The sequence below is a fragment of the Ammospiza nelsoni genome, chromosome 1, assembly GCF_027579445.1.
Source record: "Ammospiza nelsoni isolate bAmmNel1 chromosome 1, bAmmNel1.pri, whole genome shotgun sequence".
In the NCBI taxonomy this organism is placed as follows: Eukaryota; Metazoa; Chordata; class Aves; order Passeriformes; family Passerellidae; genus Ammospiza; species Ammospiza nelsoni.
This window is the reverse complement of record NC_080633.1, coordinates 3197456-3341634: the sequence shown is the minus strand read 5'-3', so window position 1 is coordinate 3341634 and position 144179 is coordinate 3197456. Positions and strand designations below refer to the sequence as shown.

At 43.3% G+C, this 144179-nt stretch overlaps 1 protein-coding gene across 1 annotated transcript; it reads left to right on the top strand.

Moving 5' to 3' along the window:
• The first annotated feature begins 51807 nt into the window (after window positions 1-51807).
• Window positions 51808-127443, top strand: VIPR1 (vasoactive intestinal peptide receptor 1). Its single transcript, XM_059483469.1, has 12 exons — window positions 51808-52009; window positions 70258-70365; window positions 79850-79953; window positions 86799-86899; window positions 89172-89304; window positions 104283-104436; window positions 107409-107469; window positions 109753-109822; window positions 115573-115664; window positions 120587-120716; window positions 121319-121360; window positions 122094-127443. Exons 1-12 carry the CDS (start codon window positions 51808-51810, stop codon window positions 122283-122285), a joined length of 1389 nt encoding a protein of 462 aa, XP_059339452.1. The 3' UTR covers window positions 122286-127443.
• The last annotated feature ends 16736 nt before the right edge of the window (window positions 127444-144179 follow it).

Here is a 144179-nt window from a genome sequence, read left to right as displayed (position 1 = left end):
TAATCCTCTGTTAACCCTTAAACCCTTGTGCTGCCCAGAAAAAGGCACCTGGACATCCGTAACTCTTTGTATTTGTTGTCTCATATTGTCCTAATTCAAATTGTCCAAATTATTATTAATCTAACTGCACTACTATTTTTATAACCTTTTCATTACTATTAAACTTTTAAAATTTTAAAAAACAAGTGATTGGCGTTTTTCACGCGGAGGACTGTGCTGGGCAGCTTTGTGCCCTCACAACCTCCTGTTGCCCTGCTCTGTCCTCCTTGGCTGTGCAGAGCCCCAAGGAGAAAGGAGGGAGAGGTGCCCTGTTGCCCTGAGCCTGGGGCACGTGGTGTGCCCTGGAGCAGCTCTGCAATGTTCCCAGTGTAAACAGCTCTGCTTTCATAACGCAGGGTTTGCTCCTCACCTGAGTTCATTCCATCCCTGCCATCCCCGGCCTGCAGAAAGTTCTTGCTTGTTAGTTTGTTTGCAGAGTTGTTTTGTTTTTTTTTTTTAATTTGGTTTGCTCTTCCTGAGCTCTCTTTTTTTTTTTTTTCCTCCTTTTCTGCCCAAACGCAAGATTATTATTATTTTTAATTATTTTTTAAGAAAACTGTTTTATCCAAGCGTTTTGTGAGTTGGATAGTCCCCTGTGGATGTGTAATAGAATTTGCAAAGATTATTTTTCCTCTGCTCCCAGTGGCTTTGATTGTGTGGAAATAAATGTTGAGTACTATGAAGCAATTAATCCTCAGCTCTCCTGGGAGTTGGGTAGGTAATTATTGCTATCTTTAGCTTACAGAGTGAGGTGAGCATCAGCAACTGGATAATTTGCCCTTGCCCCAGAGATCAAGGACAAGATTTTAGCCTGCTTGGATCAGGTAGGTCCTTTTAATTGAAATATCCCACTCCTGCTCTTCAGATATTTCGTGAAATATCCACCTCTGCTGCCCTCACAGCTTTAATCATCAAACAGGTGGAGATTTCCAGAACTTCGTGGGAAAACTTTTGGGGACAGAAAGAGAAGAAAGTCTGAGCTTTCAGCCCTGCTGGGTTGTGGTCAGCTCACTTCAGATTTTCCCTAAGGCCACTCTGCTGTTTCCACCTCACACAGAATAAGGAGCTTTAAACCACAGGAAAGCACAATTGTTTGTGCTTCATTTTGCAAATAATGAAGTCCTGTAGGTGGATGAAATGGTGCTGTTTGCAAAACACCACAGCCAGTGTTTGCCTGCCTCTAATCCCCAATGCAAATAATGCACAGGAATTCATTTTGCTGCTTGTTTAGGGGATGTGATGCTGTTACTGTATTCAAATAAAGTCACCCAGTGGAAAGCAGAACAGATGCATTGTGTTGGCTTTGGAGAGGAAGCTAAATGGGGAACAAGGGCACAGAACAGCAAATCCAGCCTGCAGCAAACTGCTGCATGAATCAGCCCTCAAATATTGTCCTTCCAGCCACCACTGCTGTTAGTCTTTGCATTCCTGATTGCCAGAGGCACAGAGGGAAAAAAGAAACATGGGCAGGAAACAATGTGGTTGCTTTTATTTACCTCTGCCATTAGTGTCCACCAAAAATTTCTTATTTGTGACATTTCCCCAAGCAGCTCTGGGAGAGATAAGCCATTTTGTGAAGGATGGCACATCAGAAATGTTAATTACATTCAAGGGAGAGAGTTGAATAATGGTAATGAAGAAAAGCAGACCCAGGGAAGATGCACCAGCCCAAGACAGTGATCACTGTGCTGCTGCTGATGGGAAAAGGAATTAGATCAAGGCTTTCTCAAATTGTTCACAGCCGAGATTAGGGGGGAAAAGAAATCACTTTCTAGGCTGCAATATCAACTTATTAGCTGAGAGGATGTTCAGCACCAAGCAGCTGCCACCTTCCAGCCCTGAAGGTCAGGAAAGAATTTTGGAGGGACGTGTTGGATGGAATCCCAGTGAGGTGAGCACCAAGCAGAGAGGAAATGGAAGCTGAGCTGCTTCGGAGCCATGCTTTGGGGGAAATACATCTTGGAATGGTAATTGCTGAGTAATTTGTGGAAATACATCTTGGAGTGGAAATACATCTTGGAGTGGAAATACATCTTGGAATGGTAATACCTGAGTAATTTGTGGAAATACATCTTGGAATGGAAATACCTGAGTAATTTGTGGAAATACATCTTGGAGTGGAAATACTCGAGTAATTTGTGGAAATACATCTTGGAATGGTAATACCTGAGTAATTTGTGGAAATACATCTTGGAATGGAAATACTCGAGTAATTTGTGGAAAGACATCTTGGAATGGTAATACCCGAGTAATTTGTGGAAATACATCTTGGTATGGAAATACCCAAATAATTTGTGGAAATACATCTTGGAATGGTAATACCCGAGTAATTTGTGGAAATACATCTTGGAATGGTAATACCTGAGTAATTTGGGGAAATACATCTTGGAATGGTAATACCCGAGTAATTTGTGGAAATACATCTTGGAATGGTAATACCCAAGTAATTTGGGGAAAAACATCTTGGAATGGAAACACCCGAGTAATTTGTGGAAATACATCTTGGTATGGTAATACCCAAATAATTTGTGGAAATACATCTTGGAATGGTAATACCCGAGTAATTTGTGGAAATACATCTTGGAATGGTAATACCTGAGTAATTTGGGGAAATACATCTTGGAATGGTAATACCCGAGTAATTTGTGGAAATACATCTTGGAGTGGAAATACATCTTGGAGTGGAAATACATCTTGGAATGGTAATACCTGAGTAATTTGTGGAAATACATCTTGGAATGGAAATACCTGAGTAATTTGTGGAAATACATCTTGGAGTGGAAATACTCGAGTAATTTGTGGAAAGACATCTTGGAATGGTAATACCTGAGTAATTTGTGGAAATACATCTTGGTATGGAAATACCCGAGTAATTTGTGGAAAAACATCTTGGAATGGAAACACCCGAGTAATTTGTGGAAATACATCTTGGAATGGTAATACCCAAGTAATTTGGGGAAATACATCTTGGAATGGTAATACCAGAGTAATTCAGCCGGGAATTCTCCTGTTCTCACCCACCCAATGCAAAAATCAGGTTTAAACCATGACCAGCACTAGGCCATGCCATAAACCTGACATTTTGAATTCTTCAGACACCCATTTTTGTTTTAAAGAGGATACACAGGGATAAGAAGAGGGCAAAAAAAGATGCCAAAGGTGTGGTACAAGCTCCAGAGAGTTTGGGGCTTTTCAGCCTGCATTGAAAGAGAGCCTTGTGGAAAATGGAATGTGATTTCACTGATACAGGCAGGGCAAGATCTGGACGCATGGGATAAAACAAGCAGGAGGCGAGTTCAAATCAAACAAGTGCTGTGAAGTTCCCTTGTAAAAAGTGATCAGATTTTTTTTTGAGAATTATCTGAATTTGGAGAAGAATTGAAGAGAAGAACATGAATTTTCCCTTCTTTTATATTGTACCTGGCCAGAGCAAGGAGTGACAACAGGATGATGTCTGGAGGGAGGCAGAGGTGCCACAGCCTGATGTTGTTTCAGTGAGGCACAGAAGGGTGGAAGAGCAGCAAAATGTCTATTTTACCTGTTGCATTCACTGTAAATTCTCACTGGAAGTAGCCAAACCCCTCATTAATACTCATTTGCATATTAATTCCACACCTCTAAGGATGCAAATGAAGACACACCTGTAACACGTGATTTTTCCAGCCATTTGGCAAGGCCAAAAATTATAGCGCAGAAGGAGTCTGGATAAAATTAAATAAGAAAAATTAAAAAAAAAAGGAAGGGGTACACAACTCTGTTGGCTCAGGGCTGTGTCTCTCCTCCTCCATTGAATGTAACCAGATTTATGGCATTGAAAACGAACTATTTGCGAATCTGTGGAAGTTCTTGTTGAACAGGACCAGACTTGAGAGCTGAATTGGTTTTAATCAAGAATGAAACCCAGCCCTTCTGATCCCTGAGGACCAGCAGCACCACAAGAGGGTTATTTGCTGCCAAAATTCCAGCACAGTCCACAGGGCAAAATGTGCTTCAGACTTTTCCTGTAAAATCCCAAATCCTCCAGATTTACTCTCTGCAAAGAGCCCAAAAAAGCAGCACCTACCGATACCTCACTCCCCTCCTCTTTTCCCCCAAAATTTATCCTTATCAGGCTGCTTGAAAGCATTCAGGCTGCATTAATAAATGAAATAATGAACCCCAGAGTGGCTGTAATTAGTGGGGGGATGCAGTGACCAGATAATCAGCTCTGCCCCTGTTATTTTAGGATCCAAACTGAGCTTTATATAGCTTTTTAAACCTCTGTACAACTAATTGAGGTAATTAACATCTTGTCTCTCTTTTTACACTGGCAATTATAAGCCACCATCAGATCTATGATGAGAAACAAGGGAGAGAATGGGGATTTTTCATATCAAATGCAAAAAATAAAGGGGGAAAGATATTTTCAATACAAATTAATTCACATTTTTTCAGAAAAGTATGGGGAAAAACACTAAACTGTTTTTTTTTTTTTTTCTCACCCTTTGCAGGTTGGCTTTAAAAAGTGGATGGTTTAGTGATTTGCTAACAAGAGATAAAGACTGGATATAACTTTGGATTTTTAACCATTAAGCCTTTTCTCTAAAAATGACATTTTTCTTCATTGTGTCAGTAAATTGAAGAACCTGGAATTAGAGAACTGTCTCCAGGGCCTCCAAACTATGAGGATTTTGTTTTCTTTCCTTGAGGATTTTGGGTTTTTTCTTCAGCAGGTGCTTTACAAAACAACAAATCTGTCCACCTGTTGGAGCTTGAAAATCTAGTGGGGCTGGGGGGAAAGGAACAGCAAGGAGGGGATTATTTTTCTTTTTTTTACCTTTATTTATAGGGCTTATTTGGCCTTCTACACTAAAGCAAGCTTAGACCTGAGGGTTGTCTTGAATTGAAAGGAGCATTGCCCTTAATATTAAATGAAATGCTGCCCAGTGTGCTGGAAAGGGGAAGGATTTCCACATTTTTATTAAAAAATGAAGGTCAGCCTGGTCCTGAGCTGTTCCTCCAATCTGAGAAATCCAGAAATTCCATGTCAGTGACCTGCAACATGGAATTGTTCTGCCTTTTTCTGGGGAAAATATACATACAGATCACTGAATTTGGATTTTTGGCCCATTTAACCACTTCTTACCAAGCAATTATTTCAGAGAAGGCCAAATGCATCAATTAATCATTCCTTTCCCTTTCCAGAGTGCTGGGTCACATTCCCAAAAGTGGAAATGTGAGGGAAAGGAAAGGAAAGGAAAGGAAAGGAAAGGAAAGGAAAGGAAAGGAAAGGAAAGGAAAGGAAAGGAAAGGAAAGGAAAGGAAAGGAAAGGAAAGGAAAGGAAAGGAAAGGAAAGGAAAGGAAAGGAAAGGAAAGGAAAGGAAAGGAAAGGAAAGGAAAGGAGTAAATAGAGAACAAGGGGGAAATGGGAAAGAAAAAGAAAAAACGGGACAGAAAGGGGGGAAAGAAAAAGATGAAAAGGGAGACAAAGTAAAAAGGGAAGAGAGGGGAAAGGGGGAAATGGTGAAAAGGAAATGTGGGAAATAGGAGAGAAAGGGGGAAGAGAAGAAGAAGAGGGGAAAAAAGAAGAAGTAGGAAATAAAAAGAAATGGTAAATGATAAAGAGGAAAAAATGAAAAGTAGGGAAGAGGGGGACAAGAAGGGAAATGGGAGAGAAAGGAGAAAGGAAGGGAAAGAAAGGAAGGGCAAGACGGAAGAAAGGGAGAAAGAAGAGGGGAAAAGGGGGTAAGGGAAAATGAATAAAGGTCAAGGAAAGCGGGGTGAAAAGAAAAAAGACAGAGGGAAAAAAAATGAAAACTAGAGAAGAGGGGGACGAGAAGAGAAATGAGGAGAGGAGAAAGGGCAAGAAGGAAAAATGGGAGAAAGAAGAGGGGAAAAGAGGGGAATGGAAAATGAATAAAGGTCAAGGAAAGCGGGGTGAACGAAGGAAAAGGAAAGGAAAGAAAGGAGAAGGAGGGGGAAGGAAGGGAAAGGACGGAGAAGGAGGGGGAAGGAGCCGGTGCTCCGGGCCGGGCCGGGCCGTACCTGGGGCGGGCGGGGGCGGTGCCGGGGGCGGTGCGGGCTCGGCCGAGCGGGCTCGGAGCCGCTGCCTCCTCCTCCTCTCCTCCTTCCTCCTCCTCCTCCTCCCGTGCCTCCTCCTCCTCCTCCTGCCGCTGCCTTGGGTGCCGTGCCCGCTGCATGCGGCGGGGCTCGGGCGGGATGCGGGGCCCGGGGCTGCGCGGGGCCGTGCCGCTGCTGGGCTGCCTGCTGGCCGCGGTGAGTGAATGAGGGACCGAGCGGGGAGCGCCCCGGGCAAACTTCGGGCAACTTCGGGAGGATCTGCTCCTTTCCCCGGCCGTGGGAATGCGGGAAATAGCGAGCGCCCGGCTCCCCTTTAGGGTCAGGTGTGCGTCCCCTCCCGTGAGGGGATGTGAGAGGGGATTTGAGCCGCAGGGATTCCCTTCGGGATTTTTGCGTTTTGTTCCACAAGCGGCTCCGCGTTTCGCTGTCATTGGTGGCTTTCGGTTCTCTTTGGTTTCCGTTCGGGATCTCGGTGAGTCGTGCAGTGCTCGCCCCACACCTGGGGATAACGGCATGAGGTTTTCCCGAGGGGCTCCGGCATGGGCGCTCCCTGCAGCTGCCAGAAGTTGGGCAAAGCTCGGAGCCGCTTTCCAGGGCTCCAAAGCCGGAGCTGGGAGCAGGGGATGTGTCCGGGCTGCCGTGTCCCTGCCAGGTGTGATTTCCCCGCTGTCGGGTCCGTGATGTCTCGGGTTTGCTCCTCCTGGAGCTGTGGCTGCCCCGCACGGACTCACATGTGCGAGCCGAGCCGAGCCGAGCTAAACCCCCGTGCCAGCAGGCACAGGGCAGCACGGCTCCTGCACGCTCAGCTCAGCTCCCCGCTCCAGGGAAAGTGTCCCTGCCATGGCACCGGGTGGAACCGGAGGATCTTTAGTTCCTTTCCATCCCAGACCATTCAGGGAGTCTGCAGTTCCATGATTTGGCTTTGTTCTCACAGCTCGTTTCCTCGCAGGGTTTGGTTTAGAGCGAGACTGGTTTTAATTTAGCAGCCTGGGCTTGGGGGGAGATTTGGTGCTGGCTGTGGCTGAGTTTTCCTCTCATGTGTAACCTGCTCCCACAGCTGTTTTCCCTGCCTCCCCAGCATCCTGTAGGGCTGGCTGAGGTTGCCCACCACAGCTGGGTTGTACCATCCCTTGCAAGTCACCTGTGTTTGCTCTGCTTGTGGTCACAGAACCATCACAGAATTGTAGAATGGTTGGAAATAAATTGCATCTGATTCCAAAGCTCTGTGGACAGGACAGCTTTCAGTAGACCAGTTGCTCAGAGCATCTTCCAGCCTGGTCTTAAAGCAGAGTCAGACCAAGCAAGCTGAGCCTCAGAGTGTGAAAGTTAACCCAGATGTGTCAGTGCATCACTTGTCTCCCTTTCCTTCTCCCCTTTCTTCTCCCCTTGTTCCACAAGGAATGAAACAAATGGATTTAATTGTAAATTTTTTTGGCTGTCGCCATGAGCCCCTCACCCATCTGCATTGCCAAAGAATTTCTTAGAGGATGAACAGGTTGGGAAAATGGATTAAAGTACTGAAAAATAAAAAGGACCAGGCAATCAGTTCTTGGGATTCTACAGAGCTTGCTTTAGGGAAGATCCAAAATAGCCCAAGTGTCCAGGGCTGGAGCTGGGGAAAGGAGAAGGGGGCAGCGTTCTCATCAGCTGCTGGAGCTGCTCCAGCTCCTGCTTCCACTGAAGCCCTTGGCACAATTCCCATTTCTTTAAAGATTGTTGGCATGAGGGGCTCCTGTGGGGCCGGATCCTGCAGAGGGTGAGGTCACAGGGCTGCTGAAATTCACCCTGCAAGGGTGGCAGGATCAGGCTGTGGGTGATGCTCTTGGGCTGCCGTCAATGAGCACAAACCCCCAAAGCTTTGGGGCAGCGCAAGACTGGTGACTTGTCACTGCTTCCTTTCCAACCCTTTTATTATTCTGTTGTTGTTGTTAATGTTCTTGGGATCTGGTTCATGCTGGTGGGTTAAAAAGATTCACATGCTCCTTATCAGCACTGATCTGCAAGGTGACTAATACTGAACTGCCTCAGTGCTGGAGAAAATCCCTGCCTTGTTTCTCAGTTTAAACCTGGGATTTTGGGGCTGATTTTTAAAACAAAAGTAGCTCTGCAGTCATAACCCAGCTCTGGGACCTGGCTCAGCAGAGCTTGGTTGGTTTGGCTTTCTTTCATTTAATTTCTTGTGATAATTTTTATTGGTACGTCCTTGAGGTAAAAAAACCTCTGAACAAGTGGCTGATCAACAAGTTCAGCACCATAAAACTCTTGCAGCCATGTGGTTTCTAATTGCTGTTATAAACTTTCACCTCTCATCCTGCACGCTGTGGAGAAGAGGGAATTGGGCAGATCTCATTTGCTGAGGTCATCAGGCCATGCTCACCAAAGTCCTGCTCTCCTGCCAAGGGCAGCTTGGAAAAATTGGAATTCAAGTGTTAATGGTGGTGATGTGGTGTAAATGCACAATAATCCCTTTTAGGTTCTTCTGTGTTGCTTTTAGGGGTGTAATTAAGATAATTTGGCCTGAAGAGCTACAAATTAGGCATTTTTTTTTTCTCCCAGTGTGTGTCTAGAACATGAGATGTGGATAATTTGAAGCAGTTGGTGGATTCCACGTGCCTTCAGACTTCCAAGCTCCTTGAATTAGCCAAATCTGCCCAGCTGGTGTAATTTGTGCTTTTCTTCAGAGCTTTGCTCTGTTCCAGCCTTGAAGTAGGTTTGTGATGGAAAAGAATAAAACAACTCAGATCTGATTCTTCATCGGGAAGATGTGATCAGTGTGGGAAATCAGTGAAATCTGAGCTCCGCCGAAATCAGAACAACCACTTCAGCTGCGCCTGTGTCTCTTTCCTCCTGTCATTGATTGAGGATCTGTGAAGTGACATAAATATACTTTAAACAAAACAACCACAAGGTTCTCACTGGAACCCTCCAGGCCAGTTCCTGCACAGGGATCCTTTAGCAATTACAATATGTGTTTAACAAAGGCCTTGCCACAAACCCTGTGTGTATCACTGGGTGTATGATTTATTCCATTTTTGCTTGTAGAAATGCATGACTGACTTCATTCAGGAGAACCAGTTGCCCAGCCCTGTGTCTGGGTAGCTCTGAAAGCCTCTCTATAAAGTTTTCAGAGAGGACACATAATCAGCAAGAATAATATTGTGGGTTCTTATTTAGGGCATAAAAAAGGCAAAATTGTAAAACAGTGAGGGGGAACAGTATCTTGAGGAGGAAAACTTGCTAAGGGAAATACTTAAAGGTGTTTCAAGCTGTGTTTTACTCACCAGCAGGACAGCAGGGGCACTCACAGCATCATTATCACACCCTCCCAGCCCAGGGGTTTGTGTCCAGCAGGGAAACTCGGGACTGCCAGCCAGGAATTGGGATGGGCTGTACCAGCAGCAAGTCCACCAGGGTGATATTTAAAAAGGGATTTTTACCAGACACTCAGCAGCAGGAGGCAGGTGGGACCATGGACAGGGAAAGCCGCTGGGTTGTGAATTTTGGGTGTGGAGATGCATTTCCTCTGCTTTTATAACCCTTAAAAAATCCTCTGGTTCCATCCCCTCAGTGAGAGGTGTGAGAGCCAGAGGGCTGCTCTGGATAGAAATGCGAATTCAGGTGAGTTGCTTTTTGTCCCATGGTGGCTCCCGAGGCTGACAAAACATTCTGTTCTCAGTGTTTCACAGGGAGTTTTTGAGTGGCTTTTTGCCTCTCACACTCGGCTTTCCAAGGAGGCATCGGGGCAGTCAGGGGATGCAGGGCAGGGGATGCTCTGCACATTTAGCAAATTGCAAGTGGAGACTGAGTGAGTGGTGATGTCAGGAGAGAGGTGTTTCAGCTCTGAGGCTGCCTTAGAAATGGCAAACGTGCAGAGTTTATATTCATTTTCAGAGGAGAAAAAAAGGGAAAAAATACAGAGAGGGTTTTGCCTTTACCAGATGGTCTCCAGCAGAAACAACTGGAGAGACTGGTGACTTGTCAAAATCAATCTTCCACATGATGTGCTGATAGTCTGGGAGGAGTGGGAACTTTCTGGTGTTTGGGCTGGAATGTAGACACAAATCTTTTGGGACGGGAGGGAGATCTCCCTGTTCAGCATCAAGTGTCCCATTTCTTGGCAGCCTGGAGAAGGGCACCAGACACTGTGGAAAACGAGGCCTGAGAATTGATGATCTTTTTTTTTTAAGTCGGACCTGAGTGCACTTGGAGGAGATTTGTCACACCCTGAGTGGCTGAAATTCAGGAAAGGGCTCAGATTATCTGTGCAGAATAAAAATTTGATGGGGAGCAGGACTCAGCTGGGTTTTGGGAACGCAGGAGGTGACACACCCTGCCCTCAGCCCAGGTCAGCAGCAGCGTGGCAGTGTCACTTGTGCTGCTGTCACTTCCCCTGCTGCACCACCCTGCCCTCAGGGGACAGGGATTTGTGGTTTTCCAATGCCTGGGAAAGGCTGTGGGATTAAATGTAGCCCCGCTCCCTGCTCTCATCAACTGTGTTGGAAAGAAGAGGGAAGAATCAAGAATCAAACTCTAGGAAATGCAGCCAAGAAAAAATCCCAGGTCAGGGGCCAAAAGCACAGGCTGAAGGAGCTGGAGGTGACTTGGAGAGCCCAGAGCAGGAGGGATTTCTGTGGGCTGATTCATCTCCCTGGGCACATCCTTCACCTTTCCTGGGATTTCTTCTACTCCTGTTGAGGTTGGCCCTTGAGAGGATAGTTTATTATTTAGATGGTTTTTGTTTAGATAATTTGTTATCTAATTATTAAATAATTTATCATCAGATAATATTTTTATTACTGCTATCGTTATCATTATTATTCTTTAGACGTTTATTTTGTCTTATCTGTGTTACAGTCTCACAGCAGTGTGTTTTGTAGTCTTTCATTAACAAGGCACAAAATGGTTCGCAATGTTTGCTACAAGGTTTTTTAAGGCTAAACTATTTAATTAAGAAATTATACTTAAATTATTTTCACTTTTAACTTTAAAATTTAAAAGTTAAGTTGAAAGTTATCACTCAAAGTTGGCAATGCAGAATTTTTTGTCTAATTCCAAAATACTACTCATGAAGAAGAAGGTAAAGAAGAACAAGTAGCTACTGCTTTAAAGCTTCTGTCTTGTCCCGTATATATCGCTATATTCTAAAATTTTAAACTCTAAGTTTTCTATTTTGTGATATTACACACTTCTAATCAACTACACACCTGTAATCTTAGTGTTATCAACCAGTTTTGGAAGTTTTTTCCATGGTTTCATGTTAAATGCAGTGTTCTCCTGGGGGTGAGAGTCTGTCAGCACAGAAAATCTAAAATTCTCAGCATCCAGAACTCTGACACAGGGAGGGTTCATTCATTAGCACTCAGGAATTGCCTGGGGATGGTTTTAAGGAGATTTTTGAGAAGGGGTTGAACTCCTAGAGCCATTGGATGCTGCTTGGATCATTGTAAAACCCATTTATTTGTTAAATGGGGCAATACCAGGCTGCTTCAGCGCTGCTAGAAAACCCAAAAGCTCCTGAAGATGTAAAAGAAAAGTTGCATGGTGAGGTTTTTGGGGTTTTTTTTGGTTGTTTTTTCTGGGTTTTGGTTTTTTTGGTTTTTTTTTTGGTTTTTTTTTTGGTTTTTTTTTTTTGTTTGTTTGTTTTTTGTTTTTTTGGTTTTTTGTTTTTTTGGGGGTTTTTTTTTGTTAAAGTTGGGATTAAATGTATGAGATGGTAATTTTTGTTTGGATTTAGATGTTTATTAGTTTCTATTATAGTTTTATAAATGGTCAGTTTTGTGGTTGTTTATTTTAATAACTTAAACCAATAGAGTTGTATTTCTTATAAGGTTTTTTTAAGGATAAATAGTTTTTATTAAGAAATGTAACTTTCTGAGGATGAACCAGTAACTTTTCCCTCTGACGAGGATGGTGTTAACCCAGCATGAATATTTTCCACCCCAGAACTTCAGCTTTCTTAGCCCCCCTCATCATACCTTGATCGATGACAGGATCATGTGACAGGGATCCCAAATGCCTCGCTTCGGTACCATCCAAAATCGTAACCTCCCCTGCAGCATCCCAAAGGCGGACTAACCAACTAATTATAGATTCGTCAGGTTGTCGTCTGTAATCCTTTCTTAGGCCTCTGAGGTCCTTCAGAGAAAAGGAGTCAATATTAGCTCCAGATTCTGTGCCCCTTGATGTGGCCTCTGATTTTGGTGAGGGTCCTTCTCCTGCATCATCATCCCCGGCATCTCCACCAAAAAATATACTGTCCTGGTTTAGGACAAATTAGGGGAAATCTCCAAAAGGGAGCCCCCCAAAACAAAACAAACCTCCAACCACCCCTCCCCCAATACCGGGTTCGGGAAGGAATTTCTCGGAGGAGCAAAGTGGAAAACAAAACCTATTTATTTACAAGTAACAAAAGAACACTCCCCAACACAAGAAAAGAAAGAAAACAGACTGTGTTGTGAGGGCGTCAAGCTTCTGTTGCAAGCTCCAGGTGTCCTGGACGTCTCAGGTCAGGTCCGGAGCCGGTCCAGTATCTTCAGGGGAGGGTAAGAAAGAGGGAGCAAGAGAAAAGAAAAAAAAACAGCACAAAAAGCAGAAAGCAAGCAAGCAAAGCGGCTAGCCAAGCCAAGCAGCAAAAGCCAAAAGCCAAAAAGGCCCTGGTCAAACACTCCCCCCTCTCTTCCCCGCCCCGCCGCAGCAAGACGGCCGGGGGGGGGGGGGGGGGGGGAAGAGAGAAAAGGCACCGCTGCCAGACACAACACACGATATTGGGATAAAGGCTGTCAACCCACGACAGCAAAGAACCTCTGATTAAACTTTCCAGTCTGCACAAAAATAAATATTCTCTGTGAACAAGCCCTGCCCTGCTGGGCGCAAGCAGGTGAGGTGCAGAGGAGCAAGCAGATGTGAGATTTCCTTGCTCTTCCAGCCCTTGCCTCTGCTGGTTTTGCCCCCAGTGCTGTGTGTGCCAGGCAGATGCAGAGCCCCAGGGTCAGTGCAGCCCTGGCATCAGCCCCCAGCTGGGGCATTTGGAGCTGGTTGGTGCGTGGAGTGAGTTTAGGGAGGTTTTTGTGAGCAGGGATGTGTGCTGTGGGTTGCTCAAGGCTGCAGAGCTTGCATTAGTGCTGCTTTGCTGGCACTTTATTGGGGCAGATCTTATCTCCGGCACTGACTGTTACAGATATATATTTATATATTTATACACTTATAGATTTAGAGTTATAGTTATATTTATAATAATAAATATATTTATAATTTTAATATAATATTTATATTATATTTATATATTTTAATATAAATTTTAATATTTGTATTTTAAATATATGCCCATATATATGTGTGTATATATGTGTGTGTACATATAAATATGTGTATATATAGTGTGTGTAAATATATACTTGTATATTTATATTTATACTTACATTTATACTTATATTCATGTATTTTAAGATACATTTATAAATTTTAATATTTATATTTGTATATACATGCCCATATATATGTGTATATATGTATATGTGTATATATATGTATGTATATCTATATGTATATATATAGTGTGTATATATATACATATATATACTTATACATTTGTAGTTATATTTATACTTATATTTATATATTTTAATATGTATTTAGAAATTTTAATATTTATATTTGTATATATGTGCCTATATATATATGTGTATATCATATGTATATATCATATATATATGATTTCCAGGATGTAAAGCCCTATTCCTCTACAGGAATTTTGCATAGAGACCCTGATGTATTTTAAATTAACACAGTCATTTTTTCAGTCAGCTGCACCAGTGGATATTAACAGCCTTAAATTCTTCCATTAGTGGCATTAGGTGGATTTCTCCCCTCACTAGAGCAGTCCCTAACTCTCCATTTCACTGTTTGCATTGGGAGCTGGAGATTTACACTTCTGTAAAGCTGCTTGGCATTTAAATTCTGGTGTTTGCACAGAATTGTGATTATTTTCTAATTCAGAACCAAACTGGGGTTATTTTTGACATGTTTCACTAACGAGCTGGTTGGGTGATGGGATTTTGATAAACTTTGCTGGCTGCATTGTTTTGCATCAATTTAAAGTGGAGAAGAGGCCAAAGAATTAAATACAGAGATCCCAACTCTGTTTGTTGAGCCACCACCCCCATGACCCTGTTCTTTTTTCAGCTGCAGTGTTCCTCCTGTATCAGCTCCACAGTTTTTTTTTCATCCTCATCCTTGTCATCTCATCAAGAGTTATGGGGGAAAAAAATCTATTTAAACACAATTCTTGTCTGGAGGGCAGAATATCAATACCTGGTGTCTCCTTTTGAAAGCTGAAATCCATTGGGTGTCTTTTGAACAGACACGTTTGAGGCTCCAGCCGGGATATTCTGTGTTTAGCAGATGTTCCAATTAATCCCTGGTGATGTGGAACATCCCCAGCAGTGTCCCCAGGGCCCTCCCAGATGTCACTGGCTGTCACAGATGCTCAGCCTGGCAGCTCCCTTGCAGGTGGGATTCTCCTGGCAGATCAGGACAGCCCAATTTTGGCATTTTGGGTGTCTGAGTGACCTGGATGGTCACTGAGCTCCTGTGGGGTCAGGGTCAGTGCTGCTGACCACTTCCAGACTACTGGAGGGATAGAAAAATATCAAAAATATCCCCACATCATCCCTTGGCAGAGAGGGAAGATGCAGATGCTCTGTGGGGCTGGAAGGAGATGATCTTGGAGGTCCCTCTCCAAACCATTTACAATTCTGGGGCTCTGTGATGCCCTGAACACCAAAATTAAAGTCACCTCCTTCTGATATGACAGATACTGTGGCACTTCATTCCTTTGGCAGACACCTCTCTTTGGAGATCTTAAGCCTCAAACTGGTTTATTGAGTGGTGTAAGAGTGAAAAAAAAACCAAAGGAAATTTCCTCCATGCTGAGCCCCTCCTGCAGCCTGCTTAATTCCTTACCCAAAACCAGGTTTTATTTCATCTCTCCCAAGTGGCAGCTCAGACTTTGAGGAGCACACATCCCCTTGCCAGGCAGGAAGGAAATGAAACAGAATTAAATGTGCTTGTGATCACCACCACCCCTGAAAAAAAGGACATAACATACAACTCTGCACATCTGCACCGAAATGAAAAGCAGCCTCAAGGCTGACCCTCAGCATTTTTATGCACACAGCCTGGAAATGGCCAGGATCCAAACCCTGCTGGGGATTACACCTCTGCACCTTTGTTTTGCCACATCCACCTCTCATTTTTAGTGAATGTGGTGATTATTGTTATTCCTTCTACCCCATCCATTTGTCAGGGGAGAGGGGAACTTGTACATCCTGCTCATGGCTGTGTGGCACACATGTACTTGCTTTTTTTCTTTTTTTCTTCTTCTTCTTTTCTTCTTTCCTTCTTCTTTCCTTCTTCTTTCCTTCTTCTTTCCTTCTTCTTTCCTTCTTCTTTCCTCTTTCCTCTTTTTTCATCTTTTTTATTCCTTTTTCATTCTTTTTTTTCTTTTCATTCTTTTCTTCTTTTTTCTTCTTTTTTCTTTTTTCTTCACCTCTTCTCTTTTCTTCTTCTCTTCTTCTTCTTCTTTCCTTCTCTTCTCCTTTCTTCTCCTTCTCCTTCCCCTTCTCCTTCCCCTTCTCCTTCCCCCTCCCCTTCTGCTTCTCTGCTCCTTCTCGGCTCCTTCTCTGCTCCTTCTCTGCTCCTTCTCTGCTCCTTCTCTGCTCCTTCTCTGCTCCTTCTTCTTTTTTTATTTTTCTTTTTTTTATTTTATTTTAAGTCACCTTTCACTGCCCTCAGGAGTCTCCTCGGTGGAGATTAAACCTCTGGTTTAAAGTAGCTAAAGTCACTTCATACTCCTCACCATCAGTGGCTGGGCTCAGTCCTGAGCTGTGCCTGGCATTTTTTGGCTGCTTTTTCCCCGGTGTAATTTGGGATAATTCAGCAAGGAATGATGTGGCTGCTTTGCTGCCCTCGCTGAGCATGTGCTGGGAGTTCTGTGGAGGGGTGATGGAGCTTTGGGATCCCCTCCCTGAGAGCTCCTGGGGTTTTCCTGTTGCCAAAGTAAAATGCAAATGGCAGAAGAGTCAATTTACTTGTTTCCTTCCACACCTCCATCCATCTATTGGGATTTTTAGCTATTTTATCTTGCTTTTGAAGAAAATTTGGGTTTTTCACTTGTTTCCTTCCACACCTCCATCCACCTATTGGGATTTTTAATTTTCATCCTGCTTTTCAAGAACAATTAGGTTTTCACTTTTTTCCTTCCACATCTGCATCCATCTGTTGGGATTTTTTACCATTTTCATCCTGCTTTTTAAGAACAATTGTGCTTTTCCAGCCCATTTTCACAATAGGAACAGGTTGGTTTTCTGCTTGACATCCTCAAAGGCAGAGAAAAATGCTGCTGCTGAGATATCCCCCAGCTTTCCAGGGCACCAAGAGGAGTCCAAGCACTACACCAGGAATTTCTGATGTGCTCCAATGTTGGCTGCAAGGCTAAGTGCATTTTTGGGGCGGATATGACATTAAACATATCTGCAATTGGGGTCTCAGCCATGCACTTAATTCCAGTGATCCTTCTCAAGTAAATTTTCCACCCTTTCTGCTCTTCTTTGCTCCCTGACTCTCCTTGGACGGTTTGGTTTTTTGCAGAATTTCTCTGTGCAAAGCTTTTTTTTTCACCTGCTGGAGGTGATGCTTTGTGGTTGGGGCACAGGAATTGTTCCAACAGTTTTGTTTTCGGCATCTCCAGCAAAATTAAACTTTGTTCCTCCTTGCCCCTCTCTTTCCTCCCTTTCCAGGGAATTCACACAGCACAGGGTGTATCAAAGGATTATCTTTGCCTTTTTGTGTGCAATGCAGACGAGGAAAGGTTTTATCAAGAGAAATAGCAGCTTCAATTGGAACAAAATGGATATTTATATATATGTATATATTTATAATATATAAATATATATTTATGCTTATAAAATGGGTGCTTTCAGGTGTAGCAACACTTGCTGAGGGATAAAAGAGGAATAAAGCCATTGCTGTGGATTTAGCCTGAAAATCAGTGCTTACCAAGAAGGTAGAATATTTAGATTCATGTATGATCCAACTGGACTTTTTTTCTGTAAACTATAAATTCTATCCAAGTTTTGGCTACCCCGATGTTAAAAGCATGCCTAATTTCTGTAAAAAGGATAAATGAGGGAGCAGAGTACTGCAATATAAAATATTATATATTGAAGCAAAAAAATCTATTGTGAAATCGGAGTGCTGGTTGAGGAGGTTGTCTTGTGGCAAAACCATCTCTCCCATCCTTCATGAGAGCCACAGATTTACAGCCAAGCTCCCAAGTTAGCATTCCTGGCTCTTGTGGGCACTAAACCCCTCAAACTCCATGGAGATGTGGATTTTTATGTCATGCCACGGTTTCCTTCCCACCTGCTCGCTCCATGCTGCCCCAGAGGTGATCACTCTTCACATCCCCTCCAAGGGCTGCTGGTCCCACCAGCTCCTCCTGCCTGGCTGGTTTAGTCTCTGCAGGTGCTAATTGCTCTTTTTTGATTTTTATTTCTGTAATTAACGACCTTGACAGAACTCAGAACAGTTTTTTCAGTCCCATGAAATGCGTGGCTGGAAATTTCCTCGCTGTGTTCCAGGGGTAAAGAGCTTTAAAAGCTTTTTTCCTGCCTCTGGCTGTGCTAGTCAGTCAAATAAAAAATACCTTGGGTCATATATCAGCAGTCAATCATGGCTGGAAGAGCACTTAATAAAACTCTGCTTTGAGATGTTGCTTTTAGAGATCCATTCATCTTGGTCCCTACTTCTTTTGGAGATGCTTCACTGGTGTCTGCCAGAGGCTGAAGGTGCTCTGGAAGTGTGTGATCTACACTATAATTAAATTTATACACCAGGAGGAAGGGACTCCTGGTGCTGGTGTATTTGTGCCTGCAACCTCAGCTGTTTCCATTTGGATCTTACAGACTTGGGGATGCAATAATATTTTATAAATATTTTTTAGTTTTCAAAAAGCTATTTTAAAAATATTTTTATCATGAGAATTTGTGAATTTATATTATATAAATAATACATTAGTGGTTAATGTTTGAGGAAGTTAAGGTAATATTTCTAAATATTATATTATTATATTATATTATATTATATTATATTATATTATATTATATTATATTATATTATATTATATTATATTTTTCTAAATATCAATAGATTATTATTTATTATAATAGTTTTATTATTTTAATAGTTTGTATTATTAAACTAGTATAATGAATAATATTTATTCATATGATATTCAATTAATAAATAATAACTAATATATAATAGGAACAACTATTAAAACAACTACTAAAGTAAAAAAGTTTAAGTTACCTCATTCTATTAAAAGTATTAAATATTAAATTATTAAAATAAATATTATATTAAATAACAGGAATGATTTTATTATATTAAATAAGAGGAACAACTTTTCTCCTTAAATTGTCTACCAACACATGGCTTCCATTTCAACAGTTATTTACTTTATTTACTTACAGTAAATACAGTTATTTACTTTAATTTTATTAAAATTTACCTTTTTGCTGTGCTGCTTTCACTGGAAAGCTGTTCCCAGAGCCAGGCATGTCTGGTGGTTAATCTGTGTCAGCCAAGCCCTGATGGTTTTGTAGACAGAAAAGGAAATTAGAGTTGGAGCTCTCTGCCTTGGGTCTACTTGACCTGAGCCTTAAAGGACCAAGCAAATATCTGGAAATCTTTTTAAACCCAGCTACAAAGCTGAAGCTTTGGTTGTCTGTGCAAATTTGTTTGCTGAGGGTTGTTGTTACAGGGAGGTGGATCAAAGGCAGGGATTTATTGAGGGGACGTCTTCCAAAAACCACAACTGAGTTGTGGAAGAGGAGCAAAGTAAAGGGCTGAGGGAAGGTGGAGTTTTCCTGAAGGGAAGATCCCTCATGTGTGATATTTGCTGGGTCCCCAGGACGAAGGAGGAATTGAGAATCTGACTCCATGTTCTTGGAAGGCTAATTTATTATTTTATGATATTATATTATTTTAAAGAATACTACACTAAAACTATACTAAAGAATAGAGAAAGGATACAGCCAGAAGGCTTCACAAGATGCTAATGAAAAACTCATGACTCTCCAGAGCCTCGACACAGCTGGACTGTGATTGGTCATGAAGGTAAAACAATTCACATGAAACCAATCAAATAACGACCAGTTGGTAAGCAGTTGTCATTGTAAATGACAATTGTAAATTGTCATTGGTAAACAATGTTCAAACCACAATCCAAAGCAGCAAAACACAGGAGAAGCAATCAGATAATTATTGTTTGCATTTTTCTCTGAGGCTTCTCAGCTTCCCAGGAGAAGAAATCCTGGTGAAGGGATTTTTCAGAAAATATTATGGTGACACCTGATGTAACTCACCAGCACTGTCCCTGCTCTTTGGAAAGAAATGGAAAAGAACCCATGGAATTGCTGTAGACTGTGGTGGGGAGCTCAGGGTCTGGCCAGGAGCTGTGATCCCAGAATGGGATTCCCTGGGGAGATGGGATGAGGGAGAGGTTGGAGGCTGTGGTGACCATGAGCAGGAGTCCTGAGCTGCAGAGGGTTGGGAAGCACAGCCCTTGGGAGATCCACTGTGGAGTGATCACAGATCTGAGCTGGATCCCTGGTGTGGCATTCACATCTCTGAAAAAATTCCTCCGCCCAGGATTTTTCTCCTGGGAAGCTGAGAAGCCTCAGAGAAAAGGAAAACAATTCTTATCCCATTTGCTTCTCATGTGTTGTGATCATTTGCAAATTCTCATTTGCTTCTCCTGTGTTGTGCTCACATATGGAATGTGTTTGGAGATTGTTTACCCACAGGTGATTGTTCCATTGGATTCTGCTGTGAGTTGTTTTCACCCTTTGGCCAATCAGGGCCAAGCTATGTCAGGACTCTGGAAAGAGTCAGGAGTTTTCATTATTATCTTTTTAGCATTCAGTAAGTATCCTTTCTGTATTCTTTAGTATAGTTTATTATAGTATTCTTTATTATAATATAGTATTACAAAGTAATAAATGAGCCTTCTGTGAACATGGAGCCAGATTCATCATTCCTGCCTTCCTTGGGGTATTCCCTGCAATTACAACACCCTGGCTTTGCTGGTCCCACCTGGATCACCAATGTCCAGAAGTTCCAGCACTCCCAGGACATTCCCTGTGCTGGGAATGCTGAACAGCCCAGGTGCACTTCTCTCTCCTGTACTGCCTTTTTTTTTCTTTTTTACTGATTATTTTTTTCCTCTGAAAATTGCTCGGATGATGTATCCCACCCATGTTCCTGTGCTGCAGATCTGACAGGATTTGTTATTGCACAGTGAAGCCATCATCACCATCATCATCCTCATCAAACAACAACTGTGTCTTTGATTCTTGCTTCTTTCCCTACCATGCGATTGCTGAATCCCGTGAACAATTGAATTGTTCAAGTCTCTCTTTCCAGAAAGGGAGTTAAAACGTTTGGCAGGTTGATGCCCCTCTCCTTTTTTAATGATTTCTTGCCTGTGCCAGTTCACCACTCAAACTTCCTGGGCTGTCAGCTCTGAAAACAAGTATTAAATATATATTTCAGCCCTGGGAGGAGAGCCCAACCAGTCAGAGAGCAATGGACCTAAAAATAAATGCTGATTTCCCTTGCAGAGTAGACTGGGGAAAAGCACAGGCAAGGAACAGCATCCACTGGGACAACCAGCAGGAGAAGGAGATGAACCAACAAATTCAGCCCCAGATGGAGAGTTCAGGATAAAGCTGGGAAGCTGAGCTCAGTTCCAGGCTCTGAAAATGAAATTTCTGCTGGAGGTGGTCTTGTGGCTGAATGCCTAAAACCCAACCTGGAAATGAGACTTCCTTTTGCCTTGTTTCTTTTAATTTTTTTTTTCTGCCTACATCCTAAAAGGCATTGTAATTAATGTTTGGCTAGATTAGCATTGCTAATTGATGTCATGGGGATGACATGGACTCGTGGTGACATGGGGGAATGGAAGCATCTTTTTTTTCATGGAAATGTTAGGAAAAACTCCTTCTCTGAAGGTGTTGTCAACCTTTGGAACAGGCTTCTCCTGTTGGTGGTGGAATCACCCTCCTTGAATGTCCAAAAAATGTGTAAAGGTGGTGCTTGGGGCCATGGTTCAGTGGTGGACATGGCAGTGCTGGGTTTATGGTTGGGCTCAGAGGCCTTTCCCGGTTTTAAGGATTTTATGATTCTAAAGTAAAGAGCCAGTGCTGGTGCAGGAGTGTTGTATACTCAATGGAATTGGATTTATCTGGGTGTGGGAAGGTTTGCAGCAGCAAGGGAGTGAGATGAGATCCTGTTCTCAGTGCTGTGCTCACCCTCCTGCTCTCCTGTCAGGAAAAACTGAGCAAGGCAGGACCACTTTTAGCAAAGCATTAGTGCAGTTATGGACCTACCTGGCAGTGCAGGAATGGGAGCTTGGTGGAGCTTGGAGCTGTGTCTGGGTTTGACTTTCATCCAGGTGAGAGCAGGAGATGGGAACAGGTCATCCTGGAAAGAGGAGCATTTCCTCTGGCTTAGAAATTAAAATCCAGTGTAGAAATCCAGTGTGGTTTGTTGAGGGATGGGCAGGATCTCTGAAGGGATTTGTGTAGTCAGCACAGAGTCATGGGATGGTTTGGCTTGGAAAGGATCTTAAAATCATCCAGTTCCACCCCCTGCCGTGGACATTCCACTGTCTCAGGTTGTTCCAAGCCCCATCCTGCCTGGCCTTGGACACTTCCAGAGATCCAGGGGCAGCCACAGCCTCTATGGGCACCCTGTGCCAATGTTTTGCTGAGAATTTCTTCTTGACATCTAATAAATCTCTTCTCTTAGTTCAGAACCCTTCCCCTGCCCTATATCTATCTGCCCATGTGAAGAATTGTTTCCCTCTTTTTTATAAACCTCCTTTAAGTACTGGGAGACTTCAAGGGTGTCTCCTCAGAGCCCAGTCCCACCAGTGCTGTGGATCTGCCAGATCGCTGGTGGAAGGGTCCCACTGATGATCCCTCTTTTGACAATCTTCCTCCAGGCTCGTTATTTTGGAATTTACGGCTGTGTGTGAACCTGCTGGGGGTGTGTGTGTGTGTGTGGCAGAAGCTCAAAGCCAGCTGGGCAGCTTTGCTCTAGGTTTGACGGGGCTCACTGCCCTCTGCCAACATCACCCCTTGTTCTGAAGGATCCGTCCATCCATCTGGCCTTCCTGGGCCAGCCAAGTGTCCTGGGGATCGTGGCCATGAAGGGAAAGGAGTGTTTAGTCAAGGAGCAGAGCCAGGGAATGGTTTCCAGCAGGATGGCACAGGCCATGTGCTCAGTGGTCGCACAGGGTGACGGTCCCAGCAGGGTGTTTCACACAGTAGATGTGGCCCATTTCCTATAAAATAACTGGAATGGAGAGGAAGATTGATATTTTTTTTTGTCCTCGTATGAGCAATAGAGAGTCTCACCCAGACTCTTCACACTGTGCTAAAGTAACAACAGCAAAATTAAAAATTGTGCTTATCACCAGAAAAGGTGCAGTGAGCACCTCCAGCCCCACATGCACAGGGACAGGAGCTGCTTACAAGGGGCAGGAGGGAGAGAAATCTAAAATTGAATTTGTACCCCAGCAGTGAAGTCTGCAGTGGGGAACCCATTAAAATTCTGCAGGGACCAGAGCTGCCCTCTGAGACTGGGCCATGTGGCTACTGGGAAATGAGATTTAATTGATCTTAAGGCCAAGATGTGAGGATTGGTGAGTGTCTCTTCACTTTAGACCTTGCTGACTGCCTTCCAAAGATATTTTCCCTTAACAAAAACCTCTAACCTTTCACTTGAGGAATAATCTCAGCAAGGTGGTTATTTTGTGAAGTTGAGAGGGATAAAGGGAATTCTCATTTTTATTCTTAGTTCATGAGGAAGAAAAAACAGAATAGCCTTTCCCCCTTTTCTTCCCATCAAGAGACTGCATATGTTCAGGAGTCCTAAGCTGCTTTTCTTAACAGAGGGGTGAATAAATAAGGAAAAATCTTGCTTTTAAACTTTCTTTTCAGGCCAGGATGGCCACATCTTTATTTGATGGCAGAGCCATTTCTGGGAAGGAGGGAAATGCCACTTTGCTGATTCTCAGGTCAGTCTGACCCACCCAGGGAAGGGATCATGACCTGTGCCACAGATCAGACAGTGGAAGAGTTTCACTTTTGAAAGTTCTATCACAATTATCAGTTTCAATCCTATTGAGCCTTGGAGTCTGGAGTTCTCTAACTCCCTTCAACAGCAGCAGATTTAACTGGGGGAGAACGTTTTCAGGCTTAGAAATGTAATATACAGCTAAGTCTGGAGTTTAAAAGTATTTGGGAATCTCAGAAATTCTGGCCACTGAGATCTGGTGTCACTGTGATATTTTCTGAAAAATCCCTTTGCCAGGATTTCTTCTCCTGGCAAGATGAGAAGCCTCGGCTTCTCCATGTTTTGCTCCTCTGGCATGTAATTTGGAGAATTGTTTATTCAAACATGTGAATTGTTTTTAATTAATGGCCAATCACAGCCAGCTGTGTTGGACTCGCTGAGTCTGTCACAGGTTTTTATTATTCATTCTTTTCCAGCCTTCTGATCCTTTTTCTTTCTTTAGTATAGTTTTTTCTTTCTTTAGTATAGTTCTAGGAAATTAATATAATATAATATAATATAATATAATATAATATAATATAATATAATATAATATAATATAATATAATATAATATAATATAATATAATATAATATAATATAATAATCAGCCTTCTGACAACATGGAGTCAAATTCTCATCTCTCACCTCATCCTGCGGACTCTCCCAACACCACCATCAGGTGTCCCCTGTGGGGTTTATCAGTGGGTTTTGTTTCCCTGCAGGATGGTGGCATTGGAGTGGTGGGATGGAAAGCAGCACTCCTGTTTGGCAGGAGGAGTGCAAGGCAAAAGCTGCATTTTCTTCATTTTGTGGGAGGCACATGAAGAGCAACACGTGTGTTCTTGGGTTTGACCTGGAGATGGTTAACTCAGCCTAAATCAGCACCTTGTGGCTGAAATAATTTTAGTGGAGCTAAAATCTGTGCCTTTCCTGATGCAAGTAGCATCAGATCTCCTTTCTGTCTGTAAGGAAAGTGCTGCTGAGTTCCTTGGCTATTTCAAGGCAGTCCCCAAAGGATCACTGCAAACAGCACAAAGTCCAAGACCTCAGCTCCAGCATCTCCCCAGCATCCCTTCCCCTCACAGGAGCAGGCAAAGGACACAGGGACATAAAAGCCCTCAGGAATTCAGCCATGTATTCATTGGGCCCTTGGAATTTAACTCCTGGCTGTGCTTGGGAAAATCCTGCCCTGCAGCCACCAGGATAAATCAGCTTAGCTGGGCTGACCTGAGCCTGGCTGTGGCACATTAATGCTCCTGGAAGCTGTGACAGGAGCAACCCCAGCGGGCTGAGAGCTCCCAGTGACCCCAGGGATGTGGGGAGTTCCTCAGGGGACACCTGGAGGGGGTGTGACCCTGCCTGGTCCCTATCCTGAGCTGGGAATTTTGTGCTCCCCATCTGGCAGCTAGTGTGGGTGATGATGCTTGGGAAGAAAGGGCTCCCCAGCCATTGGAGTGGGGGGGAACCTGCCAGGAATGGGCTCAGCCTGTGGTCTCAGGGCCCTTTCAGAAACATCTCAGTTGTATAAGAAACAAAAAGAAACCAGCCAAGGAGATGAAATTAAATATATGGAGATTCTCAGCTTAGGAAATTCCCAGGACTCAGCAAACTGAGCTCCAGCAGATTCAGGAAAAGAGCTTTTGTCTTTTAGAGAGACTCTGTGTGCCCTACATGATTTTTCTGATCCATAAGTGGCTGTCAGATGGGGCAGCTCCAAAGGGTTACACAGGATTTAGCACAGGGAATGGGATGCCAGAGTTTCCCACCCTATCCTGAGCTGGGAGTTTTGTGCTCCCCATCTGGCAGCAAGTGTGGGTGATGATGCTTGGGAAGAAAGGGCTCCCCAACCATTGGAGTGGGGGGAACCTGCCAGGAATGGGCTCAGCCTTTGGCCTCGGGGCCCTTCTGGGACAGTGAGAAACATTTCAGTTGTCTATGACTATGAAAAACCAGCCAAGGAGATGAAATTAAATATATGGAGATTCTTAGCTTAGGAAATGTGGGGGGATACAGTATGGGTAAGTGGAGGTGGTATAGAGTGTAATCTTATCCCCTAAAGAGTTGCAGCTGAACCAATTGCTGAAGATTAGGAGCAGGCCTGATGTTAACATGCCACACCTGTAGCCAATCAGAAGAGTGTTATAAAAGAGTGGATTGGTGGGATCTGGAGTTGGTTGGCTCCTGCAAGGAAAAGGAAGAGTCAGTGCTTAGAGGAGTTGCCCACGAGAAACATCAAGGAGGTTTGAAACTCTGGCAATATGGAACCCTTGCAATGTAATGATAATAGAGCTCTTGCACTATAATGGCAACAAGGAAATTCCCAGGATTCAGCAAACTGAGCTCCAGCAGATTCAGGAAAGGAACTTTTGTCTCAACTCTTACAGAGACTTTGTGTGCCCTACATGACTTTTTCTGATCCGTAGATGGGGTGAGGGGAGCTCAGATGAGGCAGCTGCAAAGGGTTACACAGGGTTTGGCACAGGGAATGGGATGCCAGAGTTTGCCACGTTCCCTCTGTAATCAGCTAAGTGCTCTCACTCTGATAAGCAAAGTATGATTTTAATTAAAAAGCCATTCCAGCTGGATTTAATTCTTATGCCATTGAAGAGGCAAATTGCTTTGTGTACAAGGAGGAAAAAAAGTGTGATTGTCTTCTTGTTCCAAAGAGTTTTAATCCTCAGTGGCTTGGATTCCAGGGCAGGGATAATTTCTCTGCTTCTCGGAAGAAATGTGATTTTTTTTTTTTTCCCCTCTCCCATCTTTAAGACATCCCTGCTCTGTCTCCATGTGTTAAGGAGCTCATGGTGCCATCCCAGGGGTATGCTGCACTCTGGGGAGCCAACCTTGATTTTTTTGCTTTTAAATGAAGGCTTTTCAGTGAAAATCTGCACATTTTGCTCTACTTTGATGCTGAGGAGAGCACCTCCCTCTATTTCCTATCCTGTATTTAATTTTGTGGAGCAAAGCCTGGAGCTGGTGCTCGGCTGAATCCAGGGGATTTCTGGCCATGCTTGGTAGAAAATATGTGTTCACCTAGGAGCAAATAAAGATGTTATATTGCTCAGTCTTACCTAGTCCAGGTTTAGCTGTGGCATGAGATGCTGCTGTCAAACACCTCCAGAAACAACTGTCTGATATCAACTCGTGTCACCAAGGAGATGAATGACACAAATCTCCCCCTTTAAGAAGGCTGATACACAGAAAAGAGCAGAAACACAGCAAGGTAATGCCTGTAAACTCAATCCAGAACTCCGAAATCTCTTGCAGAATTTAAAAAAATATATAAATTATTCACTTATTTTTGTTTATTTCACCCACAAGAATATTTCCAGGCCCTATAACCACAGCTGTGGTGTGGAGTGTCACTGTAAATCACTGGGGCAGGGTTTCTGAGTTTGGTTTTCCTCCAGCTCTTGACAAGGCTCAGCTCTGGGCGTGCTGGGAGCTGTGGATGGATGGCTCCATGCCCAGCTTGGGAAAGCTGTGCAGGATGGAAGGAGAAGGTTCCCTCCCTGCCTGCAGCCCTGTGAACATGGAAGGCACATCCATTAGCACTGACAGCAAGCACAGCTGTAATTACAGCAATAACAGCCTTTACATTAGCTCACATTAAAAGGTACTAATGATTTCAGGCTTTTGATTTTAGGCTTTGGCGCTTCTTCTCTTTCCTCACCCTGTTCTTCTGCTGCTGCGCCTTCTGTGTGGTTCCCTGAAGCCCAAAACTGGGAATTTGGGAGTGAAATTAAGGGGAAAAGCTGCATTTCCACACTTGGAGAAGCCAATTTTACATTCAGGAAAAACTGAGCAAGGCAGGACCACCTTTAGCAGGAACAAAGCCTAAGTGCAGTTGTGGATCTGCCTGGCAGTGCAGGAATGGGAGCTTGGTGAAGCTTGGAGCTGTACCTGGGTTTGACTTTCAGCCAGGTGAGAGGAGGAGTGATTCCCTTCTGTGTGATTCCATGAAGCCCAAAATTGGGAATTTAGGCGTGAAATTAGGAGGTAAAGCTGCATTTCCACGCTTGGAGAAGCTAATTTTACATTCAGGAAAAACTGAGCAAGGTAGGACCACCTTTAGCAGGAACAAAGCATTAGTTTTGGTGAAGCATGGAGCTGTGTCTGGGTTTGACTTTCACCAGGTGACAGTAGGAGTGTGTGATTCCCTGAAGCCCAAAATTGGGAATTTAGGAGTGAAATTAAGGGGAAAAACTGCACTTCCACACTTGGAGAAGCCAATTTTTCTTGTCAGGAAAAACTGAGCAAGGTAGGGCCACCTTTAGTAGGAACAAGGCGTTAGTTTTGGTGAAGCATGGAGCTGTGTCTGGGTTTGATTTTCAGCTAGGTGAGAGTAGGAGTGTGTGATTCCCTGAAGCCCAAAACTGGGAATTTAGGAGGGAAATTAAGGGGCAAAGCTGCATTTCCACACTTGGAGAAGCCAATTTCTGCCAGAACTGCTCACAGCCTGATAAACCTGTCATGGATGCACAAGGCACAGCTGGATCCTGGTGCTGGTTTGGCTGTGATTTAAAAGTGCCATAAATTCTCATCTGCAATGAGAACTGGCCCTCATTAACGTGTGCAGGGCTGGGAATGGGATGTTCTGGGCAGGAAACAAGCCCTGGGGGCAGGAAACCCAGTTAAGGGAAGTTAATGGTAGGAACTAGATGATGGTGAACACAAAGTTCACTGCAGTGAGCAAAGCACAGGCTGTGGAACAGAAAATCCTCATTTTTCATGGAGCTGGCTGGAATTTCTGAAGGGCTCCTGACCTTAAGCATGGTTTTCCTCTTGGCAATAGCCTGGATTTCTTGTCTGGAAGAGCGTCCCTTGCTGGACCAACCTCTGCAGTTGGCAGTGTGAGCTTGTGGCACTGAGAGGCATTTTCAGCTCTGAGGATCCTCAGGGAAAAGGTTGAACTCTGCCAGAAGAGTGAAACAATTGGGTTGTGAAATCCCAGCCCTGAAGATGCTTTTTAGGTCCCTGCTCCAAGGCTAAGACCCAGATGAGTCTGATAAACCACGAGCAGTGCAATCCTCCTTTATGGGATGGGGTGTTGTATTTGTGGGGTGCCCTGTGGCAGGGAGGAATGGTGAATCTGACTCCATGTTCTCAGAAGGATGATTGATTATTTTATAATAGTATATTATATTAAAGAATGCTATACTAAAATATACTAAAGAATACAGAAAGGATATAGACAGAAGGCTAAAAAGATAATAATGAAAACTCCTGACTCCTTCCAGAGTCCTGACACAGCTTGGCACTGATTGGCCAAAGAGTGAAAACAACTCACAGCAGAACCCAATGGAACAATCACCTGTGGGTAAACAATCTCCAAACACATTCCACATGAGCACAACACAGGAGAAGCAAATGAGATAAGAATTGTTTTCCCTTTCTCTGAGGCTTCCCAGCTTCCCAGGAGAAAAATCCTGGGTGAAGGGATTTTTTTAGAAAATGTCAATGGCACAATGAGGCATTCACAGATAGCACGAGGGTTAAAGTGGGATCCCACAGCACATCTGCAGGCACAGGGATTGCACAATCAGTTCTCTTTTGTAATATCCAAATAGCTCCTGAGGGGCAGGTGCAGCCAGAGTTCACTGTGTCCCCAGCCCCAGGCTGGGTTTGTGGGGTCCAGCAAGCCCAGAACTGATGACATGGATGTTCTAGCTTTGAAGAACAAAAATCAGCAACAAAAAAAGAGTAGGAATGGTGTCTCTTCCCTGGAATTGCAGGACATCTCCTTCATTCAAGATTGATTTCTTTCTCTCACACATGGAGCAGAGGGAGATGTTATGCAGAGGACAGGGAGACTCCAGGCATTCTTCATTTTTAGCAAGAATAAGCTCAGATCCTGCTTTTGTCCTGTAAAAACATCCCCAGGGTAGGACTGGATTGCAGACTAAGATACCAAACTGCTTTTGTGGTCACTGGAGCTTTGATGTTGGATTTATCTGCCCCAGGCAGGGCCTTGTGCCAGTTCAGTGTGCTGAGGGTAGCATGGGGGACAGGTCCCTCAGACGCCTTTTCTTGGACCACGGGCTCTCCCAGCTCTTGAGAATTTCACCTGGAACTTGGGCAGCAAACCTCGGGCAAAGGAATTCTGCCTTGGGGTGCAATTTCTCTGTCTGCTCCTGCATGCACAGGAACCAGCTCCATGCCACTGTCTGTGTGACGGTATTCACAGGGGTCTTATGTTGAAGGAAGAGACAAGGATTTTACTCCGTGTTTCAGAAGGCTGATTTATTATTTTATTATATATATTACATTAAAACTATACTAAAAGAATAGAAGAAAAGGTTTCATGTCAGAAGGCTAGCTAAGCTAAGCTAAGAAAGGAAAGAATCAATAACAAAGGTTTGTGGCTTGGACACTGTGTCCAAGCCAGCTGGGCTGTGATTGGCCATTAATTCCAAACATCCACATGGGACCAATCACAGATTCACCTGTTTCATTCCACAGCAGCAGATAATCAATGTTTGCATTTTGTTCCTGAGGCCTCTCAGCTTCTCAGGAGAAAAAACCCCAAGGAAAAGATTGTCCATAAAAAGAGGTCTGTGACGCTGTCTGTGCTGGTGAAATACCAGTAGCTCCTGGTCATTTTTGGCAACCCCAAAACCCAGCAAAACCAGCAGCAAAAAATCATTAAATTAGTCAGAAAAAAAAGAAAGAAAAAAGTTGAATTTCTCATTTATTTATCAGCTGGATTACAAAGGTTTGGCATCTTTCTTCTCTGCTGCAGCTCGTCTCTTGACTGGGATCACAGAATCATGGAATGGCTTTGGTGGGAAGAGATTTTAGAGTTCATCCCATTCCACCTTTCACTAGACCAGGATGTACTGAATATGGAAAAAAAAAAAAAGAAGATACTGCAAGTTTCCTGATGAAACTTTAGGAGCTGACAGCACCTGTGGCTCCAGCAGGATCAGTATGATTTTTCTCTGCCTCTTCTTGCTCCATGACATGGATAGTTAGACCTTGACCTGGCTTTTTCCAACCCAAAGTGTTAATCAAAGAGAAATGCCCCTGAAGTGGAGTTTTCAAGGTTATCTGAGCAGCATTTCCTGCTCTTACAATTGAGAACATTATTGAAACTTCATTATTTAAATGTGTGGGGTTTTTTTCCAAACAAGAGCAAGTGGGCTTTCATGAGTGGAAGCCAACATCTACTTGAGAATGTCCAAGGAAAATGTAACATCTCAGTGCCTGGGCCAAAATCTGACATCAAAACCCAGGAAGTCTGTGCAGTTGGAACTATATTAAGATTAGAGTAATCCCTGATGGGAAGGACAGATTATTTTATTTGGCAAGCTATTAAAAGCAGCTAATTTTCACCAGTTACCTCCAGTAAATCGAGTCCAACCACCTGTTTCTGATAAAATGTAACTTATGCTCTGCTGAACTCTGCTTTTCAAGGGGCTGAGATGAGCAGCCCAACACATTTCCCCTGGCCCTTGCTATTATTGGAGATAATCTGGGGAGGGTTATGGGTTTTCAGAGGTTTTCAGTTCATGTCCCACTGCGATTTACTCTGCTGGATTGAATTTTCTGATAGCAAAGGTTCTCTGAGCACATTCAACACCTGGTTGGGTTGCCTGAACGTGCTCCCAGTGGCCACTGGGATAACCTGGGGGCATCCAGAAGGATGCAGGGCTCCTCCACTTCCTTCTGTGCTTCCTTTCCACACCCTCCTTTGGTTTTTATTGGCCTGTTAAAATCCTTGACGCGGTGTCATGGGACAGATCTCCCAGTGCCGTGCAAAAAAGGAGAATTTTCTTCTTGTCCTTCCTCTCTGCTCAGTTTATCCAGCAAACAACCGTGTTTGTCTTCTCCCAGCAGCACTCACTGGAGTTAAAGTGGAGTTATTTGCCTCTTTTAATCCCCAAATTCTCCACCACATCACTTCTTTCCCAAAATCCGGGTTGCTGTACTGGAGATCTGCACTGAGTCTGTTCTTGCTCGAGTCCGGGTTTTGCACTTGGCTGGGTTCAAACAGCTCTCAGCCAGCTTTTACAAATGCTCTTAGGTGCAAGTTGTCCAGGCCTGCTAATTTTAAATGTTTATCTCTCGTGGATGCTGTTTAACATCTGCCTTTGTTACTAATGAGCTGGAAAAAGCTTCTCTGTCATCAGCAGAGCCATGCCGGTTGCCCTGCTGCTTTCCAAATGCAGATCAGAATTATTTCATGTTGAACTTTCCTCTACTGGAGTGTGCACGGTCCGTAAAATTCTGTTTGTTGTAATTTTTTTGTTAAAAAAAAAAAAAAATCCAAACTAAAAAAACTCCAAGGAGACCAAACTCAAAACAAATCAAATTAAAAAAAAAAAACCAAACCAACAAAACATCTAAAGATATTAACTTCTCATTAAACTCTTATCTTTACCAGCTGCAGAGTTTTCCTGATGTCTTCATATTCTCATCTAATGCTTCTAAATTTCATGCTGCTTTGTTTGTATTTCTTCATCTCTGTTTGCCTTAGTTTAGTAAACACTGGGTTGTTGGTTCACTTATTTATTTTCACTTCCGATCCCCCCTGTTCAGTTCATGCTTGAGCTGCGATGAAGTTTTTACTCCAAGTTAATGATTTTCATTGGGAAGCTGTGCCTGGCTTGGATCACCATTGTGTCTTTGGTGGCCTGGCCCTTCCATTCCAGGAGAACTGTGACCTGTGTGCAAAAAAATAGCCTGGTCTGGTGGGAGGTGTCCCTGCCCATGGCAGGGGCTGGAATGAGAGGAGCTTTAAGGTCCCTTCCAACCCAAACCATTCCATGATTCCATGATTTCATAAACAGGGCAACCAAGAGCAGGGGAAGGAGGTTCCCCATCCTCAAACTGGTGTCTGGTCATCAGGAGAAGGAAGTTTTTTGTCAGGATGCAGAGATCATGGGAGGAAGATGGGTTTTATTACAGAAGCATCATTTATGGGACAGCAGGGATATTTTATTAGGCTCCCACAACATTCTGGTGGTGCTGTCTGGAAGTCAGTGATGGCAGTTTGGCAGTGGGAGTAGGATAAAATCATCCTAATGGCATTGTTGGGATGGTGTTCCCTGGAAAGGTGCAGAGGATCAACAGAGCAATGATCAATTCCCTAAACAATTGTTTATTCAAAACCCAACCTTAATAAACACACTAAACAGCACAGGGAAATTTTCCACAGTCCACAGAGAGGATCTGATAGGGGAACCTCATTCATTTCACAGAGAGTTGGTTTTCATGTTATTATGAACAATTTAAGTGCTGTTTCATTAACAGATTTACACTTGGTACAATTAATAAAACCAGAGGGAAAAAAAAAAGAATGTGCTGTATATTAAACTCAGCTTCCAATCAGTAGAACACAGGAATAGGGAGATCTCCTGCTTGGTATCACTGTTTGTGGAGATATCTCTGTTTATAGAACATATTCCTTTTCATGGGGCATGGATGGCAGCTTAAGAACTTGGCTGGGTTATGTCAGTTAATGTTTTCAGAAAATTCTCTGGGCTGTGTTTGTTACATGTCCGTGCTTGAAGTGTTCTTGTGGTGGATGCCTTCTGTGGGAAATCTGGGATATCCAGAAGTGTGTGATGTGGCCAGGAAAATATCTGCTCAAGATCAAACTCTGGAGGGAAAAGGGCTGGATTTCTTAATCATTATTATTTTTATTTTTAATGAAGCACCTTAATCCTTTAGGATGTTTTTTGTGGTTATTTCCTCTAAGGCATTTTGCGATTAGAAGCTTTGATGGCAGCTCAAGCTGTTGCAGAAGGAGTTTTGAAAGAGATTTTAATCTGCTTGTGCAATTTCACCTCTGTATCCACAGAATCATAGAAATTTTAGATTGGAAAAGACCTCAAAGATCATCAAGTCCAACCTTTAACCCTGCCAGCTCCACCCCTCACCCATGGCCCAGTCCAGACCATTTTGAAGCCCTGAGATTTATCCTTCCTGAATGGGTAAACTTGGCTGGGTTCATTGTGTGTTATCCATTATGTGGCTTTGCAAGTGTCGTCTTATTTCCAGTTGCATCCTGAGTTAAAATCCTGACAGGACAGTGCTGCTGGTTGGGGATTGCAGGCGAAGATCTTACACTGGTTGCTCTTCAGGTGCCATGGGGACATGGTTTGGTGGTGGATTTCACAGTGCTGGGTTAATCACACAGAATGACCAGGTTGGGAGAGACCTTCAAGACCACTGAGTCCCACCCAGCCCCAACAGCTCAACCAAACCCTGGCACCCAGTGCCACATCCAGGCCTTGTTAAACACACCCAGGGATGGGGACTGCACCACCTCCCCGGGCAGCCATTCCACAACTTTATCACCCTTTCTGTGAAAAACTTTTCCCTGCTATCCAACCTGTATTTCCCTTGGTGCAGCTCGAGGCTGTGTGCTCTGGCTGTGTCAGTGCTGCTGCAGACAGAGCCCAGCCCCAGCTGAGCACAGGCACCTTTCAGGAGCTGCACAGAGTGATGGGGGCAGCCCTGAGTCTCCTTTTCTCCAGGCTGAGCACCCCCAGCTCCCTCAGGGGCTCCTCACAGGGTTTGTGTTCCCAGCCCCTCTCCAGCCTCGCTGTCCCCTCTGGATGTGCTCAGTGTCCCCAGGTCCTTCCCAAGCTGAGGGGCCAGAGCTGGGCACAGCACTCGAGGTGTGACCCCAGCAGTGCCCAGGGCAGGGGCACAATGAGCTCCCTGCTCCTGCTGGCCACTCCATCCCTGACCCAGGCCAGGAGCCATTGGCCCCCAGGGCACTCTGCTGGCTCATGGTCAGTCACTGCTGGGAGTTATTGTGGCCAAAATGTTGGAACTTGGATTTATTAAACTTCATCTTATTGGACTCTGCCAATTCATCCAACCATTCCAGGTCTCCTTGCAGAGCCCTCCTTCCAACAGATGGACACACAGTTCCCAGCTTAATGTCACCCTCAAATTTACTGATAAAAGACTCAATAATGGTTAGATTCAGTGGTCTAAAAGGTCTTTTCCAACCTAAATGATTCTCTGATGTCAAGGTCTGTGGTTTAACTGGTCCTGTCAGCTGTACACATCCTCAGGGAAAAGTGAAGCCACAGAGGACTGATTCTGTGATTCCCTGATTACCTTCATTCCTGCCATGTCCAAACTTCCTGATGTTTGAACACAATACAGTCCTCATTAAAAAGGGAATTCCCAGGAATTTGTGAAACTGTAGTCCTCAGTGAGCTTCACCCATGTGCATGTGAGCTGCTGGGCTGTGTGAATGGAGAGGGACTAAAATGAGGAAGTGTTGGGGTTTGTCTTTTAAGAATTCCTATTTTTATCATTTGGTGTTGCTTTTGTAGGACAAGGTATTTTTACCCTCCTGTTTCAACATGACTACACATCCAAAAGCTGTTGGAATATGTGGTGCCACTTCAGGAGATGGAGGGGGATGCCTTTATCTCGGATTTTTTCTGCTTTTCCTTGGGGTAGATGTTATTCCATGCAGTTCCTCTTCCCTGTTCAGCTGTGACTCTGGAACACAAAGTTCATCTGGTGCACTGATATTTTAATTTGCTGAGACGTGGTTATGTCACTAAGATTTAGATAAGGGACCTGGAAAAATTACCCTGGGTTTCTGTTCCTGACAGGACTTTTTGTCCTCCCCATCTTTATGAACTTCTCCACCTGAAAAAGCAGAATTTCTCTAAGTTTTTTGTCTCAGTTCATTTTCTGCAGAGGTTGGGCTGAGCTCATAGACAACCTGTTTTACTTTTGGCTGCTGCCTATGTTAGGCTGCAAGTAAGATAAACAAGAAACTGGAACCAAACTTTTGTTTTGGCCAAGGAAAAAGAAGAAAATAATCCTTGGCAGGCTTTTAACTGGAGCACGTGTATCTGTTCTGGAGTAAAAACACTTGAAACTGGAGTCCAGGCAGGGCCAGAAGAATGATAAAAGGTCTGAAAAATGCTGTTGAAGGAAAAAAAAAAAGAAAGAATTTGGAATGTTTATTCTAGAAAATGAAACACTGAGGGACAACTCACGACTTGTCTTTAAGTATTTGATGAAACTTTCGCAAATAGAAAGCAGGAGGAAGAAAAAGCTCCATAACCAGTCTGGTTAGAACCACAGATGTGGTAGGGGACAGCTAAAAATTTAAGCCTTAAGTTGCAGACACAGAAATCTAGAGTTTCAAAATACAGGTCAAGTCTTTTTGATGGTCAGCAGAGAGAAGCCCAGGAATGGGTCAGGATCGATGGGGACACTGATAAAGGATGGGAGAAAAGGTTATAGAAACCATTTCTGGGATTTCTTACTTTTAAACAGGGATAAAACAGTCAGGCTCTTATGGACTGTCCTAATCTTTGTGGGTTTTTTTTTTTTTCTGATAATTAAAAGAAAAATCCCAAGAATTAAATTACACCTTCTCCCTTTACTCTTGGCAAACTCAACATCACTTCCATGCAGACCCAGGTCAGCTGAGTTTGGAAGGGATCTCTGGAGCTCAGCTGTTTGCCTCTGTGATATTTAATTTTACCACCTGCACGGCTCCAACCATCAGGTTCTTCCTTGGACCTGCAGTACAAGCAGACCCAAATGATTTGGGAGAGACACTCCAGAAAGGCTCTTCTGGCAGTGTTAAACCATCCCCAAGCAAAGCTTTGCTTCTAATCCTCATTTGTCTCGTTAGAGAGTTCAGTCGCTGCAATCTAAACCCTTTTCCCCACATTTAATAAATATCCTTGGGAAGAAATCTTTTTGTTTAGGCCCTTGCTGGTTGTGATTGATTACACATTTGCTTTCTCTCTCACTAAGTTTAGATTGACTTTTTTTTTTTTAATTTGTTACTTTATTATTATTTTTTTATCCTAACTTTTTATTTTCATCCTAGAAAAATTTTTTTGCCTTAATTTCAGTGTTTTTGCTGTCCTGATTTGATGTGACCAGGGGATGCTGGGGTAGAGCCAGGAAGGATCCAGTCCTGATGGAAAAGGTGCCAGGCAGGCAGGGGCTGCTAAAGCAAGGAGGAGGTGGCTGTGAAGGGCTGATTACTCCAAAGGCACCACCAGCATCCTTTAAATTACCTCTCTCTGTCCATTTTTAACAATGTTTGCCCCATCTTTTTACCGAGGTTCAGAAAGTTTTAATTCACTGACTTTCATCTCTCCCCCCTCAAAAAAAACCAAAAAAAACAAAAATAACCCCCAACAATTACATTATAAAACAACCTTATAAGTTACCTTGTCATGATTTACTCTCAATAAACCACATTTTCTATTTTGTCCCCATCTCCATTTGCTGCCGCTTTCCATCACTCTTCCTTTCAAGTCCTGTTCAAAAGTCCTGTGTATTTAACCCAGATTAACCTGCTGAGAGCAGTCTGGATCATTTCCACCCCCCTCTCCTTCCTATATATAAAAAAACTTTACATTTGTTGACTTTGAGCCAGATGGTGCCACTCCCACCATCCCATCTGAGCACGTTTTTCCTGTCTGAGTGCTGTTTCCAAACCCCTTTACACCCAGCCCTGTTGTTGCTCTCAATTATTCAAGCTAAATCATTTTCATGTGTAACTGTTCCAGTTTTGCATTAGTAAAATTCTATTTTCACCTCCAGTTCTTTGGAGAAGCCAGTGAACAGAAGCTGGGGTGGGGCTCCCTGTGAGTTCTCCTTTTCTTGGTGCTATATTTGGCTTTCTCTTGAATTTCAGCTCTTTGCATAGTAATCTCACTCGGTTTCTTTTCCTGTTGTTCTCTTTCTTTAGCCCTGTTGCTCAAAGGCATTTTCTGCTCAGCTGAGTTGATCCTGACAGCCAGGCTGAGGCTTCTAGCAATGCTCAGAGGTTTTCTGCTCCTCCTGCTGCTCTAAACATTGTTTTCTTTCCAAGATCCTCTTCCCAGGTGTCCTGATCACTGATGCCCATCTGTTTTACCTTCCTAATTGCCTACTCTGTTGTTTTCCTCATATCCAAAATTCCTAAATTGAGATTTGAAGTCTTTCCCTTGTTCCCGTGGAAGTAGGACCCAATTATTTTCTTTCCCACTCCTTTTTCCACACAAATTGTCCCTTCTTCTGTTGTCTCTTTGCTGTCAGACCAGGGTGTTTTGAGGAGAACATTTCAATATTTCATATCTCTGACAGATGTGGATATCAATGTACATTGGCACATGGAAAGGTCTTTTGGACACATTCAGAGAGTGTGAAGTATTTAGGGGGGTTTATTACTGCTTTATCTATTTTTTTCTATAAGGAAGGAGTTTTTGGAGGCAGAGGCCAACTGACAGTTTTGTTGTGGCTTTCTAGGTGGAGTTTTGTGGTTTGGGGTTTCCTTAGGTTGAGGGTTTTTTTGTTGGTTTTATGTGGGATTTTTTTTGGTGGGGGAGGTTTTCTGCTTTGGTTTCTTTGTCAAAAGACATTAAAGACACTACCTTTGTGAAACACTGAGATCTACAGCCTGTGGCATCACCTGAGAGAGGTCTGGTGATGCTGTACCACTAAGATTTGGTTTTGTCATCAAAGCACTCATTTTCTGTGTCATTTGTGCTCTTCCATATTTTCCCTTTTAACCAGACAAAGCAGAAACATCTTTAATCTCTTTCCCCCATCTGTGCTGTTAGCAGGCAAGGAGTTACAGAAGGAAATGCCTGGGGGAATAAAGCAGAATTAATCATCTTCCTGAGCATCAGGTTCACCACGAGCTGGTGGAGCACAGTTTGGGGGTGCTGGAAGTTGGTTTTGTTTGGGGATGGATGGGCAGCAAAGCTGTCACCCAACAGCCAGGCTGGGGTGGTGAATCCCTGCAGGAAGCAAGATAATTTGATAATTTCTTCTTTAAAACTATTGGAAATGGTATTGGAAGTCACTTCCCTGGTCAAGCCTCACCATGTCCCATCCCTGGGGATGTCCAAGGTCAGGTTGGATGAGACTTGGAGCAGGCAAGGAATTACAGAAGGAAATGCCTGGGGGAATAAAGCAGAATTAATAATCTTCCTGAGCATCAGGTTCACCACGAGCTGGTGGAGCACAGTTTGGGGGTGCTGGAAGTTGGTTTTGTTTGGGGATGGATGGGCAGCAAAGCTCTCACCCAGCAACCAGGTTAGGGCGGTGAATCCCTGCAGGAAGCAAGGTGATTTGATAATTTTTTCTTTAATGCTGTTGGACATCACTTCCCTGGTCAGGCCTCGCCATGGCCCATCCCTGGGGATGTCCAAGGTCAGGTTGGATGAGACTTGGAGCAGCCTGGGGTGGTGGAAAGCGTCCTGCCCATGGCAGAGGGTTGAGAAGAGATGATCTCCAAGGTCCCTCCCAACCTGAACCATTCCATGATTCTGTGTTCCAAACAACCCCAGCAGCTTCCATGTTTTAGTGTGGAATGTGGATATTTCCACCATCTGACCCTTCACTGGGATCACCTGTCCCACCTGGCACTCAGCTGTGTGCTCAGAGGTGTGGGTGGGGGGGATGCAGCCCTGTCACAGCATCTCTCTGTGAGCAGGGAGGTGGTGGGAGCTATCAGAAGGATTAAATGTGGCCCTCAGGCTCCTGGGGAGGTGTCAGAGCTCTCCTCAGGTGGAAGAACTGTGTGCATGCCTGGTTTAGACAGCGTGGGCGAGTGTGTGTCATGTCCTGTGTGTCATGTCCCATTTGTCACCTTTTCAGGCTCTTAGGCTCATGTTACAGCCTGTCCAACCTGTGGCTTTAACTCCCCTTTCAGGCATCAGGAGTGGAACCACATTTTGAATTATTCCCATACCTTCATACAGACCCTGCACACAGGACTGTGATAGTTCTGTTTACTGAGTCCAGCAATGTTTACTCCTCCAGGACTGTTAAATTCCTCCTAAAATCTGTACTCAGGCCACTAAATCCTGATGAGGATGTCCCTCTTCAGCCATTGCTCAGACACATGATGTCCTCCATGTGCACTGGCCATTGGGCACAGGAGGGTTATCAAAAATGTCTTTACTCAAAGCTGGCAAACTTAAATGTAATTAGAAACTTTCCTCTAGGAGATCCCTGAGCAATCAGTGTCCTCCAGCATGTTCTGTTCTTCTGATTCAGCTCTGTCCATGTGTCCATCCTGTGCTGGCTTAGAAGTGTCAGTGGGAAGGAAATATTCACTTGCTCTCTGCATGGTTTTCCCCATTTTTGTGAATCCTTTTTTTCCATGGCAGTAATGATCCCTGTAGTTGTCCTAACCTTGCTCTGCTTCACAAATGACTTGTCCTTTTGTTTCCCACCTTCCTCAGCCAAGGGAGGAGAGGTGGCCCTGTCCTGTTTTCTGTCAGAGAAGCTCTTGAGCCTGGAGTGATTCCAAACCACTTGGGCACTCTTGATTCCCTTGTTTTGAGGAACATTCCTTAGGTCAGGAAATATTCACTTGCTCTCTCCATGGTTTTCCCCATTTTTGTGAATCCTTTTTCCCCATGGTAGTAATGATCCCTGTAGTTGTCCTAACCTTGCTCTGCTTCACAAATGACTTGTCCTTTTGTTTCCCACTTTGCTCAGCCAAGGGAGGAGAGGTGGCCCTGTGCTGATTTCTGTCAGAGACGCTCTTGGGGCACTCTTGACTCCCTCATTTTGAGGAACGTTCCTTAGGTCAGGATCTCTTCACTTTCTCTCTGCATGGTTTTCCCCATTTTTGTGAATCCTTTTTCCCCATGGCAGTAATGATCCCTGTAGTTGTCCTAACCTTGCTCTGCTTCACTCATTTTAGAAATGACTTCTCCTTTTGTTTCCCACCCTCCCCAGCCAAGGGAGGAGAGGCGGCCCTGTCCAGATTTCTGTCAGAGAAGCTCTGGAGTGGTTCCAAACCTCTGGAGCACTCTTGACTCCCTCATTTTTAGGAACAATGACTTTGTCCTGAGGCTCATTCCTTTTTCCTGAGAGCTCATCCCAGCATGATCTCCTTCCTGGAAGGCACACCTGGATGCTTCAGACCATCTGTGAGGAACCATTCACGACAGGGCTCTGACAGAAATGCTTTATAAAGCCATGAATCATGTGCTCATCCAGAGCCTTGACTGAGCCACTTTGCTCCATTTGAAAGAGGAACATTCCTTTTTCTGCCCAATGTCTGAATGAGCCAAACTCCTCTTGTGCCAACACCTTTGTGTTTTTTGTGCTCCCCTTTGAGGGGAAGCAGCCACCTGAGAGTGAATTCTTTGAAATTAGATGTGCTTGTGGACTGTTCCAGGAACATACCTGGATTTTCATAGAAAGCTCTGAATAGTGGCACAAACAAGCCCTGTTTAGGGCCGCTAGCTTAGAATGAAAGTGATGTACAAATAGTAAAATCATCCTGGAATTGCTCTTAGGTTGGTTTCATAAAAGATGTGGAAGATACTTATAGCAAAGAAGGTTAAAATTTTATCCCAATCTGTATTCTAGAAGGGCACTGTGGTGACCTCTGGATAACCCAGTGTGACAGACATCTTTTATGAAAAATCCTTTCCTTAGGATTTTTCCTCCTGAGAAGCTGAGAGGCCTCAGGAACAAAATGTAAACATTGATTATCTGCTGCTGTGGAATGCAACAGGTGCATCTGGGATTGGCCCATGTTGGATGTTTGTAATTAATGGCCAATCACAGTCAGCTGGCTCAGACAGAGCTGAGCCACAAACCTTTGTTATCATTCCTTCTTATTCTATTCTTAGGATTTCATCAGAAGGCTGGCTTTCTTCTATTATTTTTTAGTATAGTTTTAATGTAATATATATCATAAAATAATAAATCAGCTTGTGAAACATGGAGTCAGATCCTCGTCTCTTCTCTCAACCTAAGACCCCTGTGAATAGGGTCACAACACAGCCCATGGGAAGGATTATTTTATGCATTCCTTTTTTCTTGTTTTCTTTTTTTTCTTGTTTCTGTCTCCTCCTGGTTGTTCTTCAGGATGTGATACTGACACTAAACCTTCCACTGTCCCAGGCTGCTCCAAACCCCATCCAACCTGGCCTTGGACACTTCCAGGAATGAGGCAGCCACAAATTCCCTGGACAGCCTGTGCCAGGGCCTCCCCAGTGAATTGTTTCCTTCCTAATACCCAATCAAAGCCCACTTCCTTTCAGTTTAAAGCTGTTCTGTAACATTTCCCTTTGCTGTCCTTAAATGAATGCATTGAAAAAAAAAGCAGTGAGAAGCTGTGGACAGGATCTGCCTCCTCTCCAGACATCCCCAGAGCTCCAGGTGAAGCTGGTGCTCATTCCAGCTCTGAGGGTTTCCAGCAGGGATGCAGGGCAAGCCTGGTGTCTGTCACCCCAGCCCTTCCTTTCCTGGTGGTGTGGTTACACTGGATTTCTGGACAACCTCAGAGCTTTCACTTCCCCTAAAACTGAACAGGAGCTGCCTCTTTGTGACCAAAACTGCTGTTCCTCAAACCAAACCACCGCAGCTTTTCTGACAACTGGAGAAAGCCCAGTTTGCTTTGTCCAGCTCCCTGGTTATAAGTGACATCCAATACCCAGCCTTGCAGGAGGCCTCTGGGGTCCTGTTTAACGAAGGTTTTGTGAATGTGATGTGTGTACACCAATCCCAGGCAGTGGGAGAGGTCTGGGGAAGAGAAGAGAAGAGAAGAGAAGAGAAGAGAAGAGAAGAGAAGAGAAGAGAAGAGAAGAGAAGAGAAGAGAAGAGAAGAGAAGAGAAGAGAAGAGAAGAGAAGAGAAGAGAAGAGAAGAGAAGAGAAGAGAAGAGAAGAGAAGAGAAGAGAAGAGAAGAGCCTCAGTACTTCACTGTGGTTCAGATCAAGCTCTTAATTTTGTGCCAGGCTCTGCACTGATCTCCCACCTGCCAGGTTAAGGATTCTTCTGGACAACCTGCCAGACTCAGCTCCTCTGGATTTGGGATCCCCCCTGCAATATCCTGACCCAAAAAGCCTCCCAGCTCTCTGGGAAAGCTGGGCAGATCTGAGTTCAGCTCCAGGGCTGAATGTCATGGCAGGTGGACCTGCTGGGGATGGCATCAGGGTTGGATTCAGGAGGAAAACAAGACTCAGGTGGCACAGCTGGAATGGACTGGAGTGGAGAGCAGGCAGGGCTGGGTGGGGTGATGGATGGATGGATGAATGGATGGATGGATGGATGGATGGATGGATGGATGGATGGATGGATGGATGATGGATGGATGGATGGATGGATGGATGGATGGATGGATGGATGGATGGATGGATGGATGGAGACTGTCAGGAATTGGGATCTGAGGTTTTTCAGTCCCTTCTGAATTAGGAAGCATTTTTCCTGTGCACGGCAGTGAAGAGGTGGCTGCTCAGGAGATGACTCAGGGCTGGATGAGCAGAAATTCAGGACAGCATTAACAGCTTACCTGCATGTTCTGCTGGAGCCCAGGGCCTTTCCTGAACAGCAGCATGTCAGAGTTGTTGTATCTTGGAGTAAAAACCCAGCCTGTGAACAAATCAGAGTGCTCACAAGTATTCACTCAACTTCTTTATAGGGATCCTGCCAGGTGCCATCTCCACAGGCTCTTGGGGCATTCCAGGGGAGAATGGGGCTGGATGTCTGGAGGGGAATGATTTTGTTTAGATGAGCCCAGGTCTGTGGGGATTGACTCATTTAACTTCAGATATTGGCAGAGTGGGCACCCACCCAGCCTCAGGCTCCCTGGATGGCGCACTACAGTTTTCTTTTGCCTGCTTTAGACAGTTCCCTCAGTTTGGAGTTACTCCTGCCCTGAAAGTTCCTGCTTCTCTCTTCGGGTGAGGAAGCACAATCAGTGTGAAGATGTATATGTTTACATTACAAACACATCATTTTTGCCCACAGATCTCCAAATCCTGTTGCCGAAGCCCTGGGGGTCAGGCAGGTCTGTATCTGAATCTCCCTTTGTCTTCCTGTTGTTCCTGTCATTGACTGAGCAGATTTGAGTTGAATTTGAGCAGCTTTGGAGTTGAATTTCATCCAGAAGGTTTAAATAGTTTAATGGGTAAATTTTGGAACATTTTTATTAAAAAGAACAGATTTTCCTCCCCAAAGGAGAAAGGAAATTAAGAGTAGTCAATGATCAATAATTCGGGGAATACTATAAGTTGATTTGCACTCCAGGTAGTGGAGCCCACTTCTTTCCCTCTTTTCTGTCCCTACACTTTTTGGGATAATTATTGTTGTTCCTCTCATTTTCCCTCAGCCATGAGGGATTTTGTAGCACTTTAATGCAGATCTAAGCACTGCTGAGCCCAGTGTTGCAGCATCCCTCTATTCCAGCCTGGATTCAGATCCTCACTCTGAGCTTCCTGGAGAGGAAACTCCTCCTTGGCTACTCCAGCTGTTAATTTAAGGAGCAGAAGGTGCTCACCCAGCCATCAGAGCTGTCTCCTGCTCATTTGAATTCACTCAGGTGCTGCCTCCCTTTTGGATGTGTGTCATAACTGAATTTCCAGGGTTCTCTTTGTGACCGTGTTCACAGGGGTCTCAGGATGAGGGAGGAGATGAGGATCTGACTCCATGTTTCAGAAGGCTGATTTATTATTTTATGATATATATTACATTAAAACTGTACTAAAAGAATAGAAGAAAGGATTTCATCAGAAGGCTGGCTAAGAAAAGGAAAGAATGATAACAAAGGTTTGTGGCTCGGGCTCTGTCCAAGCCAACTGACTGTGATTGGCCATTAATTACAAACATCCAACATGGGCCAATCCCAGATGCACCTGTTGCATTCCACAGCAGCAGATAATCAATGTTTACATTTTGTTCCTGAGGCCTCTCAACTTCTCAGGAGGAAAAGCCCTAAGGAAAGGATTTTTCATAAAAGATGTCTGCGACATTCTCTTCCTTAAAAACCCCAACTCCTCTCTTTTTTTCCCAGCAGAGACATTTGCAAGCTTGTCCCTAAGGAGTTAAGGAGCACAGCTGCTCAGCTTCCCTTTCCCTGGGGCTCTCCAAGCCCTTTGCAGAACTCTCCTTTTTCCCTGAAATCTCCCACAGAAACGGGAGAATCTGACTAAGAGGAGGCTCTGAGCCTCCGAGCTGCTGGATGGATTTGGCCAAGTTGCCTTTGTTTGACAGGATGAGCTGGGAAAAGACATCTGCTTTCCTTGTCTGATGATGGATCAGTCATTGGCAGGATTATGTTTGGCAGGATGATAAAGTGCAGTGGTTTGAGCAGCTAAGTGGGACTCAGGAGATTTGGGAATTTGCCTGGGCCTCTTTTGTGATGATGTTCACTGGGGTTCTTGGGTTGAGGGAAGAGATGAAGATCTGACTCCATGTTTCAGAAGGCTGATTTGTTATTTTATGATATATATTACATTAAAACTGTACTAAAAGAATAGAAGAAAGGATTTCATCAGAAGGCTGGCTAAGGATAGAATAGGAAGGAATGATAACGAAGGTTTGTGGCTTGGCTCTCTGTCCGAGCCAGCTGACTGTGATTGGCCATTAATTAGAAACAACCACATGAAACCAATCCCAGGTGCACCTGTTGCATCCCACAGCAGCAGATAATCAATGTTTACATTTTGTTCCGGAGGCCTCTCAGCTTCTCAGGAGGAAAAATCCTAAGGAAAGGATTTTCCATAAAAGATGTCTGCAACACTCTTATTTGGGGAAGTCTCCCAGGGACATGTGCTGCTGCCCATGGTCCCTCACTGCTGCTTGGTCATAGAGAAATTTATTTACAACACAAGAGAAAATAACTTTTCTCTGTTTAAAAATCACTGGGTTTGCAAATCCTTCTGGACTGATCCTACAAAGGGCACACAGAATGTTTGGAGTATTTTAAACTTGGATTTATCTCTCATTCTGTCTATATTACTGATATTTAAAATTTACTTCACGACATTTGTAACATGGTTTTGGATTCTTACACAATGGTCCTTCAGAGGAGCAAATAATTATAATAATTCATAAATACTCCCTTTTAAAAAAATTATTTTCCCCAGGCCATTGGAGCTTTTGCAGCTTTAGACAGCCTTATTGTTGGAAATTGTGTCACTCATCACTATAGGAAAAAAAACCCTTGGTGTCTTTCTTTTCTCATTCTTGCCCTTTTGCACTGTATTTTTTGGCTGACTGAGAGGAGTTTTAGGAATAAAGCTGTATTTTCCTGAGGATGTCTAAAAGGAAAAAAAAAAAACCAAAAAAGGATCTAAAAATCAAGTTTTAACACAGAGATGAATGAAGTTAGGGAAGAAATCAAAGCCAGGGTTGTTTTGAGAGAAGTCCCTTCAGCCCTGTGTTCCTACAAATAAAGAGTATGGATGAAAGCCAGAGGGAGGTTATTTTCTGGTGCTTGAAATAAGACCTGCCTGCTCAAATCTTTCATTTCCTTTGTGGTTCACATGAGAAAGGGTTAAGAAACTCCATCTCAACCTCAAGCAGCGACTGAAGTCAAGTTACAGAAACTCTTGGAACCGACTTGCTCTTGTCTTATTGCATTCCTGTTTTCGCAGAAGCTCTGGGAAGCGGGGATGGGGAGAAATTGTCACTTAGAGCTGGGAGTGAACCCATGTCCACTGAGCTGAACAGAAATGGGTGAGGGGTGGGATTGCATCATCTAAAACTTCTCAGTTCTCCTCCTCTGTTTGACCCCAAATCCTCTTATTCCTATGGTCACTCTGGTTCTCATCTCTGGAGTCTCCAACCAGTGCGCTCCAAGTGAGCCTGGGAATACCCTGGGTGTTGTTTTGGTTTGGGGTTTTTTTGGTCTTGTTTTTGTTTTATTTTTGGGGTTTTTTTGTTTGTTTGGTTTGGGTTTTGGTGGGGTTTTTTTTTTTTTTTTTGTTTTTTTGTGTTTTTGTTTTTTTTGTTTTTTGTTTGTTTGTTTGTTTTTCTTTAAAGATGGGGTAATTGAGGTGTTTTAATTTTTAATTTGTTTTAGTTTTATGTGAAGGGTGAGACAATAGAGATGTTATAATTTACGTTTTTATAATTAGAAGCTAACTCTTTCCTAATTACAATACATTATAAAGTGTTTCTTGGCCTATCAGCTTTAGCCACACCATGCTGTAAATGCTTTAAAGCCAGTCATCTAAAATTACTTTTTGTGGGTCTCACTACAATGCATCTTGCACAGTTCTATTTCTCCAAAGTATCCAGTCTTATTTGTAAGGTTATCTTTTGAAACTTGTTTGTAGTTCTATTTCTCTGTCAACACTGTCTTATTCAATGTTATTTCTAAATCAGTATTTTTTATCCCAAGGTTTGCACACAGATGCGCACACTGCGTGAGCCTTCTGCCAGGCTTGCAGAATTCCCTACAGATCCATTTCCCACACCTGAGATCAGGGGAAAGGGGCACACTGAGCTCACAGCCCTTCTCCTGTGGCTCCCACCTGTCTCTGAGCAGCTGCCACGTGTCCCCTGGATGTTCTGGCCCTGCAGATGAGACTAAACACTTCTGCAACTCCTCCAAGTCTTGGCAGTCTTTGGAATTGTATTTAATTAAGGAGCGTACACAAAGGCTTTATTTGCAGCAGCAAGACTGCTCAGTAATCCTCTAGCAATCCCTGGGATCTGTTGGGAAGGAAAACTCTCATTAATAAAGACTTTGGTTACAACTCCTTGTTACGTGAGAGCTGCTGCGGAGCTCAGGGCTGCAAGAAATCACATCCAGAAAAACATTCCCTTCATCTTTCAGAGTGAGAAAACCCCTGACAAACCCAACACACCTTTACAGGGTGTTTGGGGCATGCCGGGGGGATTTGAGGGGTGGTTACCACATTTCAGCCTCACCCACAGTGGATATTCCCAAGAAACTGGATTACAACTCACCCTCTGATGTTGACATGAGCTAACCAGAGCTTGTTGTGTTTTTTGCTTTATATTTACTTCTTGGATGGGAAAAGTGAACTCGTGTGCTCCCCAGCCCTTTGTCTGTGTGGCCAGTTGCCCACTGCAGTGAAAGAGGCCAAAACCCAAAATCTCTGCCTTTTCCATAGGAAAAAACCCAAACAGAACAACACAACATAGTAAAAATGAGAAGAATTCGACTTCACAGACAGCTTTGTCCCAACTCACTTTACTAATTCTCCTAGAAATGGAGAATTAGTAAAGTGAGTTTGTACAAAGCTGTCTGTAAAGTTTAATTCAACTTTTCCAGGAGGAATAGACCAAAGAAAGATAATTATTTAGCTCCTCCTCTTGCTAGGCAGGACTGACTGTTCTTCAGGGCTCTTTCCAACCTCATGAGCATTTTGTCACTTGGGAGGGGGGAATTAAGGCAGCTGCACTTGTTCCCTGATGACCCCCAGCAAAAAAAACCCACACTTTCTGTTTCCTAATGATGTCAAAACTGTGATATTTTTTTGTTATTTTTATTCCACCTGCCTTTCTCAGCCTGTATCAGTGACTGCTGTGACACGTGAGGGTTATTGCTGTTATCACTGAGGAGGTTGAAGGAGGAGTGATAGAGTTATTTATTTACTCCTTTAGTTAATGTGCAAAATGAGCCATAACCTCCAAGTGCTCCAGTGTGAATCTGTTTGTTGACCTTGATTGAGTTAAAGGTCTGTGGACATTAAATTCACACATCACTGACCTTTTCCAGCTGAGTGCTGGCTGGTTAAGTTTGGAGCCATCCAAGCACAGGCAGTGGAGTGGGATGAAAGCCTTCAGAGCTGGGGTTTGCTTGCTCTCTGTGGACTTGGAGGAATGGTAAAAAAAAAATCAGGTCAGACTAAACATAGAGCTCTGACTCAGCTAAAACTGAGGGATGGTGTGTCCCAGTGACAGAGGAGCTGAGATACGTCCCACTCTTTCTTTATGGGACCATAAAATCATTAAGGTTGGGGAAGATGTCCAAGATCATCAAGAGGAGTCATTAGCCCAGCACTGCCAAGGCCACCACTCACTCATGTCCCCAAGGGCCACATCTACATGGCTTTTAAGTGTCCCCAGAGGATGGTGACTCAACCACTGCCCTGGGCAGCCTGTGCCAGGGTTAACCCTTTGTCACTCTGTTTTTTTTAAGATTTTCTAAGCTTTCAGATGTTGACATTCTTGTAGTGAACTTTCTCACACACTTTCTGTAAATAACTCATTGTTTTGCATTCCTTTATGGAGGAGGAGAGAGTTGATGGTTTGTTGGTTTGTCAGTGTCATTGGAGAGGTGGCACTGTCACCCTCCAATCTGCTGGCACTTTTGGAAAACTATAAATGTTGGAGTCAGAAAATAAACTTCCCTTTTTTTCTTCACCTTGAGAACAGCGGTGTGAGCTTGTGTTCTTTCCTGTCCTATAGTGACAACCCTTTCAGTGAAGGCATTTTCCCTGATATCCAAACTAAACATCCCCTGGTGATGATTGAGGTTGTTCCCCTCTTGTCCTGTCACTTGTCACTTGGGAGCAGGGCCACACCTGGCTGTCCCCTCCTGTCAGGAGCTGTGCAGAGCCACAACTTTTCTCCAGACTGAGCTCCCTCAGCCTCTCCTGGTGCTCCAGATCTTTCCCCATCTCCATTCCCATCTCTGGACGCTCTCCAGACCCTCAATGTCCTTCTGGTCATGAGGAGCCCAAAACTGACACCAGGATTTGAGGTGCGGCCTCACCAGTGCCTCTCCTGGTGCTCCAGCCCCTTCTCCAGCTGCATTCCCATCTCTGGACACCCTCCAGCCCCTCAGTGTCCTTCTGGTCATGAGGAGCCCCAAACTGACCCCAGGTTGCAGGTGTGGCCTCACCAGTGCCCAGCACAGGGGACAATTCCCACCCTGGTCCTGCAGGACCCCCCAATTCCTGTCCAATCCAAGGGCCAGTGCCCTTCCTGCCCACCTGGGCACACCTGGGCTGATGTTCAGCTGCTGTCACCAGCACCCCCAGGACCTTTTCCAGCCCCTCTGCCCTCAACCTGCAGTTTTATTTGGAGTTGTTGTGAGCACCCACCTTCCCTGAAAGCTCACAAGAAGTCAGCACCAGCACCACAAATCCAAGATCTTCTGTATTTTGGTATTTAGCTGCTGGATACTCTTTTTTCAGACTTTTGCCTATCATAGATATATATTTTCTTTTGGATTGTATAGCAAAAAAAATTATGTGATTTTAAAGATTCTATGCATAATCAAATTTACCTGAGCCTCTCACAGTAGATATATTTCTTTTGGATTGTATGGCAAAAAATGATGAGATTTTAAAGATTCTACATATAATCAAATTTACCTGAGCCTGTCGCAACCCCACTTTTCAAAACAGAGGCTCATTTGTTTTTTTAAAGGTGATAAAACCAGTTACTCAGAAGTAAATATTAGACCATTGAGGTGAATATACAATTATCCAACTCAGGCATGAGATTTTAGTGAAGGGAAGAAGTGGCAGTGAAGTACTTGCTAATGGGCTTGGAGTAAAGACTTCAGCCTAAAAAAAATTCAGATCTGTTGTAGAATTACAGAGTGCTTTGCCAGCCCTGATCAAAGTTAGAGTAGTATGAATTAATTAATTTATAAAGTGAAAACCAGAGGTATTTATAGATGTGAGATGAATTTGGCAAACGTTTAAGTCCAGAGAGTTAAAACTTCCCCTTGAAAAAGTCAGAATGATTTGAAAACATTTCAATCTTTATTTTTCCAGCAAGTGTTCTGCAAATCTCTCACGCTTCCCCTTGTGCTTTTTTAAGGTTAAAATAAAATTGAAAGAAGAACTGTAAATCAAAACAAAATAACTCTATGGTATTTCAGATGAGCCAAGATGAAATTTGCAAAGATCTGTTTCCCTTTGGGGAAAAGAAATATTTGAGAACGAAGACAGCTCCAAATGATTCCCCTTCTTCTGGTGTTTGTATTTTTATTTATTTTTAATTTGACTAGAAAACCACAATTATTTGTTTATACACTACTAATCAAGGCCCACTCCCAACCTAAAGGAAATTAAAATCTAAACCAGGCATGGCATGAAACAGGGAAGAGAGCAGGATAGGTTAATAGGAAATGGTGAGATTAATTTATTGTGTTAAATTATTTTTTAATCTTAACCCAAATTTACATCAAACAATTGTTCCTTCAAAGGATTGCTGGACTTTTTATGTCTTAAAACCTTGACTGGCAAATATATCAACAGAGCAATAACTCGACGTATTTTGAAACGAGACAGGAAATTATTTTTGTTTTCTTAATTTATTTTCTCTGCCTATTTCTGATTAAAATACATGGTTATCCCAAGAGGGAACACTGAATCAATCACTTCTCCTGTGTCCTCATGATCTGTTCCTGAAGTTCACCCCACTGATGTTTTTTCCCACATTACATTTAACAGGGACAGCATGAACTCAAGCCAAGGCTTGGCTCTCTTGACATCATTCCCTTCTCTCCACCTCTTTGCAGCTGGATTTCTGAAAACCCAGCTCCATTTTTCTCCAAATCCAAATCCATATTTCTCCAAATCCATTTTTCTCCCTGTTGAATGCTCTTTGCAATCCCTTTAGAAGAGCTGGGGTTGCAGCAGCCTCAGTTTCTGGCCATGGCAATGGTCAAGGTGTCCCCTCCAATCTGAGAGTGTGTTGGTGACAAGGGGACACTGAGAAATGTGTGAGTTCCTGTTTTTGGAATAAAAAAATCACCATTCCCACGTTTTATGATTGAGGCAGTTCATGAATTGCACGTTGTGAGGAGTCCACAATTAATTACCTGAACATTTATGGCCACTGTTATATTATAAACTTGATTAGGGCTGACTGAGGAGAAACCACTTGAGGGGGAAAAGCCTTCTCACTGGGAATTTCCTCCTTTTTAGCTCCTTGATCTCCTAATCTGCATCAGAGATCCTGTTCTTATTTGATTTGGAGTTTGTTGTGCTTTGAATTAGTGTGAGAGCCAGGGAATAAACCACGAAGCACAGGTCCCACTGCTCCTGGCATAAATATTAAATCTGCCCTGCCCTACATAGCCGGTGGTGCTGGTTAGCCAGGCAGGGTTCCCAGAGCATAGAGCAGCAGAATTGCTCCTCATCTGTTGGAATCCAAAATTCAGGGAACTCTCAGAACTTTGGGAAGCCAAAGCTTAGAATTTAACGCAGGATTTGAGCTGAGACCTTGGAAAAGGCTTCCAAACTTGGGTGACAGAAGCAAGAATGTAGATTTATAGTTTAAAGCAGAAACATGTTAAGCTGAGAAGAGGAAAGTTTAGAGTTTTAGAGTTTAAGATATAGAAAAAATAAAAGCGGTTACAGATGTAAACAAGTTTAGAATGCAGTACTGTGGATTTGTGTCATAACAAAATTGGCTCAGAAAGCTCACACTGTAGCATGGGTCCATAAGACTAAATATTTAAGGATTGGGTTAAAACCATAAATAATCCTTGTTGGCAGTGTTTTATTGGTCAGTAACTCCTTAAAAGGTCTTGTAACTAAGGGTTTGGTGACCTTCTGAGCCATGCTGTGAAGATGTGACCTGAACTCACCCTTCCTGCCCATGTGGAAGATAAGAAAAATAAACCACATCATCAAAAACAATTCAGAGGCTGCATCTTGAATCCTTCCAAAATTCCCCACAAGTGAATTATCACATTGATCATCAGAAAAAAAAATAGGTTGTGGGTTTTTTTTTCCTAAGGAAATGGAGAGAAATTCTGATTTTTTTTTTCAGCAGCTCTGGGTTGCTCTCCCTCCTGCGAGCGAGCACAGAATAAGGCTGGGTGCAGATCTGTGCAATGGTCCTGGAGAGCTCCAGCCTGCCCCACGAGGCCATGAATGCCCAGGAATGCCTCCCTGAGGATGGGCTTTGCTCACTGTGTCCCTCTGTGCCCTCCCTGCAGGCGTCCGGCACGCGGCCCGAGTGCAGCATCATGCAGGAGATCGAGGAGGAGCGCAGCCAGTGCCTGGCCGAGCTCGCCTGGGACAACCACACCGCAGGTATGGCAACGCTTCTGTCCCTCCCTGCCAGCACACCCACCTCCCTCAGCCTCACAGCTGCCTTGTCCCGGCCATTTCCCAGCCCTTCTGCTGCTGCAGCAAGGATTCCTCCAGCTGCTCTTCAGCAGGGAGAGAAGTAGGTGCTTCCAAAGCCAGCCAGGAGTTCCAGCAGCTCTGCAGGTTCCCTTGCAGCCTCCTGGCTGGGAATGCCTGACTGAGGTGTTCCAGTGGGTTTAATCACAGTGGTCCACAGTGATGGTGGTCACAGGGGTCTTAGGATGAGGGAAGAGACGTAGATCTGACTCCATGTTACAGAAAGCTTGATTAATTATTTTATGATGTATATTAGATTGAAACTATACTAAAGAATAGAAGGAAAAGTTTCATCTCAGAAGGCTGGCTAAGAATAGAATAGGAAAGAATGATAACAAAGGCAGCTGCCTCAGACTCTCTGTCCGAGCCAGCTGACTGTGATTGGCCATTAATTCTGAACATCTACATGAGACCAATCACAGATGCACCTGTTGCATTCCACAGCAGCAGACAATTATTGTTTACACCCCTGAGGCCTCTCAGCTTCTCAGGAGTTAAAAATCTTAAGGAAAGATTTTTAATGAAAAGATGTCTGCGACAGTCCACCTCCTTGAACTGGAATTTTTCCAATTTTTCCTTGGGAGCAGAAAGCCTAAAATTCTTCCAGGCCTCGGATAACTTCAAGAGAAGTCATTGTGACCATCTCCTTTGATTGAACTGCCCGCCCTTCCCTATGCCAAAATTGCTCCTGTCCTCATGGTGGAGCAGAGGATGCTCCAAGGCTGTGAAGTATTTCTGCAGTTGGGACAGGCAGCTGAGATCCTCTCCTTGTCCATGGAGCACTCACCACACTGAGAAATCCCCCTGGAAGGGACTCCATTCTCCTTAACCCTCTTCCTGCTTCAATGGTCAGAAAAGGAGGGAGGTTTTGGTGCTGCCCCATCCCATCCCATCCCATCCCATCCCACCCTGTCCTGCAGCAGAGCTGTCAGAACCCCAAATTAAGGCATCCACTTGGATCTCTCCCCCTCCAAATGCCTCTCTCAAGTTACCAACCCCACATCTGCCAGTATAAGGTGAGTAGGAACCTAGATGAGACTGCCAGAATCCAAAAAAAAAAAAAAAAAAGGGATCATTTTTTGCTGGGAAGATGAATCTGAAATCCTGGTTGAGATTTTCATCCCTCCTCCCAAAAGAGGGAAAAGTGGAAGAGGAAAGTCTCCACTGGCAATGATTGCAGCCAGGCCACAGAGTGAAGGACTGCTCTGATGGAGCAGAATTCTGGGACAAGCTGATCCCAGGAGGAGCTTCCTGGATGCCAGGAAGGCTTTTGGCCCCTGCTTTTATCTGCTGAGGGATGCTTGTCTTTGATTAGGAAGCTGTTTCAAGTGTCTTTGTACATTTAAATGGAATCTTTTGAAGAAATGTTCTTCTGGAATCCAGTAAAGGGAGAACTCAGGGTGGATAAAAACCTTCATCTGAAAGCCAGCTAAATGCTTAATTTAGTTTTCATGGATATTTAAAGAAATTTAATTAAATACAATACATTAAAAGGAGAATAAATAGTTGAAGTGATGGTGCTTTTTCTGCTTTTCCAAAGTGGTTTTTTCTCATTGGAAACTATAATCCACAACAGCTCTTTTTTTTCTTTCTTCTTTTTTCTTTCTTTTTTTTCTCTCTTTTTTTCTTCCTTTTTTTTTTTTTTTTCTTTCTTTGTTTATTTTTTTTTCTTTCTTTTCTTTTCTTTCTTTTTTTTTCCCTGTAACAACAGAATTTAATTATTGGAAATATTTTTCCCAATTCTGAAGTAAAGACACACGGCCACGTTGCAAGTCATTAATGCCCAAAGCCAGTACATAGAAATCCTTTGGAGAGGTTTTTTCCCTGAAATGCTGAAATGTTGGACTGCATCATTCCCTGGAATGCTGAAATACTGGACTGGGAAAAATCTCCACTAGTCATTTCTGATGAATTGGATTGATTCAGAAATTGCAGATTTAAGCACAGGAAAATGGTTTTGTCCGTGAATACAGTACTGGAACTGGAATGACAAAGGAGAATGGCTTCCAACTGAAAGAGAGCAGGTTTAGATTGGATAATAGGAAGAAATTCTTTCCTGTGAGGGTGGTGAGGCCTGACACAGGTTTCCAGATGTCAGGAAAATTAATCCACAAACACCAGAGGTTTATGTCCAAAAAGGAGAGAGAGGAGTCCTTTTTGGCCTTATTCTAATAAAGGGAGAGGCCATGGGGCATTCTCCTGGTGTCTCTCAAACTTTTGGAGAACACAGCCTCCTTTTTATCCCAATTTCCCACCTGCTCTTCCCTCTCGCTTTCCCCATTGGCTGAGGTACTTGAGAGGTTCAGACTCCCTGATACCAAAGATTTCCCTCTAATGTATAACCCTCCCTTTTAACTTTTAATTCTTATGGAATTTAGGGGTTTTTCTTCCCCATTGTTTCTTTCATCTTTCAGTGTTTAATTTCATTTATCAGCAAAGCTTAAGATGATTTGTAAAAGCAAATATCTTTTTCCATTCCTCAGCCAGTGGAATCCTTCCCATTGTTTCTTTTCTCTCTCAGTGCTGGTTTTATCCACCAGCAGACCCACAGCTTGTTTGGAAAGACAAATCCATCATTCCTCTCATAGAGAAGCTGCGGCTGCTCCATCCCTGGAAGTGTCCAAGGCCAGGTTGGATGGAGCTTGGAACAATCTGGGACAGTGGAAGGTGTCCCTGCCCATGGAAGGAGATGATTTTAAGGTCCCTTCCTTTGTGGAATGCATTTGGCATCCATTTACCCCAAAACATCAGCAGGTGTTTAGGAGCTCAATACCTGAATTTATTATCCAGACATTCACAACTGCCCTGGAGGCAACAGAAAAAAGCAGAATTGTTGGCTCTTAAATGGGTGATGTGGATGAATGTGTGGAGAACTCTGTTAAATGCTGTGTGCACAGACAATTTCCAAGTGCCTACATAGGATGTGTTTCCCCTTCAGACTGTTCACAGAATGTGAGCACAAGTAGGTCAAAGAAGATGTTTTTTTTCTGGAGTGGGGCCCCATAACTCAATAAATGTGCCTGAGCTGTAAAATCAAACTTTGAACTTTGATGGGTGGGGGCAAGGGGGGAGTTTGCTGGAGAGAAATCTCATGAAGGTGATGATATGAGATCCTATGAAGGTGATGACTGTTTCATCTGAGTGTTGCTGGAAAGAGTAATCCTAGTAAAATTCTGAGGAAAAACATGATTTTAACTCAGTTCCATTCTCCTGTTCAGGGGGATGGAACTAGGTTAAAATCACGTTTTTCCTGGAAAATTGGATGGAAAATTGAGGCTCCCTGTGATCTGCAGTGTTACACTTTGATTTATGGCCAGGTGGTTGTGTTGCCTTCTTCGCTTCCCACACCTTTTCAGGAAAAGGAGAACCACTTGAGGTTTAACGAGTGTTTTATTATCCTTTCTAATCAAAAGAGTGGAAATAAACACAGTGTCTCGGTACATTCTGGAAAGAAAGCTCTGTTTAGGAGCCATTATCAATGGTATTGATCAGAGGGGCTTAATCACAGCTGTAATTTGATGTGTCAGGCAGATTAGTCACTTGTTAAGAGCACTTGATGGTGCTGAGGTTGATCACTGGCTGGGGCTGAGCAGGTGGATTTCCACTGATAAACAACAGTGACCTTCTTAACCCTTTTTTTTTTTTTTTTCTTCAAACACCCACCCCTTCCTCACAGGGGCTGAACATGCATCAAATCCAGGTTTCTTTTCAGATTAAATTTCTGCCATCCCTAGAAGTGTCCAAAGCCAGGCTGGAGGGGGCTTGGAGCAACCTGGGAAGGTGACCCTGCCCATGGCAAGGGATTGGAAGGAGATGATCCATGTAAATCTATTCCCTTTTAGGAGAATGATTCATTATTTGTGGATTTACCCATATTTTAGGAAGTTTGACAATTGGACTCGATAATTTTAAAGGTCTCTTCCAACCCTGATGATTCTGTGATTCTACAGCCCAGGGGTCACTAAATGTTGCCTAACTCTGATGAGGAGAAGTTTATTTAATTTGTTTTCTCTCGGGGTCTCTCGCTGCTCAGAGTGACCCTGAGATGTGTCACAAAGTCTCTTTTCCCAGCCTGGTGGTTAAAGAAGGAGTCAGAGCTCTTCATTTCTCGGTCTCAAGGTTGTTTATTGTTCCTTATCTATAAAATTTTTTCTCCTGTCCATCTGAGGTCCATCCAGCAGGACAGTTCCAGGCACTCTGCCTGCCCCCAGGGCACTGTTATGTCTTTATACTAAAAACTACGTGTACAATATTTACAATTACTTTCCAATACCTATCACCTGTGTTAGACAGTGAGCTTCTACTCTAAACCAATCCAAAAGTGCCACCATCACAGCAGAAGATGGAGGCCAAGAAGAAGAAGGAGAAAGGCTGGACACGTCCAGATCCCTCCATCTTGCCCCCTGAACCCCCATTCTAAAAACCCCAAAAATCTATTTTTCACCCCGTGATAAATTCACTGTCATTCTGCTTATACTTTTGTGGCTTGTAATTCTCCATATAAGGTCGGTAATTGTTTTTTCCAAGGGCTCAGTCAAAGGCACAGGGTGTTGGGCTCTGTGCCAAGGTCTCTGAGCCCCCTGGGCTGGGTCTTGAGTCCTCCATGGCAGCCAGAGGAGTTTCCTGGGTTCCCACAGTTTTCCATCACAGGAAAGGCTGCAGAGGATGCAGCGAGGGGGAAGTCCACAGGGAAAAGCAGTTGGAGCTGGCCGAGTGTACAGAGGAGAACCAAACAGCACGAAGATCAAAGTCTGGGCTTTTAAGGAAGTTTGTTACCGTCAGAGGACACCCAGCAGCCTCTCTGCAGGTGTGCAGGAAGGAGAGTTTTATGGACTTCATGGCAGAGCTTGCCCAGTTTGCGGGAGGGTGTGTGGGGTGCAGTTGTGTTGCAGGACAGAGCTGGATTTGGTGAGCAGGACTGGCCTTGCACTCCCCTGCCCTGGTGTTCTTTCCATGCTGAAATAACTGGCAAAGACATCAAATGTGTGAGAAATGGCCACTCACTTTTCATAGTTCAGGAAGGTTTATTAAACCTTAGCAAAAATACAACAGAAGGATGAATAAAGAAAAAAGGCTATGGCACTGGGAGCAAAAGATTTTCCCTGCCATGTGCTCAGCCCCCTCACAATCGAGGTTTTCCCTGTTTAACCCTTTGACCCCTCCCAAAGTTCTGTCCATCAACCCCTTCTTTGCTGTCCAGTGGTGGAGATCCCTTCCTCAAATCCTGATTTGGAGGTCAGGTGTTCCATAGTGACAAGCCAGCCCTCCCAGATGTGCCAACTCCAGCTGTCCCTTGATAAACCACGTGGTATGTACAACATAACTACAAATCTATACACTTTTCTTAACCTATATCCATGATATTTGTCCATTAATTCTGAGAGTCAGTCATCACATTACTCATCTAGCACAAATGCAATAGTACAACATAACCATAAATCTATAAAACATTTCTTAACCTATATCCGTGATATTTGTCCATTAATTGTGAGAGTCAATCATTGCATTACTCATCTATCACAAATACAATATGTGATTCAACACAGGAGTGGGTTCTTTGCCACTAAAATCAGGAATAGGTCGACAGAGACCAGATTTACATGGACACACAGCCATGGCATGGGAATGACTTTTAGCAAGGGATTTTCACCTGGTTTTGGGTATCCCTGGTGTGTTCTGGCCAGGTGTAGCAGCTCTTTCAGGATGTGATGGATCCTGTTCAGATTGTCTTGCCTGTTGTCAAAATATTTAAAATTTAAATATTTAAAATCTTAGTGAGCAGCTCAAGTGTGTAGGAAAAAAAAACATATTTCACAGAAAATCTCTGTGCTGGTGTTCAGTGGCTTGGAGGGGATTTGGCCAGCTGAGGTGAAATCATGGCAAGGGAGTGGAACAAGATGACCTTTAAAGGTCTCTTTCAACCCAAACTATTCCACCATTCTGTGTTTCAGAAGGGAGGAATGCAATCCCAGCCTCACTGAAAATTGGGATTCAGCTGCAGGTGCTTTTTGCAGGATATATGTGTGCAGCACAGTGGCTGCTCAGCTGACAATGCACTGAGCAGCAGGAGGGAAGCTCTCCCAAGGGCTGGAAGAAGAGGATTTCCTTCCCAGAATCACAGACAGAGGCAAATCCCTCTCTCTGGTGAGCTCCTGATGCCTGCAAGGCAGGAATCACCACTTTCACTTGCCTCTTTTATGTCATGCACAAAGGAGTATTTCTGCTTTGTTTTTGGTTTGTTGTTTTATTTTTTTGGAGAAAGCTTCGCTTCTCCACGGTTTTAATTTACAAACAGTTCAGCTTAAACCGAAGCACACAAATTAAATGATAATAAATTTTAAAGAGTAGCCTTCTCTTTTTTTAAAAAAGGCAGGAAAATCAATCAGGTCTAGGTCGGCTGGCTCAGCTCATTATCTGTTTATCCCATTATTGCTAATTAATTTGCTCTGCAATCAGATACTCTTTCAGAAGCAGCAGAGTTATTTAGGGGATAACAGCTGAATAAGGAACCATGACTCGTGTCTGGGTGGGATGAGCAGCTCTGGAGACCAAGACATGCAGGGAGCATGGCCTTTGTGGAATCACAGAGTCATGGAGTGGTTTGGGTTGGAAGGGACCTTAAAGATCATCTCCTTCCAATCTCCTTAAAGATATTCTCCTTTCAATCCCCTTTCCATGGGCAGGGACACCTTCCACTATCCCAGGTTGCCCCAAGCCCCATCCAACCTGGCCTGATACCCCTAGTCCTTCAATGCTGCAATTTTTGGTTGCTCTCTAAGCCTGTCTGTCTTGGAAACATAACAAAACCCAACAAAAAAAGCCTGGAAAATGGAAAACACAGGAAAAATAGTGGCATTACCCCTCTCAATGTCTGTTCACATCTGCTACCTTGCACGTGCCTCACACCTGTGAGATAGAGATGAGTTCTGCAAGGTCATCATCACCATTGTGGCATGGAAAAAAATCCAGGTGGGAAATGGCCCATGTTGTTTAAACTCTGAATATTGCTTTTGCTGCTCCACAGTGAAGGCTGGCTAAAAAAAGCCAAATTTGGAGGCTGGGGGGGTCTCTGTCAGTCCCCCCCTAAAGAAGTCAAATCAAGTTTGATGGGAGGAGAAGCAGTGAACATATGGAAATTAAAAATCAAGCTGGAAAAAAACATTGATGAAGTTTAAATTAGGAGCCTGTTTATTCATCACCATCTGTTTATAGTGCAGCAAGATAAGAAATAATTAATAGTTCCTTGCTTGGAAAAGTTCAAGTGAATTCTCACCTCCCCGTTTCACAAGCCCTCTTGGGGCAGATGAGGTGTCAATGGGATTTGTGGGGCAATCCTGTTATCAGCAGCTCTCCAGGTGCTGGAGAAGGCTGATCCAGCTCAAAATTCCAGAAAGTGCCCAAAGCAGGGTGGGGAAATCTGTGGATGTGGCACTTGAGGATGTGCATCAGCGGTGAACATGGTGGTGCTGAGCTGGTGGTTGGATTTGGTGACCTTAGGGATATTTCCCAACCTCAAAGCTTCTGTGATTCTGTCATTTCGGAGCAGTGTAGAGCTCTCATAAGCCTTGTACCACATCTATCAGCCTCTTAAAAAATCCTGGGACAACAGGAATGACATTACATGGCAGCTGCTGGTCTGCTAAATCAAACCTCTGTCAACATACTCAAAAAACCCCAATTTAGCTCAGTCTAAAACATGTTTGAACTTGGTGGTCTCTCTAAAGGAAGAAGGACCTGCTGGGCTTTTTGCCACATTCTCTTCTATAAATTTTTAATTTATTTTTTTCCTGTTATTCCAGCTTAAGTGATACAAAGGGCCTCTTAGTTTCATTCTTGCTCTGACCAGCAGCACTGGACAATTCCCACATGTGGCATCAGTCCCCTCCATTCCTTCACAGGGTGGCCTCTCTTACAACATCAGAAAATTCAGCCATGGGACTTGAAAACCTTAAACCCCAGACTCTCATGCAAGACCAGTACCAAAGTCAAGCTCCCTTTTATTTAACAGGAAATTTTCTCCCAATTCTTTGGCAATGATCAAGATACACCTAAATAGGACAGGTCCTTCCAAATGGTCTTCCTTCACCATTCCCTCATCTCCCTGGGACTCTTCCCAAACACCTTCATGCTGCAGCTCTTACAGAGGTGGAACCTATTCCCTGAAAATTCAAAATAGAAATCTGCCATGGGTTTTTCAGAGGAGAACTTTTGCAGATTCTGTGGGAAATCTGGCCCCTGAAACATGAGGGAGGAGCAGCAATGTCACAGTGGTAAAACCAGCCCTACACTTTGGTGTTGGCTGATCCAGCCTGAAGCTGCTCTTCCAGACCAGTAGTTTCTTTCTGAGAAAACAATAATCAGCAAAATTTCCTTAAAAATGGTTCTTTTTCTGTCCATCCTTGCTCCATGGACACACCGCCATGGCATGGGAATGACTTTTGGCGAGGGATTTTCACTTGGTTTTGGGTTTCTCTGGTGTGTTCTGGCCAGGTGTAGGCAGCTCTTTCAGGATGTGATGGATCCTGTTCAGATTGTCTTGCCTGTTGTCAAGATATTTAAAATTAAGGGATATTTAAACATTTAAAATCTTAATGAGCAGCTCAGATGTGTAGGAAAAAAAACATATTCACAGAAAATCTCTGTGCTGGTGTTCAGTGGCTTGGAGGGGATTTGGCCTGCTGAGGTGAAATCATGGCAAGGGAGTGGAACAAGGTGACCTTTAAAGGTCCCTTTCAACCCAAACTATTCCACCATTCTGTATTTCAGAAGGGAGGAATGCAATCCCAGCCTCACTGAAAATTGGGATTTATCACCAGGTGCTTGGGATTGGGATTTAGCTCCAGCTCTCCAGTGAGCACTGCTAATTCCCAGTTGAATTTTAGTGATTCAGTGGTGAACAGAGTGATGCTGGGTTAACTCTTGGCCTCAATGACTTCAAAATGTTTTTCCAACCTCAGCAATTCCCTGTTTCCAACAGTGGTCCCTCAGTTGCTTGTGTGAGCCCACTCACCCACCAAAACCAGGATGAAATTCCAGCACAGACCCACACAGCACCTCATCACCTCCCTGCTTTTCACCTTAACCTCACCTTTCCACAGATATTAACATGTCCACACATCTGTTTTCTGCCTTAAAACACAGCAGGGGTGGAGGCTTTGCCTTGGTTTTGCTGTTGCTGATTCCTGGCTGGAATTTCTCTAATGACAGCAGGGTTTGTTTGATTTGGGAACAGCTGTCCCAGGGTTTGTCAGGATTAGCAGCCGCTTAAGTGGACATAAATTTATGCTGGAAAAGGCATTTTAATTTGGAGAGTGTGCCACACTTAAATGCCAGCAGAAGTTTTGGCTCCTTTTTTTTAAAAACATGGAATAATAGATAAATGCACACAGCCATGCAAAGGTTTTAGAAATAAGGAAGAAGTGGCATTGTTGCAATGGAAAATAAATTCCAAGTATTTTCAAAGCTCTAGATAGTTAATAATTTAATCTGGAGCTCAGATTAAATCCATCTGTGCAGAAGTTTTGTTTCTGACAGCAGCCTGTGTTTATCCCTCTCAAATCCCATGAGATTTCTGGTTAAAAAGATTCTCCTTCCTCAACTTTTCTTTTAGTTTTTCTGATAATATTGACTTTATCAGAGCACTTTCATGATGGTCTCCACCCTTTCTACCTGGGGAATATTGTGAGGTTGGGAAAAGCATTCCTAGAGGTTGAGCCACTCATCTTCACAATGAATTTCTCTCTGGAGATGCCAATATGGGAAAATCCATCTAGGAAAGGTCCCTACATTCAAAGTCTGATTGTGTGTATATCCAGTTGTGTACAACTGGTGGCAGAGCAGAGGGATTTGAGTGAGGAAGCCCTGGAACAATCCTTTAAGCACACTCTGTCTCAGAGCATGCAGATCTTGTTCAGAGGCTGCTGAGGAGATAAGTCATGGTTTTGGCAACACCCTGTGTAAACCTTCTTAAATCTTGGATCTTTTCTTTCAGTTTACGTGTTCTGGAGCTAGGCAGAAGGGCTCAGCTCACAAATTTGATTTATGAAAAGGAGGGATTAAATAAGTTGAGTGTTTATTTAGTTTGTTGGTTAAAAAAGGCTGAAAGATTACAAGCTTTTTTTTTTTTTAAATAAATTATTTCCCAATAGATGTTGTTGATGGAAAATTTCAAGATTTTTATGCTTAAAAATCACCCTCCAGCAACAGTCACTGGTGATTTCTTTCATGTTGATTAGACTGACTCAGTCTGGGGGCTTTAAGGTGAGGTTTCCTTCTTATGTCTTCGGGTCAAATTTCTCCAAACATTTAGGAAGAAATTTATTTTTTAATATATTACTGTTGAGTGCTTGGACAGCTTCTACTTGCAGAAGTATAAACCAGTTTTTATAGTAAATAATGGATTTCTTTTTACAGAATCAGGGAGTTGTTAAGGTGGAAAAGTCCTTTAAGATCATTTCTTGTGGGAAAAATGAAATTTCAGACTTGCCACAGATATTGAGGCAAAGTCCAAAGCAAACTCTTTTCACTTATCCTGAACTTTGGGATCATTTTTGCTTTCTGTGATTGCTTTTCTGCTGAACTGGAGCTGCAAATCCCTCGGTGGGCGATGAGCAGAGGAGCACCAGAGCATCAGCAGAGCTCAGGGGTGGTGGGAAGGAGATGCCACCATGCCACGGGTCACAGCCTGGCAGGACTGTGGTTTTCCCCAGCTGCTGGGATTCTCTGTCGCATCCTGCCTGCAGAGCAGGCAGCACAACAAGCAAAAAATTACCCAAATTAAACACAAAAGCTGTGGGAAGCTGGAAGGGGAGCTCTGATGGGGTTGCTGCAGAGCACTCTGTCAGTGGTGATACGAATAAAAAAATTAAAAATGCGATGAGATGGAGCTGGGGGAAGGAGAGGTGCCCAAAGGATGCTGGAATTTGAGTGGGATTGAGGACCGGAGGGCACAGCAGTGACTTTTTCAGGGAAAGGAGGGAGGATGCATTTAGTGACACCTCAGAGCCAAACTAACACCAGTCAAACCCAATCTGTCACAGAAAAATAGGGTAAAACCCTACTCTGCAAGCCCAGGAAAGGATGGGGTGGAATTAAACCCACCAAGGATACCAGGGAGAAATGACAGGGAGCTGTTTCTATGCTGGAAGCTGCTGAATAGGCTGGGACACTTCAGTTTGAAAAAGAGATGCCCGAGGAGGGATGTTAAAGAGGATTTTATGGGTTTTCTCCCCAGGGAAAGGGATGCTGTGGTTAGGCTGTGAATATTTCTGTCTTTGTAAAAGAACTGAGCAGTTCCTAGTGAAAGCAGCAGTGAGCACGTTCAAAGCGAATTCAGAAAAGAATAGAATTTTTCTGCCAGTGGACACTTAAATCATTCAACACTTTGGCTCAGGAGGTTGTGAACTCTAAAGATTTTCCTAGATTCAGAATCTAAATCCAATTGCAATTAATTTACAGGAGTTATGGGAGAAAAAGAATCTGTGGTATTTTTTATTATTACATACAACTTTCAAATAGAAAATTATCCTCAATTGGGAGGTCTCTGTTCTCTGGAGTCTGTGGTGGCCCAGAGGTTTTCCTGGAGGGTGGGCACGGGAGGTTGTGAATTCTAAAAATTTTCCTGTGCTCTGAATCAAAATTCAACTGCATTTATTTACAAGATTTATGGGATAAAAGGAATCTATCTATGATATTTTTTATTATTTCATACAACTTTTAAATAGAAAATTGATAAATGTCACCCCGTGGCTATTTACAGGTTCAAAATGAATTCAGAAACAGATAGAATTTTTCTGTCAGTGGGCACTTAAATTGTGCAGCGCCTTGGCACAGGAAGTTGTGAGTTCTAAAGATTTTCCTAGGTTCAGAATCAAAATCCAAATTGCATTTAATTTACAAGATTTATGGCAGAAAAAGAATGTATCTAAGATATTTTTTATTATTACATATAACTTCTAAATAGAAAATTCTCCCTCATTTGGGAGGTCTCTGGTGGCAGTGGTGACCCAGTGGTTTTCCTTGGTGGTGGGCGCGGGAGGTTGTGAATTCTAAAAATTTTCCTAAATTCTGAATGAAAATTCACCTGCATTTAATTTACAAAATTTATGGCAGAAAAAGAATCTATCTATGATATTTTTTTATTGTTTCATACAACTTTTAAATAGAACATCATCCCTCATTTGGGAGGTCTCTGCTCTCTGGAATCTGTGGTGGCAGAGGTGAGCCAGGGGTTTTCCTGGGTGGTGGGCACGGGAGATTGTGAATTCCAAAAATTTTCCTGAGTTCAGGATCAAAACTGCATTTAATTTACAAAATTTGTGGCATAAAAAGAATCTATCTGTGATATTTTTTTTTTATTGTTTCATACAACTTTTAAATAAAAAATCATCCCTCATTTGGGAGGTCTCTGCTCTCTGTGGTGGCAGAGGTGACCAAGGGCTCATGGTGGGTTTTCCTGCACTGAGATTAAATTCAAACTCATGGGTGGTGCTGAGTTCTGGATTGGTGCAGGCACCATCTTCTGGGGTCTGTTCCCTTAGGTGAGGGAGAATCAGAGCTCAGCTGGGACAGGGAGATGGATGCTGTGATAATTGGCTGTAATGAGATGCTTTTAACGAGGCAAGCCACAAGGCTGGGTCTGTCAGGGGGACAATAAATGTCACCCCGCGGCTGTTTACAGTGCTGAGAGCTTGGAAGCTGCCTGCTGGTGTGAAACTGGAGTGAAAATGAGATTTTATTGCAGCACAGCAGGCTGTGGTGGTGCCCTGGGATGGCTCAGCCTGGCTTAGCTGATCTGTGCCTTTGCCCTGCTGTTACCCCTGAGGGTGCCGAGAGCTCCTGAGGTACCCCAGGGCTCAGATGGGCCTCCCTGCATCTGAACGGGGATTCCAAGAGCAAAATGTGGGGGAATGTCTTCCACAAGAGACCTGGAGTGACCCCAAGCGTTAGGGAGAATTTGGTGGGAGGGTTTGGAGGGTAGAGTTGGGCTTGATGCCCTTGGAAGTCTTTTCCAGCCTGAATAATTCTATGATTTAGTGAAAGACTGATGTGCTCAAAGGGTTTTTCCCTGAGCTGGGAGTTCTCTTGGCTTCAGAGAGTACCAGCCTGCTGCCATTCATCTCTTTGCTCAGCCAGACCAAGTCCCATCTCAGGGCTGTGCCAAAGCTCTGGAATTCATCTTTATTCATGAGGGAAAGTCATTCTCTGCTGCTTCCTAGGTAAGCTTTGACCACAGCTTGCTGTGAGCGTAGATATGAATCCAATAAATGGGTTTTTAATGCTCCAGTCTGCCAGTTCTGCAAGCCAGGGTGAGAATTGACCTGTTTTCTGTTTATTAACCTTTCAAAGGGAGAGGAAATGAGAGCTCTTGTGTCACTGTGTTTCTTGCAGCTACTTCTGGGCCAGAATCTCCTAGAGGAGGGCTCTGAGTGAGGCTGGGGCAGCCCTTGGCTTGCTGGTGGGGTATTTGGCTTGCAGAGAGGAAGGCTGAGCAGCTGGATTGAGGGATCTGAGCTCCAGCTTCTTTAGAGGAGTGAAGGATTTCTCCCTGCAGCCCTTCAGGAGATATTCAGCTCCAGAGAGCACCTCAGGGTCTGGCAAGGAAGGGCAGGGCAAAGCTGAGGGTGTGTGAGTCACAGTTAAAATAATTAAAATGGGGGAAAAACCCTCTTCTTTTAAAAATTTTTATTTAATTTTTAAAGTTTATTTTTGTAATGACAAGTCATTATAAAAAATAAACTATCCTTAATTGGATAAACTGTCCAATTAAGAAATGACACCTAAATTATTTTTAATTTAACCCAATAACCAACCACTAGTGGCTTCAATGGGGACTTTTTATCCAATTACACAAAACCACCCAAACCTATGAAGAAGAAGAAGGAGGAGAAGGAGAAGGACCAGCCTCCACCCCAAAACCTCCATCTTCCTTTATATCCATTACTATATTCTAAACCCTCAAACTCTGAGTTTCCCACCCTGTGGTATCACACACTTCTATCCAAACTCCACACCCACAATCCCAGTTCTGTCATTCCATTCTGGAAGCTTCTCCAGGGCCTCAGGTCAGTGCAGTGTTCTCCTGGGGGTCAGTGCCTGGCAGCACAGAAATCTGAAATTCTCAGCAGCCAATTCCAACAATATCCTAACCCTGACTTTAAAAACTGCACCTATGACACCCAGAGAGGTGCTAAATGCTGCTGGCTTGGAAAAGCCACACATTTATTTTTATACAGCTCCTCCAGATTCACCTGGCATCCTTCCCAAAGCACAGCACAGCCTCTAGCAGTGTGCATCCCCTGGTTTTCGGGACAGGCAGGTGAGCAGAGCAGTTGTTTTGATAGAAATGGAGAGTAGGTGTGTTTATAACTCATTGCCACTTGCTGCGCTGGGTGAGGATTGATAAATACTTTTGTATCCTCCCTGCAGACACTGAGTGGAAGGTAGAACACAACGATTATATTATATTATATTATATTATATTATATTATATTATATTATATTATATTATATTATATTATATTATATTATATTATATTATATTATATTATATTATATTATATTATATTACATTACATTATATTACATTATATTATATTACATTGTATTACATGATATTATTATATTACTGATTAATTAAGTAATTAATTAATTGGGAAGCACTGATCAATCCCCAAACATGATGTGATCAAGCCACACTTGTCCTCTTTTCTGCATCCAAGTGATGCCACAGAGAAGGAGGGATTTCCTTCTTTCAAGGCACCGTGCAGCTCTTTCTGCCCTCAGATGGAGTTTTACCTTCCAAGCCCCCAGTCCCAGCAGTTTTCCAAGATAAAATCTGTCACCATGATATTTTATGAAAAATCCCTTTGCCAGGATTTTTCTCCTGAGAAGCCTCAGAGGAAAAGAAATACAATAATTATCTGCTGCTGTGGAATGCAACAGGTGCATCTGTGATTGGTCCATGTTGGTTGTTTTTAATTAATGACCAATCACAGTCAGCTGGCTCAGACTCTGGTCAGTCACAAGATGTTATTATCCTTCTTTTCTATTCCTTTCAAGCCTTCTGATGAAATCCTTTCTTCTATTCTTTTAGGATAGTTATAATACGTAATTTTCTTTTAATATAATATATATCTTAAAATAATAAATCATCCTTCTGAAACATGGAGTCAAGATTCTCATCTCTTCCCTCATCCTGGGACCCCTGTGAACCCCACCACAAAAGTCTATCAGTTTGGGAGGAAGAAAACCATTTTCTGGAAGGCTCTTTGCTAAATGTTGTCTGTGTGCTGGGTCAGATGAAAGGGCACAAAGCTTTACCTGAACTTGTGATGAGATCATTACAGCACTGGACTGTGCATGCAAAGCATTTTGCAGGTGTCAACCTTCGATTGTTCCTATTCTTTAAACTCCAGTTATTCTCTTCTATTCACTAAAAATTACTGATTTTCCTGAACTGCAGATAATTAGCACAAGAAAGACACAGAACAGGGTGCCCAGGGAAGCTGTGGCTGCCCCTGGGTCCCTGGAAGTGTCCCAGGCCAGGCTGGATGGGGCTGGGAGCAGTCTGGGACAGTGGCAGGGATTTGGAATGAGATGATCTTTAGGGTCCCTTCCCACCCGAACCATTCCAAGATTTGCTGATTCTCACAGGCAAAGCCAGAGTTCTGCTTTCCATTCCCTTCTTTATTTATTGCAGAAATATTTTCAGCATGTCTGGGACAGCAATGAGGAAGATTAGTGTGGTAAGAGCTATCAGGCAGGCGCAGGGTGTGTTTACAGAAGCAATAATTTGTATAAAATACACTTTATGTGTCTTGCAAGGCCAGTTTCACTTTCCTTTTATCAGGAAAAAAAAAAGCTTTTTATACAAAAGTGAGCACCTAAAAGCTTTCTTCACACATCACAGGTGGTGCTGAAAAATGTCAACAGAGAAAAAGATACAGATCACCAAAACTCTCAGAGTGCATAATTCAGGGCATTTAAAAAGCCATCTGATGCTATCAGGTAGCTTTTATTTTGTATTATAACCTATCATGAGGTAATGGCTGCACTCCAATTTATTGCACTTGGTGGAGGAAAAGATTGCAGAACACGAAATATTCCACCATGGAATTATTTTCCATGGAATATTTAATATCCTGCCCCTGTTGGAGCTGCTGGCTCTTTGGTGGGAGATAAGTGTGAGCTGTGGGAGCTGAGCTGGGCACCTGATACCCGGACCTGAAACCTGACTTTTAATGAGCTCTGCACGGAGGAGATGCCATCAGTTATTCCCTTTTTCAGGCTCTGATAAACTCAGCTCAGGACTTCATTATTTAAAAAGTTCAGTTTGTTCAGGGAAGAAGAGGGGAGGAAAAACCTGTAAGATCACTTTGAAAGCCAGCTAAGGGTTCTTTTTCAGCTTCAAAGCATTTCTGTGTGCTCTCTATTGATCTGAGACAGATCTGCCTGGTGATGACAACCAGCCCTTTCCTTAGCTCAGGGAGTACAAGATGATTTAAAGGAGGAATTTGGGTGTAATTACCAACAAGTGCAGCCTGACAGGGGTTCTCATCGGCACTTGAGGAGTATTTCCTCAACATTTTGTCACCACTTTGTTCCTCACACCCCAGACTCCCCTGTGGGGCTGGTGACCTCAACAGCTCTGAGTCACATTTGGGGGAGTGTTTCCATCTGATGTGCTGTTAAATGTTAGATAACATTTATTGTGGGACAAATAACTGAGAGCAGAGGTGCTGGAAGCAGGGAGCTCTGCTGACAAGCCCATCCATCTCACCCAGGCAGCAACTGAAGTGCCTGGCTCTTGGAAATACAAAGCAGGGGGGAAAATGTCAAAATTCTGCTAAGAACTCTAAAATGGTGACATATCAATGTAAAAATGTGTTTGAGTCCTTTTTTGTTTTTTAATTCAAACCTGCCAGCTCCTTTGGCTTCATCATTAACATTACATGATCCAACAGTGCAGCATGCATGGGGTGTTATTAATGCCTTTTGAGAAATAAAAGGGCAAAATCAAAACATTAGAAATCTGTGGAAAGGGCATGGTATTTTTCTTCTGATTCTACCCAGAAAATCTTCAGCAATGCCTCATTTTGACAAACCCCTGTGTTTTCTCCCTGTGTTGGTTATTTCATCATTCCCAGACTGGATGTGCCACCTTCCCTCACTCCTCTCCTGGTCACAGCACTGTCCCTGCTCAGCCTCTGTCACGGACAGATTTTATGAAAAATCCTTTTGTTAGGATTTTTTCTCCTGAGAAGCTGAGAGGCCTCAGGAACAAAATGCAAACAATGGTTATCTGCTGCTGTGGAATGCAACAGGTGCATCTGGGATTGGTCTCGTGTGGTTGTTTCTAATTAATGGCCAATCACAGCCCAGCTGTCCCGACTGTCTCGGTCAGTGACAAGCCTTTGTTATCATTCCTTTTCTATTCTTAGCCAGCCTTCTGATGAAACCCTTTCTTCTATTCTTTTAGTATAGTTTTAATGTAATATATATCATAAAATAATAAATCAGCCTTCTGAAACATGGAGTCAGATCCTCATCTCTTGCCTCATCCTGAGACCCCTGTGAACACCACCACAAGCCTCCAGAAGTGTTCTGTGTTTCCCTTTTAAAGAAGAAAACTGCTTCTGGTGAAGGCATTTTGGTCCTTGACCCCTTGATTGTCACCCGTGTCCCCTTCCTGCTGTGAGAGCTGCACAATCACTGCAGTGGAGAGGAAAAGATGATGGCATTTGGGGGAAACACAGAAGGAAAGGGACAATGTCTCACAGGTTCAGATCAGGTGTTTTACTGCATCAAGGGCAAGGAAGAGAGATATTTAATTAGGAATTTCTGCCTTTTTAATCTAGGAGGAGAAGACACTGTTCTTGTATCAAGCCTGATTTGCCATTTTTTTCTTTTTTTTTTTTTTTTTTTTTTTTGGCCCTTATATGCAGTTCTATCCATACTGATTTCTGGAAAATTACAGTGCTGAATTTTAGGAACCGGGGGAGCTAAAAGCTGTGGGCTTAAAGGAAATATTCAGCAGGGTTTCATTCCAAAAGGTGTCTGTGCTGGGGTGAGGGGCTCTACACACCTTTGCAGAGCTGTTCTGCTGCATCCAGTACTCCTGAGTGCTGCAGCATCTGCTTTTGTCTCTTCCCCAGGCTGCAGGAGGCAGTGGGACAACATCACATGCTGGCCTGAAGCAGAGGTGGGAGAAGTCGTGGTACGGCCATGCCCCAAGTACTTCAGGTTCCTGACCTCCTACCTGGGTAAGCAAATCCCAAATCTGCTCCACAGCTTCACTCCCAGGGGGGCTTCTCATCATTCCACGGGGGGAACATCTCAATAATGAGGGAGAAACCAGCTCTTAGCATGAGGTTGTCGCCACATTTCTCTTCACAGAGAAAAGCAAGGCACAATTCTCCCCAAAAATATTTCTGAGATTCACGTTCTCTGAACCTCAGAGAAAGTAAAAACAATATTTATGTCACTTGCTGTGCCTGTGTTTGTGCAAAAGCAGAATGCAATATGGAGATTGTTTACCCACAGTGATGGTCTTTTGGTTCTTTGGCCGGTCAGGGCCAAGTGTGTAGCCACATTTCTCTTCACAGAGAAAAGCGAGGCACAATTCTCCCCAAGAATATTTCTGGGTTTCACATTCTCTGAATCTCAGAGAAAGGAAAACCAATTCTTATTTGCTGTGCCTGTGTTTGTGCAAAAGTAGAATGCAATATGGAAATTGTTGGTGTTTTGGTTCCTTGGCCTGTCAGGGCCAAGTGTGTAACCCCACATTTCTCTTCACAGAGAAAAGCAAGGCACAATTCTTCCCAAGAATATTTTTATGTCATTTTCTGTGCCTGTTGTGCCAAAGTAGAATGCAATATGGAGACTGTTCACCCACAGTGATGGTGTTTTGTTCCTTGGCCTATCAGGGCCAGGTGTGTGTGTGTGTCAGGACTGTGGGCTGACAGTCATGAAATTCTGTGCAATGTGTGCAGAGCTGAGTGCTTGGCAGATTCACTTTAGATGTAATGTAATATAATACAGAATAATATAGTATAATAAAATAATTAATCAGCCTTCTGATATCAATGGAGTCCTCATCATCATTCCTCCCTGCCGTGGGGGTTGTCCTGTTTGGATATGAGGTGAAGGAGGTTTCCAAGCCATTCATGAATTCCCAAACATCAAAACATCCTCCCTGCACGTGCAGCAGCACTGCTGTGCACCACAGGGATGCAAAAATGGCTCCTGGTGAAATCCAATAATATGGATGTTGTGCAGTGAAAATTGAATCAACCTGTGGGACAGTTGTGTTTGTTGTGCAAAATGAGCAGTTTAACACAATCATTTATTAAGTCTCTGACAGAAAATGAACAAGCTGGAACTGGATGTAATAAATTTGGGGTTTTTTTTTCTGCTGGAATGACAAATCTGACCACAGGCCAAGGAATTAACCTGACAAATAATGGGCAGGGGAGGCTAATGGAGGAGGTAGCTTAACTCACTGCTCAGGGTGTTCTGAGAAGCTTTAGTTTAAAACTCAGGTCCCAAGGGGCCGTGCAGCAAGAGGGCTGATTGTGCCTCCTGGTAATGTACAGTTATTTTTCACTATTTTTATTGTGGAAGCCCTGAAGGCCTTAACAGAGAATTAAGTTCTTTTGCACTGGAGATCCTGTATTGAGCTGACCCTCCATTTTTAAAGCCTGTAGTGCAAACACACAGGATAAATTAGGAATGGGGTTAGGGAGACAATATCACCCCTGTTCAACAGGCCTGGGCACTTCGTTCATTAACCAACATGTGCTGATTAGATGACTTGCCCAAGATTACACCAAAATTCTTTGCAGGCACAGAAAGGAAATTAAAAATCCCTGGAGTCCTCTCCTGCAGATTCTTGGCTCCTTTTTTTCTGTCAGGGTCGGGATTAAATGTGTGAGATGGTATTTCTTGTTGGGACTCAGATGTTTATCAGTTCTTATCTCTGTCACACTCTCACAAACCCTGAGTTCTGCAGCACTTCACTCCAACAAACTAAAAATGGAGCCCCATCTCTCTCTCTACAAGGCCTTTGAAGGATCAACTGCCCAATTAACAAATGACACCTCAATTATTTTTACTTTTAACCCAATAACCAACCACACATGGCTGCCATGGGGACTTTTTATCCAATTACACAAAACCACCCAAACCCATGGAGAAGAAGGTGAAGAAGGGAAGGAGAAGGAGAAGGAGAAGGAGAAGGAGAAGGAGAAGGAGAAGGAGAAGGAGAAGGAGAAGGAGAAGGAGAAGGAGAAGGAGAAGGAGAAGGAGAAGGAGAAGGAGAAGGAGAAGGAGAAGGAGAAGGAGAAGGAGAAGGAGAAGGAGAAGGAGGAGTAGCCTCCACCCCAAACCTCCATCTTGCTTTATACCCATTACTGTATTCTAAACCCTTAAACTCTGAGTTTCCCACCCTGTGATATCACACACTTCTATCCAAACTCCACACCCACAATCCCAGTTCTGTCATTCCATTTTGGAAGCTTCTCCACGGCCTCAGGTCAGTGCAGTGTTCTCTTGGGGGCCAGTGCCTGGCAGCACAGAAATCTGAAATTCTCAGCAGCCAATTCCAACAGTATTCTAGCCCTGAGTTCCTCATTTCCAAAATTCCCTGGTAGCTCATTATTCCTGTGTCAACACCCAGGGAGAAGAGGCAGAAGCTGCTGTGATATCATATCTTGCAGGACAAGACCCCTGTGCATGGGATCAGTTGTGTGTAGCAATTTCCTGCTGTTCCTGCTCTCTGCCCTCCCCTGAGCACAGCGTTCACTCACTGGGTTTTATATAGCAGCAGAGTTAGTAAAACACCAAGAAAAATCTCTTTAAAATGCCTTTTAGTACATTATCTCACCAGAGCTGAGTGATGAGGAGAATATAGTGTATATTTGATTTTATATAAAGGTCAAGCAGTGGAACAGACTGCCCAGGGAAGTGCTGGATTCATTGTCCAGGGAAGTGTTCAAAAATGGGAATGTGGTTTAGTGTGGACCTGGCAGTGTCAGGTTAATGGTTGGACTTGATGTTCTTAGAGGCCTTTTTAAACCTCAGTGCCTGTCTCTGAGCTGGTTTTATGGTCAGAGATGAAGATCAGGTTTTTAGATCTGGTTTTTAGATTCCCACTCCAGGATGAGTTTAATACCATCCATAAACCACATATTTCTCTCCATTTGCAATCAAAATATTGCAGAGTGGCTCTGGCAGATGGGAATGTCTTCCAACAGGATTGAATTCCACCTCAGCAGAGCGCCAACACAACAACTGATGCCATTCCCAAAGCAGAAGCAGCAGCTTTGATTCTCTCTGATTCACTTTGCACACAACCATCAACAAACCGGGAAAGCACTGATGGTCTCAAATAAAGGGAGGGGAAGATTGCCTCCTGTTTTATAGGATTTGCTGCAAAATTAATGCCATTAAATGTTGTGAAGCAGCTCTTCCTTTGTAGCAGTGAGTGTCATTGAGCAGCTTTCAAGGAACTCAGTCATCTGGGTAATGTTTGTGTCGTACTCTTTGATCCCTTTGTAGGAACAGGGAAGCTTTTATCAAGTTGTGAGCCAGAGAAAATCTTTTTAATGTGTTTATAGCAGGAAAAGAGTTAAATACCAGGGAACAAAGAGTTAATGTGATTTTCCTGCCTCATGGAGAATAAGCTGTTCAAATGACTAATATCCCATCTCATGGTTAATAAAGGATAAAATGTCTTGTGGCATTTTAAAACCTTAAACTGTCCTGATGTCATTTGACATTAATTTTTTATGGCATTCACAGATCCAGAAAATTTTCATTATTTCATGACGTTCATCGGTGCCATGTGAGGGAGATGGATGAAAATATTTTTGGCACCTTTCATTATTAAAGTGCATTGCTTTCCACCCCCTGACCAGGGTGTTCCAGCTCTCTTTCCACACGTGGAAGATGACATTTGTAATAGGGATTTATGTCCCACAGTTTCTCCAAAAGCAAATTGTCCGCCATGCACAAATTAAATTAGCACTGACAGGTTTTAAGCTTCAGCTCTGAGATTAATTGACCTAAGGGGTGGGGATGGGCACAGCCAAGCTCTGGAATCCCACTCAGAGAGGTGAGATCCATCTGAGTTTTGGGCTTGCCAAACTCCTTTTTCCCTTGGGTGTTTTAAATTTATTTCCCCTCTCCTTTCCCCTCCTTCGTGAGCACTTTTTATTCTGCATTGCTTCTGAAACTGGAGCAAAAATTGAATAAAATGAGGATAGGGATGAGCAGAGAGCAGCAGATGAGCAGAAGACAACACCATCTCTCTAAAGAACCCCAAAATGAACCATACCCATTATTTATTTGCTACAAATGGTCATTAAAATACCCAAGAAGTCGAGTGTGGTTTTTTTGGAGTTCTCTTTACTGAGAGCCCTTGACCTGCTCAGGTTCTCTGCTCTACACATGTGCCTTCATATCAGAAAGGCAAAATTACCTGGAGCAAAGGAGGATCAGAGAGGGCATCGCCATCCCTGGAAATGTTCAAAAACGTGTGGATGTGGCACTTGGGGACGTGGTTTGATGGATGTGTAGGGTTAATGGTTGGACTTGATCTTTTAGAGGGCTTTTCCAACCTAAACCATTCTATGATTCCATTATTTATTTGCACCTGAGGTTTCACAATACTTGTCCACACTCCTCTGAAGGATTGGTGCTACACCTCCACCTCTACCCAAAAATGTGCATCTTTTTTTCCTAAATGTTTCCTGGAACTCTGTAATTGCAGGATCAAAAGATCTAATGAGAATTTTTTCCTATAATTTGACAGCTCTGTTTTTAGGGTGAAAAAACAGTTTCCAAAAGGTGCCTAATCTCCTAATCAAGGGGAACATTGTTATTGTTAAGAAAGGGGGAATTATCTGTAATAAGGATCAGGATCTTCACTCTTAGAAGTGAAATATACAGGAAGGGGAAAGTAAAATAAGGCAAAATGGAGTTTTGCCACAAAAACAGGGTGCAGGAAGTTTCAGGGCACTGGACATGTGGCAGCAATATCTGCAGGCCAAGTGATGTGAAAAACAAGAAAGGGAGAAAATCAAGTTAAAAAATTAAGGCTCTACTATGACATGAAGCTATTAAATACAAAAATATAAAATAACAATAAACAGTGGGCAGAAATTGTACTGAAGGAATGATATTGTGAGACCACAACTGAGGCAGAGGAAGCAAATTGGGAAATTATCCTGTCATGACTTTCCCCATAAGTTTTTCCCAGGCCCAAGCACTTCAGCATCCAGCTAAGTGAAAGCTGTCTGCAAGTCCCAAGTGTTCCCCAGGAACAGTGGGGCAGATCAATAATAAAAATGAAAGCAGAGATGTGCCAGTGGGCTCAGCAGTGTCTCAGGAATGGTAAATAATAGAAATGTTACTGCTTTAATAGTTTCTGCTTGAAAAAATCGATTTATGTCCATGGAATATAGTGCTAGAGAAGCAGGAGTGATTGCTGGGCAATCAGTCACCACCTTCCCCTCTGCTTTAGAAGTTGTTACAGAAAAGGGCAAGGAAAGCAAGAGGGGGGCAAAACCCAACACCCCTGAGCCATGATTGACCTCAGATCTCTTTGTCTGAATTCAAACTCCCATTAAAAGCCAATAAGAGGGTTTTTTTCCACGAAGATCAAAGAGATAAAACTTCACCTGTAACATGAACTTTCAGACGTGTCTCAGAGTTTGAAGGGTGTGTTTGAAACAGATGAGAGGCAGAATGAAATTAAGTAGGAGAAAAAAAAATTGAGAGCAAGACAACAGCTCTGTGCATTTATTCAGTTCATGTGTTCAGTGATTTAACTCCCACCCAGATCAAACACCTCTGATAAAGAAAATGTTCTGGTTTTATCTCTGCTCCACAAACCCCTCCCTTTTCTTCTGCTGTGTCATGAATAAATCATGGCAGGAAATTCCTCTCAGTGACAGCAAGGAGGTCTCATGGGAGGTTGGAGCTGGGTTTTAGGGCCCCTTCCGACCCAAATAATTCCTTGATGATTTCATGATTCTGAATTGAGACAAGATTTGCTTGTGCAGCTTCCATCCTTGAAGGATTCCAAGAATATCCAAAAGGCATCTGGTCATGCCTAAATTTTAGGTGACCACACCTGAGCAGGGGTTTGGGGCCAGATGATCTCCAGAGGTCCCTTCCAACCTCAGCCATTCTGGGATGCTACGAAAGCAGGAACTGAGCTCTTGCAAGGCAAAATGAGGTTATTATTAAAACAAATGGGAGTTAGTTGTGGCTTTTTCAACTTTTTTTAAATGGAAAACCTCACCTCATTGCTTTTAGGAACAGTCATGCCACTTTGACGTTGATAAAATTAAATACAAACCCCACAGAAAAACCCAGATTAATTCATGGCTTTAACTAATACCATGAGAATGAGGGGACTCTGCTCTCACCAGGGACTTTCCTCTTCTTTTTCCAAAGCACAGAGGAGAGCCTGGAGCACAAACTTCAGGCACTGGGATGCTTCCCATCTCTCAGTGAATCTCCTCAACTCTGCATTGCTAAATACATGTAATTATAAACCCCTGGTCTCCTTTCTCATTAAATATCCAGGAGTACAGTTTGAAAATTTTAACTCCAGTCTGATAGGAAATGGGAATATTTGGGAAATCCAGTGGGCTTTGAAAGGCTGGAGATAAATTCCAAGTACAGAAAGTTTGTGTTTTCTGCTTCTGTCATTTTCAATGTACTCCATTGGTGCTTATTTTAGGGAGAACTTGTGTTACAGAAATTGCTGAGAAACAGCTCTGGAAAAGGGCAAATACAACTTCTGGTGCTTTGAAAATTTTGCTTTTCCATTGACAAATAATTAGACTTTATGACCAAAGTCTGGAAAAAACAAGAGCCAGTGAGACCACAAAAAATGTCTGATTTTTATCAGGGATCTGCAGCAGAGCTGGGATTTGACATTGGAACATAAAAATCTTTGTGATACTTCAGTCTAACCTGAGCCTGTGAACCTCAGAGGAAGGCTAAGCTTGTGAGGCACTTTCCCAAATTTTATGCTCATTTTCAGTATAGAAAGTGATATTTTAAATAGCAGTAAGTAGAAATGTTACTTGGTCTGAGGACAGACATCATCCATTACTTGAGGCAAATTGTTGTGTGATCAAATCTTTATTTTCTAATCTTTTACTTTTTGTACCTCTCAGACGTCAGGTGAACATGAGAGGTTTTAGAAAGGTGCCTTGTATCACAACATGTGTGTGAATTTCCACATCTAAAGGTGACATGAGCTGCAAAGGGTAGCAGGAAAAATTCTCTGGGAAGTTTCCCTAAACTCTTCCTCTGTTTCCCTAAAATCACAGTAATTTTTATAATTAGTTTTTTAATCCCACGGATGCTTTGTCATTGATTTTCCTTCTACCTTGGTTTCCACATCTGCTAAAGCATTGGGACAATTTCTGTAGGTATTGAGAGAGGTGAGAATTTTTAAATAATCATAAAATTGTGAGGAAGTGCAATTGAAAAGAAGAAACAGGAGAAAAATAAGCTGAAAGAAGCACACCTTAGCTCACTGAGAATAAGAAACAAAGATTGAAAACCACCGTGAAATCTTAAGCCATCCCCAAACAGAGTTTTGAGCAGGAAATGGGAAGCAGGGAAGTTCAGATAATGGGATCCATTGTAACAAAGAAGAAATAACAGAAATTGCATAACTCAGAAAAGCTGAAAGCACCCAACAGTCGTGTCCTTGATTTGTTTGCACAAGATCCTTTATGATCCTGATATGAACCCTGGTGGAAAGAACTGCAAACAGTGGCCATGCAGGGAAAGCCTGGGCCAGCAGCCCATGGAAAAATGAAGAAAAGCACCTTTGAGAGCCCTCCCTGTGGGATTCGCAGTCTCCGAACCTGAGAGAAGCAGAGAAAAGAGTGATTTTCCAAAAAAAAACCAAATCCTATCTCATCTACTGCTCCTGTGTTTTGGAACACGTTGAATGTGTTGGAAGATTGTTTACCTGAAGGAATTTGCTTGATTGGATTCTGGTGTGAGTGTTTTGTTTCCTTGACCCATCTCTGCAAGCTGTGTCCTGATGGTTGGTCAGGAGATTTGGTTGAGTTGGGTGCTTGTGCAGTTTCAGTTTAGATGTAGTGTAATATAGTATAGAATAATAATATAATGAGGTAATTAATTATCCTTCTGAATCAATGGAGTTCTCCTCACATTCTTCCCTGCATTGTAGGCCCTGCTTTTACAATACCTCCCAGATTCAGATCTGCTGCAAAGACAGATTAGAGGAGCAAATTTAATGTCAAAATCCATCTGTGACAGGGATTGGAGAAGTGACTTCAGGCAGGGGATTGTTCTCAGTGCAGAACAGGCCCGTGGTTGGGAAGATGCTCAGATTACTGAAGTGTCAGAAATTGCTGGAGGTGATACTCAAATATTTTTGTGACTCACAGCTGAATAATTGATTTGGTCGCATTTGCAGGACTTTTCTTACTCTTGTGTGCAAAGAGCTCAATTGTTGGAAATGTTTGCAAAGCTCTTTGAGCTTCACTGGTGTCGTTTTTCACCTTAAGAAGCAAAGTTTTATTTCTGTTTGTTCATTCTGGCGTATTGACCAGTTTTCCAGTTTTGCGAGGTGAATGGCACCAGTGGAATGCCCCAGTAATGGGATTTTAGTGAGGTGGGCAGGGTGGGCACTGGTGGTCAGGGGAGGCGCTGGGGGAATTTACAATGTGCTGTTGGGTGCATTTCTGTTTTATTATTTTTTGACCAGCCCATATCTTGGCCTTTTAGCCCACAAACCTCTTGGGATAAGGCTTGTCCTGAGTGCTGCTCTCTCCTCCTTTGGCTGGATTAAGCTGCTGTGGGTTTGAGGTCCGGCTGGGACAGGGAGCAGAGATGTTTTACAAAGTGAAAAGTGCTTTTTGCTCTTACAGTCCTGGATGGATCAGGCAGCTCTGAGTACCAAAGAGCCACGTAAACCTCAGTTTTGACAGTTTGGCTGAGGGAGTGAGATGTTCTTGTGTTAATTAAAGCTCTTTTTGGCTGGTCAGAGGCCCCAGGCACTCAGCGAGCTTGACAGTCCAGGAAATCTTCCTGCCCTGGAGTGTGCAAGTTGAAACAGGCAATACAGGTTGTCAGTGTGTGGATTTTCTCCCTTCACAGCCAAATTTTGAAGTGTTTTGTTCACAAACCAGAGTGCAGTACATTTCTCAGGAATCACATTTGCTCAGGGCTCAGTTGTAGGCAAGGTCTGGGTGTGGAGGACTGCATTTGGTTTCCAGACCCCCAGCCTTATCTGCATGGTGTGAAATGAGCCCTTTATCTATCCCTGTCCTGGCTTCTCACAGGCACAGTGAAAGGCATAAATACTTCACTGCTCTGTTTAGATAAAAAATTTTCCAGGAACAAAGTCAATGTGACAATAAAACATTCAAACAATACTGGTGCAGTGCCAGGAACCAAAGGTCTGGGTACAACTGGCAGCATGGTACCACTTGAAGGGATGTTTTGTGTGCACCTCTGTATTAAAATGTACTTTTCTACTGAGGTCTGGACTTTAAAACAGAATAGATGCCTCCCATTTATGAGCTCTGTGTAATATGAAAAATTAATAACAGGGGAAAAGCATGAGAGTTTTTCTCTAAGTGTTACAAGAATTGTGCTTTGGTATTTATACCACAAGAGGCAGAAGTGGTTTTAACAGTGAGCTGAAGGTTTCTTTTTAAATAATGTTTTTTTCTTTTCTTGCAGGGAATGTGACCAGGAATTGTACAAGCCAGGGCTGGTCAGATGTGTATCCTGCACCCTACGCTGTAGCTTGTGGATATGATTCCAACAGCACTCCAGGGGAAGAGGTTTGTAAACCTGGGTGGGTGGGCATCAAGATTTAACAGAGATCAATACCAGAATTGTAGGATCTTCCCATGCCAAACTTTTCCCATTCCCCTCTGATTCCTCAAGAGGAAAGGATCCTCTTGAGGATCCTTGGAAGCAGAGTTCAAATGTTTGGTCAAGGAAATTATCTTCCCTTTGATGTCATAGACTCATAGAATTATGGAATGGTTTGGTGGTTCCAGGTGTGGGTTTCTCTGGGTCTGGACTGAAGGCACTTGAGATGTTATTTCATGTTCACACTCAGGTGTTTATTGTTTCTCATCAGTAAAACAGTCTCACTGCTGGGAGTTCAGCAGCTTTTCATCAGAAGGCACAAAATGGCCAACAATCTCTTGTTCCAAGGGCTTTTCAGACTAAACTATCCAATTCAGAACTGACACCTGGATTATTTTCCCTTTTAACCCAATAACTGATCCCACAGAGCTGCCATGGGGACTTTTCTGCCCAATTACAAAATGCCACCCAAACCTATGGAGAAGGAGGAAGAAGCAGCATGAAGAAGAAACCCAGGATGACACCCTGTGCCCTCCATCTTGCTTCCATCCACAACACACTAAAAACCCCAAAACCTCAATTTCTCACCCAGTGACACACCCACACTGCTCTCTAGAATCTATTGCACACTTTGGTGGATTCCAGTCTATTTTCGAGTTTAGGAAACCTTCTCCATGGATGAGGGTCAGAGTCAGTGCTGCCCTGGGGGTCAGGGCACCCCAGAGCAGACACAGAAATATTCCCAGTGCCCTGGGTTTGCACATCTTGGGATGGAGAGGAACTTCAGGATCATCCCATCCACCCACTGCCACAGGCAGGGACACCTTCCACTAGACCAGGCCGTTCAAACCTGGCCTTGAACACTTCCAGGGATGGAGCATCCAAAATTTCCAGGATGTCAGGACCTGAGAAGATCAGATCATTGTCCATATGATGCCCACACATAACTTTAGGTGTTTATTTTCTACAGTATACTTTGAAACAAGCCCTCCACGTTTATATTTATGCTTAAGTAGATATGGTGGTTCCAATCTTTCTATGGCAACATAATCATCAAAAACTCTAAAAGGATAAAAATTATCTTTTGCTGCTCTGCACATCCTAAACAGCTAAATATCCACATCACTGTAGAGAACACATATTTTCATGAAATTTTACTAAATTTTGATAGAAAATCCAGAAGTTCTCTGGGATATTTGTGTATAAATTAGCAATCACTGACCTGGGTATAATTAGCTTTGCAGAGTATTGTCATTCCACAGGAAGGAGTTTGTTACTGGTTTGCTGCATGCTGAGACATGAAGGGTAAAGTCTAAAGAGGATAACAAATGGTAGAAGCAAGATTCACCTCACCTAACTCAAAGTTCAGCATCTAATCTAAACTAATCACCTGAAGCAGTCCCACAGTCAACAAGAAAAAGCTTATGCATGGAAAGTTATACTTCACTGCAATCACATGTTGCAGTATTTATGTTTTTATATAATAGCTTAATGTGTTTATATTAAACCTCTGCTCATGCTTTTTTTTTTTTTTTTTTTTTGTTGCTGTTTAAAACATACCTCAGTGTTAGTGAATGTTGGACATAGGAATCTCAATAATTAATTAATATGTGTTTCCAGTATTTAAAGGGGGCTTACAAAAAAGGCTGGAGAGGGATTTTTCACAAGAGCATGGAGTGATGGGACAAGGAGGGATGGTGTTAAGCTGAAGGAGGGCAGGTTTAGATGAGAAATTGGGGAGAAGTTCCTCACTGAGAGGATGGTGAGGCCCCCACACGGGTTGCCCAGAGAAGCTGTGACTGTCCCACCCTGGGAAGTGCCCAAGGCCAGGTTGGAGAGGGCTTGGAGCAGCCTGGGGTAGTGGAAGGTGTCCCTGCCCATGGCAGGGGTGGAGTGACATGATTTTTAAGGTCCCTTCCAACCCAACCCATTCTGGGAGTCTGTGACTCAATGTGGTGAGAGGTCTCTGTGCACGGTCACACATTGCCAAGGCACTCCAGGAGTTAACAGGGAATCTGAGCCAGCTCTGAGTGGGAAAAAAAAACAGAAAAGACCAAAGGCAGAGGTGCACAAAGAACTTGAGGGCTGTGCTGAAGAGAGCCTTAGTCTGCCTCAGGGTCCGCCAGCGCTTCACATCCTCAAGTGTCCTTCCCTCAGGCTGAGCTGTGTGCCTGCAGAAACCACAGCTCCAGCTCTGCTGTGCAAGGGCCCCCACCCAGAGCTCTGGTTGGTGTCCTGTGGGAACCCAGGAAACTCCTCTGGCTGCCCTGGAGGACTCGAGCCCCTGCCCGGGGGGCTCAGAGACCTCAGCACAGAGCCCAACACCCTGTGCCTTTGACTGAGCCCTTGGAAAAAACAATTGCCAACCTTATATGAAGGATTACAAGCCACGACAGTTTAAGTAGAATGATAGTGAATTTATTACGAGAAAAACTAGATTTTGTGGGTTTTTAGAATGGGGGTTCAGGGGGCAAGATGGAGGGATCTGGGTGTGTCCAGCCTTTCTTCTCCTTCTTCTTGTCCTCCATCTTCTGCTGTGATGTTGGCACTTTTAAATTGGTTTGTGTGACCATGTTCACAGGGGTCTCAGGTTGAGGGAAGACAAGGATCTGACTCCATGTTTCAGAAGGCTTGGTTTATTATTTTGTGATATACATTACATTAAAACTATACTAAAAGAATAGAAGAAAGGATTTCATCAGAAGGCTGGCTAAGAATAGAAAAAGAAAGAATGATAACAAATGTTTGTTGCTCAGCTCTCTGTCCGAGCCAGCTGACTGTGATTGGCCATTAACTAGAAACAACCACATGAGACCAATCCCAGGTGCACCTGTTGCATTCCACAGCAGCAGATAATCAATGTTTACATTTTGTTCCTGAGGCCTCTCAGCTTCTCAAGAGGAAAAATCCTGAGGAAAGGATTTTCATAAAAGATGTCTGCAACAGTTTAGAGTAGAAGCTCACTGTCTAACATAGGTGGTAGGTATTGGGAAGTAATTGTAAATATTGTACGCATAGTTTTTAGTATAAAAAGATAACAACACCTCTGGGGTGGCTGGTGTGCCTCTGACTGACCTGCTGAGCGGACCTTGGCTGGACAGGAGAAAGAATTTTATAGATAAGACACAAGAAACAACCTTGAGACTGAGAAATTAAGAGCTCTGACTCTTTCTTTGACTGCTGGGCAGGAAAAGAGACTTTCTGACACATCTCAGGGTCACTGTGACCAGCAATAGACCCTGAGAGTGTTCCTGCTGCACAGGGGATTTGGGAATTCCTGGGACATGCTCCTGCCACCCAACAGCCTGCAGCGTTGCCAGAGTTCTGTGTTACCAGGAGAACTTCTATTGTGTTCTTTTAATTCTTTCTTAATTATTTTCCTTTGATTTCCACAGTGTTTTTCTTGCTTTTTTTCTTCCAATTTGTGTGAAAGGTGGCTGAAGAGGGGGTGAACATGCAGTAGCAGCCTGTGAAGAAGAATAGATTTTTGTTTTCTTGTTGTTGAATTGGCAGTGAGTTTGGGGAGCAAGAAGTAAAGGGAGGAGAAAAAAAAACAGCAGGCTGTACAGGACATGAGGTCTAGGAAAGACTGATAAGCTTCCAGGAGTTAAGAACTTCATGAACTTTTGGTCTCAGGTCAGAAACAGCAACAAAAAAAAATGAAAAATAAATAAGGGCAGTGTGTGAGGCCTTAGCTGTGAATTCTGGCAGTGCCTACAGCAGCAGATGATGGAGGCCCCAAAGTGCTGCTCTTGGGGTCCATGCAGGGATGATGAGCCCCTCTCCAAGCTGACCTTTAGAAATGGTGCATTAGCAAATGGGGAGTGGGGTTGTTATCCTGCTCCTCTGTCAGAGGTGATGCTCTTCTCCCTGCTGTGCTTCCATCTGCTCAGAGGGGCCACCCCAGGGTTTTTGTGGTTTTATTTTGGTTTTTTGCTTTGGTCAGGGTCGGGATTAAATATGTAGGGATGGTATTTTGGATTCAGATGTTTATTAATTCTTATTTTTAATCTAGTCTTACAAGTTGTGAGTTTTACAGTATTTCACTAATAAGCTACGAAATGGCTTCACATTTATCTCTATAAGGTCTTTTAAGGAAAAACTATCTAATTAAGAAATTAATTTATCTTTATTTTTAACTTAATAACTACTTGTGTTCTGCAATGTGGACTTTTCTATCTAATTATAAAATACTATTTAAACTCATGAAGAAGAAGGTGAAGATGAAGGGTTAGCTACTGCTTTAAAACTTCTATCTTGCCTTATATATATTACTGTATTCTAAAACTTTAAACTCTTAAGTGTTCCACTGTGTGATGTCACACACTTTTATTTAAGCTACACACTCCCAATCCTTGTGTTATTAATCAATTTTGGAAGCTTTTTCTATAGCTTCAGATCAATGCATTGTTCTCTTGAGGATCTGCGCCTTTCAACACAGAAAGTCTAAAATTCTCAGTATCCAGGGTTCCAACAGCAGATCTCTGATGGTTCAGGTTTGTCCTGAAAATGGTGAAATAGAGAAACCTCCAGAGGTCAATTTAGCCCACATTTCTCTCCAAAGAAATTCCTTTTCATTTACTCTCCAGAGAACCCCGATGACTTTGGGCTGAATGGCATGAACCCCAAAACACTTGACTCCTGAAAGACTTCATATCAGTATTTCTCTCTTTTTCCTCCCAAAATTGTAAATGTTTCCCATTTTTAACCAAGGGACAAATGTTGAGGTTACTGAATAGAAACCAAGGAAAATAAATCTCAGTTAATCTCAATTTAGCACCTACCCTGAATAACTGTTATTATCACACTCCAGTTAAATTAAGCAGAAGCTTTTAGAAGTCAGAGAGACAATGATGAATTTTCCTGATTTCATTCTGTAAAACAGTCAGGCATCCTGGCAGGCATTGCCTCCGCTTATCTACATCACTTTCTTTCCTAATAAGAATATTTTATAATCTGGACCCTGAGTGAAATTTCAATTCCATTTATGATCTTGGGTCAAATTCTCTGCTTTGATATCTCTGAAATAGGAACCAACTGTCACTAGCAAGTGCAGTGAAGAGTGAGAAGCCATTATGTGCTGTTTCCAGAGCAGAGATGACCCCACATCCTGCATTAAAGCTGCATGCAGAACCATCCTTCTCTGCACAACAGGGATTAATCACTATAAAATATGAAGGGGAAAGCAGGGATTTGCTTGTTGAATAACAACAGGAACCTTCTATGCATAACTTGCTCCTGGGAATAACTCTAAGAAGCAGAAGGGCTACTTTGCTCTCCTAAATGAAGCGTGGGACAGCCTCTTCCTCCTGCACCTCCTGGTGCCATCAAAAATAGCGATAATAGAGAAAGATTAAACGTGAGGGAGGTTAGCTGCTTTAATTAGAAAAGTCAGAGCTGCCTTTGAGACTCCAGGAAGGCTGGAAAGAAGATTTTGTCTTGGAGGTTGTGGTGGAAGAGAGGCTGAACACGCGCTGACCATGTGCACCTGTAGCTCAGCAATCCAATTGTGTCCTGGGCTGATCCCACAGGGACAGGGGGCATTCTGCCCCTCTGCCCCCCTCAGGTGAGGCCCCACCTGCAGAGCTTTATCTGGGCGAGACCAGGCAGATGAATTGTCCTGAAAGCCTTGAATTATCTATTCAGAGTGACCCAAAGCTCTCAGTGATGTGCCTGGAAGGACGTGATGCTTCAACCACCTCTGAGATCTGTGGTCAAAGATGTGACCAGTGTTATCTCTGAAAAATAGCTTGTTTTAACACCTCTCCAAGCTGGCTTGTGCAAATGCTAAAGGATTGACACTCATCCCAGCCTCCCTGCTTCTGTAAAGCACCAAATACTTGTTCAAGCCTGGGAAAATAGCACATAAAAATGTCAACCCTCGATGTTATGGAAGAGTACTTCTCCAAACAAGGTTGGGTTTAGATTTTCTGCCTAACCTGCTCTTTATGGTTTTGGTTGTTTATAGAAGATGGTGACAAGAAGAGCAGAGGAGGGTCAGTCAAGAGCTGGAAAATATAAAATTTTCCATAGAGTCAGATTCTCATTAAAACTTGGATTTTTTTTTTTAAAATTTATAAATGTCTAAATAATTTTACCTCTTGAATTTTTCTTCTTTTTTTTTCAAGCTGAAAATCAAATTCTATTGGTTTAGAGTGTTGCTAGACAGCTTTGGAGAGCTTATTTGCCCGTTTTATTTAGACTGGGATTCCCTGTTGGATCCAAGCCCTTTGCTGTGCCATGCTCAGAGATTCCCTCTGTGTGCTATCAAAGAGAAAAACCATGAACCAATTTCCCACTTAGCACATATTTCTGAGTTAACAGTGAGAACGTTTTACTTGCCTAAACAACGGTGTAAGTCCCTCAAAAGCAAAAACGCAAACCAATTTCCCAGACAGTTCTGTCCTCAGACCTGCTTAATAAAATTAATTTCACTGCTCTCACCACATCAGACCCAGTGTCGTGCACTGTTTAGCTGAACATTGGTCACTCCTGCTCCACGAGGTTTTAGGCTGGAGCTGTCTCTGCAGGTGTCAAATCAGCCTCCTTCCAGCAGGAACCTTTCCCTTGTGTAATTTTAACCTGGGTTTGGAGTGGTCCAAGCCCTGCTGCACCCAGATGAGTTCTCCGCACTCACACCGGCGGTGTTTGAGTCACATTCATTACTGCATGGGATTTTAAAGGGTGAAGGAGTCAGAGGTGTTCTGTGAGAAAGGAGAATGATGACTTCCTTGTCCCAGCAGTCAGTGATGCTGTGTTTAGGATTTCTTTGGACCTCTTTGAAAGCTCTGTTTTCTTTCTTTCACACCAGCAAACAGCGTTCTACGGAACGGTCAAGACCGGCTACACCATCGGGCACACCCTGTCCCTCATTGCCCTCACAGCTGCCATGATCATCCTGTGTCTCTTCAGGTAAGGCCACCAGCAGAAAAAAAAATCAGGGAAGGGGCTCAGAGGCTGGTGATTTACAGGCTGTGTGGACACAGGACACAAAATAAGGCTGTGTTGCTATAGGACATGAAATAAAATGACACGCATGATGGAATCACCAAGGTAAAAAAGAAAGGGAAGTTTAATTTCTGACTCCAACATTTATAGACTTTCAAAAGTGACAGTGGATTAGAGGGTGAAAGTGCCACCTCTCCAGTGACACTGGACAAACCAGCAGTCCATCAAATTTGTCCTCCTCCAGAAAAGAATGTAAAACAATAATAATTTATGGAAAAGTGCGTGAGAATCTTCATTACGAGAATGTAGCATCAGAAGGCATAGAAGAACTTGGAAGAACAAGACGACAGCTGTGCAGGTTTTGAGTGTTACAGGAAGATGCCCAAGATTTCTGTCAGTCTGTCTTGGATAAGGGAGGAAGGTTCCTCCATCATCAGTGTGGCTGTGTTTTGGTGTGTGATTTGTGACGTTTGTGTGGGAGTTGTAAACAAAATCCAATTATTTAAGGGGATTCATCTCACCAAAGGCAGATTGCTCTATGATGGATCTCTCTTAAAAGGAAACAGTCCATAGTGTCCTGTATATGGATACCAGGGAATTTCTACCTAAAGTAGGAATTCAAAATGGTATCCAAAATTGCATCCAAAAAATCCAGGATCACAAAACCCCAGAATGGTTTGGGTTGGAAGGGACCTTAATGATCATCTCACTCCATCCCCTGCCATGCACAGGGACACCTTCCACTGTCCCAGGTTGCTCCAAGCTCCATCCAACCTGGCCTTGGGCACTGCCAGGGATGGAACATCCACAGTTTCTCTGGGCACCCTGTTTCCTCCCAAAGTCTTCTCCAAAAACACTTCCTGCTGTCACTCTATGGCAAGACAGAGACACCCAGGGCCATTTAAACTTGCTGGTGTCCCTGAGATGGGCACAAGTGTGGCAGATAGGATGCAGGGCCTGCAGGAGACCAGGAGACCATGGATGGATGGGCAGATAGTCTGGAGCTCACCAAGTGGCGTTGGAATCCCACACTGTAACAAATGGATAAATTCTTGCTCTCTGTTTTTTGCAATAGATTCAGGCATCTAAATTTGGGTGCCTCCAATGAAGATGTCTGCATCTATGTCATCTCCTATTATAAATTAATTTATACAAAGGGAGATGAGCAAAAAGCTGGGATGGAAGAGCCCTTTGGATGAGGTTCCATCTCCTCATTTAAGACAGAGCACATTTTCTGGAGTGACTGACACCGAGGCTGGCCTCACCCTTCAGGAACGCAGCACTTCTCTTCCCAAGTGCTCTCTCCACTGCTCTTACAATGGAGGAGTCAATCAGACACATGCCAACAACCTCCACAAGGCACAAAGTGCCAGCCAGGCTGATGAAACCATTGAGGATCCTGTTTTTCCTTGGTGGGAACCAGCTTATCTTGACTTGCCTTGGCCTGCAGGCACAGAGGACTCAGTTCAGCCCCATTATTTTGCCATCATCAGAGATTATGATGGAAACAACCCCTGCCAGGGCCCACTGGCTCATTAAGAGGTGATAATTTCATTGTGCTGCTGAGTGAGGTCTGGTGTGGTTCTGGTGTCTTACAAAGCACCCTTTTCCAGACTATCAGGCCTTTCACTTTAGCTGGTGTAAATTCTCTTTTAAAAAAATTCCCACTTGATCGGAATTCATCTTCAAAATATTAGCAGGCAAGGGATAGAAAAACTCTGGTGTAGTTCTCAGTATCGTTAACAACCAGTAATTTTAAAGTGAAAATATAGTTCATATTAGTCTCGAAAGTCTGTAATATGTGTTAATTCTGGGAACAGATGCTAAGAATTTATTTGCCTGCTTGAAAAGACATTTCACTTTGAAAAGAATTATTGCAGCAGAAACATTTTGTAGAAAAAAGCCCTTTATCATGAGCACAGTCTGCACAATCAAAAACATTTCTTTTCCAGTGGAGAGCAGGGGGATGGACCTGTTTTCTGTCATCCTGTAGTTTTTCCTGTTTTTCTGAGGATTGAAAAAGCAGCAGTTCTGCTGCAGATACATGGATTGTCACATTCTGTGGAATTAAAGAGGCTTAAGTGGATTTGTGGTGATGTTCATCAGACCGGAGCCTGTCTCAGGGTTTCGAATGTTTAATTGGGACTCTATGTCATAGTAGAAGAAATGTGTAAATATAAAAAGAATGCTTTTGAGAAGATTTGCTATTCAGAAATGCTTCATTTCTTCCCAACAGAAAACTACACTGTACTCGAAATTACATTCACATGCACCTCTTCATGTCCTTCATCATGAGAGCCATCGCAGTCTTCATCAAGGATGTCATCCTGTTTGAAAGTGGGGAGTCTGAGCACTGCTTTGTGAGTTCAGTAAGTAGCCTCAAAATTTCCACCTCATTTTGTTGCCCCTCTTAAGCAATGCACCAAAAATTACCTTGCAAATGCATGTGAGGTGGGGTACTTTGGGAAGATTTCATATCCTCTTCTCATTTGAAAGGAAAAAGAAATCCATGATTGCTGCCATTTGACTTATATGGAGAAGGAATAAATTGATTATCAGAGTCCAGAATGTTTGCATTTATATTTTATATCTAATCCTTTCTGAAGTTAGACTTGATGGTCCTAGAGGTGTTTTTGAATCTTAAAGATTTTATCAGGTCAAACCCACAATGAGGTTGTACAGGACTGCGGGGCTCCTGTCAGTCCTGTGTCCATCTCCCAGCCACATGCTCATTTCTTGGATATCCTGGTCAAAGGTGTTTAGGGACTCAATAAAACCTTTTTTCTTCCATGAGGATGGGAGTCAGATCCAAATTCCCATAACAAATTTTAGTTATCTATGGGATAAGTACTTGCACATGAGCTGTGTGTGTTATGTGCACCCACAGACAGTGGGCTCTAATTAATCTGTTCCCTGGAGTCTGGAATGCTGTTCAATCCTTTGGGAGAAGGATCCTGCATGTGGATAGTTCCCTGGGCTCAGGTGACCAGATCCCTGCAGGATTTCAGGCAGGAAATCTCTGTGCAGACACCATCATCATCATCATCCATTTTTCATCTGAATGAGTATCCCACGCTCGCTGTCTGCAACTGTGAGATTTCCCTCCTGGGGTGATAAATGAGGGGAATAAAGGAGTTGGGTTATTTGTTTGCCTTTCAAACTCAGTGTTATCAGCTGGAGCAAACATTAGGGAGGGAGAAGGGCTGTTTATCTAAAGGCCACGCTGACATCAGGGGACACCAGTCATGAATAAATTTTGGCAGGAAATGGAAATCACCAAAATGAAGAGATGTGATCAGAAGTTATCCAGGGGAAAAAAAAAAAAAAGGAAAACCAGGAACCCTCCATAGTAAATTCAGAGCATTAGATGAGCTGCTTGCTGATACTGATACCTCTGGACCTGTTTTTTATGTCATGTACCACCAGATAAAAAGATTCTCTTTTCTTTTCCATCTGCCCATTTTTTTCCTTGCTCGCTGGCTTTCCTGTGTCCTTACCCTGAGTCCTGTCCCTGCTGTTAGAACGACCTTGAAACCCAGAGCAGCCTCCTCTCAGCTTTTCCCAAGAACTGTGTGCAGCATGATTCCTTTCCCTGTGTGCTCCCTCCTCTCTGTGATCCTCCCTGGATTCTTGGAATGGGATTTTATTCTGAAGGTCCATGAATGGGTAGAAAGACATGGAAACTGGAATAAATTGCCACAGATTAATTGTCAATGCCAGTTGGCAGAAGAGTCATACCAGGACAGGCCATGGGGTGTGAACCAGCCTCTCATCCCTGTGGAAGTTTGCCCTGGATTCTGCTGGATCCAGTGTTGGCTTCTCATCCATGCAGAAACATTTCTGGGTGTAAATACAGAATTTTCCTGCAGAATCCAGAATACCTGCACTTTCAGGGTGCCCCATGGCTACAACATTTTTGTGTTTCTCCCCATCAGAAAATTTTTGAGTTCATTGCCAGCTCAGGTGAATGGCTGGATGATAAATACCAGTTATAAAATTATGTGGGACAAACCTGTCTCCACCACATTAGCCTGAGCATACCCCTTGCAGTCTTGAACCAGCATTTTGGACAACATTTTTAGGTCACAGTCTAAAAACACTGACACAAAATGCCTCTCCTAACATTAATCTGTTAGGAAAAATTGTTGTAAAATCCACTGTGTTCCTGTGGGGTTGGTTGGGTTGGGTTAGGTTGGCTTGAGCTAAGTTTGTGCTTTAAACTGGCAGGATAAAGCTTGAATTGGGAGACCTGGTGCTAATTCATATAGTCAGGATTTTATACACAATTCACTGAAGGCTGTGTGTGTCATGTTTATACACAGTTCACTGAAGGCTGTGTGTGTCATGTTTATACACAATTCACTGAGGGCTGTGTGTGTCATGGATGTGGCCTTGAGCTCCTTCAGTCTGGGGAGAGATTTGAACAAACAATTTGCTGAATGCTCTCACTGCTGCTCTGGTTTAGAACAGGGCAAACCCAAAGCAATAAAAGTGTTTCATTAGAAGAGAAACACCACACTCGGTTCCTTTAGGGAATGAAAGGGTAAGGACAGAACAGATTTAGGGCTATAAAATCCAAATGAATATAAACCTCTCCCAGCATTTCTGATGTAGGCACCAAAGTCCTCAATTTGATATTACCTGCTGCAGTAAAAGACTTCAAATTATGTTTTGTGCTCCAGCCACACAAAAATACATTAAATTCTCCACCAACAAGTGTGTCAATACTTTAATCAAGTAGAAACTCCAACACAGAAAGATGTATATGTAATAAAAACCCCTTTTCTTAATAGGCTTTACTGTATTTTTATTTCATTTTACCTAGTTTGGGACACTTCAGGTGTGGTTTTAACTCTCCACCACTATAAACTCAAAAAGAACTGGATTGCTACTGAGTTCAACATGAACAAACACCCCAAAAAATTAATTTATTGAGCATTTCTATGGGCCGCAGTGCCTGAGAATGTGGCTGTAAGCATTTCAGGGCCAGTGCAGCCAAAATATAAAATATATGTGATGAGCATCACTGAGTGATGGTGTGAGCCAGCACTGGGCGATGTTTGCAGAGTGATGTGTGGTCCTTGGTCCTACTTTATGGATAAACTCTCTCCTGGGGGAAAGAAAAGTCTTGCTGCTTGGGTGAAAAAATCAACCTGTTTTCATTAGTCAGAAACCCTGAGCTGACAAACAGGGATTGTTTTTATGACTAAATGGAGAAGGTTTAAATGATCTTTAAACCCAGAACCTGCACAAGGCCCCTTGTCCCACACCAAGGGAACTCAGCACTGGTGCCTTTGGAAATGTCCCTCACTCCTTCTCCTCCTCCCAGGTGTCCCAATCTGTTAGATTTGTGTCTAGGCACAGTGAATGAAGGAATGAAAATACACCCTCAAAGCCTGAAGAAAAGCCTTTGCATCTTTGCAAGACACAAACCTACAGAATAAAAACAGAGAATTAGCCCATTTCCTCGTATTCCAAGAGCCAGCTCTAATAATAATAATACAAAAGATTCTTCAAGAGACATCCAAAATTTTACCAATTAAGCAAAAATTAGAAAAAAAAAACCACGAAAGGAAGGAGATTTTGACATGACATCAACACAAATAATAGCCATACCAATAAAATATGGTAAACAAAATACAAATCCCAAATATGTACCACTGACATATGACATAGTTAAAGACTTGAGAAAAACAATTAGAGGAGCTTAAGCTCTCCCTACTATTGAAATACACTTTGTATGATTATTATATTAATAATGTAATAGATAATGTATTAATATATAATGTATTAATATATAATGTATTAATATATAATATATAATATATAATATATAATATATAATATATAATATATAATATATCATATATCATATATCATATATAGTATATAATATATTATATATCAATGTATTGTATTACATTACATTATATTATATTATATTATATTATATTATATTATATTATATTATATTAATGGTATAATATTTTATATATTTTACATATTATATATTTATATATATAAACATATTTTTATATATTTACATATGGATATAATTATATATATAATTTTTATGTATTTATATAGATATATTTATATATGTTTATATACATAAATTTATAAATATTTTATATGTTTGTATTGTATATATTATATTTTTAAATATAATATTATGATTATCTAGTACCTTATGACTGCAAATATATTTCCACCACAATCTTAACAGATTCACAACACATACTATAAGAAGTCAAATAGAGAAGAACTCTCACCAAATTAACAGAGACTTATGCTAAAGCTCATGGTTCATGAATCCTTAGACTGACCTCTTCCAAAAGTGGATTTTTGTGGGATTTTCCACAGAAAGAATGTGGAAAATGTAAGAAACAAAACCCTGCAGGGAATTTTCTAGAGGGATGTGGGGGCCATCCACAGACACAACGTTCTGCTCAAGGTACCATGAGGAGACCAAACTCACTTGCTCCTTCTCTCTCATAAAGTACTTATGGAGCTTTTTAATTGTAGTTATGTGTAACTGAATCATCCTGCTGGCTTAAATGGATTAAAAGCAGGCATCTGCTGGAGTGTGTTTGTCAGCTGGGGCTTTCAGCACTTGGATGTGGAGATGATGAGGCTCAGAAGGCTCTGTAGAAACACCCACCCTGAGTTCTTCAAAAATTCTTCAATTCAATTCCTCAATATTGGTTTTGACTCACTCAGGTCATGTTCTGTCTTACTAATTGGTCGTTTCTGATGGAAAACTTGCTGCACGTGGCTTTTTTACACCTGCAAATTGTTCATTGTGTGGGAAAAATTGCACCATTTTTCAGTCTGGATTTGCCTTCATATTTTCCATTTTGGTTTGGTTGGGTTGGGTTTGGTTTGGTTGTGTTTTCCTGCCAGACTCAAGAGGCCTCCTTAGAAGTTTCAGTTTTTCTCCCTGATTTCCTTAGCTTTAGTGCCCTTCCCTCTTGGCATTCCCACAATTTATCTTCCCCTTTCCTTCCCTCCCTGGGGTACACCCTGTAGAAAACAACAGTCAAAACAACAAATGTGGCAGAAGGATTGAACTGAACACTTCAATCATTGTTTTATTTAATTTTTTTCTGGGTTTAGGGATAGGTTTTGATATAGTTTCATTACTGTCATATCTGGATGGCATCATAATGATGAACCACTTACATTTCCAGCCCTGCTGAAGACAAAGCCAACAGTTCGCTGTAAACAAAGATCAGATTCCATAGATTAAATTCAAGCTGACATTTTTTTCTGAGCTTTGTAAGTTTGCCCTTGCTGGAGATTCAGCCAAGGGAGATCACATCATTTATCTTGTCCCTTTTGTATTATTCCGGTAAAACAAAAAAATTTCCAGCACAAAAATTATTCTTTGCAAAGGAGAGTGGGAGTTCAGCAGTTGAGAATTTGCATGAATATCTCATATTTTCAGAGTGAAAAATTGGTGGTTTTTTACTGTAATTCCCTCAAGACAAACTGATAACAGCTACAGACCCCTAAATGAATTTTATTTATGGAAGTTGAAGACAGATACATTTTTATTTCCAGCAGTGAGGCCCACTCAGATCCATGTGGGAGCACCATGATATGCAGGCTGATGAAGAAACTGGAACTGTAGAAGGTTTTTTTATGCACTTGTGTTAAAGCAGAACAAATATTAGAGAGTCAGCTGTTTCCTTGTGTGATATCTGATGATCACTGCTACAATCTAAGGTTTACAGCAAAACAGAGAGGAAGGGAAAAAAAGAATAAAACAAAACAAAAAAACCCAAACAAGTCCTAGAGGAAAAAAAAAAAAAAAAAACCAGGAATGGAGTCAGAAGGGAATAACCCAGGAATGGAGGCAGAAGGAAATAAAACAGGAATTGTGGCTGAAGGAAATAAAACAGGAATGGAGGCAGAAGGAAAAACCCAGGAATGGAGGCAGAAGGAAAAAAAACAGGAATGAAGGCAGAAGGAAATAACACAGGAATGGAAGCAGAAGGAATTAACCTAGGAATGGAGGCAGAAGGAAAAAAACCCAGGAATGGAGGCAGAAGGAAAAAAACCCAGGAATGGAAGCAGAAGGTAAAAAACCCAGGAATGGAGGCAGAAGGAAATAACACAGGAATGGAAGCAGAAGGAATTAACCCAGGAATGAAGGTCAGACTGGCAGAGCTCTGGAGGAGGAATTTTCTTTACTTAAGTGATTCTGTAATCCTGGACACAGCAGTGCCACCATCATGGGCTGCCACCAACACACCAAAAAAGAGGTAAAATAGGAAAAATGTGAGGAAGGGCTTTATTAAAACCCTGATTGCCTTCTCTTTTTGGTTGGCTTGGTTTACTACTGCAGGTGTGCTCATGAGTGCCTTTATCCTGTGATTGACAAAACAGGCACAGTTCACCCATTTACCAAAATAATTCTATTTTTACACCTGAACTCAACTCTGAGTCATCTGACACCCAGGTTAGGCCAGCCAGAGCTAATCAGCATCTCAGAAATACTCACAAGACAGCTCCCAAAAATCAAACAGGAATTCCTGAGAGACAAAATAGGCTGAGTCCTTCAGGACTGACAGTTACATAACCCCTGTTAAAATCAGCAAAGAGAAATTCTTAAATAGCCTTGAGGATCACAGTTACGGGGCTAAAGTTGCTTCTTGTGTGAGGGAAAGCAGACAAAAGAGTTTCTTCCTGAATCCAGTGTTGGATTTGAGGAAGCCTGCGTGGGAAGTGGGCAAGGCATGAAGAGCAGCCATGTGCACCACATTTTTCATCAGTGTAAAGTGGTACAACTCCATTTATTTTAATACAAAATTTACAGGTGCAACTCCATTTATTTTAATACGAAACTCACTAGTGCAACTCAATTTGTTTTAATACAAAATTCACTGGTGCAACTCCATTTGTTTCAAGACAAAATTCACTGGTGCAACTCCATTTGTTTCAAGACAAAATTTACTGGTGCAACTCAATTTATTTTAATCACTGCAGGATCTGCCCCTGCCATGCTTTGCACCTGAATTAGAGGCTGTCTCGTGTAATTTCCTTGTAAATCCTCACCTCATCCCTGGAAGTGTCCAAAGCCAGGTTGGACAAGGCTTGGAGCACCCTGGGACAGTGAAAAGTGTCCCTGCCCATGGCAGGAGGTGGCACTGGTTGATATTTAAGGTTTCCAACCCAAAACATTCTGGGATTCTGTTTCTATAAATGCCTTGCCATTTTCAGCTGGCACCGAGGAGGTGAAAGTGCAGAGAAAAACCAGGTTTAAATTAACTTTAAATAAAGTCTTGTGACTTTGGATTTCATATGACTTTGTATTGCATATTACTTTGGATTGAGCTCTTTCTGCAGAAATAATTCTCTAATAAGGAATACAATGCTCCATGCAGATTCATCAATGGCCCAACTTTCTTGCAGGTAGAAGAGGCCAAGGAAAGAAATAGAAATAGAAATAGAAATAGAAATAGAAATAGAAATAGAAATAGAAATAGAAATAGAAATAGAAATAGAAATAGAAACTGATCCAAAAGCTCCTTCCTGATGTCTCCATTGCTGCAGAGTTTTGATGGGAGCAGGAAAGCCTTACCTGGCTGAGGCAGGGGGGTGTGCCTGGGTCAGGCTGTACAGCCCAGCTCATCCATCTGGGAATGGCACCTCTGCTTTATGAAGTGGTAACAAATCCACGAGCCCAGACACAAATCCAGGTTATAATGGCTTCATAAATTGCCCTGTGACAGCTGACATGAGGCAAGAATTGCAGGGCGTGCTCTCGGGGCAATGATGGGTGTGTGAAAATGTAATGGGTTGTGACCTGAAGGAAAGCAGGTTAAGATAAATGGAATTAATTAGCCACTGGTAAGGCTTTAGAGTGCTCTTGCATTATGTTTCTAAGGCACGATGGGTGCAGAACAGGAAATTAACAGGAAAATGTGGGTTTGGGACCCCTTTTTCCTGTGCCTGAGGCAGGCACTGGCCATGAATCCAGTTAAATTGAGCTGCCTGTGCTGTTAATAATACATTTCTGCACTTAGAGTTGAAGCCTCTGAAAGGTTCATCATCAAGAACATAAGATTACTATTCCCATGAAGGTCTTTTATTTTTCATAAGTCCTGATAGATCATAAATTGCTTTCACAGAGACTTTGACAGTGGAGTCCATCGTGGGCCCCTTTGCTCCTATCAAGATGGCATTTTAAGAATTCCTTCAATCACATTTCTTCATTCACAGATATTGTTCCTAGCATCCTAAATTTCTGTCCTAGGAGAAGCTGCAGAACCACTCACTAGTGCAGCAATTTATTGTTGGAAATTCCCTGCTTGTCACAGCCTGTGATAGGGAGGGAAAGAGTCAAAGGCACCCAACTGATTTAGGAGGAATTTTCTCGTTTGAGTTTTTGAAGACAATTCACTTTGATTATCAAACATAAACTTGTGGGGCTTTTTTATAGCCCACCTGTTTGAACCTGGTCTACAACTGCAATTAAACTGAGGGAAGAAATTAAAGTGATGGCTTTTTGCCAGGAAGTCTGGCTTGTGTTTGTTTTTAATTTGCTTTTTTGCTGTTCTTACACAACAGGTCGGGTGTGCTAAGCCTAAGTTAGTATAAGTTAGTTTCTTTTTCTTTTTCTTCTTCTTTCTCTTCTTCTTTTTCTTTCTATTTTTCTTTCTTGTTTTCTCTTTCTCTTTTTCTTTCTCTTTGGTTTTCTTTCTCATTTTCTTTTTCTCTTTTTCTTTCTCTTTCTTTCTTTCTTTCTTTCTTTCTTTCTTTCTTTCTTTCTTTCTTTCTTTCTTTCTTTCTTTCTTTCTTTCTTTCTTTCTTTCTTTCTTTCTTTCTTTCTTTCTTTCTTTTTCTTTCTTTCTCTTTTTGTTTTTCTTTCTCTTTTATCTTTCTCTTTTTCTCTATTTTTATTTCTCTTTTTCTTTCTCTTTTTGTCTATTTTTATTTCTCTTTTTCTTTCTTCTTTTTCTTTCTCTTTCCCTCTCTCGAGGACACAGTTTAGGGGTGGCCTTGGCATGCTGGACTTACAATAGGACTCTATGATAATGAAAGTCTTTTCCAAACCAAATGATTCTCTGCTTCTGTGAACTAAAAGTTAAGTTAAAAACAGAGAAAAATCCCCTCTGAAAATTGAAAACTTGATTGGAAACTGAGTCCATCCTGACATCGCCATGCACAGAAATTAATGGGCCATGTTAAGCCATGGACAGAGCAGTTAGAGTATAAAATTATTGGGAATTTCACACTTATATTAATTCCAGTGCCATTATAGTGAGATGGGGAATTAACCATATGTGTAGCCTTACAAGCAGAGCAATTATTTGGTTACTGGATCATTATTACAGATTTCATTATGCTTTGGTTAAAGTTGATGTTTCAACAGAAGGGGTGAGGTGGTAACAGCTCAAAAGCGATGTATTCCTGAATTTAATTATGATTATGAGTGTCTGAAGTGGAACTATAGTTATGGACATGTAGGCTTGGGCCAGTCCCTGTGCTGGAAATTCTTAATTTCAGCATCTCCAAAGCAGGCAATACCTGCCCAGTGCTGTCCCATCTTCCAGGTCATGAGTGGGATCTATGAAAAGCTTTTAAATAAGGCCAAGGAATCCTCTTTGACCAGGCTGGGGAGAAGATCAGCTTTTGCTGTGAGTGCAAATGCAGCACCATCAGTCAGCAGCCCTTCCACAGGTTGTGTCTTCTGGGCAACATAAAACAAAAGTGCTGGGTAAATCTGTCACTGGGAAAATGAGTTTTTATCAGTCTTCTGTGGAAGACACCTGCAGGAACCTCAGTGTAAATCTCTTCCTGCTGCAGTGCTGGTGGTAGCCCAGGTTACAGCACCAAAGAACCTTAAAGGAGCATTTTGAGGTCTCAAGGTTTCATGACTGATGGATTGAGGCAAATCTGAGCCCACATTTTTGCTGGAGGCACCGTCCCAACTCCATAAATAATGCCAGGAGCTGCATCACTGACCAGGATTGCATGGGATGTCTTCAATATATCTTTAATCTGACTTAAAGAAGTCTTGGTGCCCTGCCTCAAGCCTTCCACACCTCAGGAAGCCACAGAGTTTATGGGTACGAGGGAGGAATGTGGGGTCTGCAAAGGGGTTGTGTCCACACACAGGACAGGCCATACAGGGACCTTTAAAAGGTCCCTCCCAACTCAAACTATTCCATGATTCTGTACAGGGGATGGGGATTCTTGTGACTGGGGCTGTGACACTCCAGTGCTCCCAGTCCGGCTGTGGCAGATTGTGGGGTATCAATCACTCAAGTGCTCCTTTGTACTTCTGTGGTCTAAATCGTTCCTGAACCCAAATCCTAAACCTGCAACAAGCCCTATCCCTGCTAATGAAGGCAAGAGAGGCTTGTGCTGGCATTTCTGTGGAGTTGATTGCCTTTTTTTATGGAGTTTTGTTGCATTCACAGGAGGTTGATCATGGATGTGTGTTGGGTGTGTGTGTGTACCTCAAAAACTCAGAACAATTCCTGTCCAACTAAGCTGTTCTTATTGAGCTTGATAAATTCCTCAGCTGGTCCAGACTGACTAATTTCAGGAGTTATGAATGAGTTACTGCCACTGAGGAGAATGATAAATGTATATTCAGTGCAGATTCAGCTCTGAGCTAATTACTGCCTCCAGCATCTGAACTGTATTTTTATAGGTGGGTCATAAAACTGATGTAGTGACCAGCTGACTCACCTAAAAAATGAAAAGAAAGATATTTTTCTCAGGGCTAACATTATCCAAAAGTAAAATATGGGCACAAGGAAAAAGCCTGGCAGGGTTGTCTCTCAGCCTTCTTGTCCCCACCCTTGTGTCCCTTCTCTTTGGTTCTTCCTCTTGAAAGCCCTTGAGCAGGTCTAAGACAGACCCCATCCTCAAGCAAATCATCTTTTTTTTTTTTTTTTTTTTTACAATAGAAATAATCTTTTCTTTTACAATATTAAAAATTAAATTTTCTTATTGGCTCTGAGGAATCTGCAGAGAAGCACAAAAGTGTTGGGCTCCAAGAGTTTGTCAGGAGGAGTCAAGAGCCCAGTGCCTGTTGGCTGGAGGCAGAGCCCTCCCTGAAGTTCAGCCACTGGAAACACACGTGGAAAGGGAAGGATTTTCATGGGAAAAGCAAATGACACATCCCTAATGCAGCTCTAAAGAGATGAACAAGAGAGGAGCCACAAAACCAAGGGAAAAACCATCTCACTGCCACATCTGCTGTGGACACGAGCAGAGCAAGGTCCCTGAGGAAAGGCAAGGAAATAATCTGTAAATGAGCCTGTGGGAGAAGAGAGAGTAGCAAAAGCAGTGATGTAATTCAGCTTTTTCTCTTGAAAATGTCTTCTCTAAAAATAGCCCATGTTAGTCTTTCAACAGTGACACATCGTGAGCTCTGCTCTTTATGGAAAAAAATAAATTCTAGAGATGTAATGGCTCATCTCTGCCCTGTGCCTGTCATCTAAAGGGTAAGATATCTTACATAAAGGAGGATTTTATTCCCCAGCATTAAACCAGCCTCTCTGAGGCTGAATTTAATCAATCAGGAAGGTGGAGACCCATTACCAAGTGCTGCATGGAATAAGGTCTCCAAAAGCCAGGAAGGGCTGTTTTCCAAATGTGCCACTGTCAAAAAGGATCAATGGGATCATCAACAATAAAACTGCAACTCTCATGGAAATCTGCTTTAAACTTACCCACTTTTGGCAGCACTAGCAAGCCCAGACAGTGGAAAAATGTCATTATTTAATTTTAAGGAGAGGACAGTGCATCCAGCTCTCTTCCAGTGCCACAGGGGATCCCTGGCTGCAAGGCATTACTGCCATGCACTCAAAATGCTGCACAAAAAGGTCTTTTCTCCAGGTAAAACCAAAAATTCCAAGAATGGTAGGAACTGCTCAAATAAGCAAATATCCCTCAGCCAGGAGTAAAGAATTGATCTGCTACCCAGGAAGAGAAGAAGAAGTTGCCAAAACCCAGCTGCTGCCCATGTGCATGGAAAAATAAAACAATAAAATAAATTAATTAATTTAAATTATAGAATTATTAAGGTTGGACAGACCTAGGGTATGATCAGATCCAACTGCTAACCATGATCCACCTCAGCTTTTGTGACAAGTCACCACCCCTTTAAGGGAGGAATTAGGGCCAGAGACTGCCACAAAATTGATGTTTGCCAGTGCTGGGAGAAGAGGGAATGGCTTTGGATCTGCAATTTCTGCTGCCACAGCTTGAGTTCAGCACAGCTTTCTGTCTGTGCAGCAATAGCTCTGCAAAGTCAGGCTGGAAATCCCTTCCTGAGGGATTTCCTTTCCCTTCCTGCTGGGCAGAAAGCACGTGCACTGCTTGTGAGCAGCCTTCCCTTGTGCTGTGCTCCTGCCTCTGCCATGAGCTCAGTGCAACCATCCAGAAGTGATCCCCTGGTGCACAGTCCCCAAAGGAAATCCTTGTTTTACATGCAGGTGGTTGAGATGCATCAGATCTGCCCCCTCAAACCTCGTGTCTTCCCGGGTTTTGTGTGCTTGAAATGGCTCCTGAGGTATTAAAAAGTCTTTTTTCCCAGCCCCACAACCAAGGTTCTTTGGCTTTGCTTTTCAAGGTTGTTTATTTTCTCTTATCTATGACATTCTTTCTCTGACCTGCTGAGATCTGTCCAGCAGGTCGGGTTGTGACACAGTGACCACCCTTGGGGTGGTGTTGGCTTTTTATACTAAAAACTACCTGTACTTTATTTACACTAATTTTCCAATACCTATCACCTATGTTAGACAGTCTGTCTCTACTCTAAACCAATCCAAAAGTGTCACCATCACAGCAGAAGATGGAGGCCAAGAAGGAGAAGAACAGGACATGCTCAGGTTCCTCCATCTTGCCTCTTGAATCCCCATTCTAAATCCCCAAAATTCTACTTTTTCACCCTGTGACAAATTCACTATCATTCTACTCAAACCCTTGTGGCTTGTAAATCCTCACACAAAGTTGGTAATTGTTTCCATGGGCTAAAATCAAAGGCACAGGTGTTTGTGACTCCGTGCCAAGGGCTCTGAGCCCCTTGCCAGTGTCTTGAGCCATCCAGGGCAGCCAGAGGAATGTCCTGGGTTCCAACAATGTCTCACCTGGGAGCTGCTGAATTAGGGCCAAACACCCACAAAAAGTGAAACCATGAAGGAATTCACTCACACACAGATCCCTGCTGGCTGCAGACACACCAAGCAAGCTTTGGGGAAAAGGAAGGAGGGGTGGCAGTGTCACACAGCCACGTGCACACAATATCAGGGAGAAACCAAGGGTGTGGGGATGTGTTGTATTTGCTGGGATCCACAACAAAGGGAGGAATGATGCATTTGACTCCATGTTCTCAGAAGGCTAATTTATTATTTTATAATACTATAATATATTAAAGAATGCTATACTAAACTATACTAAAGAATACAGAAAGGATGCTTACAAAAGGCTAAAAAGATAATAATTAAAACTCCTGAGTCTTTCCAGAGTCCCAACACAGCTTGGCCCTGATTGCCCAAAGAGTGAAAACAACTCACAGCAGAATCCAATGGAACAATCACCTGTGGGTGAACAATCTCCAAACACATTCCAAAGGAGCAAAACACAGGAGAAGCAAATTGTTTTCCTAAGATAAGATAAGTTTTCCTTAAGATAAGAATTGTTTTCCTTTTCTCTGAGGCTTCTCAGCTTCCCAGAAGAAGAATCCTGGGTGAAAAGATTTTCAGAAAATGTGAATGCCACAGTGATGCCATTGGGATGAGGTTGCTGCATCCCCAGCCTTGCCAGCCCAGCCCTGTGCCACCTTCCCTCCCTGGCAGCCCCTGAAGTCACGCACAGAATATTCTGAGTTGGGAGGGAGTTTACCTTCCAGATGGTTATCAGGAGCCCAGCAAGGTCCCCAGGGCCAAACACTGGTGGGTTTAGGGGTGGGGGTGGGGACAGTTCCTCCCAAAACACGTGGCATTGAAAAATACTCTTCCCACACTTCTTTTAACCAGTGTTTTGTAGCAACTGCTTTCAGCAGGGGAGGAGTAGAGGGGAAAATGGGGTCTTGTCACTGGTGCTCTAAATTAAAATTGTTGCTCTAAATTAAACATGCTACACGTGCAGGACACCAGGGAAGTGCCACCAACCAGAGATTGAGCAAACTCTTGCCCCAGAAAATGCAGGGTGCCACCCAGGCAGACCCACTGAAAGCAGCAGGGCAATTGCTGAGCCAGCCTCGAGGATGTGTAATGATGCAGTGTGTGCCAAGTGTCAGAAATTGCCCTTAAGTGTCAGAAATTTCTGTTTGTATTTATTTATTTGCTAAGGGAACTGTTCCCATTACCTGAGCTGCAGTGAAATCTCCACACAGCAAGTTACTGTGTTTAATTATTCATTTCCTGAAGGTAAACAATTCACCTTCCCTTTTCAAATCTCTCCCCTTCCAGAGCAATAAAACCTCTGCGTGCTTTTGTGTGCTTGCCCTGCTTCTCCTGCCTATCCTTTATTTTAAAAACACATATCCCAGTCCTTCTTATCCTAAAGAGGAGCAACTTCTTGTAGACTTTTCACCAGAGAATTCATTCCATAAGGAGTTCAGGTGCTGCACAAAGCAACCCCAAAGATACACCCAGAGCAAGGGTCACTGGTAATTTGGTGGAAATTTCTTTCTTGTGGGAATGTGCTGCTGTTCCTAACACAGGGCACCACTATGTGGATTTTTTTACTTTTGTTGTTGGTTTTTTGTTTTGGTTTGGTCTTGGTTTCGGTTTTTTGGGGGTTTTTTTGTTAAGGTTGGGATTAAATGTGTGAGATGGCATTTCTTGTTTGGACTCAGATGTTTATTAGTTCTTATTTACATTACAGTATCATAAAGTGTGAGTTTAATAGTACTTATTTCTAATGAGTTAAAAATGGAGCTGTATCTTTTTTATTATATTTTTAAGTATAAATTGTCTAATCAAGAAATGACACAAGTTATTTTTACTTTTAACTTAAAAACTAACTACTCATGGTCTGTAATGCAGATTTTTTTATCTAATTACACAATACTACTTAAGCTCATGAAGAAGAAGGTGAAGAAGGACCAGTTTCTGCTTTAAAACCTCCATTTTGCTTTATATCTATCACTATATTCTAAAACATTCAACTCTTAAGTTTTCCACCCTGTGGTATCACACACTTCTACTCAAACTCCACACCCACAATCCCAGTTCTGTCATTCCATTTTGGAAGCTTCTCCACGGCCTCAGGTCAGTGCAGTGTTCTCTTGGGGGTCAGTGCCTGGCAGCACAGAAATCTGAAATTCTCAGCACCCAGGGCTCCAGCAGTTCACCACTGCTCATTTCTTCTCTTCCAGGTGGGCTGCAAGGCCATGATGGTTTTCTTCCAGTACTGTGTCATGGCCAACTTCTTCTGGCTGCTGGTGGAGGGGTTGTACCTTCACACCCTGCTGGTCATCTCCTTCTTCTCGGAGAGGAAATACTTCTGGTGGTACATCCTGATCGGCTGGGGTGCGTGGCTCCTCCTCCAGGAGGGGATCTTCACTGGTGATTTTAGCAGGAATTTAGCACAGATACCTGGGCACTCAGGTGGGGCAGAGGTGTTGTCCTGGTTTAGGGCAAATTTGGGAGGAAATCTCCAAAAGGGGGCCCCTCCAGCAAGCAAACCCACACGGCCCCTCTCCCCAGCAGTTTGGGAAGGATTCCTCAGAGAGAAGTGGAAAGAACCTGTTTATTTAACAGGCACAGCACCCCCAGCATACAGAATGAACAGTACCCGGTGACACCACTCTGGAAAAGAATGACAAATTCAGAGTGTCTCTCTGGGGATGGTCGCTCTGTTATCAGTCCCTCAGGCACTGGGGCAGCTGCTGCCCAGAGTAGGCCCCGGGTAGGCCACAAGGTGCAAACTCTCGGTGTTCCCAGGGCCCAGCCCGGAGCAGGTTCCAGTTGGTCCAAAGAAAGGAAAGGAAAAACAGTCCAGGGAAAATTTAGACTGCCTAGCTGAACTAACTAATGAGCAGAAGCAAAAACAGGAGCAATAGCAAAGTGAAAAGCAAAGCAAAAAGCAAAAGCAGCATCATGTACTGCCCTGTGTGCCCCTCCAGCTGTGGGGGAGCAGCTGATAGCAAAACCAAAAAAAAAAAATTTCACTCTTCAGAGCCAATCTTGAAGGCACAGAACATGATATCCAGCATAAACAGAACACAGGAATGGGGATACAGCATCATAACATCACCCTAGCACAGATGTTGTAGGCAGCACTCAGCCCCTCTAAGTCGCAAGAAGGATTTGGGACGGTTGGTGGGTGAGAGTTTGGACACGAGTTCAAAAAGTGCCCAAAAACCCAACTGAGTCCTGGGCTGCATCAAAAGAAACGTGACCAGCAGGTTGAGGGAGGTGATTCTGTCCCTGTGCTCTCCTCATCTGAGATCACCTGCAGAGATGCAGCCGGCCATGGTGTCCCCAAAAAAGAAGGTTGTGGAGCAACTCCAGAGGAGGTCATGGAGCTGCTCCAGGGGCTGGAGCCAGGCTGGGAGAGCTGGGAATGTTCACCTGGAGAGGAGAAGCTCCAGGGAGAGCTCAGAGCCCCTGGCAGGGCCTGGAGGGGCTCCAGGAGAGCTGGAGAGGGACTGGGGACAAGGGATGGAGGGACAGGACACAGGGAATGGCTTCAAACTGACAGAGAGTAGGTTTAGATTGGATATTGGGAAAGAATTCCAAATTTGATATCATGGATTGATCTTAAGTTGTAAGGATGGATCCCAGCAAAGTAGAACTGGATTGAACCTGACACTGAATTCAGGCCAGCCAGCTGCCCTAAGATCCCATCACCTGTGTGCTAATGCTGATAACCTTCTGCTCACTGCATTGGTGATTTCTCCAGCTTAATGCAAATCCAGTCTTAAACACATCAAATAAAATTAAACTAAAATCATATAAGGAAAATAAAAAAATTAAATAAAATAAAATTTTAAAAAATTTAAAAATTCAAATAAAATAAAATAAAATAGCAAAATAAAATTAGAAAAATGGTAAGGAAGAGAGAATTAAGCTCTTCACAAAGCAACTCACCACTGAATTGCTGACTTATGCAAATTAATCCTACCAGATCAACTTCTTTTATTTCTCCAAAAAGGAAACAGATTTTTTTTCCCTTTTCATACCATGTAGTTGAAGATTTATGTTTAAGTAAGCAAATAACTTTCTACTGCCTGCTCTCAATAGCTGAAGCAGAAATAATTAGAGCAAGGAAGAATATTGAGAAGAAAAGGTAAAATAAAATTGTGCCATGTCCAGGGACATGCCAGGACTCAGGATTTGCTCAATTATCCATGGAGTAACTTCCATTGAAAGTGGCAGGAGCTATGCTTGGCTTCACACTGCAAAGCAGAGATGATTCTCCATGCCCTGGGCAGAAGGAGGGATGATGGCAGCAGGTCTCGTTTCAGTTTCCCAGGTCAGACCTTTGTTAAACTCACCTCGTGCTCCAGATATTCTTTATTTCAGCACTGGAGAGCTGGCAGGTTTTAAAGAAAAATGCATGAAGGTAATGATTTAAATCAAAGGAAATTTCTTGCTCTCCTAATGTGTCCTGAGGTTGCTTGGGTGCAAAAGGGCAATTCCAGAACATGGCAAGTGCTTGAGGGATATTTTGGCCTTTCAGTCATCCATCGTTTTCAAGAGCATCAGGGATGGGTCTGGAATGGATTATGCATGAATTAATAATTTGGATGCACTAATTAGAGTTTTTACTGGTTTTAGTACCATTGCACTTGGAAATCACTGGTAATAACGTGTACACAATCTGTGAGTAACACAGAGCAAAGAGACATGTCTTTCCTGGAGTATTTCCAACCTAAATCCAGTCAAAGATAAGAGAGAGAAAAGAGCCAGCACAAGGATGGGACAAAAACACCCAAATGTGGCAGATCATGGAGTGAGGAGCAGAGGCAGCTTCACCTGTGAATTTGGCACTCCAGGCTCCCTTACAGGGCAAAAGAGTCCAGGGATATTTCATTTTTATTGTTCTAAATCAAGCATTTAATGTAGCTGGATGACCTGTGTGTGAGAAACACACAATTCTGCTCCTTGATGCTGAAAAGAACCTGTGGTGACCTCCTCAGGCACAGGTGTCCACACTGTAGGTGGCTCAAGTGACCCCTGTTCCTTGCATTTCACCCCTGGAAGGTTTTTCCAGGCACTTCAACAGGAATTTCAGCGTGCTGGGAGCAGTTCCAGAGAGCTGATCTTGCATGGCCACAGGGAGGGAAAGGCAGCGATGGCAGTTTGGCGTGTGAGGGTTGAAAATGTGAAGTATTTCCCCACCCCTGAGGGAAGGCACCCCTCAGTCACTCAGGAGAGGTGCAGAGGGAGGGAGAGCAGCCCTGAGAAAAGAGGCAGATTTTAAATAATCTGGCAATGAAATCAGGGAACCTTTTGATCATGGTTTCTGACAGCAGCACCATCTCTTCTCTCCTCAGGTGCCCCCTCTGTGTTCATCACTGCCTGGACAATTGTCAGGATTTACTTTTTCGATGTTGGGTAAGCCTGTGCACTCAGCTATATTTCCTTTATAAGGAAATTATATCAGTTATATTTTTCTTTATAAATCCTTTAAATGGCCAAGGAAAGTCCTGCAGCCTTAGCAACCCAAAAAACAGCAGTGGCACCTCTCCTCTGCCACCAGGAGCCAGGAAACTCTCCAAGGTCTCCCTGAAATGTCATTTTAAGTCAATCACTCCCCCTCTTTACTTCCCAGTGCCTTGACCAGGATATTTGCAGGGAATTTGTCAGCAGACCTTGATGGCTGCATTTGGCCCCATGCTCAGAGCAGAGCTTTGCAGAATTGACCCTAAACATGCAGGGAATTTATAAACACACCCAATTCTCTCCCACAGGAAAAGGCTAAAAATTCTTTTTTCCCTCTTTTTTCTCAAGCGGATTTTAGGATCTATTCTTCATCCTTTTTAACTTAGCAGCAGCCTTTGATATTTTGTATAAGAAGCAGATAGAGTGCAGCTAAGAAAATGAGACACCACAGTTATCCAAGGATATGTGCAAGTAAAGAGGATTTGATCCCGAAATCCTCATTCTTGCTTTTATTCAAGCAGATAGAGTGCAGTAATTGGAAAGGGGTTTATAGGAAAACACCCCAGAGAGAGGCAGAATCAAGTGCTGATTCTGTCCTCAGTGTGCATTCCCTCACTTCTTGCATTTGCATCCTGGAGTTAAATACATTTTCTCCCATGTATTCTTCCCCTCCAAATGTGTCCTGATTTGCCCCTTTTTCACTACAAGAAGCAGCTCAGATTTCTCACTGCATTTTTGATTTATAGTCACACCAGCACATTTCCTGAGGGCAGCTCACTTCCTTTATGGTTTCACTCTATCTGCATAAAGCTGACCTTATTTACTCTGTTAATAAATAGCCTCTACAATGAGACAGAGACAGGAGCATTTAACCATTCTGGATACCAGTTTTTCTTGCTATATATTCCTGTTAAGCTCCAAAAATTCTTAATAAAAATACAGAATTCTTTGCATTTTCTGGGGGCTTTAAAGCCCTACATTTTTGTGCTGAGTAAAACAGAGCATGAATTTACAGAATGTATTAATACCTTACACAGATTTTTTTTTCATTATCTGGAGAGAAAAATTACAGGAAATAAACTCTAATTAGGTAAGATTTATTAAATAACACTGAGACTTTATTTAAACATTCTAACTCCAAGTGCAAGTGACCTTCATTCAGGCTGTCTCAATTTATTTCAAAAATGAAGTGCACTAGACAAAATTAGGGCCACTTTAATTCTAAATGAAAGGGCAGCACACACCTAACTGGAAGCATCTGTATGTGAGAAATTTGCTCCATCTCCCTGCAGAGTTAGGGCAGATTCAGTCAGTGTAGTCCACAGAGTGCAATTTTTATCACCCTAAAGTTGATGCTTAATATAGGTCTGAGGAACTGTGCCCTAAAAGTGCCTCTCTTCATCTCCTCCTGCCTTCCCTGCCAATATTTGGAATTAGAGGAGCTGAATCTGGGTGAAATTGTCTGCAGTAGGCACCACTAATTCATTCTTACATGAAAGCAGCCCAATTTCCATGAATGCTTTCCTAAAAATGCACCTTCTGTCACCTGGCTGTGCAGATAAAGGTGTCCCAAGCAATATCAGTCATTTCCATGTCAGTCCTTTCCTCTCATTTCCTCCTTGGCTTTAAAATGCAGTCCCAGGTGAGGGGTGGTGTGTGCAGACAGCTCTGGCTTCAGGATGAAATGAAGACCCTTTTTTAACTCTTCTAACCCCATCCATAGCTCAGGTGCAGCTTGCTGGATTTATGGGAATAACCCCACCACTGGCTGGTATTTTTTTCAGAAGGATGTGATGGTTTTTTGTTTTTTTTTTTTTTTCTGCTGGTGCCAATTGCTCTGTGCTTATCAAACCCCCTCCATCCAGAATGGTGGAGAGCCCTGGTGAATCTTTTCATAGATTTTGATAGATTTTCATGGCTTCCATAGAATTTCCCTGCAGCAGAGCTCAGTGTAGGAGAAATTAAGAAAAATCACCATCCACCCCCATATCCATCCTGCCTAACATCCTCCAGCCCATTTTATGGCCAAGAGGAAAAAAATTGACATTACTTCTGGGATATTTGGTACCTACCAGTGCTCACAGCAAGTTTTGGCAATTCCCAGTCCATACACAAGGTTTAGTCCTCTTCACAACCCAGACTAGCAAAACTGAGCTTTTAGGGAAAAAAGAGAAAGCTACAGACCTGCTTGCTTGTTGTGCTTGATGTTTTAAGTCTGGCTTTGTTTCTTTTTAGGTGCTGGGAGGAAATAGTGGAATCCCCATTCTGGTGGATCATTAAAACTCCTATTTTGGTGTCTATTTTGGTAAAGTATCAGCACATTCTGCTGGCTGCAAAGCCATCTTTAGTCCTAACTGGGGAGGGGTGAAGGGGTGTTGAGAAATGTCCTTAAATGCCCATGGAAAATGCACTGCCAGGTAAAATCACACTGTACAATGAACGTCTGCTTTAAGATGAGGAAATTCCTCCTGTAGATAAGCACCCTTACCTGCAGCATTGACCGCAGGAGGAATTTGAAGGGCCAGTCCACCAGGGTGGAGCTCATTTGATGTAGCTTTGACCACCTCCATCTCCTTGGTGGGGTGGCGACCATGGAGAGATGGAGAAATGTGGTTGGACATCCAGGAAAAGCTCATTTTGCCCCAGGAATCAGTGAATTCCACCAGATGACCCATTCTAGGAGGGGTTCTGTTTCTCTGAGCTGACCAGGATGACTTGTTCAGTTGTAGATGTCAACACTACAAATTAACATGAGTCCTACCATGAATTTCCACTTAGATAAAAAGGGAGTAGATGAATTCCCTCAGGAATTTGCCTCTTTCATGCAGTACAGAGTTGCATTCCAGCTGTGTATTTTTGGAGTAAGTTCTGAGGAAATTTGGCTAATTTCCAGAAAAATCAACAGAAGTGTTTTATTTTCATTCTCTGGATATGATCAATCCTGACCATAGGAACCAGGACACTTCTCAGGATCTCTGGGTCCTTCCATCCTTGTTGAACATTGCTCTGTTGGGCATGGTTCCAAGCCTTAAGATCAAATGAACTGGAGTTAAACTTAGTTTTGAGTTTTCTTAAATGAAGTTAACAATGTGGGAAGGGAAGCAAAAAAGAAAATGCAACCGAAATCAAATCAAATATATCTCTTTTAAACAGAAATCTTTCCTTAGACATCCATCTTATTCCATGTACATTATGACTTTTACAAGAAGACTTTTTTCTGTTTTTCTGTAGCATTTATCATGCAGGAATTCCAGACTGAAAGTTTCAGTAATGACATCTTGCTCTGTTTACCTCGCTGGAAAGAAATATAGTACTTAGATGACACATCTCCAAATATGTATATCATCCTGGAAAGCTATAGATAGCATTTTCCCTTGCCTGAGATAAGCTTTCAGTCAAAAAACACACCTTTTTATTCTCCTCAGATCAATGGGTCTGTATTTTCTTTCGGACAATAAATCTTTTCCTCATTGCCAAACAGAATTTACCCAGCAGTTCCTGATTTTCCTTTAGCAAATATCCTATAAATCTTTCCTAAATGAAGGGCATGATAGCCACTGGCTGATGAACAGCAGGTTTCTCCAGGGGGTAATGCAGCATTTCCTCCAAATCCATGGGAATACAGCTGATATTTTAGTGTAAGGAAGAAATACATATGCAAGATCTGTAAGATCTTTAAGGTACATGAAATATATCTTGTGTACAAGGAAGAAATACATACACGAGATCTATAGGATCTTTAAGGTTCAGGAGATATATCTTGTGTACAAGGTGTTAAACACTGAGAACACATTGATTATTTTGATTACATTCTAGGGATAAAAAGTAATCTAAACAACTCTCCAATATCCTGATTCCTGTATTTTCTGCCATGGAATTCCAAGGTTATACCAGGCCCATATACACACTCCACTCTGCTCTTGACCTCTCCAAGCCAACACAGTCAGAATTTAATTGTTTCATTCTTGCCTTTCTTGCAGCAGCTTGTGTGTTATCAATGATCATTAGTGTAGTTGGTCTAGATAATGCTGGTTTCGGGCTAATAAATTTCACTTCCCACCAAATCAGACACACAAACCATTTTTTAAGGAAATAAATACAAACAGAAACTGTGATAAATTGCTCAAAGTAGGTAAGAAGTGATTAAGCAGTGCATCATAACCAAGAAATGCAATGGATATCCAATCACTCATAGGCTTTGAAAAAAGTGTCTGTTTGAGAGATGGGCTTCAGTCTGTTTTATTCATCTATTGTTGTGATAAGTGTAGGAATTGCTGGAAGAAATCTTATCATCTATTTTTGCAGGGAATCAGATTGGCTGGTTTAACACAATCCCTTCCAGCTGCTGAGCCTCTAAAAACCAGAATCATTTGCACATTCACTGACCATGAAAGGATAAAGAAAGAGGTTGTGTGCCAAACCGTAGCTGAACTAAGTCCCCAGAAATCTGTCATTGCTTTTCTGTTTGTGTTGCATGAGTAACAGGATGACTCAACAGAGAGGACCTTAAAAGAAGCAGATTTGCATTCAGTTTGTGCCATCAGGACATTCCCATTCCTAGCTCTACACCTTTGCTATTAAATAAGGTTCACGTTGCTTGAGTACATTGGTGGGGCACTGTGAGATTCTGGGGTGAAAAGAACCATCTAAAACCTGGGTATCAGCCAGGCTGCTCTGGTCTAACATCCCAGGAGGGAACATTCCCTGCTGCCTTGGTGAGGTCTGTCCCTTGCTGCACAAGAAAGAACATGGCAAATATGATGCCTTGGAGTGGCTTCCTGAAACAGAGGCTAGACAACATTAAGAGAATAAAAGTGGGTATTTATTAAAGGCCTTCAAAGGTTCACCTTGGGCAGTCAGAAACCTCTGAGAGGGGCTACACCCAGGATGGATGATGGTCATGAGTTTTTTATACAGTTACAAGTTTGGTCCATTTACATACCAGGGATTATACTGATGTCTTAAACAGCTGGAAAGGACGCTAGGCAGAGTTAAGGGGAATAAAGAGGATATTTACTGAAGAGCCTTCAAAAGTCACACCCTGGCAGTACTGAAGCCACAGTCATGGCCCTGCCCAGATGGCTCCAAGATGGAAGCAAAAGAGGGCTTGGTCACAAGATCTCATATTTTTATAAGTTCTGGCTCATTTGTATTTTGGAGTTAATTGTCCAGCCACAGCTCCAGCCCATAAAGTCCCATCCTTCTTTTTCTCTCTTCAGCCCACGTTGTTTATGCTCTTGGGCCTGAGATTTGGATCATATGTCCTTGGTCCCCAGCTAGACAAGGAATTGTTTTGTCTGCCTACACTGTGAAGAGAGCCCACCATCCCCTAATATGAAACCCAGACCCACACACTAAAGCAGCACAGAACCTGAAAAAATAAAAAAAAAAAAAAACACCAAAAAAACCCTAAAACCCAAGGCATCAAATCCTCCAATTACAGCTTCAGGTAATGAAGTCATATATCCCCAGTCTGCTCACTTCTGTTTATACTTTTGAGGGCCTGAGACAGTCAGGTGTCCCTGAGTTTCAGACCAGAGAGGAATTGTTTTATCTGAATAAAACAGCAGACCAGCAGCTGATAGGCTATGGAGTTTTAGATCTATACCCTAAAGCAGTACAGGATCTGAAAGACATAAAACCTAAATCCTATGGCAACAAATAGGATTGAGCAGAGGCCTGCTGGAGTGGATCCTGCCCAGCCATAGCACTGAGAAATTCTCTCTGGTGATGGTGAATTATTCATTTCATCTGCCTAGAGAGATTCTCACATTTATGAAAGGAAATGCCAATTTTTGACTGGCTTTGGTTTGGTTTGGTTTGGTTTGGTTTGGTTTGGTTTGGTTTGGTTTGGTTTCCCTGGCTCACCACGCTCAGCAGATGGCCCTATGCCACTGCCTTAAATCGGCCTTTGCTGGGTTCAGGGTGTCCCCAGCAGGCTGCTGGGTCCCAGATAGCACAGTCCTGTTCGGGAGACTGTCTGAGTTCCTAGGCAGTTCTCAGCCACAGGCAACCTTAGCAAGCTGTCCTGGTTTAGGGCAAATTTGGGAGAGAATCTCCAAAGGGGACCCTTCCAGAAAGCAAACCCACAGGGCCCCTCTCCCCAACAGTTTGGGAAGGATTCCTTGGAGAGGAGTGGAAAGAACCTGTTTATTTAACAGGCACAGCACCCCCAGCACACAAAATGAACAATACTGGATGGCACCACTCTGTCACTGCTCTGAAAAAGATGACAAATTCAGAAAGTCTTTCTTGGTGGTGGTCACTCTGTTATCAGTCCCTCCAGCACTGGGGCAGCTGCAGCAGCCACAAGGTGCAAATTCTTGGTGCTCCCAGGTCCCAGTCCGGAGCAGGTTTGGTCCAAAAAAGGAAAGGAAAAACAGTCCAGGAAGGAATTTGGACTGTTTAGCTAAACTAGCTAATGAGCAGAAGCAAGAGCAAGCAGAAGCAAAGCAGAAGCAAGAGTGAGAGCAAAGCAAAAAGCAAAAGCAGCACTATGTACTGCCCTGTCTGTGTGTCCCACCAGCCGTGGGGGAGCAGCTGATAAGAAACCAAAACAAAACATTCACTCTTTAGAGCCAGTCTTGAAGGCACAGAACATAATATCCAGCATAACCAGAACACATGGATGGGGATACAAGCGTCATAACATCACCCTAGGACACAAGCTGAAGCGAGATCATCTCTTTAGTGACTGTCAGCTCTTTGTGATTTCAGCCCTTCAGCTTGCTGGGTGCCACAGCAGGCAGATGCAGGGAGAGAGAGGAGAAGGCCATTTGGAGTTCCACAGAGATGTCTTTATTGAATCTTCTGAGAAGGGTTCCAGTGACAGCTCTTCTGCCAGAACCAGGCTAAACCAGCCCTTTATATAGGGTACAGGGGGATCAGAAAGGGCCCAATGGCAGGGGTTAAAGGAAAGTGACCTATAGGGTTACAGAGAGATAAACAGGGGTTCCAAAAGGCAAAAAGGGGTCTTTCTAGCCCATTCACCACGACTTGGCATTTCCTATCTTCAGGCTTCTGCACGCCATGGGGCCCTTGCAGAGCCCGGGCCTGCTACACCGCCTGGTGAGCCACCTACAGGGTTATAGAGAGATAAACAAGGGTTCCAAAAGGCAAAAAAGGGTCTTTCTAGCCCATTCGCCACCACTTGGCATTTCCTACCTTCAGGCTTCTGCATGCCACGGGGCCCTTGCAGAGCCCGGGCCTGCTACACCGCCTGGTGAGCCACCGGGCGCCACACGCGGCTCCTCCCGCGCGCTCCAGGACGTCGTGCAGGTAGAGAGAGGAGAAGGCCGTGTGGGGTTCCACAGCAATGTCTTTATTGGTTCTTCTGAGAAGGGTTCCAGTGACAGCTCTTCTGCCAGAACCAGGCTAAACCAGCCCTTTATATAGGGTACAGGGGGATCAGAAAGGGCCCAATGGCAGGGGTTAAAGGAAAGGTACCTACAGGCTTACAGAGAGATAAACAGGGGTTCCAAAAGGCAGAAAAGGGTCTTTCTAGGCTATTCACAACTCTTGACATTTCCTATCTTTAGGTCTCTGCACACCACAGGGCCCTTGCAGACCCAGGGCCTGCTACACCACCTTGCCAGTGACCTACAGGGTTACAGAGAGACAAACAGGGGTTCCAAAAGGCAGAAAGGGGTCTTTTTAGCCCATTCACCATGACTTGGCATTTCCTATCTTTAGGCTTCTAGACCCAGGGCCTGCTACACCGCCTGGCGAGCCGCCGGGCGCCGCGCGCGGCTCCTCCCGCGCGCGCTCCAGGACGTCGTGCAAAGCTGTGCTCTATGGGCTTGACATCATCATACTTGGGATGTATGACACGAAGTCCCAAGCAGGCTGATGTCAGGCCCAAGATGCCATCATCCTGTGTCGGTTTTCCATGTGCTTCCTGCCCCAGAGAAGGGGCTCTCTCTGCTCATGGCTTGTTAAACGGCAGCTCCTTCCATGGCAAAAATCATTCCAGTGAGAGGAGCTTTCCTCTAGTGATGGGCTCTTTTCCCTGGAGGAGAATGCTGATGTTTTACCCCTCTCTTCCCATCTCCACAGGTGAACTTCATCCTCTTCATCTGCATCATCCGTATCTTAGTCCAGAAGCTGCATTCCCCAGATGTTGGGCACAACGAAACCAGCCAATATTCGTAAGTCCCAGACCTTCCCAACCCTATCCTAAAAGTGTTTTTTGGGAAACCTGCCTGACTGCTTGATAATTCTTCATTGCATCTTGTTTCATGATTGCATCTGTCTGCACTGATCAAAATCAATTAATTTTAATTGCTTAAAGCAGATTAGAAATCAGGAGATGGAGCATTTACTAAAAGAGCTGGTCAGGTTTTATGTCAGTTTGTGGCAGGTGAGATGGATTTCTCCTGGGATTAATGATGAAGAAATGAGAGTAATAATAATGATCATGAAGCCAAATATAATTTTTCTTTGAATATTTAATATTTATTTGATTCTGAAGGCAGAAAGACCCTCATGTAAAACAAAAAGTTGCTCTCCACAGTATAAAGCCTTTTTTTCCTGATCCTCATTTTTAAAAAAGAAGAGATCTAGAAAATTACCATTCAGTAGGATCTGTGACAAATTTTCCTCATCCTAAAAGAGATCTCTAAACAAGATTGGATTAACTCAATACATTTCTCTTCTCTGTTGAGAAAGATCACTGGCTTAGAAGTTTTACTTGACTTAATACTTTTATTCCAAGGATATGAGGTTGACCTTAATGGGGCTTTATATAATGAACAACATGCAAGAGAGATCAACATCTCTCTCAGTGGCCAAGGCTGGTCTCAGCTGCAGTATTTTAGGAGTGAAAGAAATGTCTATCTGCATAGATTTATTCTGGCTTCAATACAAATAAAATAAAAGTCCAGACCAGGTTATTTTTTACTCTTCCCACTGTTCTGGCTCTGCTTTTCAGCTATCCTTGATATTTATTAAATGTTTCCTAGAAAAGAATTCAATAAAAGAGTCCAGTGTCTGCATGGTCGCTGCTTGTAAATCTTTGTCTTCTGAGGGAGCTGTGCTTTTGGGTACCCTGAAGAATCTCAGTTCATCTTCCTGCAGGATGGAAAAAAGTAACAATATGTTCCTTAAATCCTGCCCAGCCACAGTACTGAGACTTTCTCTCTGGTGATGGTGAATTATTCATTTCATCTATCTCAAGAGATTCTCAGATTTATGAAAGGAAATGCCAGTTTTTGACTTTAATTTTCCTGGCAGCAACCAAAGCCAATTACCTATTTTTCTGTCATCACAACACACCTACATTACCAGACCCTGTGCTTTCTACCACCTGCCCTTCTGGATTTCCAATTGGGAATTTTATCTTCACACCCCAGGTTTACAGCAGGTGCATAGATTAAATTAGCATATTTAAATAATTTCTAGTACTGAGCATTGTCCTGGCACTGCCAGCTCCTGTTCACCTCAGCAAAAGTGCTGCCAACATGCACCTGATGAGTTGTGCCCAGATTATCTCAGAGGTCATGCTGGGCTTTGGGTTCAGGACACATTTTCCAGTGAGGTGGAGCTGCCAGGAAAGCTCTTTTTGCCTTGTAAACACACGTAGGGCGTCTTGGTAAAACACAGAGCTCCCCTCACTGACCTGCTCTACAGGGGCTTCTGCTGAAGGACAACTGATCCTGACATCCACAGATCCTCACCTTCCTTCACCACCTGCAAAGATGGCTCAGTTCCCCTAGGGAGTGAATCAGTTGTTCACTTCACAAAATTATAGAATCCCACAACATTTTGGGTTGGGAGGGGCCTTAAAGCTCATCTAACCTCCTGCCATGGGTAGGGACACCTTCCTCTATCCCAGGTTGCTCCTTCCAACCTGGCCCTAAAATTTTAGGTTTCCAATCCACATTAGGTGCTTTAGGACACTTCCAATCCTTGCATGGACCTGTCACACAGGACATAGGACCTATGGGACACTTGTCCCCTTTTACAATGGCACCTGGCCAACAGCCACATCTGGAAAACTCTGTTGACTGAATTCAGTGCAGCAGGTACAAGACACCACACTTTCCAAGGAAAACAAATACTAATTGTCTGAAATTTAAGTTTAGATCCCACCAAAGTGAGTTCTCAGTGTGGTCCCAAGATTTTTACTTTTAGGCAGAAATCTGTGGAGACTTCTGGGGTTTGACTGCAGGATCCAACAGTTCTTAGCAGAAAACTGCTGCTGAAATGCTGAGGGAGCTGGGGGTGTTTAGCCTGGAGAAGAGGAGGCTCAGGGTGACCCTATTGCTCACCACAACTCCCTGAAAGGAGGTTGGAGCCATGTGGGGATCAGGCTCTTCTCCCAGGCAACAAGTGACAGGATGAGAGGAAATGGCCTCAAGTTGTGCCTGGAGATGTTCAGGTTGGACATCAGGAGGAGTTCCTTCACCAGAAGGGTTGTGAAGCATTGGAAGTGGCTGCCCAGGGAGGCTGTGGGCTCCCCATCCCTGGAGGTGTCCAAGGAAGGCCTGGAGGTGGCATTCAGAGCTCTGGGCTGGGGACAAGGTGGGGATCAGTTGGACTCAATGGTCTGGGAGGCTTTTCCCAACCAAATGACTCTGTGATTCTGTGTGCATTCCTCCTGCCAAATCTGAGATAAATCTGTTTTAAACTAACAGCATCCTGGATAGCTCATTTGCATTTCTCCTTCCTTCTCATGTGTATTTTATATTGTTTATTAACACACACAGCCTGCTGACAGCACTGTTCAACTCCATAAGGTCTGAGCTTAGCTGCAGGCTGGAAGTTCAGGTGTGCTGCTGACTCCCTCATTAATGCTGCAGGCAGGGAACTGGGCTTTCATGTGCTGGAAGCTGTAAAAACAAGTCTCCCCAAGCAGTTTTCTGGAAATGACAGGGACATGCGCAAGAGTGGGACAGCAATATTTCAGGCAAATGGAATTTGTCTTCTGCCACAGAAAACTGGAGCAAAATTCATCTCTCCATTCTGTCCATGTCTGTGGATCAATATTGTCATTAAATTCCTCTGAGTAACTTTTCCATTATGATTTCAAGGAGCATGACTGAAATGTTGGTTCACTCTTGCCCAGTCCCAAGGACAGGAGCAGGTTCATGCAGGTTAATGGACACATGTTCTCCTAAAATTACCTGTCACCAGGTGTGACAAGTCAGAGAGTGAAGGTCTGGGATGTGCTGGGAATCAGAGTAATGAAGGTTTTGAGAATCCATGGTTTCCAGCAGATTTAACCAATTTCAGACAATCCCCCAAGCAGTTCTGCCTCCTGCACAGCCAGGCTGGAGCTTCCTGGGAGAAATGACACTGGGACTGGGTGATGATTTTCCTGTGTGCAGTGTTTACGTGGTGGAGTCTTTAAAAAAAAAATCACAGAGCCCTTTTCTTGATGGCAAAATAAAATCTAAAACTCAGTATCTGGTGAAGCTCAGTGTTGGGAGCAGGAGAGTGGTGTGAGGTGTGCAAATTGAAGGAGAAGGCTCAAGTTTTGTCATTTATGTCCTTTTCATCACCACAGTCCAGCCAGGAGGGAAAATATTGTAATTAAGGGCCCAGTATTGTCTGCAACGATCAGATGAAATTTTCTCTTCCCACTGGAAGTTGCAAACAGCATCTCTGTCAATGTGGGACACAAAGGTAGCACCACATCTCCTCCTCTAGGCTGATGTTCCACAGAGAACTCTGATTTTGGATCCCCATGAGCAGGGATGTGCCTGCTAGTGAGGGATGTGAGAAAGGCAAACTCCTGTAAAGTTCCTCATCTCCCTGCCGGCCCTCATTTTGCTGGGATGAGCCACAGCCTCCAATCACAGCCTTATTGTTGAGAGGAGAGCCAGGGAGAGCCACAGAGGGGCTCTGGGAGGCACAGGGATGAGCATCCTCTGCACAGAGCTGCCACATCAGCCTCCCAGTAGGCTCCTGCAGGTGCCAAATTATTACAGCGACCTGTGTGGGTCGCTGCTGGTGAGAGAGAGATGGTGAATTTTGTTTCTTGAATTAGAAGGCTTGATTTATTAATATATGATATAATACATTATAGTTATACTAATAGAATATAGAGAGAGGTTTTGCAGAGCAGCTAGGCTAGCTAAGAATAGATAGAAAAGAATTCTATAACAAAGTTGTGTTTAGGGATTCAGTTTTTTATCTTGCACTGATGATTGGCTTTTAATAATAAACATAGAAAATGAGTTAATCAAGGTGAATCTTATTGCATTCTACAGCAGCTGATAATAATTGTTTACCTTCTCTTTGGGGGCCTCTGGCTTCTTGAAGACGCAGAAATCTGAAAGAAAGGATTTCTGTGGAGAAATGTCTGCGACACCAAATAAATGAAGATGGCCTGAGAGGTCTGAGCCTAATAAGGCTTTGGAGGTGGAGGGGTTGCAGGTGGAAAAATTAATATTTCCAACATCCCATTTATTTTATTATATTATTCCAAAATAATATTATATTATTCCAAATCCCATAGATTTATTCCATCCAGAAGCCTCTGAGAGAGGAGGAGATATCACAAGATAGGAGTGACCAAGGGAGACAAAACCCCCACAAGCATCCTTAGACCCTTGATTTCATTTTCTTTCTGCCAGCTACTTTTCAAATAATGATTACATTTAATACATTATCATCTCTTCCTAATTAAACCCCTGATTACCCAGCATGATGCCATTAAGCACTAATACTGTTCATCCCCCTCCTTTGGAGACATTCATTGTGCGGTAGCCTGTCATTATTCCCAGCTAAACATACCATTTTCCTCCCAGAAGCTGTAATTTTCAGAAATCCCAGGCAAACAAAGACATTGGTAGATGATGATTTAGCTTGTGGAGATGAAAAAAAGATCTCTGGTGGGCGGAGAAGAAGAGAGGAGGGAGAAAGAAATACCTCCAGTGGAGCTACTGGGAATAAAAATGTCACATTTTATGGTGCCACCAGGTCTGAGATCACCAGCCATCTGCAGTCTGTGGGACAGGGAGAAATAATAAATTTTCAGGGTTTATTTCAGGGCTCAGCTGCAGGATTCCTCAGCCTCTTACCCTCTTCCCTCTCCCCTGGTGGCTCATGTTTGTCTTTCCAACAGGAGGCTGGCCAAGTCCACTCTGCTGCTGATCCCTCTCTTTGGCATTCACTACATCATGTTTGCTTTCTTCCCTGACAATTTCAAAGCAGAAGTGAAGCTGGTCTTTGAGCTCGTGGTTGGGTCATTCCAGGTAAGCCACCATTTGGGTCACCAGGTTTGTCACCCGGGAGAAATGCAAAGAGCTGTACAGGGGTTTTTTTCTGGACATGCCCCATATTGCTCTTGTACCTTTGTGGAAAATCTACTCACTCCAGCCTGGCCAGGATGAAAGATAAATTTATGTTTTGCCTTCCAGAAGGAGATTATCTTCCCTCATTTTAGGAAATTAAAAGAAAATGTTGCTGTCTACATTGATGTCTCTGTGTTTTTTCATACTTTAAGGAGAAAAATAAACAACTGAGTTCTGTTTTTGTATCACTGACATGTCCAAGGCCAGGGTGGATGGGGCTCTGAGCAGCAAGTTTCATTCAGTGGTAAATTATTAACAACCCTGTCTGCATCATTATCACTGCACATCTGGCACCTGGAAGTGTTCAAAAACTGTGCGGATGTGGCACTTGGGGACACGGGCCAGTGGTGGACTTGGCTGTGCTGGGGGAATGGTTGGGCTTGATGATCTCAGAGGTCTTTTCCAACCTGAACAACTCTGTGGTTGTGTGATCTCTCCTTTGGGAAATGAATGGATCTACACTCTGTCTGCAGTGCTAAAATCCTGTTTTCTCCTTTTCCCAGGGGTTTGTGGTGGCTGTGCTGTACTGCTTTCTCAATGGAGAGGTGAGACCAGACCATCAGAGTTTTTTTGGTTAATGTTTGCAGCTAGAACAGAATGAATGCATGTGGAGAGTGGTATCAGATATCAGAAGGCTGATTAATTACTTTATTATACTAGATTATTCTGTACTACATTACACTATATTACATTACATCTAAACTGAATCTACACAAGCACTCAACTCAACTGCACAGCATCTCCTGACTGTCAGTGACAGTCCCAACACACACACCTGGATCCAATTGGCCAATGAATCAAAACACACCAGAATCCAATTACCAGTTCCCTTCAGGTAAAAAATCTTCCACAGTGCATTCCACTTGTGAACAAGAGGAGCAGCAATTGAGATAAGAATTGATCTTTCTTTCTCTGAGGTTCCTCGCTGCGATTCCCAGAAATATCCTTGGGAAGTTGTGCCTTGCTTTTCTCTGTGAAGAGAAATGTGACCACACACAGTGTCAAGTTGCATCAAGGGAAATTTAGGTTGGGTATTAAGAAAAAGTGATAAAATATTGATGAAGTTCTGGAATGGCTGTCCAGGGAGGTGGTGCAGTCCCCATCCCTGGGTGTGTTTAACAAGGCCTGGATGTGGCACTGGGTGCCTGGGTTTAGCTGAGCTGTTGGGGCTGGGTTGGACTCGATGACCTTGAAGGTCTCTTCCAACCTGGTCCCTCTGTGAATTCTGTGAAACACCAAGTGATGCCCTGTGCTGCCTTTCCTCTTTCCCATGCCCAGGTGCAAGCCGAGCTCAAGAGGAAGTGGCGGAGGTGGCACCTGGAGCGGTTCCTGGGCTCGGACATGAAGTACCACCACCCTTCCCTGGGCAGCAACGGCACCAACTTCAGCACCCAGATCTCCATGCTGACCAAGTGCTCGCCAAAGACGCGCCGCTGCTCCGGCTTCCAGGCCGAGTTCTCCCTGGTGTGAGAGGCTCCCCAGGCACTGAGCATCCCAAACTGAGACACGAGGATCCCCGGGAATCAGTGATCCCATGAGAAACCCCTGTGAATTGACCTGCTCCACATGAGCCAACAGAGGACACACAACTGGAAGAGCCGCTGGCGTCCAGGATGAGATTGGACGAGCCAAGAGGCAGAGGAACGCTTTTGCTCTTCCTCTTTTCAGGCCTTTCACTCTTCAGTTTCAAGCCCTCAGGGACTGATAACTCTGAGGAATTGTCCAACTTAAGCTTCAGTTTCAAGCCCTCAGGGATTGATAACTCTGAGGAATTGTCCAACTTGCTTGAGGACAGCCTGGGAGATGCTGGTGTGACATAAATAATGAAGTACTGGGGGTAAGGGAGGGAGAGCCTCAGTCCTTGGTGGCTTTACCAGAACTGGCATCTCTCAGACAAATTGCACTTTTTTTCTAAAAAAATGAGCCAGTAAAGGAGAGACAGAGGCAGGAAGCAGGAAAAAAAAAAAAAAAACACCAAACATATGAATGTGCCAAAATTCCTGTGGATAAGAGGTGATGATGCAGCACCAAAGACGGTGCTGGGGACATGGGGAGAAGGGACAGGAGGAACGTGAGCAGGAAGGGAGAGGCCAGCACATGGCCCCCACATTTTACACAGGTGGAGATGAAGCTGCAGCACCAGGAGAGCCCCTCAGAGGATGCCCCAGTGTGTTCTGCTATTTCCCCACCACCCTTGGGAGCAGAAGCTTTCCAGGAACCCTGTGGAAGAGCAGATCACTGAGAAGGAGCAGCATGAGGACTGTGTTGGTGACATGGTGTTTTGCTTGATTGTGTTCCATGAACAGGAAACTCGATTTGCATGTATAAAAAGCAGGGCCAGATGCCAAAAGCAGAGCACGGCTGTGTTTTTTTCATTCTCTTTAAGTTGTCCCATAGATCTCGGTGCATGGATGCACCCAGGCTCATTAGGGATCAGGGGGAAATAATTGGGCTGTAATTCATTTGCACTTGCTTAGCACACATTGTCAGGAAAGGGAAGTACAGGGCCCTGTAATCCTTAATTGAGTCAGAGCTGCCATAAGGAGCCACTCTCCAGATGAAAAAAAATGAGTGTCACAGCAGCAGGTGAAATTGCTTTCATCAGGACAAGGTTGTCTCAGCACACAACTGGCACTCCAGGAGGGAGGAAGGAGTGCAGGAGCTATTAAATGGATTTCTTCTTCAGCTTTTCTGGGAAACTTTCATCCTATGTGAAGGCATTGCTAGATATTTAAGATGTGTGTGTGCATTTTACCTTTTTTCTGAAGGCCTTTTAGTTTCCACACAGGGGCAACTCCTACTTGAAGAATGCACATGGATTCCATTAAAACCAAGGGAGAATGTTTTTTTTTAATTCTTGTTTTTGTGGTGGAGAGGCAAATGAGAAATGTTAAAGCCCAGTCCTGCTCATTTGAGGCAACCCCAGAGTCCCAAACTCAAAATACAGGGATACAGATGCTCATGTCTGTGCCCCACTCAACTGCATCAAGTGGGGTTGAAAAAGTTTTATGCTGAGGGTGAGAAATCCCTGCCCAGCTCATGAGCACCCTCAGTAATTGGGCTACTGCCATCCTACTAAAACATGTCCTTGTGAAGGAGTGTCTGGGTCACCAACACAGACACCTGGAGAGGGAGGTGAGCTCCTCTTTTAGAGCTCAGAGATCTCAGTTTCTCTGCTTTATTTCTCCACAATGAAATGAAAGTTCAATGGAGGGAAGCACCTGCAGCCTGGCGGGGCTGGGGGTTATTGGCCCTAAGCAAAGGATGCCAACAAACCACACTGAGCCCAGGAGGAGAACTTGCAGATCTAGCTCCTTTCTGAGTCCTGACAGGGCAGTGTTCCATCCATAACCATTCCCAGAGCCTGTTATCAGCTCAGCTGGGTTCTCCCAAAGTATTCATCCAGGTGTAGGACTGATAACAGTGTGGTGGGCTGCAGTCATGAGGAACTGTGATCCACCACGGGCAAAGGTGCAGTCCTGAGTCTGCAGGGAGCCAGCTCAGACCTGCCACATGGCTACCCAGCCTGTAGGTCCTAAAACATCAGGAAGACATGAAAATTCCTGGAATTACAGTGCTGGTGATCCCAGGCTGGCCAGGTGTGAGCCAGCTTTGTTATGGCTACTTTGCACTGAGCCCACATCAACAGTGAGGATCCAACTCTGACGTGCCATGAGATCACCAAAATGCAGCTCACTGATTCCCAAAATGCAGAGAAAGCAAGAGGATGCTCCAATTTTTCCCACTTTTCTTGAATTGAAGCCTTTATGCCTTGACACCCCTCAAACAATATCCCATTAAAATCCAGAAGGTTCTCAAAAGCAAGAACCTTTGAAGTGGTCCTGAGCAGAGTTCAAGAAAAATTTGTATGATGCTCTCAAGGCATTTTGTGTGGCTTTTGGGGTTGTCCTGTGGAGGACCAGGAGTTGGACTCGATGATCCTTGTGGCTCCCTTCTAACTCAGGATATTCTGTGATTCTCTTTGTGTTTGGTGCTTGTGCTGCTCTGCTGAGCTTTTTCAGACCTGGATTAGGACTCACCCAGTAAACACTGGAGAAATCCCCCCAGTACCACCACTTCTGCTGCTGTGCCTGGTTCAAAGCAAGGATTTGACTTCATTTTTCCAGGTGAATGACTAACTTCAAAGAAGCCCAGAAGAAGCAAGGGAAAATTCAGTCTCAGCTTCCAAATTGTTCCACTTGGTGTAAAATGCTTTGTCTTACTGGTTCAGAGTTCTGAAGCAATGTCAGTCTGGGAAAGATTGGATCCATCAGGCTGCAAAGCCATTCTCCCTGTTCATCTGCCATGGTAAATATTTATACCCAACAAAACTGATGGGCTGCAGAGGAGAGACTGCCCAGTCTTGGGAATGCATCCACTGAGGTGTGAACTGGAATTTCAGGTGCCAGCCAAGCAGCAGAGGAGCTGGAGCACAGAGCTGTGGAGCAGAAGTGCAGCACCACTGCCAGCAGCCTCCTTTGTGGGATGTGAGGGAATCCCTTCCCATCTGTTCCAGGCCTGTGAGCCATCCTGTGAGACACACTGAGCATTTTCCCTCTGCTCTTCCCTTTCCTCTCCTTGTGCTCCCTTTTCCTCTCCATTTGCAGGAAATTTGTGTGTTTGCAGTATTTTTTGTGTTCCAGCCCTGTGCTAACCCAAGCCAGCACCAGCCATATGCCAAAGACAGCCAGGAAAGGTTTGCCTTTTGGAGATGTGACAGGGAAAAACCCCAGCTGGATATTTACCCTCACCAGAGGCTCCTCTGCAGCCTGTCACATTCCCCACCAGGCTGTTCTGCACAGGAACCTGAAGATGGGATCTTCCCTAAGCTGAGGGGATCCTTCAAAAAGTGTGGAGTATATCAGCATGCCAGAGCTGTGCCCCCAGGCACCCTGCTCACAATTATTTCATCACTGAACATCCAGCCATGCCTCCTTTCTGCTGTCAGGGGTGTTTGAGGGGTTAAATGAACCTGCTGAATGGACCTGCTGCGACAGGCATGGCAATGTCAGCAATGCAAAGCTGCCAGCCCAGCTGTGTTCCAGGAAAACACAGGAGCTGGGGGTGGAATCACTTCATAAAGAGAGAAATCTTCTCACTCTGGGGACGTGAGCAATCAAGGGAATGATGACATTGGCATTGGGCCCTGTTTGACTGGAATTGGCTCCAGAACTTGGCCTGGTCTACTCTGCTTCTCATCCAGCTCATCAATAAAATGGAATTCAAGGACTTCACTGCAGATGACAACGTGGAGCAAGCTGTCCTGGCCCCATGACCTGGCCCCACACAGAACAGAGCTTAGCACTTTTGCTGCTTCCCCACCCAAAACTGACCCCAGCAGGGAAATTGCATCCATTTGCTGCATCAAAGATCAGAGGTGTGCCTCTTAAAATGTGTTAAAGGAGAAAAGGAGACTCAGGGCTGCCCCCATCACTCTGTGCAGCTCCTGAAAGGTGCCTGTGCTCAGCTGGGGCTGGGCTCTGTCTGCAGCAGCACTGACACAGCCAGAGCACACAGCCTCGAGCTGCACCAAGGGAAATACAGGTTGGATAGCAGGAAAAGTTTTTCACAGAAAGAGTGATAAAGTTCTGGAATGGCTGCCCGGGGAGGTGGTGCAGTCCCCATCCCTGGGTGTGTTTAACAAGGCCTGGATGTGGCACTGGGTGCCAGGGTTTGGTTGAGCTGTTGGGGCTGGGTTGGACTCGATGGCCTTGAAGGTCTCTTCCAACCTGGTCATTCTGTGAAAGCTTCTTCTGCCTCTGTTAAAAGGCACAGATGTGTTTGAGGATCATGGATTTGGGCTCCGAAACTCTTTATATAAATAAAGCCAAATTCTGATCCTGCTTGCACCAATCAGTTCATGGCAATGACTCCTGAATTACACCAGCATTAAACTGGGATTTGCCTTCAAAATAATTATTTTTTCTTCATTCTGGAGCTGTTTACTCCCTTTTCACATCAGGGACAGAGTAAGCCCCTCCTGTTCTATACTTCAGGGATTGAATTATTAAATTTATTCATAAGTACAGAACAATTAAAATATAAACAATAAATTACTGTCAAGGTCTAGAGGTAGCAGGTTCAATGCTAACATTAGACTGTAGATATTTCTGTTCAGCTGGGACCTGTGTTGCTTTGTGACCCTCTCACAAACAGTAAGAAATGAGAATATGACCATGTTTAGGGTTTAGCAAATTAATTCTGTTGCAGAATTTTAGAGGCATTAAAATCAAGCAAGTTTTTAAAATCAGAGTTATGTATGCAGGAGCAGCAGCATTACTGCAGTTGTGGAATGAAAAGTGGAAAAGGCCAGAAGCTGAAAGATCTGAGCATTTTGTTTTATTTTTGGTTTGTTTGGGGTTTTTTGCTAGGAAACAAGTCATGTTTTTCTCCAGGAAGGTGTTGCTGGAGAAAAGATATTTTATACATGAACAAATCATCATATTTCCTTTTTTCTCTCTATCCCACTGGGTTCCCATTCATCTTAAAAGCAATGAGGGTCATGTGTGTGCCCCAGGGCAGAGGGGTTAAACCCAAATCTCTGCTCCAATCTGATGGAAATGCTTTCAGAGAGAAATGCACCTGCTGATTAATGAAAGGTTGATGGCAGTTTTTCAAAAGCAAAATGAAGTTCCAAAGAAAGCTCAGGAGTGAATGAACACCATTGGCTCCATGGCAGGGATTAAAGGGGTTTGGGGGGATTTTTTTGTCTCCATTCCTTCTAGATTCACCTCAGGGTTTAAACAAGGGGAAAGGAAACATAGGGAAAGGAAATACAAAATAATTTCTGACCAAAAGGGAGTATCTCAAACTGGGAAGTGCCAATGTGTGTCTCCATGAAGCTTATGTTACTCTGAGCACACAGGTGCATCTTGGTTTGATAAATGGCCTGTGGAAGCACAGGAGGACCAGGAGCAATGTCCCTTCTCTGGCAGGTGAATGCAGCCCTAACAGGAAAGCCCACATAAAACATTCCTCCTGCTGTGTCCCACTGGGTGTTGGGCACAGCCCAGGTTCCCTCCCAGCCCTGTGCTTCCCCCCCGTGGCATCTCTGCACCCTAAATGTGCCAAACTCCTGGGGACAGGCATTGCAATCCTGAACTCCCTGGCCCACAACGCAAATTTGCACTTTTCCCACTGCAGTGCTGATGGGGCCAGCACCACAGAGCTGCTTCAGTGGAGATGAACCTCAAAGAGCAGGGGCTCACACACCCCCACGTCCATCCAGAAGGGCTCTGCTGGCATCACTCAGGCACTAAACTGCTGGAAAAAGGGAAAGATTCAAGTCCCAGACTGGCAGGGCTGTGGTGGTGTGCACAGGGGTCCCAGGGCGAGGGAAGAGATGAGAATCTTGACTCCGTGTTTCAGAAGGCTGATTTATTATTTTATGATATATATTATATTAAAAGGAAATTATACACTAAAACTATACTAAAGAATAGAAGAAAATTATTCCATCAAAAGGAAAGAAAAGGAATGATGATAAAATTTTGTGACTGACCAGAGAGTCTGAGACAGCTGGACTGTATTGGCCATTAATTAAAAACAACCACATGAGACCAATCACAGATGCACCTGTTGCATTCCACAGCAGCAGATAATTATTGTTTTTCTTTTCCTCTGAGGCTTCTCAGCTTCTCAGGAGAAAAATCCCAGCAAAAGTATTTTTCAGAAAATACGTCCATGACAGCAGGTGGAGTCAGATGTCTCAAATTGTGGATTTCAATCCATTTCCTTTCAGTCAGTCAGCTTTTCATCCCCTCTCCAAACCCAATATTTGCATTTTAGTCTGATGAGGTACAAAACAGTGACGGACCTTGTTATTATGTATAATTAAAGTGACTGACCTCCTTATTTCCCCTGGAGACCTGTGCAGATGCACATATGGCTTTTAATCTGGAGTTTCTTGGGAGCACAGACCATCTTTTCCACCCGATCCTGAATGTCCTAACTTGCATGTTGTCCTATATCCTGAAGAGCCCTGGGTTTGAAATTCTGGTTATTTCTAGAATACTGTGAAATCACAGGGGAGAAAACAAACATTTGGGACAGGTCTGTAAGGAAAATAATGCCCACTTGTGTTCTGAGGGCCAGACCCTGAGGACACACACTTTGGCAGCAGCAGAGCACCAGTGTTTTATACCCAAGTTTTGTGGATATTGTACATTTGTACATAGAGGAAATCTGAAGAGCACATTCAAAAAGAAAAAAAAAAGAATAAACACCACATTTTTGATACTCAGATGATGATGATGACAAACCGAGTTCAAAAAGGCAGTTTTGAACTCCAAAGTGCATTTTTCAGAGCCTGTTTCAAACACCTCAAGCTGTGGGTCAGCAGCCGGTGCCAGCTGACCCTTCTCCCTCCAGCTGTGAACTCCTCTGCTCTGCCCTCCTGTAAATAGGCTTTGGCAGCAGAGGGTGATGGGCATGGGCTGTGAGCAGAGATCTCTGTCTCCGTGGGCTTCTCTGTACCAGGTGCTTGTGATGTACCCTCCATGCCAGCAAGAACAGGCTTGCTTGCTCAGCACAGGTGAAATCTCTGCCTTGTTCCATGGCCTTTTGCCTGATGTTATTTATTTTTGGTCTGACTCTGTACATATGCAATGAAATGGCTATATTTTTTTTTTTTTCTTTTAATTGTTTTTTTCCTTTGTATTTGGTTCACCTCCTTGCTTCAGAGGGGGTTCTTCTCTGTGGTTGACACTGCTGGAAACAAGCAATAAAACCATTGTGAAGACATTGTGTTTGAGGTGTTCCACCTGATATTTTAATTTATTCCTCACAATCCTGGAGAAGACATAGAGAAGGAAAACTAAGAAGGAAGTTGTGAGCTGGGGAGGTTCTTGCTTAGAGTTAAGCATAATGACCTCCTAATTTGAAAGGTTAGCCAGACAGACCAAATCACTCTTAAAATCAGAGAATCATAGAAATATTAATGTTGGAAGGGACTTTTAAAGGCCATTTAGTCCTTTAAAGTCCTTTAGACCTTTAAAGGCCATTTAGTCCTCAGACAGATGCTGGGTTGTCCCAGGATCCCAGGGACATGTGGCACAAAGTGAGCAGTGACATCTTCAAGTAGATGGGAGTTCTGAGGAGACCTTATTTGGGAACATCAATGCCAGCAGAAGAACCAGTGCCAAATCCAACATAATTGACCCCAAAACCTCCTCCACTGCACGAGCTGGGTGCATGGAAGGTCCTTTGGAGGCAGGACTGATGGGTGGAGGTGACAACCATGAAATCATGACCACACTGTGATCATTTTGTCACAATCCACAGGTGTGAGATGATTCCTGCGGTCACATGAATGTACAACCCCACACACAAATACAGATTGCTGCTGGAATATCCTCCAGCAAACATCTTTATTGCTCAGGACAAAGCACAAGCCTTCCTCTGTGCTGGAGGAAAGCCCAGCAGGCAACCACAAGTGAACCGTAATTGTTCACATCAAAGACATTATTTGATGCACACGAATATCAGGCAGTGAAAATAGATCTCAGCAAGAGGTCAGTGAGCTTTTCCATGTCCATAGGGCCAGTTTGGCCACTCAGCCCCTCCTTAAACTGATTTACACCCAGTGCTGACACTGCTGATAAAGGCCGAACCTTCAACTGGAAATGACAGGTCCAGGCTATATTTGTTCCTCTTTCTGCATGGATTAACCATTTTCATTTAAAATCAAGGGGTCTGATGCTCTGGCCTGTTCTGAGAAGTGAAGCTGTTTGTGTTGACTTCCACTGGATCTCTCTGTGGGTTCAGCCAGAAATCAGGAACACAGCTTGTGAGGGTTGGGGAAAGGGAAAAGCAGACAATTACATTTATTCTGTGTCTGTAGAGGTGAGGATAATCCCAAATCCACCAAAAAACATCATCCACGTGAGAAACCCCAATCACTGCTCAGAAATGGATGTAAGTGGGTTTGATGAAGGTCACCTGAGAAGTATGGAAAAAAAATCCAGCCCAACCCTCTTAGGTCCCAGCTGTGTGTCCTCTGTGTCCCTCCTGGCTGGCAAAGAGCAAGGCATGGTTTTTCTTAGGCACACACCATTATTCTGAATTTGATGGAACATGCAACCACAACCTCTGGAAGGTTTTGAGCTTGGCTTTTAGGGCCTCTCTGTGTAAATTCAGTTTTCATGACTGCAAAAGCATCTTTCTCTATTATAAAGAATCATGTTTAAAGAAGGCAAACGACATTCTCTTCCTTTGATCCCCCGTGGTTTCCAAGGCAAAATACCAGGATGAGGAATTTTGTGATCTCCATGACATTAAAGCAATTTCCCATGTAGTGGATCAACCCTAGTGGTTAAATCATCTTCCCTGCACATGCAATTGGTTGTATCTACACCCTCACACCGGGGATATAAACTGAACTGTGCCTCAGTACAATCCACAGAGGGAATTTGGCTGTCCTCAGCTCAGAGGGTTGTCCAAGGATCCCAAGGACAGGTGGCACAAGGAGCCTGGGCATGGTGTCACAGCTGTAACACTTTCTGAAAGCCTAAAATCCTCTTCTGCCACTGGCAGTGCTCACGGGGAAATCATTCCTCCCGTAGAGCCCCTTTTGCATTTACTCCTTTGTTAGATCATAAGAACAAAGGCAGGTGAGTGGACCAAGTGGCTGCAAGCTCCATCCAACCTGGCCATTAATTAAAAACAACCACATGAAACCAGTCAAAGATTGGTCACTGCAGTCATGAGCACTTCCAGGGATGGGACTATTAATTCAATTGTCCTGGTTGACAAACAGGAATTCTGTCATTTAATATCAGCTCCAAATCAAGGAAGTGGCTTTTAAAGCACAGGGATGCCAATATTTATGTGAAATAAACTAGGGTTGTTCCTTACAACACCCACAGATTTGTCTTTTTCTCCTGAAAAATGACTGCACCCAAACATAATTTTTTTTTACCTGAATTCACTTGTGAAACTCATTTTACAAAGGAAGTAAAATACCAGCAGCAAGACCCTGACACTGAGTTGGGCACTGCTGCCAAGAATCTGCCTCACCCAGCTCTTACAGATTTATTGCTCTGGGATATCTAATTTAATGGCTGTTCCTTATCAGCCACTTAATCCTGAGCTCTTTGGCGTAAAGCCATTAAAATCCATAATATTTCATTATGTCCTATCTGCTCCCAGCTAAAAAAATTATGGGGATCTGGTAGAAACATGATCTCAGCTGGCAGCGATGAAGGAATTTATTACGTGGAATAGATTTATGTGTGAAATGTGATTTTTGGGTTGGAATGCAGGCCTTCATTCCATCCCATCAAGTATTTCCCATCAAGTGTGATCTAGCTGGCCACTAAATTCCAGCTCTCCTCATGTCTTCTTTAGTTCACAGGTAGGAGTCTAAAAAGGGGGCTCAAGGAATTCTGTGGCTTTTGAGAAGATTCCAAACACGTTGGTCCATGATGGGAGAAGGTCCCTCTTGGCTGGGAGGGAACTCAGCCCCTTCCCAGCTGGTGATGGTCACATTTCCAAGGATCTCTTTGCAAATCACCTGATTTGGAGAAGACTGGATGGTTTTATTCTCCCCCTGCTTCCATTACTGGCCAGGAACCCTCAGTTTCTGAGACAATTACTGTAATTTTGGCCAGAACTGGGCAAGGATAAAGCTTGGAATAAAAATTATAGAGTACAACTCAATTCTGGGCTCTCAACAGCTCCCCCATCTCCAAGGAAAGATTTGGAATTCATCAGCTGGATCAGTGATTAGGGCTTGTGTGAGCAACTGATTGCATTTGTTTGGCTGCTGGGGGGAAAGGAAAAAGGAAAAAGGAAAAAGGAAAAGGAAAGGGAAAGGGAAAGGAAAGGAAAGGAAAGGAAAGGAAAGGAAAGGAAAGGAAAGGAAAGGAAAGGAAAGGAAAGGAAAGGAAAGGAAAGGAAAGGAAAGGAAAGGAAAGGAAAGGAAAGGAAAGGAAAGGAAAGGAAAGGAAAGGAAAGGAAAGGAAAGGGAAAGGAAAGGAGAAAGAAAAAGAAAAGAAAAGAAAAAAGAAAATAAATGGATGGCACTGCCTTCCCCCCACTGACTCATCTTAGTCAGGGCAACTAAATAAAGTGAGAGCAACAGTTCAGATCAAGACTGAGTCCTTGCTTTGGACAACCTGCTCTGGTGGAAGGTGCCCCTGCCCATGACGGGGTGGAACAAGGTGGTTTTTAAGGCCCCTTCCAACACAAACCATTCTGACATTTAATACCCATCTGCATCAGTTAATTTTTTCTATGTACACAATGATTTATTTGTCTGTAGTTATAATACACAACATTCTCATGGCAGGTGAGAAACACAAGTGTTGTTCTGTGGAGCTCAGGAGCAGCAAGAGTCAATGAGCACCTTTTCTAACATCAAAAAAAAAAAAACATGTATAGAGCTCAGCAACTCTCATCATTCAAATCCCATCTAATTACAGTGCAAAATGTAAATTAATGCAATGTTCTTTGGAGAGCTGCTCACATCCATAGCAATATGCCAGCTCTGGAAGCTGCCCAAGCCTTGAACAAAAGTGAAATTCTTCAGACTCAACATCAAGTTCTATGGTCTGTTCACAGGGAAAAAGCATTTCAGGTGTCATTAAGGCAAAGTTTAAAGCAGAAATTGCTCCAGCAAGAAATTTCCAGGGAGCTTTTGAGACGGGGTCCCACACACACCGCTGGACACATCTCTTGTCAGGAGGTGAACAGGTCCTTGAGGAGCCAAGGCTGGCAGGGTGCTGGAGGAGTGCAGGCTGACACACAGGCTGGAAGCACTTCAGCAATGAAGATAAATGAGAGTCCTCACTGTTGTCATCTGGCTGCCGAAGCTCCCTACCAAAGCTTTTACATTTCAGGAACAAAACAAAACAAAACAAAAACAAAAACAAAAAACAAAAACAAACAAACAAAACTACAAAAAAAAAACCAAAACCAAATTAAAACTAACACACCACAGCTTGGTGAGGTGGACAATGAAAATTTCCCTTATTATGAATTCCTGTTAATTCTGAACCCTGATTTAAAGCTGTGAGCACTTCTGTTGGATAGGTTTGCTTTCTTCACCCAATCTCAGCAGGGTGAGCACAAATTCCTCACATCAGAAATAGATCCCAAAAACAGAATTCAGCCCTAGAATGTGGACAAACCTTCCACCCAATGTTTCTCTCCTGAAAAACAACGTGTTTCTACAGAGAGAAGCTGAAAAACTACATTTCACTGCACAGAGAGCAATGGTAGTTTCCCTCTGCTGAGTGGGACAGGGTGTGAAAAACTATTGTCAGCTTTGAAAACACAAAGAGCATTGTTGTTTTATTTTTACACATTTGTTATTTTAGTATTGACTTTCTGGGGGAAAATCTTCTCACCTGCTTCTAGGTGTCAATTAAGCAGCTATTAATGCCAGAGCCACTCATTGGAACTCATTTCTAGGGAGTTCTTGTCAATGTAGTTAATTCAGTTTAAGGGGAAATTCATCCGTGCAGGTGCAGCAGATAAATTTATCCTCAATTTAAATATACTTAAATAACCTTAGGTTGTCTGATTTAGGACTTGGAAACTAAATGACAGAGAAGACAATGAAATTCCCAGTTTTTCTCTTTGAAAGGGGCAAAATGTGGCCCACACAAAGTCCTCGTCTTGCTGAATGCATTGCATGGAAACCATAAAGGAGGGGTTTAGGGACTCCTGATGAGTGTGAGCTCCTCTGCAAAGGTCTAAGGTGATGACTACAGAGGAGCTGCCAAGGAGAACCTGGACTGGCAGGGCTTTATCTTCTTTTCTGCCTCTGTCAGGGTTGGGATTGAAAGTGCTCAAGATGATATTTTGTGTTCAGACTCAGATATTTATTAGTTCATATCTATGCCACAGTCCTACAAGCTGTGAGTTCTGCAGCACTTCACTAACAGGCTACAAAAATGGAGCCCCATCTCTCTCTCTACAAGGTCTTTCAAGGACAAACTGCCCAGTTAAGAAATGGCACCTAAATTTTTTTTTACTTTTAACCCAATAACCAACCACCCATGGCCCACAGTGTGGACTTTTTTATCCAATTACACAAAACCACACAAATCCATGGAGAAGGAGGAGGAGGAGGAGGAGGAGGAGGAGGAGGAGGAGGAGGAGAAGGAGAAGAAGAAGAAGAAGAAGAAGAAGAAGAAGAAGAAGAAGAAGAAGAAGAAGAAGAAGAAGAAGAAGAAGAAGACCAAGAAGAAGAAGAAGACCAAGAAGAAGAAGCAGCAGAAGAAGAAGAAGCAGAGGAAGGAGAAGAAGAAGAAGAAGCACCCTAAAACCTCCATTTTGCTTTATATCCATTACTGTATTCTAAACCCTTAAACTCTGAGTTTCCCACCCTGTGGTATCACACACTTCTATCCAAACTCCACACCCACAATCCCAGTTCTGTCATTCCATTCTGGAAGCTTCTCCAGGGCCTCAGGTCAGTGCAGTGTTCTCCTGGGGGCCAGTGCCTGGCAGCACAGAAATCTGAAATCCTCAGCAGCCAATTCCAACTGGACATCCAAGGAATGGATGGATCACCAGCGTCCACAGCTCTCCTTGGCCTTCTGAGGCACAACTGCTCTGCTTCCTGTCAGATTAGTGAATACAGAAATTGCTAACGAGTTCTTGTGAAGGCAAATGTGTATAATGGGAAACAACACCAGTAAAAAAAGTCTGATGAAGAAAATGTTGCACAAATCCATTTCCCTTCAAATTCAGGGGAGGAAAGTGACAACAATTACAGTTTTGTTTGAAATACATACCTGCAGACCTCACAGGATATCCAGTACTCTCTCCCTCTCCTTACAGAAATAATTGGGGTTTGCTTTTGTTGTACATGAATATCGAAATCAAATTCTTATAAAAAGAACTTTGTGGTGAGCAATGTGTATGGAGACCTTGAATATTAGAGTATTAAAAAACACTTGTCACCAAAAGGACACTGCTGTTGTTAAGATCATAATTATCTTCACTACATTAACGTTTAGCGAATGTTCCCGTTTGTAAGAAAAACATAATTTTAGAACTTTAAAAAAAAATAGAGAAAACATTTTCTACCTCCAGTAATACACCTAAAACTCATGACCTTGGCTCAGTGACAGGAATAATTTTTGGGGGCTCTGTGGGTTCAACAGAGAGAATTTGACTGTGGCTACAGCAAAGAGAGATTAACTGGGAGAGAGTAACCCCCAGATGATCATTAATACAGTTATTTTCCTTGTGGGTTGTAAAAAGTTCTTTCTTCCCCAAAGACAAAATGAGAACAAACCCAAACTTCAATTTATTCCGTTTCTTTACTAATGGAATATTAATTTTTGTTTTTCACTGGGCTGTTCGGGAGGTTGGGGTTTAATATATTGAAATTGCAGCTGTATGTATTTGAATTATTTATGCAGCCAGACATGTAGGCTGTGATTAAGCTTCTCATTTGGTTGTAACACAAGGTTCATTTCTCCTGCTCGCTGATTTAGCGCGAGGAAACCTTCCCCGCAGCTCTGCTTCACAATAAATTGCTATTGGCAGATAGAAATGTCAGGTTTACCCTCCAGATGGGAGCAATAAGAGAGCAGACCTTTGCTTGTTCCATTTATCCTGCTGCACGTGTGACAAGAGCTGTGTGTTGCTCTCTGTGTCTCTCCAATGAACGATTACATTGAGGCATTTTTCCACAGGTTCATTTTGTGGCTACAAAAAAACAGCTCAGCATCTGTGAAACCAGCTCAGAAAAACTTCTCAGGCCCAATTTTCCACTTCGTCATGAATCTGTTCAAGTTGAAATCATGTTTTCATTAACTGGGTTGCATTTTTACAGAGAATCTCTTTATAATCGTGGGAGATTTGGTCAGTACCATGGAATCACAGAACGGTTTGGGTTGGAAGGGAGCTCAAAGTTCATCTCATTCCAACCCCTGCCGTGGGCAGGGACACCTTCCACCATCCCAGGCTGCTCGAAATTCTGTCCAGCCTGGCCTTGGGCACTCCCAGGGATCCAGGGGCAGCCACAGCTTCTATGGACACCCTGTGCCAGGGCATCACCACCCTCACAGCCAAGAATTTCTTCATGATATCCAATCTAAACCTCCTCTCTTTTCAAGCCCCATAGGATCTGCTACAATTCTCCAAGACTGTTTTTGGGCAGGTGAAAAACTCACCCAAAGTGCCCATTTCTTTTCCTTGAATAAAGAATTCCTAGGGGGTATCTCAGCTGGAGATGTCAGCAGTGGCAATGTCTGGCCAGATGCCAGGCCAGGACAATCCACCCACTATTGCATATCGTGGGTTTTTTTGACTGTAAGTGCTACAAAACAAGGAGTTGTTTTTTTTTTTTTTTTTTTTTTCCTTTGGGTGCAAAATCTATTAATCTGAATTTTAATTTATTGTTTGGGACAGTTTTGGGCAAGCCAGTACAGTCCAAGGGCAACACTATGGCTTCCAAGATCCCAAACAGAAAAAATAAATCTGCCACTGCGGGAGAAACGAGGCTGTGGCTGAAGATGGAGCCAAGATCTGTGGCCTCCAGGATGTTCACACAGCTCCTGCTTTCCTCCACCTTCCCCACTGCCTCCCTCTTCCTGCACATGAAGAGCAGCCTGCTCTCAGCTCCTTCAGAAGGTTTAAAACTATTTCCCTGCACTTTCTAAATGTCTGGAAAAGGCAACTGACAGCAGTGCAATGGACAACTGTGACCGTGTTCACAGGGGTCTGAGGTTGAGGGAACAGATGAGGATCTGACTCCATGTTTCAGAAGGCTGATTTATTATTTTATGATATATATTACATTAAAACTATACTAAAAGAATAGAAGAAAAGGTTCTCATCAGCAGGCTGGCTAAGAATAGAAAGGAATGATAACAAAGGTTTGTGGCTTGGACAGAGAATCCGAGCCAGCTGACTGTGATTGGCCATTAATTACAAACATGCAACTTGGGCCAATCCCAGATGCACCTGTTGCATCCCACAGCAGCAGATAATCATTGTTTACATTTTGTTCCTGAGGCCTCCCAGCTTCTCAGGAGGAAAAAATCCTAAGGAAAGGATTTTTCATAAAAAGATGTCTGTGACAGACAATCAGTGGACATCGTAGGGAATTATATCATTCCATTACCCAATGTGGCTTTCAGAGTACTTCATCCCTCCCTGGTGACTTAGGAATGCATTTATCTGATATCTTTGCTTATTTTTATCAAAGCACTCCAGTGACTGAGCTGGAATTGCATTTTTCCCATGTTTTATTTCCAGTTTCTTGCTCTCCAGGAGGATGTAAACACTTTTGCACTGCCCACAACCCCAGAGACAGCACGAGGGGGAGGGAAGGGGCTGCTCCCAGACAGGGTGACCTTGCAAACACCAGCCATCAAAACACCAAGAACCTCATGCAAGAAGAAGGGTTTGCTGCTGGGACTTTTTGTCCAGGCTCAGTTCCTCATACCCTCTAGGAACATGGTATGCAAAAGGGTCATCCACCTCAATGTCTTTGAATTTTTAAAATGGCCAGAATCCTCTTTTGCTTTTCCCTGCTGCTCCTTCTCCTCACAGCAGCCTGTGTTGGTGCTGATGATGCTTCTCCAAATTAGCTTTGGGCTCCAAAAATACACCACAGTAGCTGCAAGTTGTCCTTGGGGTTGTAGTGTCGCTGTTGTGCTGTGGAAAGGTGAATAAAGTGACATAAAGACTCTAAGTCAGAAGGTAAAAGCAAAGTTTATTAGACACTACACATTTTTTATGGATAATTACAATAAAGCGGACCTGATTGGTCCTTAATTAACACTCTTCACTTTATTGAATGTGACTGTGTTCACAGGGGTTTTTGGTTGAAGGAAGAGACGAGGACCTGACTCCATGTTTCAGAAGGCTGATTTATTATTTTATTATATATATTACATTGAAATTATACTAAAAGAATAGAAGAAAGGATTTCATCAGAAGGCTGGCTAAGAATAAAATAGAAAGGAATGATAACAAAGGTTTGTGGCTCGGCTCTTTGTCCGAGCCAGCTGGGCTGTGATTGGCCATTAATTAGAAACAACCACATGGGCCAATCCCAGATGCACCTGTTGCATTCCACAGCAGCAGATAATCATTGTTTTTCTATTCCTCTGAAGCTTCTCAGGAGATAAAATCCTAAGGAAAGGATTTTTCATAAAAGATGTCTCCAACACCTGGACCGTACCATGTAAGAGTATTGCCAGTGCTACCTAAAGGCCTTAAGTTTTGCACTGGATTTCCAAAGTCTCATGAGCCTCTCAAACTCATTCCTTCTGAATTTTTCTTCTCCTGAAATAGCTTTGTTTTACTGGGTGTAACTGTGAGAGAAATTTCTCAAGCTGATCAGGGGTGTGATCAGGCTTATTAATTTTAGTTTTGTAACGACATTTTTATGCAGGCAACAGCAGCAGCAGAAAAACAAACACAAGAAACACCAAGGAGGGTGTATATAATTGAATTGGAAACATTTCCAGACACTCAGTTGATCACCTATATAGTGAAATAATAATTTCACTATATAGGTGATCAGCTGAGTGTCTGGAAATGTTCCCTGGCACTTTGTGGACACAATTTCAATTGTTCACAGGGCTGTCTAGGAGGTTAAAATCCAATCTGCAAACCTGATTTTATGTTAGCAGGGTCACCGCTCAATGTATCAATGCCATTGTGGTTTTTCATAAAGTCACGGAATGGTTTGGGTTGGAAAAGGCTTAAAGACCACCTAATTCCAACCCCCTGCCCATGGGCAAGGGGTTGGAACTGAGTGACCCTTAAGGTCCTTTCCAACCCAAACCATTCCAGGAATCCACATTTAGGATGGTCAGGTGGGATTTTGGGATGCTGGAGTCACTGCACACAACCTTCTGTGCGTGTGCTTGGGACAGAATAATTCTGTGCTACCCCAAAGTGAAATTCTCCGGTACAGCAGAGGATTTGATTATTGGCTGAGCTCAGCTTAACCCTGTTTAGCACCAGGACAGACTGCACAGCCAAACTGCCCACGGCTCTTCCAGAGTGAGCTCCTCAGCTGGAATCAGAGAAGGAGCTGAACCCCAAGAGGTGGGAACAAGCATAGGGTCCCTAGAGCTCCTTCTGATATAGAACAGAACCTCAGACAACCTTTGCCTTTTACCAAAAGTGTTTATGCACCAAACACCACGACCTGAGCTCCTGCAGTGCCAGCTCAGGTGATGAAGCTGTGACAGGTGAGACACAGGTAAGGACCAGGTGCTTTCATTGCATTAATGGGCCATTTTTCAACTGCAGACAGAGCACCTGGAGGATTTTCTTGCCAGGTAGAAGCAGCAAACTCATCCTCTGGTGTGTGCAGTTCTTGGGTTTTGTGTTGCTGCAATGGCTCCCGTGGTATTAAAAAGTCTCTTTTTTCCCAGCCCTGCGACCAAAGAAGAAGTGGAGATTTGTCAGTTCTGCTTTTCAAGGTTGTTTATTTTCTCTTATCCATAACATTCTTTCTCTGACGTGCTGAGATCTGTCTGGCAGGTTGGTTTGGGGCACACTGGCCACCCTTGGGGTGGTGTTGGCTTTTTATACTAAGAACTACATGTACTTTATTTACAATATTTTTCCAATACCTATCACCTATGTTAGACAGTCTGTCTCTACTCTAAACAAATCCAAAAGTGCCACCATCACAGCAGAAGGAGAAGGAGAAGGAGAAGGACATGCCCAGATCCCTCCATCTTGCCTCCTGAACCCCCATTCTAAATCCCCAAAATTCTCCTCCTTCACTCTGTGATAAATTCACTATCATTCTACTCAAACTCTTGTGGCTTGTAACTCCTCACACAAAGTTGGTAATTGTTTCCATGGGTTCAAATCAAAGGCACAGGTGTTTGTGACTCCGTGCCAAGGTCTCTGAGCCCCCTGCCAGGGTCTCAAGTACTCCACAGCAGCCAGAGGGATGTCCTGGGTTCCCACATGCAGTGTGTGCTGCAGCTTTGCACTTTCCTGCAGGCTGTGTTGGAAGCTTTGTGTAGGGGTGATGCACCACAGGCGTGTCCTGTGGGCATCAGAAAAATACAGACACTTCCACAGACTTGGAAGGATTTGATTTGCATCCTTGTGAGAAGCTTGGATTGATGTGAAAATACAATCCACAGATATTAAGCAGAAAAATCATAAACTAATATTTCTATAGTTGTAAGAAAGAATGTGCTTTAAATAAGTGAGAAATTGTATTGCTAAGATGGTGAAGGGTTTATACTGTAGTGGTTGTATGGAGTGAGCTGAGAGTTTAGAAGTTATAATAGAAATATATTTATGCATGTGAGACAAAAGCCCATTGGACAAAAGTATACACAGGGCAGGAGAAGTAAATGTGATAGGTTAGAAAAGCAAAATAAACTCTGGGACAACTGTCTGTTGGGTTAGAAAGTTCTATATTGTCTTGTAACAAAGAAATTATGACTACTCTGAGCTATGGCCAATTGCTTGCTCCTCTAAAATCTCACAGCCTCTGAGACTGATGTTTATCTGAGCAATAAACCACTCTTAGCCCAAAAATAGCCCCATCCCTTCATTATTAGGGGTGCTAATGACAGTGTCCCAGAGGGCTGCACAGCACTTTGCCCTTTCTGCATGCCAGAAATGAGCAGCACTCTGTGAGAGGGGTGTCCTGCCCAGCCTGGCCCTTGTAGGAGCTGTAAAACATTAATAAGCACAGGAGCTGCTCTCTGCTTGCTCAGGAGGTGCAGTGCCCTGGCAGGGAGCCCAAAAGGAGGAGGGAGAAGGGCCTGGCAGCTGTTGGAGGCACTTGAAAGAGAGATGAAAGCATATTAACTCATTGTCCTTCTCCCATTCCCCATTTCCACAGCACGAAGAAAAATCTTTTCTCTTTCCCATGAATGATACCTCAAGGAACTGCTCCTAAGTGCAGGCATGATCCCTAAGGTCCCTTCCAGCACAATTCACTCTTCAATTCTCTGAATCCCTCTGTTTCTCTGGGCTTTGCCATGATGGAGACACAGCAGGAGGAGCAGCTTTGGATGTGGTTCAGACAAGCTTTTTCCACATCTCTGCACCAGGCTGTGGAAAAGGAGGGGCTGCATTCATTCCTGCCCTCCCTCAAGGAACCATGGGTGATTTCTGGTCTGGAAGTTCTGCTGCATCCCTGTATTAAACCTGAGGAGCAGCTGAGTGTTGGTAGAGCAGAAATAAACACAGAATCAAGGGGTTTCACTCAGGTGCTACAGCTCCTCCTCCAAAACATCTTCTGCTGCTGCGGCAAAGATTCTCTTTTTGTCCAAGGACAGATTTCTGGACTTTTGTCACATTTACAAGGGGAAATGGCTTTGATTTGAGGAGATCAGGTTTAGATGAGATATCTGGAAGAAACTGCTCCCTGTGAGGGTGGGGAGGCCCTGGCACAGGGTGCCCAGGGAAGCTGAGGCTGCCCCTGGATCCCTGGCAGTGCCCCAGGCCAGGCTGGATGGGGTTGGAGCAGTCTGGGACAGTGGAAGCTGTCCCTGCCCATGGAAGGGGTGGAATGAATTTATCTTTAAGGTCTTTTCTAACCCAAACCATTCTGTGGCTCCATGAAAGACCACAGTGACATCGGTGCTACCAATGTCACTACCCTGTGGCCCTGCTACCATAACACCAGGTTTGAAAATTGGATTTAACCATGCAGGCAGTCCTGTAAACAACTGAAATTATTATTATTTAATTTATTGTCCACAAAGTGCCAGGGAACATTTCCAGGCACTCAAATTGACCAATCCTCTCGTGGTATTGCTACAATACTCCTTGGTGTGCCTTGTGCATTTATCCTTGGGGATAAATGGCACATTCCCAAAGGATTTCTGGGAGTGTCTCATGGGGGAAGGTGGTGTGGGTCATTGCTGATGAACATTTTGGGTGGAAACATTTTGAAAAGTCAGAGTTTAATAAAATAGAAATGGGCCATTGCAGCAGGCCTCAATACCAGAGAAGGATCCCAAAGCTATTTCACCCACTGCAGTAGCTGTATCCTTAGTGTTTATTCCACATTTTTTCTGGGTCCCTTTGCACTGTCAGACCTTACAGGTCGTAGGGGCATTGCTGGAGCAGCAGGATGGCATGAACAGCATCCCTGAGCTGGCTTTAGGGTGTCTGAAATGCCACCAAAACCAGTCATGAGGAAGAAACCTGACCTCAGGGCAACCCCTGCTCTCCATGGATTATGATTTTCTTTCTTCTCTCCCCAAACTTTGCAGAAATGGGCATTAAAATTCATGTATTGCTCCATGTAGGATTGATGAGGTGACCGTGGATGTTCTCCTCCTGGTAGAGCTTTGAATTTATAGGATATTTCTATTTCTATGTTTTATTTATAAGAAATATATCTATATTTATGCTTATTTCATATTTCTGTTTATATTTAAATTGATGCTTAGATATTTATATTCCTATTATCTACTTTTAGCAGCAAATATTTCACAGGCCCAATGATCACATCTCCCTTCAGCCTTGCAGGCAGGGCAGTGACTCATTCCAGCCCTCTGTAATTCCTCTTTTCTCTGAGTCTCTCCTCAAGGCAGACAAGCCATGTAAATGAATTGTCTGGTTTGTAACTTGTTTATTGGGATTTCACCTCAGGGGCAGCATGAGCAGGCAGATGGGAGAGGATTTTTTGCCTAATCCTTCTCTTTAGGATTGGCAAAGTCCCATTGGTCTTGACCAATTTTTGAAGGGTTGGCTTTGCAGCTTTAAAAGCGCTTTTGAAATGCAACTTCAGTGGGTAATACCCCATAACAAAAAAGGGGAACAGGGTTGGAATCCCTCAAACAGATTGCAAGATGAAGGAAGGAAAATGCCCCTTCCAATGGAGCCTGCTCAACCATTCCAGAAACACATTCTGGAAAATATAAAACAGTCCCAAGAGCAAAAAACAGGATGGAAAGGCAGGCCTAGCCCAAATTGTTCCATTTGTGAGGAAAACAGGAAAATGAGGTGAGTGTAAGTACAATATTTTTATATTTATGAAAATGTTTGGGGGATATTTTTGGGCTGAAACTTCAGGCAGATTTGTGGGGCCAGTTTCTCACCTCCACTCAAGGGAAAACAATAGATCCATGTCCAGGTAGTGGTCCAGAATAGGAATAATTTGGGATCTCTGCAATGTTTCCTGGTACTGCCCCTTGTCTCAGCCTTTCATGGCCAAAATTGTTTTGGCGGGGGGAGAAATGGGATTTTAATGTGACGGTGAAAGTGGAATATTGTGCGCCTGGGGAAAGAGCCTGGCAAGGTTTATTTTCTCCTGTGCTTCAAAACCAGTCAGCTGAGTGCCTCTACTCCAGGTAAATACTCTGTGTTCTATGAATGGATCTGTAAATGTGATTTTTTTGGGGTGGTTTAGGTGCTAATCAACAATGAAGCAGCATCCAGTTACTTTTAACT

Coding starts and splice junctions, on each gene's coding strand:
- VIPR1 (XM_059483469.1), top strand. CDS start 51,808: ATGGTCCTGGAGAGCTCCAGCCTGCCCCACGAGGCCATGAATGCCCAG. Junction 52,010..70,257: donor CTGGGACAACCACACCGCAG/GTATGGCAACGC, acceptor TCTCTTCCCCAG/GCTGCAGGAGGCAGTGGGAC. Junction 104,437..107,408: donor GTACATCCTGATCGGCTGGG/GTGCGTGGCTCC, acceptor TTCTCTCCTCAG/GTGCCCCCTCTGTGTTCATC.